General features: G+C 30.3%; 14 protein-coding genes, 2 long non-coding RNA genes and 5 other non-coding genes across 31 annotated transcripts; 6 read left to right on the top strand and 15 right to left on the bottom strand.

Moving 5' to 3' along the window:
• The first annotated feature begins 5,086 nt into the window (after positions 1 to 5,086).
• Positions 5,087 to 12,858, top strand: LOC101214508 (peptidyl-prolyl cis-trans isomerase PASTICCINO1). Of its 3 annotated transcripts, none has more exons than XM_004147862.3 (21): positions 5,087 to 5,203; positions 5,519 to 5,609; positions 5,749 to 5,833; positions 6,077 to 6,146; positions 6,395 to 6,492; positions 6,593 to 6,715; positions 7,003 to 7,035; positions 7,553 to 7,611; positions 7,713 to 7,797; positions 7,877 to 8,035; positions 8,222 to 8,279; positions 8,886 to 9,031; positions 9,525 to 9,622; positions 9,814 to 9,883; positions 10,363 to 10,422; positions 10,548 to 10,604; positions 11,101 to 11,169; positions 11,288 to 11,365; positions 11,841 to 11,942; positions 12,028 to 12,099; positions 12,199 to 12,858. In XM_004147862.3, exons 2-21 carry the CDS (start codon positions 5,542 to 5,544, stop codon positions 12,472 to 12,474), a joined length of 1,866 nt encoding a protein of 621 aa, XP_004147910.2. In that variant the 5' UTR covers positions 5,087 to 5,203; positions 5,519 to 5,541; the 3' UTR covers positions 12,475 to 12,858. The 3 variants fall into 3 exon arrangements, with proteins under 3 accessions (XP_004147910.2, XP_011653664.1, XP_031740487.1); XM_011655362.2 differs by lacking the exon at positions 5,087 to 5,203 and adding an exon at positions 5,211 to 5,346; XM_031884627.1 differs by lacking the exons at positions 5,087 to 5,203; positions 5,519 to 5,609 and having other exon boundaries at positions 5,756 to 5,825.
• Positions 12,859 to 13,847: 989 nt separating this feature from the next.
• Positions 13,848 to 20,074, bottom strand: LOC101219988 (copper transporter 2). Of its 2 annotated transcripts, XM_011655361.2 has the most exons (3): positions 19,839 to 19,956; positions 15,508 to 15,568; positions 13,848 to 14,701 (listed from the first exon to the last, which is right to left on the bottom strand). In XM_011655361.2, the coding sequence occupies exon 3, from the start codon at positions 14,685 to 14,687 to the stop codon at positions 14,235 to 14,237; it is 453 nt and encodes a 150-aa protein (XP_011653663.1). In that variant the 5' UTR covers positions 14,688 to 14,701; positions 15,508 to 15,568; positions 19,839 to 19,956; the 3' UTR covers positions 13,848 to 14,234. The 2 variants fall into 2 exon arrangements, with proteins under 2 accessions (XP_011653663.1, XP_031740552.1); XM_031884692.1 differs by lacking the exon at positions 15,508 to 15,568 and having other exon boundaries at positions 19,839 to 20,074.
• LOC101214749 (17.6 kDa class I heat shock protein 3) lies at positions 19,818 to 20,813 on the top strand. The gene has a single exon (XM_004147863.3). The coding sequence runs from the start codon at positions 20,226 to 20,228 to the stop codon at positions 20,655 to 20,657; it is 432 nt and encodes a 143-aa protein (XP_004147911.1). The 5' UTR covers positions 19,818 to 20,225; the 3' UTR covers positions 20,658 to 20,813.
• A 198-nt stretch (positions 20,814 to 21,011) lies between these two features.
• On the bottom strand, positions 21,012 to 22,043 carry LOC105435246 (glutathione S-transferase U8). Its single transcript, XM_011655360.2, has 2 exons — positions 21,663 to 22,043; positions 21,012 to 21,524 (listed from the first exon to the last, which is right to left on the bottom strand). Exons 1-2 carry the CDS (start codon positions 21,978 to 21,980, stop codon positions 21,183 to 21,185), a joined length of 660 nt encoding a protein of 219 aa, XP_011653662.1. The 5' UTR covers positions 21,981 to 22,043; the 3' UTR covers positions 21,012 to 21,182.
• Positions 22,044 to 22,669: 626 nt separating this feature from the next.
• LOC101214992 (probable glutathione S-transferase) lies at positions 22,670 to 23,873 on the bottom strand. Its single transcript, XM_004147864.3, has 2 exons — positions 23,464 to 23,873; positions 22,670 to 23,370 (listed from the first exon to the last, which is right to left on the bottom strand). Exons 1-2 carry the CDS (start codon positions 23,785 to 23,787, stop codon positions 23,026 to 23,028), a joined length of 669 nt encoding a protein of 222 aa, XP_004147912.2. The 5' UTR covers positions 23,788 to 23,873; the 3' UTR covers positions 22,670 to 23,025.
• Positions 23,874 to 25,966: 2,093 nt separating this feature from the next.
• Positions 25,967 to 27,787, bottom strand: LOC101220227 (7-deoxyloganetic acid glucosyltransferase). Its single transcript, XM_004147885.3, has 2 exons — positions 27,272 to 27,787; positions 25,967 to 27,185 (listed from the first exon to the last, which is right to left on the bottom strand). Exons 1-2 carry the CDS (start codon positions 27,756 to 27,758, stop codon positions 26,257 to 26,259), a joined length of 1,416 nt encoding a protein of 471 aa, XP_004147933.2. The 5' UTR covers positions 27,759 to 27,787; the 3' UTR covers positions 25,967 to 26,256.
• Positions 27,788 to 29,946: 2,159 nt separating this feature from the next.
• Positions 29,947 to 34,410, bottom strand: LOC101215228 (glutathione S-transferase U8). Its single transcript, XM_004147865.3, has 2 exons — positions 34,008 to 34,410; positions 29,947 to 30,495 (listed from the first exon to the last, which is right to left on the bottom strand). The coding sequence occupies exons 1-2, from the start codon at positions 34,332 to 34,334 to the stop codon at positions 30,148 to 30,150; spliced, it is 675 nt and encodes a 224-aa protein (XP_004147913.1). The 5' UTR covers positions 34,335 to 34,410; the 3' UTR covers positions 29,947 to 30,147.
• Positions 31,069 to 34,670, top strand: LOC105435245. 7 transcript variants are annotated; one of them, XR_969268.2, is made up of 5 exons: positions 31,076 to 31,404; positions 31,824 to 31,884; positions 32,671 to 32,739; positions 32,834 to 32,907; positions 34,410 to 34,628. It is a non-coding gene; the product is annotated as an uncharacterized LOC105435245 (long non-coding RNA). The 7 variants fall into 7 exon arrangements; XR_969267.2 differs by lacking the exon at positions 31,076 to 31,404 and adding an exon at positions 31,418 to 31,648; XR_004216086.1 differs by having other exon boundaries at positions 31,069 to 31,404; positions 31,479 to 32,739; positions 34,410 to 34,670.
• Positions 34,671 to 35,483: 813 nt separating this feature from the next.
• LOC101220464 (glutathione S-transferase U8) lies at positions 35,484 to 37,070 on the bottom strand. Its single transcript, XM_011655359.2, has 2 exons — positions 36,673 to 37,070; positions 35,484 to 36,072 (listed from the first exon to the last, which is right to left on the bottom strand). The coding sequence occupies exons 1-2, from the start codon at positions 36,997 to 36,999 to the stop codon at positions 35,725 to 35,727; spliced, it is 675 nt and encodes a 224-aa protein (XP_011653661.1). The 5' UTR covers positions 37,000 to 37,070; the 3' UTR covers positions 35,484 to 35,724.
• A 4,932-nt stretch (positions 37,071 to 42,002) lies between these two features.
• On the bottom strand, positions 42,003 to 44,022 carry LOC105434443 (glutathione S-transferase U8). Its single transcript, XM_011655358.2, has 2 exons — positions 43,622 to 44,022; positions 42,003 to 42,543 (listed from the first exon to the last, which is right to left on the bottom strand). Exons 1-2 carry the CDS (start codon positions 43,934 to 43,936, stop codon positions 42,202 to 42,204), a joined length of 657 nt encoding a protein of 218 aa, XP_011653660.1. The 5' UTR covers positions 43,937 to 44,022; the 3' UTR covers positions 42,003 to 42,201.
• Positions 44,023 to 50,547: 6,525 nt separating this feature from the next.
• On the top strand, positions 50,548 to 54,029 carry LOC101215471 (rop guanine nucleotide exchange factor 7). The gene is made up of 7 exons (XM_004147866.3): positions 50,548 to 51,411; positions 51,495 to 51,611; positions 51,718 to 51,872; positions 52,273 to 52,347; positions 52,437 to 52,727; positions 52,809 to 53,165; positions 53,257 to 54,029. Exons 1-7 carry the CDS (start codon positions 51,102 to 51,104, stop codon positions 53,746 to 53,748), a joined length of 1,797 nt encoding a protein of 598 aa, XP_004147914.1. The 5' UTR covers positions 50,548 to 51,101; the 3' UTR covers positions 53,749 to 54,029.
• Positions 54,030 to 55,122: 1,093 nt separating this feature from the next.
• LOC101215701 lies at positions 55,123 to 57,982 on the bottom strand. Of its 2 annotated transcripts, XM_004147867.3 has the most exons (6): positions 57,439 to 57,980; positions 56,963 to 57,053; positions 56,181 to 56,356; positions 55,860 to 55,920; positions 55,711 to 55,769; positions 55,123 to 55,495 (listed from the first exon to the last, which is right to left on the bottom strand). In XM_004147867.3, exons 1-5 carry the CDS (start codon positions 57,568 to 57,570, stop codon positions 55,753 to 55,755), a joined length of 477 nt encoding a protein of 158 aa, XP_004147915.1. In that variant the 5' UTR covers positions 57,571 to 57,980; the 3' UTR covers positions 55,123 to 55,495; positions 55,711 to 55,752. The 2 variants fall into 2 exon arrangements, with proteins under 2 accessions (XP_004147915.1, XP_011653659.1); XM_011655357.2 differs by lacking the exon at positions 55,711 to 55,769 and having other exon boundaries at positions 57,439 to 57,982.
• A 2,897-nt stretch (positions 57,983 to 60,879) lies between these two features.
• On the bottom strand, positions 60,880 to 69,044 carry LOC105435244. Its single transcript, XR_969265.2, has 3 exons — positions 68,785 to 69,044; positions 68,605 to 68,679; positions 60,880 to 61,167 (listed from the first exon to the last, which is right to left on the bottom strand). It is a non-coding gene; the product is annotated as an uncharacterized LOC105435244 (long non-coding RNA).
• Positions 69,045 to 69,782: 738 nt separating this feature from the next.
• Positions 69,783 to 69,864, bottom strand: TRNAS-AGA. The gene has a single exon. It is a non-coding gene; the product is annotated as a tRNA-Ser (tRNA).
• Positions 69,865 to 69,939: 75 nt separating this feature from the next.
• TRNAA-AGC lies at positions 69,940 to 70,012 on the bottom strand. Its single transcript has one exon. It is a non-coding gene; the product is annotated as a tRNA-Ala (tRNA).
• Positions 70,013 to 72,752: 2,740 nt separating this feature from the next.
• TRNAS-AGA lies at positions 72,753 to 72,834 on the bottom strand. Its single transcript has one exon. It is a non-coding gene; the product is annotated as a tRNA-Ser (tRNA).
• Positions 72,835 to 72,907: 73 nt separating this feature from the next.
• Positions 72,908 to 72,980, bottom strand: TRNAA-AGC. The gene has a single exon. It is a non-coding gene; the product is annotated as a tRNA-Ala (tRNA).
• A 492-nt stretch (positions 72,981 to 73,472) lies between these two features.
• Positions 73,473 to 76,753, bottom strand: LOC101216188 (probable proteasome inhibitor). The gene is made up of 9 exons (XM_011655356.2): positions 76,437 to 76,753; positions 76,177 to 76,354; positions 75,943 to 76,086; positions 75,375 to 75,509; positions 74,530 to 74,607; positions 74,392 to 74,426; positions 74,248 to 74,308; positions 74,090 to 74,167; positions 73,473 to 73,811 (listed from the first exon to the last, which is right to left on the bottom strand). The coding sequence occupies exons 1-9, from the start codon at positions 76,609 to 76,611 to the stop codon at positions 73,739 to 73,741; spliced, it is 957 nt and encodes a 318-aa protein (XP_011653658.1). The 5' UTR covers positions 76,612 to 76,753; the 3' UTR covers positions 73,473 to 73,738.
• Positions 76,754 to 78,158: 1,405 nt separating this feature from the next.
• On the bottom strand, positions 78,159 to 78,231 carry TRNAA-AGC. Its single transcript has one exon. It is a non-coding gene; the product is annotated as a tRNA-Ala (tRNA).
• Positions 78,232 to 84,159: 5,928 nt separating this feature from the next.
• Positions 84,160 to 85,660, top strand: LOC101220703. The gene has a single exon (XM_011655354.2). The coding sequence runs from the start codon at positions 84,304 to 84,306 to the stop codon at positions 85,312 to 85,314; it is 1,011 nt and encodes a 336-aa protein (XP_011653656.1). The 5' UTR covers positions 84,160 to 84,303; the 3' UTR covers positions 85,315 to 85,660.
• A 23,502-nt stretch (positions 85,661 to 109,162) lies between these two features.
• LOC101220933 (protein NRT1/ PTR FAMILY 5.6) lies at positions 109,163 to 116,322 on the top strand. Its single transcript, XM_004147888.3, has 5 exons — positions 109,163 to 109,533; positions 110,943 to 111,160; positions 113,028 to 113,581; positions 114,395 to 114,830; positions 115,661 to 116,322. Exons 1-5 carry the CDS (start codon positions 109,368 to 109,370, stop codon positions 116,108 to 116,110), a joined length of 1,824 nt encoding a protein of 607 aa, XP_004147936.1. The 5' UTR covers positions 109,163 to 109,367; the 3' UTR covers positions 116,111 to 116,322.
• Positions 116,323 to 123,032: the final 6,710 nt, after the last annotated feature.

Genomic DNA, 123,032 nt, shown 5'->3' with positions numbered 1-123,032 from the left:
GATTAGAAAAAATGTTTAAATGTATTTAGTATAATGTTTTAAACGGAGTCATCCTTTGTAAAATAATCTATTAAATGTCTATATTCATATATATATTTATAAGAAAAATTATTAATTTTTAAAATGGGTTTATTTTTATGTTTATGCTTTCAAAATGTTTGTTTTAATCATTCAACCTTCAAATTTGGTTTACCCTTAGAAAAAGAAAAACTTTTCTGATTGGTTTATTTTCAATTTGTAAGCATAACATTTTTTACTTTATGAATATAGAGTGAAATGAAAAATTTGAAACTATAGGAACGAAACTAAACCAAAACTAAGTAGCATACATTGAAGGTTAAATGATGTTACCAAATAAAGTTAGAAAAAATGGTTTTTGAAATAATTAAAAAATGATTTTGTAGATAGGAGCACATGCATAGGAAATGTAGGGTCTTTTGTGTGATTAGATATATATTAAATACATTTCTTTAAACATATCATAGGTTATTAAGAATTATTCTTCTACTTATATTAAAAAGGGGAAGCCCTATGGGACTTTCCTAATTTCTTAAATGATGTTATTTGTTCAATTTCTAAGCTCCATATCAATTATGTTTCAATTAATTAACTCATACCATATATATTCACAATTAATTGAAGTTGTTACTAAATACTATATAACCTTAACCCAACTAGTTCTTAATACATTTTCTTATACTATGTTGATTGATTTACAGTTTCATTTATTAAGTTTAGTGCAGTTTATGGGTCAATGATTGTATCCTATATATATCATAGTATAAAAATTAATAAAATGATAATGTCACGATGGACTATAAATATGTCACCAAAATCCAACAAAATTTTGATGGATAATCACATATATACCTAAAATATTAAATTCTTAAATCAAACACCAAACTCTCACTCATGATTTTATCTTTTTATAATTATTCAAATAGTTGATGGTTTTATATTTATTAAAAATTGGAAATATTAATTTGTTAAGTCTAGTCTTTTAAGTTTCGAAAACCTATCTCGAGATTTATTCAAATACGCTTACTTGGTTTTTAAGAAAAAACCAACAACAAAAAAAATATTTATGTGATATTTTAAACTTTTTTAAAAAAAACTTAAAAATTAAATGAATCTATTCTTATAAATTTATCAATTAAAAAAGATATATTTTTAACCAGTTAAAAAAAGATATATTTTTAACTAATTAAAAAAATATATTTTCAACCAAGAACCAAGAATTAAGTACACATATACAATAAACGTAAATTAAAAAGATAATGTTTCCTAAAAAGTTTTAGGGTTAAAAAAATGTTTTAATTTGTATTTTATTCACTAAATTATTTTTGAGTTAATAAGTGATTACTTTTAAGCTCTTTTTCTTAAACTGAGTCATTGTTGGATCAAAATTATTGGAAAAAACCTTCCAATATTAGAAATAAATGTAGAAAAGAGTAAAAGAAAGAGAACAAAAATGGGAAATAAAATAATCTACTTGAAAAACTTTAAATAAAGAAAAAAAATGAAAGAAAGAAAACCACAAACTCACTAGAAAAAATATACCATACTATAATCACAAATCTAAGTATATCCTAAAGTACTTTTACACTATGAAGCAACTTCTCTTTTTAATGTCTTGAAAAAACTATTCAAAAATTCAATTGAACTAATTAAAAAAGTTAACCATGGTAAAGTTTTTTAGAAAATTTGTCAATCTAGACCTTCTACGTCTAATTAACTATAGTGTTTGAAATCGGTTTTTCTAAAGTAACATTTTGAAATTAAATTTATATAGTAATCCGTTTGATAACCAATTTACTTTTAGAATCTAAATTTATTAGAATGTTATATTGATGATAGGTTTTGTTATAATTTTTTTAGTATTTTTTAAGAGGGAGAAGTAAGAGCATTTTGAACTTGTATACATATAAAAAGAACACAAGTTTATTTAACATAGTTTTTAATAATGTGAATAATTAAAACTATACTAAAATGGGTGGGTATATTTTAAACTCAATAATTTGAAATTTCATTAATATATATAAAATTATTGTTGGATGGAAACTTATACTTTGTGTCAAGTTATAACATTATCGAAATATTCATTTACATGACATTAATGTGCAGTCAAAAAGCATAAATGAAATATCAATATGAAATTAAATATTTTTCTTTGTTTGCAGGTAAACTTAAAGAAGCAATAATAATTCAAATTCAAATTCAAGAATAATAATAATAATTTCAAAAATGATAATGTAAATATAATAAAGTAAGGAAAGTCAATAGTGAGCACGTGGCCTCCCTATTCCTTTGTCAGTTTTTTTTCTTCTTCCCAACTAATAATTATAATTTTGTAATAATAATTTCCAAACAATGAATTAGCTACTTGATATTTAATATTTATAAGGTTAAAGTATATTTTTGGTCTCCCACTTTTTTCCTATGACACAATAATAACAAACAAATCAAACAACAAATTTGTTACTTCTAAGCCTCTTCATCATCAATACTGAGAAAATAATTTAAATCAATTTATTGTAATGTATAAAACCCATAATAATGCATTTAAATATTTTTTTCTCAAAACTAACACTTACTTTTGTTTTGTCTAAAATATTTTATCTTTTCCCCTTTATATATATATGATTGTTTTTCGGAGGCCTTATATTAAAATTTAGTGTAACAATTGAAACACCATATATATAACTTATAAAATTATTTATTTGTAAAGAATTAGTTTAGCTTAGTTGACATTTAAGTAGACTTCAATTTAAATTTCACCCATTTATACTAAAAAACTTATAAATTATTTGAAGAAAAAAATGTCTTGGTTAGTTTAAATATAACCTGGGAGAGTTTAAATTATAATAAAAAAATTACCTATTTAATATACTTTTTTTAAAATACGAAATGCTCACGAAATCAAATTTTAAAATTTAGGACACTATGGTTTATTTAATAACATTTTTATGTTTTATTTATTTATTTAGAATATAGTGTTGGCATTTTACTCCATAAAAATTGCATCATAATTTTAAATACAAGGTATGAGTAGGAAATTGAGTATTAACAACTTCAAACTTCCTAACGTTAAAAACAAAATTGAAAACAAATTATTCTTAGAGAAAGAAAATTAATTTAAGTAGATGTCGTACACTTTTTTTAGGTGAGAGAACGACTCAAAAGCTCGCTTTGATAACATTGTAAATCTATCACTTCCATTAATCTTTTTGAGACAACTACTCTAATATAATGTTTTTACCAAAACTCTATAACTATAATGTTGAGTATCGTGTGATATTAATTTATTTAAAGAGTTGGTTTAATTGCATGTTGTTCATTGAGTGCAATGGTGTGAGATTTATGATTACTCTAATTAGTTTTATTTTGTTTGAGTGTATTTGTATGTTTTGCTATTCATGTGTATTTACCTATAAAGCGTTTTTAATGGTGTTTACTATTGAAGTTTGCACATTATATTCGTTGAAGAACTTCATATTTATCTTTTTAACTGTACACACATTTATTAGTAACTTAATCTTCTTCTCCATCGTTCTCCCCCCTCTCCTCTAACTTAAGCTAAATAATTTTGTGCCTCTAATCACATACTTTCTAACTGTTAACGTATTAATCCAAGGCTTCAAAATTCAGCTCTATCGGCCACCAAATGCCACCCCTTAATATTGAAGGCAACATGAAAATGAAATATGTTCAACTACCTCAATTATAAATACTAGTATGAGTGGTGTTAAAACTAAAAAAATATTACTCAAAATGACATAAAATATATATCGTCCACTTTAAAATCAAAGATTTAATTCTCGTCCTTTCCGAACGTGTGGGAAAAAAAATTCATAATCCGATAAAAAATTGAAAAGCCTTTCAAATTGATCAACAAACTTCAACTACTCCCAACTTGGATTGATGGCAGATGGTGGGATGCTTATAATTGTCCTAGTCAACTAAGTTGTTGAACTAACTTCCACAAAAGCTCATCAAATAGAATCAAATCCTACCAGTAGAGTTTAATATAATTTCAATTTTTCATAATTCAATTTATTATTTAAGTCTCTCACTTTTGATCGGTTTTTCAAAACTATAATTATCAAAACATATATTGATCATATTTTTAGTTCTAATACACCAAAATCATGATTGAAAATTGAACTTAGGGAGTAGATGGTTAATGGTTGACTAGTTCCATTGGTTTCTAAAATGAAAATCAATATACCCAATGAAATGAACTACTTACTGTATTGGTACTAATATATTGATGATACATTTATAATAAATAGCAAGTTAATTAAAATCTTTATGACTCTAAAATGTTGGGTAAATTAGTGATTTAGGAAAGTATTTGATATTTTGTTTGAATGGTTCATTTTTCCATAAATGATTGATCCTCCATCATTGTTGGTTGACCTACCAAGAATTATGAATAAGTAAGTTTACCTAAAAGACCTAATTAAATTGTTTTTCAAATTTGAGTAGGGCTGACAGAGGATATTTTCATTTCGTTATATAAGTTTTCTTAATAAAAAGGTTGAATATATATATAAAAAATTAGTAATATACTGTTATCAAATTAAACTTTTTTTTTAAACTTCACTATTTTGTATCCTAATATTTAGACTTTTAGAAAGTAGTTATTATTTTATTTTGATAAAATATGTCCATTTCACTCAATACATGTCATATAATCAAATATCATTTCAATTCAACACTTTCTCCTATTAATAATTTAATAAATTATTATGTATTCTCCTTGTAAAAGTATGATATATATTCTAAATTTGAATTTATTGTGATTAAAATCAAAATATATAGATAGAGAGTAAAGAAGAGATATTTTGAAAAATAGAAAAATAAACTAAAATATAGCAAAATTTGAGATTCTATTGATAAAAATATATAAGTATTTATCAATATTTATCACTAAAATAATTTGAAATTTTGGTGTATTCATGAAAAAAAATAGTTTTATCGGATAAGAGATCCAAATTCATGAGCCCAATAAGGCCCAAGGTAAAGAGGCCAAGCCCATGAGACTGATGTTTGGTTGGGCACGCCGTCCGCACCAGTTTTTCATCGTCAGACTAAGCTGGACCATTGTCTTGGTAGGAGAGATCAACGAAGAACAATCTTCTTTGATTCCCTCTCATTGCTTCTACCACCTTCAAATTCATCTTTTTCCTTTACTTTTCAGGTATTTCTCACCTTTGATTCTTCTCCACTCTATAACCTTCTTCCTTTCAACTCAGTCAAATATCTTCTTCAGTCCATCACTCTCACTGCAAATTTCTCTTTCTCAATTTTCACTTAATGCTTCACATTACTAACACCTGGAAGGTTGATTGCATTTCTACTATGAATTTTCACATTTCTGCTCCAAGGCTAGACTTTGCTGTTTCTTTAGTTCCCGTCCGCCATTATTGATCACAACTACACCTGCTTTTCGGCCTTAATTATGTATAATTTTCCTGAACTAATTCAGACCACTTACTCTTCTGCTGCATTTCAGTTTCTAGGTTAAGTGAATCGGCCATGGCAGTTGATACAGAACCGGAGCTCTTACCTCAGAAAAAGAACGAACCTTCTGAGGATGAGAAGAGGTATCCTTTACTGGCCTCGAAATTTTGACTTCTTTACATATTCGTCTCCCAGCTACCTTTCTTACTGGTAGTTCTTACTAACCATTGCTTTCTCTGATGTTCTTCATTTTGGTTGTGTATATTAATTCTGGATCAAAAGGAAGGCCAAAATTGTGCCGGGAAGCTTGATGAAAGCTGTAATGAGACCTGGAGGTGGTGAAGCAACACCTTCGGAAGGTGATCAGGTTGCTCACATACACGATTCTATATTTTTTGTTTAACACGTCTCGTGGGGGGGCGGGGGGTTTGAGCCTTGTTAAGATGTTCACTGTTTTGCTTGTTTTAGTTCAAATTCTAAAATAAGTTGTTTGAACTTGATGGCAGTATATGGTGTGTTTGAGTCTTGAATTCGTTTGTTTCTTTGAAAATGTGATGAATCGAGTAAATAGGAAAAGAGAAAATGATATTGTGTGCTTTGGTGGTTGTAGGTTGTCTATCACTGCACCATACGGACACTTGATGGATTTGTTGTTCAATCCACTCGGTCAGAATTTGGAGGTGAGTTGATCATATGCATTTAAGGAATGCGTTGTTGGGCAAGAAGTTATGACATTGAAGTTGATGATTCTTTTATTGGATTCATGAATGTAGTCTGTTATCATTGGCTCTAATGAATGAAGAAGCCATTGGATGGAAAATTTATAGGCTCTAGCCAGAACCCCAAGAATCACGATTTGGAATGTAAAGAAAAAAACTTTATTGTTTGTTTCATTTGTGTAGCTCCTAACATCTTTTTTACATATCAGGGAAGGGAATCCCAACAAGGCATGTTTTAGGCAAAAGCAAAATGATACTGGGATTGCTAGAAGGTATTCCGACAATGTTGAAAGGTGAAGTAGCGATGGTAATTTTCTTTCTTGAACTCAGTGGATCTGTATTTCCTTGGGGCAGAAAAATAACATCCCTTGGACATTTATTACAACTGTTTTTTACTGTTGTTTCAGTTCAAGATGAAACCTCAAATGCACTATGGTGAGGAGGACTGCCCAGTTTCAGTCAGTAGCAGCTTTCCGAAGGGAGATGAACTGCATTTTGAGATTGAGATGATAGATTTCTTTAAGGCCAAGGCAAGAAATTTCAGCATTAAAAGTTCATTTTTTCCACGTAAATCACGTAAAAATCTTGGATTTCAATAAAATCTTCTCAAATATAAGATTCACATGGTAAATGATACATTGGAACCATAAATGAAATCTAGTGATACTTTATTAATGTGTGTGCACATTTTCACTTCCTAACCTTCTCCATACATCCTTTTTGGTTGCTTGATTTGATGCCCTCACCTAAAAGATCTTGTCATGTGTCTGATCATGATCTGATTGTTATTTAACTTTTCTTATTGATATGATTGCAGGTTGTATGCAATGATTTTGGCGTTGTGAAGAAGGTATGGGAGAAAAAATATTATAGGAGCAGTAATGAGTAATATTTTCTTTTGAAAAGGTCTTTTAAGTACAACTTGGGGTGGGGAATTTGAACCTAGAACTTTTTGTCCTTGGAAACATACAAATGTCAGTGAAGCTAAGCTCATGTTGATGGTAATGAGTAATTTGTAGTGCTACTAATGTTGAATACAAATATAATTTTTAAGAAATACTATTTGAGAATAAATAACATCAAATCTTGAGTATACGAACTTAGATACATCAGTGGAACTTCTAATAGTTGCAACTAGCATTGTTGTTTAACGGAACAATTGTGATTTCATATATTTTTATTGACATTTGGATCTCAACTTCATCAAATGATAAGCAGATGATTAGTAAGAGAAATTAAGATAGGATGTTGAAGGTGGGGGTGCTGGGAAAGTTAATCTCGTAGCCTTGAGAAAACCATGTGGAATGCTTTAAAGAAGATGTAAGATGAGTCTACACTTTTTAAGTTCTGAGTTTTTCCCCCAACAGGTTATAAGTGAGGGGCAGGGCTGGGAATCACCAAGGGAGCCGTATGAGATAAAAGCCTGGTATATCCATTTTTCTTAAGTTCTCTTTTATTTGTTTTTGTTTGTTATTTTGAGCACCAAATTGAGTTTGTTCGTTTTATTGAAAATGTGGATGCTTCTAGGATTTCTGCTAGGACAGGTGATGGGAAAGTGATTTTATCACATGCAACTGGAGAGCCATATTTTTTCACTTTTGGAAAGTCAGAGGTTAATGATCTAGTCCTTTTTGAATTTTCTATCCTTTTTTTATTTGTCTACTTCCTCAATCTCTTTTCTTGCATGTTAGGTTCCTAAAGGACTAGAAATGGGGATTGGAACAATGACAAGAGGAGAAAAGGCAGTAATCTTTGTCACTAGTCAATATTTAACTCCGTCTCCTCTAATTACTGTGGAGGATGGTGTTGAAGAAGTTCAATTTGAAGTCGAGCTTGTCCACTTCATTCAGGTTAGTAAAGTCATTGTACAACTAGATTGTTGCTCCATTAATATGTTTGGAGGTGCATTTATGACCCTTGTTTAAATTGGTTCTCTGTCATTAACCTGCTTTGAAAAAGTTGATTAGTTTTTTATCCTTTTGCTATACTTATTTCTTGCAGTTACTGAGTTTGACCCTCTAGTAATGAATGGGTAGGTAAGGGACATGCTTGGAGATGGGCGCCTGATCAAACGCCGCATTCATGATGGAAAAGGTGTGAGTACAGAACTGCATTCTCCTTCAAATTGGCATTTATAAACTTATAAGGAACCAGACAAATTTTAGCCATGAATTTAATGAAACTTCCCTCTATGTTTGTGACTGTAAGAGAAATAATATAATTATCAGTAGCAAATTAATATGGTTATTAGTTGGGGCATATTGGTAAATATTTAGTATGTTGGTTAGGTCTTTTTGCTATAAATAAAAGGAGAGGGGTTGGGGGGGGGGGTTGCAGGCAGAATTTTGTGAGATTTTCTTGTGAGGGAATTTGGGAGAATCGAGCCCTTTTGAAAGGCTAGTGGTTACGGTATTATAGCATATTTCAATATATTTTTATATAATTCTATCCTTTAGTGTGTTCTTGTTTATTCTTTGAGTATTTGCTTGTTAGGTTGGGTACCTAACAGTGACAGACTTGCCCACCCATGTAACATCTTCCCATTTGTTCTTGAAGTAAATTTATATCTGCTTCTGAGATGTCCATTTTATGTCATCGTATTTGAGTCACTTAATATCTCCTTAACATATTACTGTCAATCAACATTACTTCAGTCCAGCAATGATCATACTTCCATACCATATTCTTCTGAACAATCAGGTGACTTTCCAATGGATTGCCCCCTTCATGACAGTCTACTACGTGTTCATTACAAGGCCATGCTGGTTGAAGATAAGAAAGCTTTCTATGACACAAAAGTTGATAATGATGGTCAGCCTTTGGAATTCCGATCTGGAGAAGGGCTTGTGAGTTGCCTTCCCTTTTACCAACGGTTATTTTATTCTCAGCTCATGAATTCTATGTTGATGGTGAGAGCTGACCTACTAGAAAGATTATTATGTAAATAGAATAGGCAAAAAGGGAAATGTCCTTGCGAAAACTTAGTTAGCACATTAAATTGCAGGGCCTACATCATTTGGAAGGAAATGAGCAAAAGTTACAGCCCTTTGGATTGGTTAGGCATGCGGCTGTAAAGTGCATTTGCATGCTTTCTGACCTTAGAAGTAGTATATTGTAGATTGGATACCTGACCTAGGTCTTATCTCTAGAAATAGATTAGTATTTTTCTACCAACTGAGGCTTACATTAACCTTCCAAGTTTCTTGGAGTGGTTTGTTTGAGAGGGTTCCAACAAGTTTTAAAATGATTGTGTCTATGATTCTGGTCAAGAGCTCTGTGCTTTCTAACCTGCAAGTGCGAACAATAACTGTTGAAGTTTATACCATTATTGTGTAATAGGTACCTGAGGGATTTGAAATGTCTGTCCGTTTGATGCTTCCTGGAGAAATAGCCCTAGTTACTTGCCCTCCAGATTATGCATATGACAAGTTCCCAAGGTTACTACTTCATAACCTTCCTTTTTAATAACTTAATTATATCTTTGTTTGTTGAAATGATTAGATGTATGTATCTTTTACATGAATCAATGTAGCTTTTGACTATTGTCGGTCATTTCATCTTCATATTTCCTCTTCCTCAGTCTTTTGAAGAATAACAATCTCTTTTGTACTTTGTTCCATGTGATTAGGCCAGCTAATGTTCCAGCAGGTGCTCATGTTCAATGGGAAATTGAACTTCTTGGTTTTGAAATGCCAAAGGTGCAAATCTATGAAATGAATACTATTGTTATTTTTAAAAATTTCAAGGTTTTTCAGATTTAGACTCTTTGCGTATGTTCTTAATCCGAAATTGCTACTGCATAAATCTCGTATTTGGGTTGTTAGTTATGCATATATTTCTGTGTTTGCAATCTTCAATAACTTCATTTATGAATTATAAGTCCAAAGTGTCCATAGTTTAGTCTGATACTGTTCTTTAAATGTTGAATGAAAATGGATGGCATGAAGCTAAGACAAGGAGTGTCCCACATCCTTAGATATATTCTTTTCTTTTTCATACTCAGAGATATGAAGCTTTCCATTTCAATTTGGGAAAGAAATCATTTCATGAATCCAAAACATCGTCTTAAACAGCTAAAAGATTCTCAAGATAACAATGTACAAAATAAATTGTGTTGCACTATGTTTCTTTGGGATATCAAATCATGTTATAAAATAAGCTCGGTTCATTATCACAGGAATGGGATGGTCTGGATTTCAAAAGCATAATGGATGAAGCAGAGAAGATTAGAAACACGGTATCTTATCCCTTATGTTTGTCTTGGCATCTTGACTAGAATTTGGCATTATTACGCTACATTAGTCTGCTGTATCTTTTGTGTTAACGATTCCAAATGACACTTGTTTTATACTTTATTTCCAGGGCAACAGACTCTTTAAGGAAGGGAAATTTGAACTTGCTAAAGCCAAGTACGAGAAGGCAATCCATTCTGCTTGTACTCTTTTCACCTTTTGTCTAGTAGAGCTTTTATGTAGATATTCAATTGACATCATTTCAAAGGTCATAACATGTAGTCCAAAACATTTTTGTTAAATGAATTTATTGAGCCAGTAGAAGAAATGCAGCAATAACATGTACCAGCCCAAAAAACTTGCTAACTTTTCTTGTTTCTCAACGTTGGCTCAGTTTTGTATTAAGAAAAATATTTGAATTTTTGCGGCAGATGTTTTATATACATACATCTCTAGAACAGTTAGTACTTTTGTCAGGGTCAAGGTGTTATTACTGCTTCAGTACCACCTCTTATTGCAAATAGGGACCGTTTCAGCTACTATTTTGCATAGTTCAAACTGGAAATTATGACTTTCCACATCTTTTTCTGACAAACTTTATTGGATCGAGTGATCAAGCAAATAATCTATAAGCTATTTATGTTAATTGTCCTTAATTTTTATGGGTCTCTGTGATTCTGCAGGTTCTTCGTGAATTCAATCACGTCAATCCACAAGATGATGAAGAAGGAAAAGTTTTTTCTAATACCCGAGTATGTACTTGCAAGCATTTGAACTTGAGTAATCTTTGATTTTAAATTTTTTCCTGGCTCGCTGCTTTGTAGTCCATTTAAGATTGTATATTAATTATTTCATATTTTATCTTTGAAGAATATGTTAAATCTGAATGTCGCTGCTTGCTACTTGAAACTGGGAGAATGCAGGAAGTCTATTGAGACGTGTAACAAGGTATGTTCTATGAATTGTCTATGAAATCACCATTTGACCTCAGCAACTAAATTTATGGCGGCATCATAGATTCTAAATTTGCTGTATCTGACATGATTCCTCGTCTGTTTTCTTCTGAGCCATGATCGTGCCCTGCACCCCACCCCGAAACAAAAGGTTAGGGAAAAGGAGGGTGGGAAAGCAGGAGCACATTTGGAATTTTAATAGATTTTCATTTGATTTTGGTTGAGCAGTAGGATTTAAAATATAATAAGTTATATTAAAAAGTTGGTTAAGATCTAACAAAACTGATGTGAATGGGTTTATTTGGTTACAAGTATTAGCATGCTTGTAAATGTAAATGCATAACTTTTTAATGCTCTTGTAATCTTTCATCTGTTTTGACCCATTGGAAAAATATGGTGTTTGGGTTCCAGCACAAGCCCTTCTTTTATATATTAGGCCTTCAAATGTCTTCTTAAGTGAAATTATGCAGGTTATAGAGGCAAACCCTGCAAATGCCAAGGCTTTGTACCGTCGAGGAATGGCCTACATGACCCTTGGAGATTTTGAGGAAGCAAGGAACGACTTTGAAATGGTCAATTTTCTTATGTCCAATGTTAGGTTTTGGATGTTTTGGATCGTTTACTCCCATTTATAAAGTAGATTTTTCATTCTAATAGATGAAAAAAGCTGATAAATCATCTGAAACGGATGCCACTGCGGCCCTCCTAAAACTGAAGCAAAAGGAACAGGTCAGAATAACATCGTCATTTCCAATTAACCATTAAAGATACGAGTGAAAGTACTTCTAAATATCATTTTACTCTGATGCTTCATTATTCTATCTATAGGAAGTGGAGAAGAAAGCAAGGAAACAGTTCAAAGGACTATTTGACAAGAAACCGGGGGAAATTTCTGAGGTTGGAGATGGAGATAGAGAAGAGCGGAACTCAGGTGAAATTCAGGAAAACTCTGATAAGTTAGAACAAAACGAGGATGACAAATCCTCTGAATTTAGTGATGATAGTACAACAGATGACCAACCAAGGGATTGGTTATCCCGGTTCTGGCCTGCCGGTAGACGGATATTTTCAGCCCTTGGGCTCAATAGATGTTCCATACTATAGATTATGAAGAGAGAGAAGTGACCATATTAGAGAATTATACAATAATTTAATTGGATTATGTACATTAAGATAAGCAGAGATGCAGGATAAAGAATCATCTATATTTTTCTGTCTTTTGAATCTTCAAGTCCAACCTTTTGGATGAGGGATCATAGGGAAGTTCCATGTTTCATTTATGACCTTCAATAGTTTTTTAGGACTACCTCCATTCACCTGTGATCATAAGGTCTATGGAGATGAAATATCTTCTAGAATTTAGGTTCTTTACGGATTAATTTATGCACAACGTTACAAAGTTAAACATTACAAAATTTATTAAAAGAGTCATCATCATCCATGCTCACAAGAATAGACTACAGAAAGTATTACAATTGAATATTTGTTGACGTTGGAATTCTCTCTCTTATTTTGTTCTTGCAATGATTGTCTAATACTTTTAGTTTAGTAATTATTTTGGAAACGAAAAATAAAATGGTTGAATTTAGAAGTAGGGACGCATGATCATAAAAATGCAGTGAGAGATATATGTTTAGATTAGATATTCTTTTTCAATTTTAAAGTGAATCTTTGCAATATCACTTTGTGAATGCAAACAAAATTGAAAACCCTCATCACTTTCCTTGGCCACTTGCTTCTATTCTCCCCTTTCCTTTCTATCCTTTGGTATCTTTTCTTGGTGTTGTCGCTATATATAGACTCTGCCTCTTCAATTTTTGCATCTCATCCAAAGTGAGAAATGGTAGAGATGCCTAAACCTGTTCCCAATCAAGTTGCAAGTTGTGCTCTACGCCGAGTTGTAAAGAAATAATATAATCAATTATGAATTTTCAGATCAATATCAATAATATATTGCAAAGCTAACCAAATTTTCATGTTGTAGTATGCAACATTCGACCCATGATTTTATGAGTGATTTAACTACTACCATTAGTAATTTCTTCAAGAGGAATTATCTATTAACAATCTTTTACTTTATTAGTCCCTTAAGTTCTTGAGAACATGTTTGGTCACTAGGTTTTTAAAATTATACTTTTAGTTATTGAGTTTTTAAGAACATGTGTATTTGATCTTTTAAGTATTAAGATGTGTTATTTAAGTTTTCGTCTTTTTAAGAATATGTTTAAAAGGTTCACACAGTAAAATTACACGATATTAGAAAAACCAATCTCTTTTTTAATTTAAAATGTGATGCAATTCTTTAATATATAAAGAATTTTCTTCATGAAAATTTAGGGTTAGAAATATTAAATTTAAAAAATCAGTAATCAAATTGGAACTATTTTTTTTTAATTACATAGATCAAAATTAGATTTTTATATCAATCAACTCTAGACTGAAAAAACTTAAAATTATCAGCAACAACTTTAACTCAATTAACATTTAATGCTATCAAGATTTCATTCGATTTTTTTTCCAACCATACATGGAGTGATGGAATCAAATGTATATATGCTTAAATACAAACACATCGATTTTATAAACTCCAACCCTGTCTTACCCTTTAATTTATTTTCCCCTTGTTATCTCTTTTAAATATTGTTAACCTCATAAGCCCCTTCGCTTTTGAGCACATTTCATTTACAAACTTACGATTAACACATACACATAAGGAAACCAAACACTCAACAAAACCCCATCTTCTCGGGCGAAGATATTGGTAATAAGAAAGCTTTTCTCATTACAATCACCATCAAGGAAATGAAAAACAAGCAGTTCAAAAGTATCCAAAAGATTGGAAAAAAAGAGAGCTCGATCTGCAATCAAACTTCATTAGAATCAGTCCTCTTTGCAGCAGTAAGAACACGAAGTTTGACTACAAAAAATCCGAGAGTGTGGCCTGCCACAGCCGCTATAAAGATCCCAATGTTGAAAGACATAACAGCCAACATGACTAGATAAGCCAACCCTGTCCTGAAAGCATACACGAACGCCTGTACGGAAGCGCTAGCAAGGGGGCTCTTACCGAGCTTGTTTGGCGGCGTGTGGCTCAAGAACTCGACAGCAAAGGCCAGCAGGAAGATGAAGAAGAAGGCTAATATGTATAGGCCAAGGCTCTCTTTAGGCCACCTTGGAAATAGAATCACAGCATCTTTCCCCCAGTAGAAGCTCATCTGCATATTCATCATCTTCGTTGACATGATTGGAGAATCACCAGTTGAGTTGTTCATGCTGGTGTTGCCATTCGGAGGAGACATATTGGGCATAGAGTCCATGTCTAAACTTTAACCTGAGGAAGAGAGAAGGAGAAGGAATAATGATCTGGGATTTGGCTGCTTGTTACGTGTATTTAACAATGGAGATAAAAAAAACAAGGCTAACCCAAACTTGATATGATTAATTAGCAGCAGTTTAATAATTAATGATGTAATTAACTAAAGAATAAGTCATTAGGTTGTCCGCCAAAGATCAATGGTGTTTGTTTTTAGTGTTTGTTTGGTTCTCAACTTTCTTCAGTAGCAAGTTATGAAACTGAAGGAGAATATATTATATATAAAACAGAACCTTGTGCTTTTCATTTACAAACTCAGCTACTTTATGGCTCTTTAAATCACACTAATCTCTCTCTCTTTTTTGTTTTGTTTTGTTTTGTTTTTAATTACATGTGTATTGACTTTCTATTTACTTTATAATCTTACATATTATTAGAGAAAGTTACAAGCTTGTTTCTCTGTTCTACAGTACAGCAACCAAATTGATGGTTCATTTTAATTAATAAAACAATGAAGTCATGAGAAAGGGAACTTCATTCAGGTTGAAGAAGAAGCCAAAAAAACCAAAGGGAAATTATGGACCACTTTCCCTCCCACACATGAGAAAACGAAAGTAATATGCCAACTATCAGTAATCTCTTTGATTTCTTTAATTCAGATGTCAACTTCACCCATGGATTTTAGCATAAGTCCAGAGAATCTCATAAATTGGAATTCCATCTCAACCAACCATTGCAATGGAATTGTTGATGCACACAAGTCATTTGTAATAATTTAGGGGAAGAGAAGAGACGATCCGGAATGAGATGAGGTAGAAGCTCACCTTGTGCTCGGCCTTCCTTCTTGGTTGAGCTATCATGAAGTCCATGTTCCTCACCATCTTTCTATGAAAAGACAAAGTTCTTTCATCCTTTGATTTTTTCTAAAGACATCACTTAAATTATATTTTATATTTTTAGATTTACATCATTCTAATCACTATATTTTTTAAAACTTTTATTTTGATATATATGCTTTTAAATTTTATTTATTTGCAGAATTTTAACACATTTTATTAATATCCAACTTTCAATTTAAAGTTAAAAAAAGATATATTATTTTATATATGTATAGACAAATAATATATAAACTTGGTATCATCATAAACCTTTGATAATACTATAATGCATTCTTTTTTCTCAATTATGTTTAAAAATAACAAAATAAATTAAAATATTTACAAACTATAGTAAAATTTTAAATTCTATCCATGATAGAAACATATAGATTTTTGTAAGGAATGATGAAATAACGAAATTAAGAGTTTGGGTTTCTCGACAAATAATTTGTTTGGTTCTATCCTAGAGAATATTGGAAGGTTATCAAGCTAATGGAATTTTAACTAAAGCAACAACAATCTACCACGTGGAACCAAACCTATGATTTTAGACTTCATGTAACCATAACCTTCTAATTAGTGAAATTCCATTGATTTCCATTCTAGTTTTACATTTTCTTTGATTTATGGTTAAAACGAATTCATCCATGCCAAATTCCATCACTTGTTCATACAAATATTTTTACACTTAATTATGCAAAACATTACCAACAATAGGAGTGTTTTTATGGAAAATAAAAAATAAAAACACGGATTTTTTTAAAAAATAATGTAAAATTTGAAAGATATTTCAAAAATAGGTTGTTGCAAAACTATTTTTAAAAATAGGTGACTTGAGGTGAAGTCGTGTACGGGGTAAGTGTAGTGGTGGGGTTCACTTCATGGAAGTGGTGTACCCCGTACACGACTTCATTTCAAATCACCTATTTTTAAAAATAGTTTTGCAACAACCTATTTTTGAAATATCTTTCAAATTTTACATTATTTTAAAAAAAGATCCTAAAAACACTACCAATAGAAATTTATATATTTTCTTGAAAAATAAATTAAAATTTTCTTTTAAGTTTATTTGGTGATAAAAACTTAAGATGGTTAGACTCTCATCCAGACAAAATAATCAACAACGAAACTATATTTCTTCAAGTCTATGAAACATATCATCAACATACTTAAATCAACAATAACACTAGAAAAACAATAATATAACGAAACTATACTTTTTACTTATTTTTCATGAAAATAAATTCAATTCATTTTTGTAAGTATGTTGATGGTAGAAACATAGAAATGTATGTACATTATTCTTATTAACAAATATACTAAAATAAAAACAACCATATACATATTATTCTTACTTTTTATATGAAAATTTAACATTTTTTATGTCAATCAATGATGGAAATCTATCAAACAAAGAAACAATGAAGTACGTGCTTTTTATGAAAATATAAATCCAACTTTCTTCCCGCTACCAATGAAAGAAACTGAAACATAGACTATTAAATACACAACAAGAACATAATTGAAACTATATATTTTCTTATTTTTCATAAAAAAAAAATCAACTTTCTTCAAGTCTATCACTAATCGAAACTCATCATCGATAAGCTATAAACAAGAGTAAAAAAAGGAAAAGGAAAAAAAATAAACTACACATTTTCTCACTTTTCATGAAAATGTATTTAACATTTTTCTACTCTATCGCTAATAACCGAACCAACCTCAAAAACATCGATGTATTTTCTTACTTTTTCATGAAAATAAATTCAATTTTCTTCAAGTACCTACAAACATATCATCTACAGACTAAAACAAAAAACAAAACAATAAAACTATACATTTTCTAATTCTTCCTGAAAATAAATTTAGGGTTCTTCAAGTATATTACTAATAGACTAATCAATGACATAAGTAAAATAGCATCAGAAACTATGCAAGTTCTTACTTTTTTATGAACATAAATTCAACTTTATTCAAGTTGATACGAATTTATTTGTTAAGACTCTAATTAAAGAAGACAAAAAAATCAATCAAACTATACATGTTTTATTCATGAAAATATATTCAATTTTCTTCTACCACCGGTAGACACTTATCAACTATATGAAAAATTGGTAAAAATAGCATACTTTTGGATTTTGTTTTTAAAAGCAGCACATTTTTTAAAAACTCAATATAACTATTTATTAATCGAGATCAACCATCAAGATTTCCTAAAATATTAAAAAATTTCAACTTATCTGTTGCTTTGGATTTTCTTAGTGCATCTCGATTTAGATAAATATTAAAACGAGATTCTATCATTTTTCAAATCTTTTCAAACTTTGTTTGCTACTTTTCCCAATTTCTCCAATTATTTTTTGTAACTTACCATTTTTCTTTTTCCCCATTCTTCTCTTCCTCGACCTAAAACCCGTCCACGATTATTTTTCTCTAATTTCTACCCAGCCATGGATTGGACATGGAAATTTTGGAACCATCAATTTTGCCACGCCTTGTTCCAGTGATCGATTTCCGCCATTAATGGCCGTTAAATCATCTGGACTTATTTGCTCTGCCTCGCTCAAGAACAAGAAACAAGTTTTTGGATCTTCTTAGGGATTGCCCACAAATTATTCGGTGTTTTTGGGAGAATTTCTACAGGATGAACCGAGATCCATACTTTTTTAAAATATAAAACAATCAGTTAAGATTTGAATAATTTATTAAAAAAAAAAGATTTGGGAAAAATTTGAGAAAGGGTAAAAATCTAGCTCTAAAGAGTTTACCCAGGGTAGAAATCTCACTCTAAAGTCTATCCAGATGTATAGTAAAACCAAAACAATCGATAAGTTGAAAATTTTAAAATTTTAATGTTTTAGAAAAATCTCAATGGTTGATCACACTTGGAATGGACCGATCAAAACAATTTTTATGCTACTTTTACCAATTTCTCTTAATTGTTTTTCTTTTTTTTACTTTTCCTGAAAATAAATTCAACTTTCTTCGAGTCTATTAGTGATAGAAACACATCATCTATATCGACTCTAATAAACGATACAAAAAAAATATTTAAAATAGACAATCACTTTAAATATTTTTTTTATGATATTCTATCATTAATAGAAATTTATCGATTATAAAATTTTATTATTCATAGAAGCATCAACGATCAATTTCTACTAATTATTCAAAACTAAACAAATTTTCAAGGATATGCATATTTTTTTATCATCAATAGAAGTTTATCGATGATAAAAGTGTATCACTTATATGTTAGAACCATTATTAATCACTTTTTTTTTTTTTTTATCTTTTATAGAAAATTTTAAAAAAAATCATGAACCACACTAATATATTTTCAATGACGTACTTTTATTGTTGATAAAATTTTACCACTTATAAAAGTATATAATTGATAATGTGCTATCACTAATCGTTCCGTGATACAAAAATATGGTGATAGAGGTAATATCAACAATAGTTTGCTATCTGTGATAAATTGATATATATTTTTTGATAGAATCCTATTTGTTCAAAATTATGGATGATGATAGCATGGTATCAATGATAGATTTCTATAAAATGAGTCTATCATTGATAGACCGTTATTAGATCTATCAACGATGAACTTCAAAAATTGAAATTTTCATCCATTCGATAAATTTTCTTTTGTATATTTTATATGGACTAAAAATCTGAAGATAAATTTTATTATATTTGTAATTAGTTTAAAAAAAGAGTTTATTAATGACAAATTTTTGTAAAAGCAGTTTCAAAGATGGGGAATTTCGGGTCTCAAACATATTTTGATGTCTTTGATAAATTTTTTAGACATTTTCCATTAATCGAACATAAATTTTACTATATTTATAATTAATTTTAAGTTTTGCTATATTCTTAATACTTTAGTCTTATTTTGCTACATATCCAAGGAGCCTTTGTGAATTTAGTTCAGTAAATGAAACAAACCAATAACAATGTAAGGGTCCAAAACTCCAGTTTAACAATTTTAGAAATAGTAATCAACTATTATAAAAACTATAAATATAATAAAATTTATCAAGAATAGAGTTTAGATCAATATTTACGATAACATTCATCAAAATTTTAAATTTTATTTAGAATAGATATCGACCAAAAAATAAATAATAATTGAATTCAAAATTTTAATATAATTTATAAATATTTTAATTTATTTTAAAAAATATGCTTATTTTGAATTAAATATAAGAGTTATATAGGCAAATATTCCAAAATTAGGGATATTCAATAGAAAGGCAGGAAGTAGAACTCACCAGAAGCTCCTCGATGATGCTCCGTCCGTTCCGTTACTAACAACCGAATCATTGAATACAAAATAACACACCGCCGTTGTCCACGCAGATGTAGAACAAGAAGGTAGAAGAAGTTTGTGGAAGAATGAAGATCAACAATGCCAGCAATTACCCATTACAGAAACCAGTAGAACATCCCCGAAACTCCTCATCACCAATCCATTTCTTCCTCTATAAAACTCCACCATCCCCTTTAAGTCCCACACCAACACAAAGGTTTCAATCAAATTACTCATTTCAGACATTTCATCAAACACATACAGCGCATCCCACAATCTCTCACACATTTCATCGAACACAAAGCGCGCATCAATCCATACTCTGCCCATCAATCAAAACCAACCCAAAATGTCTCTGATTCCAAGTCTGTTTGGCACCAGGAGCGTCTTCGACCCCTTCTTGTCCGACATCTGGGCACAGACCGGCGCCGGCGAAGTGTCGTCATTCGCCAACACACAGGTCGATTGGAAGGAGACGCCAGAGGCTCACATTTTCAAGGCCGATCTGCCGGGGCTAAAGAAGGAGGAGGTGAAAGTGGAGGTGGAGGATGGCGGCATACTTCAGATCAGTGGCGAGAGGGCGGTTGAGAAGGAGGAGAAGAATGAAAAGTGGCACCGTGTTGAGAGGGGGAAAGGGAAGTTCACGAGGAAATTCAGGCTGCCGCAGAATGCTAAAGTGGATGAGGTGAAGGCTGCGATGGAGAATGGGGTTCTGACGGTTACTATTCCGAAAGTGCCGGAGAAGAAGCCGGCGACCAAATCGATTGAAATCGCGGGTTGAAGTGAATTCGATAACTGATGGGTGTTGTTTGTTTGGTTCGTGTGTAATGAATGGAGTTGAGTTGAATAAATATGTGATCAAATTTCGTTAACCAATGTCTTAATATGAAGTGTCAATGTTGATTTAATATCTCTAATTTACTACTACTTTTGTTCATTTCCTATCCTATCTATTTAAATTACGATATACCTACTCGTTGGGTAACTCTGCAATGGGCGTATCAATGTCTCCGTCATTCTGTTTCTTATTGGTACTTTTTTTTTAAACGGGTGTAGAATCACTCTTCAATTCACACTGATTCAAAGTTGATCAAACAAATAAAATTTCTCCTGAATTCAAAACCTACGCTACTACTTCTAACGACAATCTAAATAAGTTCCTTTTTATTTTAATGATATATTATCAGAAATGATATGTCCACCAGCAACATCATCATCAGACAGACATTTTGATTAATATTCTTCGAACTTATTTAAACATTCCAATGAAATATCAATACCAAATTGGTTAAGTCCTCCTCAGTTTTCAAAATTTCCAATTAGCTTTCATAAAGGCAACAATCTCATTTTTAGGAGGGAGAATCTGGTTGACAATGGAATGCTGAACAAGCTGATCACTCCATTTGATCAAGTTAGGGAAGTTATCAGTTGTAAGCAGCTGAAACTCAAAACATTCTTCAATGGCAGGAACCCAACCAGCAATCACAGTCCCAACAATGTCCACAAACCCAATATCATCTCCTCCAAACAGTTCATTGTTTTTTTCAATCTCTTTCTCAAGTGCTTCTAATGCTTCCCTTGCCTCTTCTATAGCCTTCTCTCTATCTTCTCCTCTGCTTCCAGCAGCCTTCACTACTGCACCCACGACCTAATTTTGAATAGAATAAGAACGTAGTAGTTGAAATACAATACATTCGATATAATAATGAAGAAGGGAAGGGAGGCTTTACGTGAAAAATAAACCCCACTTTGATGAGTTACGCTAAATTTAACAACTTCTGCATACCTTGTCATCGATATACTTAGCCCAGAATCTGGCAAGAGCTCTTTGGTGGGGATGTTGGGGCAAGATGGGATAATTTTCTTTCCAGATATCATCAATGTATTCCAGAATCACAAGAGACTCAGCAATGGGTCGACCATGGTGGAGCAGAACAGGGACCTTCTTGTGAATAGGGTTGTATTTGAGAAGCAAATCACTCTTGTTATGGGGCAAATCTTCTTCAAAGTATTGGTATTCTACGCCTTTGAGTTTGAGAGCTAGCTCCACTCTGCGACTAAAAGCACTTTCCCAAAAACCCAAGACTTGAACTTGTTCTGCCATATTTAAGATTGACTGAGATTGAGACCCTGTTTGAATGAGAAGACGGTGTGTGGATTAATTTAGATTAATATAAATAGAGGAAGAAAAGGTAAGAAAGGTCAAGCTTTGTTTGCTTGGATTTCTTGGGGCGGAGGCTAAGGGTGTCGTAAGCTGCTGCGTATGCCATTTATTTGTTAGTTTTCCATTTTCTCAATCTCTAATAAATTGAACTAATTAAATTTTGCTACCTGAATTTTTTTTTATGAAATATTTGTTTTCATGTATGTAAGTGATGCTAAAACTCTTTTTTCTTTTTCTTTATTTTTTTCATGTGACTGAAATACATAAAGATAAATGCATTTTGTTTTTATTAAAAAAATGTCATTTTTGTTATTATTTTTTTAAAAAATAAAGTGAAAATGATTAAGAAAACTAAGAAAAAATTGAATTAAAAAAGAGAAAATTTTGACACTTACAAATTTTTTAATGGTGATTTGGTAGTTTGCATAAAGGACATATGAGTATGACTCAAGATATATTAAAAAGACAGTTCTACCCAACAAAAGTGGCATCATGCTTGAAGGATTGCTGTGATTTTTTTAAGCATTTTAACTCACAACAACAACTACTGTGATTAAAATTCAAGCTAACAAAAGTAGCTGACCACTGTGATTAAAATTCAAGCTAACAAAAGTACCTGACCACTGTGATTAAAATTCAAGCTAACAAAAGTAGCTGACCACTGTGATTAAAATTCAAGCTAACAAAAGTAGCTGACCACTGTGATTAAAATTCAAGCTAACAAAAGTAGCTGACCACTGTGATTAAAATTCAAGCTAACAAAAGTAGCTGACCTTACACTTTTCCTCTAATTAACTTCAAATAATTCTTCTCGACAAGTTCATTACTATTAAACATTGTTTTTAAATATTTTGATTCCTTTAGTTCCTAAGGAGTAAAACATTCAGTAAGAGTACATTCTCAACCTTACCAAAAGGGTTAGAGATTTATTTTACTACATAAGCCAGGTGGTCTATTGAAGATACAAAAGAAAGCAACCAATCTTCTATTTGGTTGTTAAAACAGTTTGCAAGTAGGCCACAAGGTTAGATTTTGGGGGCAAAACCTGCTTCACCACACTGTTGTTTACAATCTCTTCACTCCATTTGGTTAACTTTGGAAACTTTTTTGTTGTTAACAGCTCAAATCCAAAAGCTTCTTCAATGGCTGGGATCCAATATGCAATTACAGTTCCAACAATGTCCACAATTCCAATTTTATTTCCTCCAAAGAACTTCTTGTTTTGAAGCTCTTTCTCAAGTGGTTTTAATGTCTCCTCGGTTTCTTCCAAACCCTTCTCTCTCTCTTCTCTTTTGCTGCTTTTTGCAGCCTTCAGTGTAGCAGCCAAAACCTATATCATGAATTGAAATTATATATATTATGAACACATTGATACCGTTAAAGTAAGCAGTGATCAATAAAATAAACAAATTTACTTACATACCTTGTCATCTATATAATTAGCCCAGAATCTTGCTTGAGCTGTTTCGTAGGGATTTTGTTGAGGAAAGAAAGGATAAAGTGAGTTCCAAACTTGATCGATGTACTCAAGAATTATAAGTGACTCTGAGATGGGGTTTCCGTTGTGAAGAAAAACAGGGACTTTCTTGTAAATTGGGTTGTAAGTCAAAAGGAAATCACTTTTGTTCTTCAAATCTTCTTCATGATATTTATAATCAATGCCTTTGAGTTTCAAACCCAACTCCACTCTCCGGCTAAATGGACTCATCCATCCACCAAACAATTCCACTTCTTCCGCCATCGCCATAGATATTGCTAATCTCTGTCTGATTGTTTTTAATAACAAGAATGATAATACAAAAGCTGAGTCTTTATTGTGAATAATTTGGAATATGAGAGGAAGTATTTATATAGAGGAATTAGGAAATGGGTAGGAAGAGAAGGGAAAAGTGTGTTTGAATTCGTGTAAGAGAGTGAGTTGTTTAGTCTCAATTTTCTTGAGGTGGATGGTTGCATGTTGTCGTAAGGCATTATGTAATACTTTTCAAATATTCTTAAACAAATAAGGTTGAATTTATTTGTTAAGCATTATCGAGAAAAACAATAATAAAAAAAAGATGGATTCAACAAAGTTGAAAACATTTTCGTTGTTGGAAAGGAAAAACCTGTATTTAAAATTTAATGTTTGAATGGTATCTAAAAAGAAAAAAAAGGTTAAGAATTTATTAATAGATGTGTTAATTGAAAGTTGAAAAAGGACGAGGCAATTATGTAATTCAGTTTTTAGTCGTATAAAATCTCTACAATGTTTGAGCATTTTGTACCGAAAAAAAACTCGAAAGATTTATTACACACTCATAATTCAACCTATAAGATCAATTGCAACCTTCTCTACACAACTTTCATTTTTACCTAGTAAAAGGATAACAATTAAAGTTCTTTTTCTCACATGTTACTTCTTTTTTTTTCTTTTATTATGCAACGAGATAGATTGCATAAGGTCAGCATAAGTGTAATATGAGATACGTCCAAACATTTTTTTGGATAAGAGAGGGTTGTGTATTTACCCATGTTTGTCATATATTTTAGATGATATATTATTAATTTTATTTCACTTATTGACTTCAGTTTTTGGACGAATCGGTAATTAATATGATATTAAAGTTCGTGTTCTCAAAAATTTATTAAGCAAAAGCAATTAGACTTTCAAGGTAAGAAAGACACTATTTAAATATGTAGTCTGTTCTTTTTTTGTTGTTATAGAATATAAATACTTTCATTATAGAATATAAATACTCTCATTTTCTTGAGTTTATGTAAATTTCTTTGAAAGAAATTAGTTTGAGAAAAATAATTTAATAATAGTTAGTTAATTCAATTAAATTAGATATTGAATTAAAATAGAAAAATATTTTAAAGGGTAAAATTACTATAAAAGGTTACAAATTTGCGGACAATTTTGTGCATAATATTTAGTAAAAGGAAAAAAAAAAGGTTAAACTCTTCGTTTGGCAAAGTGATTTGGACGCTAACATAGTTGCGACACGGGTGATATCCGTATCACGAAACTTTATCCTAACATTACAAAATAGAGATAGTTGCAAATATAACAATTAAATTAAAAATATTTGCAATATAACAACATTTTTATAAAAAATTGCAAATATAACAAAATCTATCAAGGTCTGATAGAAGTCTATCACTTATAGACTATGTTGCAAATAGAGATAGTTGCAAATTTAGCAATTAGATTCAAAATAATTAAGTATATAGCAACATTTTTAAAAATTTACAAATATAGAAAAATTTGTCAAATTCTATCAATAATATAAGTCTATCACCGATAGATCATGTTGCAAATATTGGTCTATCACTGATAAATCATACAAAGTCTATGAGTGATAGTTTTGCTATATTTGCAATTTTTTTAAAATATTGCTACATCTTTAATTATTATTCCTATAATGGTCATCAATTGCAATTTTCCTTGCAAATATTAGTCTATCACTAGTAGACTTTGCTATTATTTATAATTTTTAAATATCGCTATATACTTAATTATTATTTCAAAAATTATTGTACATTATAATTACCCAAACTCATTATGTTTCGACAATTTTCAATCCAACTATCTCTCATCGTTTTTATGCTTCACGATCTCAATTTCATTCTATGATCATTCACGCTTTCCAACACTTGTATGATTCTCAATCATTTTTATTACATTTCAACGCTCCAATGAACCTTAAATTTTATTACAAAAAAATCAACAATAAACTAATGCAGGGCTTTTCGGAGTCCATAATAGAATGATGTTGTAAATAATAAAGTTCAAAATTCATATTTAGATGGATAGTTTTAGACTCATTTGTAATATTAAATTTAGGATGTTATCATAATTTTCAACTTAACTCTCTTTTTTTTTTTATCATTTTCATGATTCATAATCTAATTTTTGTTTAGCCTTGATTCCTCACACAATTTAATGCATTTTAGCTTTTTAGTATTTCTATTTACATTCGAACCTCGAACAATCCCTAGAGACTTATTAACTACAATTGAACATCTAAAACACATCAAATGAAACAAAATCCAAAAAAGAAACCAAAATGAAAATGATATTTGACGTTTTTTCTTTTCTTTTTTAAGCAATACAGTTAAATTCATATCTAAGTTGCACTCGTATGTTTGCAGCTGACTCTCTCAACTACACATAAGAAATTCAACAATAAAGTTCTCATTTATTCTTTTTCTCCATAGTTATTGGGTTATGATCTTAATTTAGTTTGAATCCTTCAATATCTTCAATCAAACGTTGTAAATTTTGATAGGACGTCCCCTCTTTACTAACTCTATCATCTACTCGTTTTGCCAACTCCACAATCGCATTCTCCATTTTCTTATCTTCATGTTCCATTATGCTCCTAACCTTACTCTCAACCGTAGACCGATCGTACGAATCCTCCATTTCAACTCCAATTTTCCATACCTTACTGAGCCATGTAGCGTTACTGGGTTGGTCTCCAATCTGCGGCCACGACACCATGGGAACGCCAACAGCAACACTCTCTAATGTTGAGTTCCATCCTGAATGTGTCAAGAACCCACCAATGGCTTTATGCTCCAAAACCTTTTCTTGTGGAGCCCAATTCACAATAACCCATCTTCCTTCTTCCTTTGTTTCCATAATTTCTTTAATTACCAATTCTTTCTGTTTCTCATCTTCTTCCCCAGTTTCTTCCACTAACGCATCTGATCTCAACACCAACAAAAATGCCTTTCCGCTGTCTACTAACCCGTTCCAGAACTCCTTCAATTGGGAGCTTTTTAGCTTGACTATGCTTCCGAAGCTGACGAACATCACCGATCTTGGGGGCTGTGAGTCGAGCCATGCTAAGCAGCTGTGATCTTCTTTCCAAAATTCGTATTGGGTTTGGACAGACTTCTTTAACAGAGAGTGAATTGGTCCAATTGTGTAAACTTTCTTATATATCTTTGAAAGGTTTGTTATAAATGGAACTTCGAGTTCGTCAAATGTGTTGAGAATTAGACCATGAGATTTAGATGTGGCTATTGTTTGGTTCACGAAGTTCATTGGGTTGTAGTTGGCTACAGCTTCAACTGACCAATATCCTGGTAAATCCTTACATCTTAATAGCCCTTCTGCGCCAGGAATGCCGTGGAGTACTTGGTTTGAATTTCCCTCTAAAAACAGAGCAAGCGAAATGGGTTATATAACTCAATAAATTCTAAAAAATCTCTTATCCAAGAAATTGAATGAAGGAAGTTACCTGGGTATGGAATCTGTCCATCTTCAAGAAGCTTGGGAATGGAGAAGTAAAGAAACAGGAAACGGGCACTAAAAGTAGAGAAACAAAAAACAGGGATATCCAATTCTTGAGCAACATCCATTGGAAAACGAAGAATGAGATCCGTAATAACACAAGTGATGGGGGATGTTCCATCCTTGTAGGAGAGGAGAAGTTGTCGGAAGAGGGGTTTGGTGACTTGAGGCATGGATTTAAAGAGCTGGCCGTCGAGAAGATTGCGGGGATGGTCCAGGGAGAGGCCGTCGGAAATAGATTGGAAATGAAGGGAGGGAATTTGGGCGGCAAGGTGGGTGAGATTGTGGAGTTTCTGGTGGTGGTGTTCGGTGCTGAGGAAGGTGACTCGGAGACCGGCGTTACAGAGGAGGTGGGCGAGACAGAAAAATGGCTTGATGTGGCCTTTGGCCGGAAAGGGAAAGAGAAGGACATGATCGGTGGGAGAAAGGCCCATGAAAACTTATGATAAGGCTGGATTATGAATCTACACCAAATTCAAATTTTGATTAAAGGAGGATTGTAACGTGTTTATATAATTATTATTTTCTTGAAAGATGAAAGGACTATAGAAAGATAAGGGTTGTCTTACTTTAAGTAAATTACGTGAATGCACATACACATGCATTTTCTAAATATATGACACACACATACATACACACACATGGATGAAGAAGGGTTCTAACCCATATAGTCTAAATAACAATTATTATTGGATTTAAAAACACTTTTTCATCCCTATATTTTAACAATACTTTTCAATTTATAACAATTTAGTTTTTTTACTTTTCAATTTATAACAATTTAGTCTCAATTTTTATTATTTTAAGATCATAGTTAGACTAATTGTAAAATTATTGAGTATATGTAATTAACTTATGGGTTTATTTTTGGAAAAAATCTTATTAAAAATATAAAACTAAAAACTTTAAAGTATTAAAACTAATTAAGTTGTTATATAGTAAAGTATAAATTGTTATAAAATTGAAAATAGAAGGTGGGGGGGTTTGTGGAGTTGAATCGGCTTTTCCAATCCAATGTGTGGACAAAATGGATATATACATTGTAGTTTCTATAGGATTTTATTGGTTAGTTTTAAGAGGACTTACCCTTCCCTTCTCATTTCTTTCCAAGTATCTTTCCAATTGAGACAGCCAATGGAGAGAGGACAAAATCTAGTTCACTTTGGACTTACAATTTTCCTTTTTGATCGTTATTATTAAGGAAGATCCAACTAATTACACATTTTAAAATTCCTCAATCAAACAATTCTCATAGATGTTATTTATGATCAAACTTTGTATTTTTTGAATTACCAAAACTTTTAGATAAATCTTATGAAATGGCTACACCAAAACTTTGCTAATCTTTCAAAAGATTCTACTTGTCCTTACTCTTTTTGTACCTCTCAAATTTCAAATTATATAACTATTGTTTATCACGTGTCAAACTCTTTTATAAATATATAAAATAACTTTCCATATTTTGTATGGTAGAGTTGAAGTGAGTTGTACGATAGAAAGTATTATGATTTGTTTGTGGATTAAGAAAACAAACTTATTAGCGAAAAAAAAAGTTATTAATTCAATAAAATGATAATTATGTTGTCGAGTCAATGTAATTAAGAAATTTTAGTGTATTTTTCTTCCCATTTATAAATTTAAATATAAACACTTCTCATCTGTTTTAGTATTTAGAATATTTAAGTTTCTTCTATTTTGTTTATAAACCTTTAAAATAACCGATCATTTCTAGTGTTAGGATATATTCGAAATAAGTGTTTAATTTTAAAAACAAGTTGTTTTAAACATTTAAAATAAATTTTGAAGTGTATTTAAATAAAAATGAGTTCTTCTATGACTTTAATTATATTGTCATTGATTATTTAAGATTGTCTAAGACTATAACAACCACATCTTGCTACAATCATATTTAAAAGTCTCCAAGTATCTACGGGTAAAAACTATTTTAAAGCTTTCAATTTGTAACCACTATTTTTCTTTTAGAAAGATAAACACATTTACCAATTACCATGAAAATGATTTTTAAAAACATTTTTTTTCTTAATTTAAAAAAGAAGCAAGTTAAAAAATAGGAAATTAATATTGAAATTACTTTAAAAAAATACTATAAATTTAAAACTATGTTTAAAAAATGAAAAGAAAATAGATTCAATTTTCAACGTTTGAGACCAAAGGTTTACAAAGTGGGACTTAGTTATTAACCTATTTTGGGGCGTGAACACACACAAACTGCCTATTTTGACAACACCAATGCGCACACACACGAACATGCATGCTTACACACAAACTTTTTTTAGTCTTGAGCTTTTAATAATTGATTCAAATGGTCCCTCAAATAATTTTACATTTTTATAAATTCAATTTTATATTTGATTCATCATTTTTTAATAGATCTTTTTACGTAAATATATTATTAGATATAAAATTAAAAATTTAATCATTTAATTTCTAAGTTTTGAAAATATGTGTTTTTGGTCATAAGTTTAAAAAATATCTTTATATGAATGAACTAAAATATACGTTTTTAAGTTTATAACTTTAGTGTTTTTGATAAGCAAAAATTTAGATAAGGGTTTAGGGTGGATGCCAAAATTTGAAAAGAAAACTTTTAAAATGGAGAAATGGTTAAAAGTTTGAAGTTTAATTAAATTAGAATCATTCAACGAATATTACACTTTTATTTAGATATAACAACAATTTTGGGAAAAAAACGACTCACGTCCCTCCCCTCGTAAAAAAGTTGCACAATAAACAAAACAAAAGGATAAATCCAAACTGATCATAACACAACTGCCCTTCACTCCCATTCATCATCATCACGTCCTAGTTTTTTGTACTAAACACAACATTCTTCAAAAAGGCAACAAGAACATCTTTTTTAGGCAGAACTTCCTTTGCAACACTGTGGTTCACAAAATTTTGACTCCATTTAGTTAGATTTGGAAACTTGTGGGCTGATAAAAGCTCAAAGCCTACGGCTTCTTCAGTGGCAGGAACCCAACGAGCTAAAACTAGGCCTACAATGTCAACAAATCCAATTTTGTCTCCTCCAAAGAACGACTTGTTTTCAAGTTCTTTCTCAAGTGGTTCAAGTGTCGCTTGTGCGTCTTCTATACTCTTCTCTCTTTCGTCTTCTTGGCTTCTTGCAACTTTTTGTGCTGCAGGCACAACCTGGAATTTGGTAATCTCATACTCTTTATTAGGCTTTGTTTCATACCCATATTTTGATGATTTATAAGCAAATGTTTGAATTTGTTACACATTAATTAAGTTAATTATATCGGCTATGGTACACATGCACATGAATTCTTTATATTCTAGATATACATGAGTTTCTAAGTGCATTATTGAAGTTTGTTTGTCAAGGTTGAAGTATGTCAGATATCATCCCACATAACTCTTAATTTTCTAGAGACATGAATCTCTAGGTGGTGCATTTTTGGAATATCTTACATATATATGATCCTCGCCATTTTACAATGAGAATGAACTTTAATTATGAACTTAGCCATTTTTCAAAAAAGTTTAAAAGAAGTTATCAATGCAAAAGAGTCAATGCACTACCCCTCTATTGTAGATAGTATTGGAATAAATAGAATACAAGAAAGTGGGCTTATTTCGACCCTCTTTCATCATAGGCTATAAAAATCTTTTGAAAAAGTATAAATTCATAAGAGGTTTAGGAAAAATCTTTGAAAAATATATAGTTTTTACCAGAGAATAAAAAGAACCTTTAAACATTTTATTGAAAAAATCTTCGATAATATCTACTAACCTTCCAAAAAAATATACATTTATTAAAGTTTTGAAAAAACCTTTGAAAAATATGTATTTGATAATCTACTATTTATAAGAGGATAATAAATAACCTTAGAAAAAAAAATATACATTTATTAAAATTTTGAAAAAACCTTTGAAAAATATGTATTTTTTTTTTTATCAAAAGTCAATCAAATCCTTTGAAGAATATATACATTTTATCCAAGGTTTCTTCAACACTTTCGATAATATCTACTTTTTGTAACCTTTGAAAAAAAAATATACATTTTCCTTTCTCTGTTGTCAGTCTCGCCCGACCTGGTAATTGATTTCATTTTCTACTTGATTTCTCATTTGATTGATCATAAACTCATAATGGTTGGTAATATAGACAGGTGGTAACGACTGTTGATTGCAGGAGAAGATTGATGTGCAAGTTGAACTCCAAAATTTAAACCAATTTTTGTGAATAAACTTGCTAGATTGGCAATCCTCTTGATTCGTTTCGATTAATAAGCTCATTTATGTGTTGAGCAATTTTTAGTTTCTTATTGTGCAGTTGCAGGTAAGATTTGTGGATTTAGGATCAGACTATTAACTCTCTGATATTGTTGTGTTTTAGGTTTTCAAGTTATGAGTTGCGATGTGTTTATTTGGATTCATTGATTTAAATTAAATTAGATTCGATGTCAGTTAATTTTGGGATGGAGATGTTGATAATTTTGAGTTTCGTTTCGTAGGAAGATTTTGAGTATGGAGTATACGATGGACATCACACTTACTTTGAAGAGGAGAAGAAAGGTTAGTTCATTAACATATGCAACTGGGTTTATTTTCGTTCCTTGTTTGGAAGAAATCTTGGAAGAATCTCTTAAATTTGGATGCTATAATCTACTAGAACTTGTTTCTGTTTTGGATTAAGTCTTCTGTTTAGACTGAGTGGAATGTGGATCCAATCCCTGCGATGTATTGGAGCCCTTAGAGAACTAATTTAGACATTCCAAGCATGAAATTTTGCTTTCCCAGAAGTCCTTTTAGATCTAATTTCATGAGTTTTATAGTATAGACTTCACATTTCTCAATGCCATGTGCCATCACAGTTGAGCCAATGTGAAACTGATCAAAATCAATCTCACTCAGACTGTGTACCAAATGACTTTAAGCATAATGAGAAAGGGGTTTTAGTTAATTAAAAACACTGTGTAACTTCTCAAGATGTTTTATGTTAGATACTAGAAGTAATTTTGAAAAGGTTAAGACCACCTACAATCGAACCAATGTTTTGATCTTTTCCTGAAGTACTTCATTTGCACTTCCTTTAGAAGTTATATCCCGAACTAACTCTTAGTCAAACTGACAAGTTGATGATGAAACTTTGGTATAAATTTTTATATCTGTTTAAGCAATACCAATGACGAGAAGTATTGACCAACTTGTGCTGGTAGTATGAATATTTATCTCCTTGCTAACTGTGTCATTTTGATGGTTTCTTATTTTTGTTTGTTTTTTTCTAAATTTGTAGTAGTGATTTAACACCAAATCTTGCTTCATCTTCATTAATCTCTCTTACCTCCACTGTTTTCTCAGCCTGTTTTCTCTTAAATTGTAAGCTTCTTTTGCAGTGACAAAGAGCAAGTGAAAATGAAAAAAAAAATGGTAAACATCCTACCAAATATATACCATCTGTTAGTCAATAGAAATATATACCCTACCAAATACTCAATACTCATTTTTATTCTTGTTGGTGCAGGGAACTAGGGGAATCCAAGATTTCGTTTGTTACATTTATAGATCCTCAAACTTGATATTGCCTTGTTGTTATCGGTATTTCATTATCTCTATCTTGATTCTCTTTCATATCCATGAAGTCAATTATATCCTGTTGTGTTCGTTGAATTTGTGGTTTTCACAACTAATGTCAAAGAGCATTATTTTGAAGTTTGGTTATTTTTTCTAAGATAATCTCATCTTCTCAAGCAAGTTTTGTTTCAAGTTTATATCTTGAAAATAAGTTTTAAGTTTTTGAAGCATTTATACATTTGTTGAAAAACTTATGTTACGAAAACCTTCGAAAAAAATCATTTGATAATAAACATTTTTTGATGAATAATTTAACCGTTATCAAAGGTTAGTAAAACCTTTCTAGAACTATTAATCTTCAAAAGTTAGTAAACCTTCGAGAATTACTAATCTTCAAAGGTTAGTAAACCTTCGAAAAAGATTTTAGGTTTTTTCTATAGGATCTATTTCAACACATTTCAAAGGTTTTTTATATCGAAAGACTATTAAATGTTTTTTCGAAAGTTTTGACCTTAGAAAATTGTCAAAATTCTTGTAGTGAGATCTCATGAATGGTTGCTTCATGAGTATTTGAATATCCACGAACAAGTCTTTAAATTAAGTGTTCGATGACAATTTTTGATTCACAATCTTTTATCTTCTCCAAGAAGGTATTCCTCTTGATTTTCAAAATTGTTGAAGTTGGATACATCACAAAGTTTCCTTCCTTCGTAGTGCTACTTCTAGAAGAAACGTGATATGTGTTTTGTCTAAACTCAAAAACATAAATTGATTGGGTTCAAAGTTGTAATATATGTGTTATATATGTTTTCTAGCTTTAATATGAGTGTGATTCTTATAAGAGAAATAGGCGGATGGATTAAAAGAAAATAAAAACAATTAAATATTTCTACAAATTTGCAGCAGAATTTGATCGGACAATTACCTAAATTTTCTAAGACTTTCCACTTTCCACTTATATTTTGTAAAACTAAATGAAATCTAAAAAAACGAAAATATATAATTCCCAAAAACTTATTTATTTATAGAATTGACTACAAACTTTTTAAAAAATAACAAACAAATAAATAAAAGAAATGGTTAGAAAAGAGAAAAATATTTTGGGGTCAACTTTGATAGCGTACCTTATCATCAATATACTTAGCCCAGAATCTGGCAAGAGCTCTTTGATAAGGATCTTGAGGCAAGATGGCATAATTTTCTGTCCAAGTTTCATCGATGTACTCAAGAATTACAAGAGACTCTGAAATGGGTTTTCCATGATGAACAAGAACAGGAACCTTCTTGTAAATCGGGTTGTATTTCACCAACAAATCGCTCTTTTTGTTCACCAAATCTTCATCAATATGTTCATAAACGACGCCTTTGAGTTTGAGAGCCAATTCCACTCTCAGACTATACGGACCTGATCGGAAGCCAAAAACCTGCACTTCCTGATCTTCTCCGGCCATGTTTCTCTCTCTTTTTTTTCACTAAATGAAGAGGATTGGAGTGGTTTATTTACTTCTTTTTCTTTTAATTTATAGGAAATGTTAGGATAAAGTTTCGTGATGCGGAGATCACCGGTGCCGTAAGCAGCTACGTGAGCGTCCAAATCACTTTGCCAGATCAAGACTTTAAGCTTCTTCTTTTTTCTTTTACTAAATATTATGCACAAAATTGTCCCTATATTTGTAATCTTTTATAGTAATTTTACCCTTTAAAATATTTTTCTATTTTAATTGAATTAACTAACTCTTATTGAATTATTCTTCTCAATAATAAAGGATGCACAAATATGTAGGCTTCACATTCTTCCACATATACAAAAATTAATTAAAATATTTTTTAAAAAGTATAATAAAACATGTAGAACTATGATTCAACAATCTTTAAAAAGCCTCAACATTTATCTAAGTATTTTTCATCAAATTTGGAATACAAGAATTTAACATTTTAAAATCTAAAAACCAAACAAAATTAAATTCAAACTAAAAAATGTAACGTGAAAATAAGTTTTCATTTTCTTTCTTTATTTATTTTTTCTAATAAAACAACTATAGATAATACTCTACTAAGAAGTAAATTAAATTCTAATGAAGAATACTAGTGGTAGGTGTGAGAGGAACATCAATATACTTTAAGGAGGCATCTTTGGAATTCGGCTCTCTCCTTTAAATAGTAAATGAACCAACTTAATAAATAGCTACAATTTTATTAATGTGAAATAAATTAATTAGTACTTTTAATTTGAATGATGTCATCTCTCTCCACCACTAATATTTAATAGACATCCATTTCAAATTTAACTTTTAACTTACATTACTTTTAAATAATAAAAAATTAAAAGAAAAAAAATACCTTTGTAATAAACTTTTGGGTTTCTTTATATTTATTAGTATTTTTTAAGAATAGTTATTTATTTATATAGTCAAATAATAAATTTACCATTTACAAGTTCATATCAACAATATATTTTTTTAAATATATATATATATATATATGAATCATAGAAGGGACATAATTGTCCAAAAATGTTTTTAACATATTCTCTCTCTTTTTTTTAATATAGTATAGCTAGATATAGATATGATCATAAATATGTAATTAAACATTAGAAATTAAGAAACACTCACCATAAAATTATATTAAACAAAAGCACCAACAAAATAAATCCAAACTTGCCAGCTTAATTTCTAATGCATGTGATTTTTGATTCAACTAAACATTCATTTATTAATTAGGACACAAAATGTAGTTAAAAACCATAAATATTACTTAGTCCCTCGTAACTTCTAAAAACTCCAAGAATTCAATCAACACTATTGGTTCAATAACTAAATCTTTTCATATTCTGAAGAGCTAGTTATTTCTACCAAACACAACTTTGCTCAAAAATGCAACAAGAAAATCCTTTTGCGGTAGAACTTCCTTTGCAACGCTGTGGTTCAAATAATCTTGAATCCATCTGTTTAGGTTTGGAAATTTGTGAATTGTTAGAACTTCAAAGCCTGCAGCTTCTTGACTGGCATGCATCCAGCCTGGTATAACCAGACCTACAATGTCAACAAATCCAATTTTGTCTCCTCCAAAGAATAACTTGTTTTGAAGCTCTTTCTCAAGTGGTTCTAGCATCTCTTGAGCTTCTTCTATTCTCTTCTCTCTTTCTTCTTCATTGCTTCTAAAAGCTTTCTCTATCGCAGGCACAACCTTAAATTCAAAAACAATACTCTTTTAACAATAACATACCTGTTCCATTTGAACTATAATATTTGAATTGCTTCAATTTACTTAGGTTTTTGGTTCAATGGAGAAAAATGAACCTTCTATATTAATGGAAAGGAAACATTGATCCAGAGATTTGAACACAGAAATGAACATTCTAAATCATACTACTGCCCTCTGCTACCATTTTTTAAATCAGATTTAATTATGTATCTACCACTCTAGGGGATCAATTTTGGATTTTAGTTGTTTTGGGATCTATTTATTTGGCTACTTCACATTCGTAAGGATATTTTCTCCAATTTTCTCCTGGAGAGAGGAAGAGAGAAGAAGTCAAGAAAGAAAGGAAAAGGAGCCACATATAAGCTCGAATTAATTCTCCGCGTAAACCAACTGTGTTTAGTGAAGAACCACAGCGATTGTTTTGAAAATTTAATTTGACTATCAAATAGATACCGACTTTAAACCTGGGAGATTAAAATTGCGATAATACATACTATCTATTCCAATTTTACTTAAATAAGAAAAAAAAAAAAAAAAAAGGAAAGTGTTAAAATTTTAGGGGTCAAACTTGTAAAAGCGTACCTTTTCATCAATATACTTAGCCCAGAATCTGGCAAGAGCTCTTTCATAGGGATCTGTAGGCAAGATGGCATAATTTTGGGTCCAAGTTTCGTCGATGTATTCAAGGATTACACGAGACTCTGAAATGGGTTTTCCATTGTGGACAAGAACCGGCACTTTCTGGTAAATTGGGTTGTATTTCAGCAACAAATCGCTCTTATTGTTGTTAAGCAAATCTTCATCAATGTGTTCATAATCGACGCCTTTGAGTTTAAAAGCTAACTCCACTCTCCGACTATACGAACCTGAGCGGAAACCAAACACTTTCACTTCCTCTTCTCCGGCCATGTTAATTTTTTTCTTTCCCTCTCTGAAAAGAAAGTAAATGAAAGGGACTGTCTACTTTTGATTGTTATGTTTTAATTTATAGGAAAGGTTGGGATAAGGTTTCGTGAGGTGGAGATCACCGGTGTCGTAAGCCGCTACGTAAGTCTCCAATTATTTCTTTACTTTTTTTTCATTTACAAAATATTCGCCTTTTGATCTTTCACTTTAATATCTATTATTTCCTATTTGTTTCACATCAACTGTTCATACAGACTTTAATTATCTTGGTTTGTTTCACATTTTAAAAGTTAGGATCTTATTAAGAAAATATTAAAATTCAGCTCATATTGGTTTATTTTTATGCTTTCCAAGATTCTCGGATTTTTATAACTCAAAAATAATGAAGCATCATTAATCAATTAATTAATCATTATTGTTACTTTTAATTTGTTGTTGATTGTTGAATACAAATATATTATTTGTACTTAATAAATTTTTAAGTAATACATGTATCATTCATATTTTATGTTATATTAACTATATAAAACGGTTTAATATTCCTCTAATCTATGAACACGTTACTTGTTTTCTTCAATATCATTAAATAATTATAATTTAGATTGGTAAATTAAATACATTCTTTTAACTTTAATTATGGTGTGTATTTATCGTGGATTGATTTTATTACCTTTGTAATTTTTTATAAAAAAATATATAGTTATATACATCATTATTAACCCTTTCAATTTTTATTGTGGGTGAAAATATCAAGGTCTCAATTTTATGAAAATATCGATATCGATGAAACATTAAGAAAAATTGTGGAAATGGATGGTAATTTTTGAAATTCACACGTGAAATATGTGAAAATTGAAAGAAAAATATTTGAATGAAAATGTATGATTTCTTTAAAATTAAAAAGAACTTCTATAGATATAGAATGAAAAAACTAAAAATGAAATATATAAAAAAATTTGAAAGTGTGATCCTTTCATCTGACAAACAGGGATACTTCATCAATAAATGCCCACGAGGGACTCTTCATCATACTATAGAATAAAAATGGTGTCCATTACCATTATTTATCATTACCCATACCCTTATATTAATATATTATACTAAAGAGACTTCTCTTCTAAATGTAAATAAATAAACCAGCTATGACCCCTCTTTCTCCCACCACACACATGTGCCCTCCTCTATATTTAAACCACCATTAATTTCTCATTATTCATATATAGCTTAGTTCTTTTACTAATTCAACAATATTAATCATAGCCTTTTATTTTATAATTTTATTTTCCATTCATTGTCGAAATCAAACTCAGTCAAAGTTACAAGAATGAAGGAGAATAGACGGTCGATCAAAATAAATAGAACAAAATACACTTTTCATTTTTTAAGTTTTCAAGTCACCATTGTTGTAGCTTTGTGAAAGCATCTCTATCTAATCACTGCTCAACGCATCGTCCAGATTGAAACTTTCTTCAACAATGGCTTGAATCCAATTAGCTACAAGAGGATTTTGCCATTTAAAATAGGGGTTTGTACATCAACAGCCTTAAAATCAGTTCTTTATTACATTAGTGTCTTCAACTCTTAAAATAAGCTAATTATATATATGAATTATTTTCTCTCATTTCAGATCTTGAGAATGAACGACATCGAACGGACTTGCAAGGATCTGATCTGGTCGACAGTAGTATGGATCTAAAGGCGGATATGGTGGAAGCCAAAAAGCAAGAGATCGCTACACAAAGAACTGAGCTAAATCCTAAGTATAATTAAATAACTAAAAAGGTAACTATACATTCTAATTAGCCTAAAAATCACCACCTGAATTGCATAAAATAATCACATAAATTGTGATGACAAACTCTCAAAAGACGGGAAATTTTATATACAATAAAAATGGAATTAGAGGATAGTAGATATAGAGTAAGAGTAGAAATCGAAGTAGAAACTTGAGGGAAAATAATTGAAGTTTATTTACGAGCACTTTCACCTTTATTTAGAATAATAAAACTACATAAAAAGAAAAATTCACACTCCCCCCACAGTAAGGGGATATAAATTCAAACATATATAAAACTCTTCTTCACTCCCAATTTGATGATGTTGATCTAGTTGTTTTTTGGACGAAACGTAACATTCTTCAAAAAGTTAACAAGGAAATTTTTTTCAGGTAAAACTTCCTTTGCAACGCTATGGTTCACAAAATGTTGGCTCCATTTGGTTAGATTTGGAAACTTGTGGGCTGATAAAAGCTCAAACCCTATAGCTTCTTCAGTTGCAGGAATCCAGCCGGCTAAAATGAGGCCTACAATGTCTCAACAAATACAATTTTGTCTCCTCCAAAGAATGACTTGTTACTAAGCTCTTTCTCAAGTGGTTCAAGTGTCTCTTCCGCTTCTTCTATACCCTTCTCTCTTTCGTCTTCTTGGCTTCTTGCAACTCTCAGTACCGCCGGCATAACCTGAATTTCAATTTTTGTTATACTTCAGTAAAAATATCGACGAAAAAAATGTAAGGAGTGATGTTTAACATGGTATACTTATATACATATATTATTATTATTATATAAAAAACATAAAGTTGGGAAAAATTCTTCTAGATCTATACTAAATCTACCGTTGTTTACAATAGTTTTGATTATTATTTCTAGCCAAATGGATGACTATCAAAATTTTCAGATATGATACAAATTTTTATGTGATTTGTTAAATATAAACTCAAAATAATAAATTAAACATTTAAAGATAAATTTCAAACACCCCTAATTCTAAATTTAGTTTTTTTTAAAAAAATTAAAGTAAATTTAGTTTTAAACAATATAAAAAATATAAAGAGATCATTGAAACCAGGAGAAGAAACCCAACGGAAGCAGACCAAAAGCCACAGAGCTCGAAAAGCTCAAACTAGTTAATGATTTAGTAAGTGTATTAAGTTGTATCCATAACTATGTAGAGTAGAATAATATATATATATAAGGTGTTTTATCTGATTCCATCGATACACATGGTTAAGTACTCTAGAGTACAATTTCAATATCACTTACTAAAATAACATTCTCTCCTAATTCACTTGTCTATATCAGTCAGCATGATAGAGTTCATTTCTCGGCCTTCAATACTTCAATCCTTCCTAATTTTAAGTTTTATCTTAAAAAGATTTGAGTTATTACCATCCATCAATTGTTTAGGACCACTCTAAATCATTTGATTTGATTTGTAAGAATAATATAGATAGCTACCACATAACGTGAATTTGAAAAAAGAAGACTTTTCATAAATCTATTTGATACATAATTAAAACTAATTTTAAGTTGTATTAGAACTTTTAATTTTTAGATTATATAGATACCAAATAGATACAAAACTAGAAAACTTATTACAAATTTAAAATGTTTAAAAGTTTAGGATCAATGCAAGCACGATATCATTTATTTGGAAGCAACATTGGTTCCAAACTGAGATATAAAGAAAGCAAGGAGGTCTTGTTTTGGAGGCGGAATAACTTTGACAATGGCGTGTTCTTCAAACTCATTGCACCATCGCCGTTGGTTTGGAAGTCTCTCCATCTCAGTGCTCAACAAACCGTCGAGGCCAAGACTTTCTTCGATGGCTGGAATCCAATACGCTATGAAGTTGGTGACGATGTCCACAAATCCCAGCGTCTCTCCTCCAAAGAATCTCTTCACTTTCAGCTCTTCTTTTAGTGTTTTCAATGCTTCACATGTCTCTGCTACTGCTCTTCGTTCTCCTTTCCCTGCCTGCTCCTTGCTTTCATCATTTCACCTAGAAGCTGTGTGTATATACAAATACATCTACACAGAAAATTCGAAAAACAAATGAGAAACTAGAACCCTGTTTGGCATGATTTCGTTTTTAGTTTTTTTTTATTTTAAAAATTAAGTTTATATTATGTACTCCCATATGTGTGGGTTTCTTTGTTTTGTATTATCTACTTTCTAGAGAATGTTAGTGGTTTGTGAGGACTGAGGAACATGAACTTTGTTTAGGGCATTGGAAGAATGTCTTGAATATCATATATCTAGTGTGTGTGTGTGTATATATATATATATATATATATATATAGACTCTTTAACCCTTGGTGTTGCAATCTAAATTTTTTCTTTTAATAAAACTTCTATCTCCATCAATCATGGGTGTAGCAAACATGTTATTATAATAATAGATCAATAAGCATAAATTTCATCTCAAAATTAAACTAATATCTAGTGAAATTAGTAAGAATTCATATATATTTCATAGAGATCGCAACATCTTTTCATTTTACATGATGAGATCTTCCATTTCCATTCCAATCAGAGATTTTCTACCTCATGACTCAATTATATTGGGGTCGGACAGGACCATCAAAATTTATGTTGAAAATCAACCAGCCCTCATTCTCAGCTCAAGCTCCTTTGTTCTTATCCCACCAGGTGGAATTTTCCTTAAATCAATATGTCGCCTTGGTGGAGATTTTTCCACTTGCATTCTCGGCAATCAATCACCAAAATTCGTATATCATAGAATACCACATCTCTTATTTAAAACTCCATTTCTTAGTAATTAGAAATTTCTATATATACAAACATATATTCTTTCGTGATTTTCTTCTCTCTCTCGCACCGCGCGTGCATACAAAGAAGATTTCTTTTTCCAACTTTTCAATCAATCATAAAATCACAATCATCTTTGTTCATATTCCAGTTATTGAAATAAAACATATGAGAAAACACATACATATTATTGTTGTACGGGTTGTTATAGCACCGTTTTAGACGACATATGATAATTGATCATTACAATGGACTGAGGGTACAACACTTTAACGACCATGGACAAACTCAGCCATCAAAACTATATTGTACAATAACAATAATCATAACATTAATAGGATCACTCCGTTAATGAATGACCACTTGCAATCATAGCTTCATGTTCTTATATTCATGTTGGTTCTTGAAAGTGCATCCTCAACATCAACCACTCTTCAGAATATCTCTTTCCAAAAAATAATGCAGAACCACAAAGACTTCTTTATATATTAATCTGAACAAACTAAATAATAATCCAAACCTCTTTAGTGAGATATCATAAGAAAGATCCGAACAAACTCAACCACCGAATCTCAACTAAATTAAATCAATTAAAACAAACAAAGGAAGTGAGATCGCATCACTAACACAATGTATAACTTGAAATGATCTTTTAGCTAGTTTTTTCCAAGAACAGTTTTCATATGGGTAACAAGGTCATCCTTTTTAGGGATAAGCTCCTTCACGACATTGTCATTGGCAAGTTCTTCAATCCATTGTATTAGGTTTGGAAATTTATGGGCTGTTAACATTTCAATCCCTAAAGCTTCTTCACTGGCAGGAATCCAAAAGGCTATGAGAATGCCCACAATGTCCAAAAACCCAATTTTTTCTCCCCCAAAAAATTTGTTGCTTTTAAGCTCTTTCTCAAGTGGTTCCAATGCCTCCTTTGCTTCTTCTACTGCTTCCTCTATCACTTCTCCTTTGCTTCCGCAAACTTTTCCTAAAGCAGACACTACCTGAAAATCAAAATCAATTATTACTGTTACTTCTGTTTTATTACCATTTGCTTGTTAAAAAATTATGATTCTTTTCATCTAATCATGCTTATAATGGTAATTTGTACAAGCAGGATATAACAAGAAGAGTGTGCAATCCTATTCAATTAAGCGATCGAACTCCAAACACTATAAACAGAAATCTTTGGCTTGGTTTTCAAATTGTTGTATAGTTAAGAACGCTTCAAAATTTGGGTGTACTAGTTCTAATTAAATTTTATTTTTGGCTTATATACTAAGATAGTGGAGAAAAGGTGTGAGTGACATATACAAACAAATGCTTTGAGAGGTAGCGCAGAGAGAATTTTGTGTGATTAATAAAAAAAATTTGCAAAATGGGATTTCTTACCAATAGCTTGTGGTTTTCTCAGTAGAGTTGTTCACGTAAATTTGTGTGTTTTCTTTTATAGTTTTTTATTTTTGTTTATTCTTGCTTTCTATAAACTGGAGTTTTTTTCCCAACATGGACTTCATCTTTCATATATAACAGCATATTTGAACTCTTACAAAATTTCAAAGAGTAAGACTTGGTGTATCCTAACCGCATGCACAAAAATTAGAAATGAAGTAAGAAGCTAAACATTTGTCAGCTGTCTATATTTGGTGAAATACACAAAAGATGTATGTAAGTATTTTTGTTTTCAAAGCCTATGTTTTTTTTTCAAAACTTAAACATGCACTTTTAAAAAAAATATTGTTATCAAATAACATAACAAAAAACCATTGGTTAAAACCATTCGTTATGGCTCCAACTACTCGGACATCTCCAGGGCTAGAGATAAGCCCAGTAGTTATACAAAAGTATAGAACAGGAGGTGGGAGAGGGCTAGAGACAAGCCCGATAGTTATAAAACATTTAAATTTAAAGCAACAGTACAAACTAGAAATTGTAACAATTTCATAAGCTTGACGGCTCAATTTGTACCATTTCTACAACACAATCCAACTTTTACGGTTAAAAGTTGAGAGTGATTGCAAAAATACACAGGAAAAATGAATAATAAAAAAAAAATTGAGGGCAGCAATAATGTTTGTGTACCTTTCCATCGATATAGGCAGCCCAAAACCTAGCAAGAGCTTTTTCATGGCAATCTTGGGGCAAGATGGGACTGTGTTTCCACGTTTCTTCAATGTATTCGAGAATTACAAGAGACTCTGAAATAGGTTTTCCATGGTGAACAAGAACAGGAACCTTCTTGTAAATTGGGTTGTATTTCACCAACAAATCGCTCTTTTGGTTTAATACATCTTCCTCAACGTATTGGTATTGGATGCCTTTGAGTTTGAGAGCCAATTCCACTCTCAAACTAAACGGACTTGGCCAAAATCCAAACACCTCAACTCCTCCCTCCATTTAATTAATTTGTTTTTTTGTTTTTGCTATGTCTTAGCTTTAATTTTGTAAGGGAGATTAGATGTGTTTTGGAGAGTTATGTCTTTATTTACAACAATCACGGGTCTGTTTTATTAATGAGATCAGAAGTGTGGTGGGTCACCTTTTACATGGAAAATTAGGATACAATGGTACAACTTCGATGACTTGATGAAAATATGATCTTTTTGGAAAAAACTCAGACCTCAACCGTTGAAAATAAAGCAGAAAATAATAATATTTCCATTGCCTCAGGTGGAGGCTAACTGGTGGGGTAAGCTGCTACGTAAGTGTTGGAAATTTCTTTGTGTGGGAAGAAAAGAAAACATATTTAGGATCATGTGGTGGGGTTGTCTTGCTACACAATAAAATTATTTCAAGTCTGATTTTTATGTCAATTGATTGAAGCTCTATTCGTTGTGTTTCTTATTCTTGATGTTTGAACTTTCAAACAAGTAGAAGTATGAATTACCATGAGATGAGATAAAGCTAACAATGGTTACTTTATCAACAAAAATGAGAGGAACTTACAGCATCCAAGCTGAAGCAAAGATAATATACATATACATATATTAATTGATGGTGGAAATTATGCATAATCATTTCTTAGACATTTAATGAATTATCATGAGAGGAGATGCATGTTGTATTTAATTGATAATGTAAAATGTTAAACAAACAATGGGATGATACAATATTGAGAACAACTGTTAAATGTTATGGGATTCTTTTGCTGATAATATATATTCTTTTTAAAAAAGGGAGAAAAAAAGAAGAAGCAAACTTGAACATTTTGAGAATCATTAATTGAAGATACAAATAATTATTATTTGTATGACCAGTAGTAGTTAGCATGCTAAGACTTCAAAACTCCATATATCAAATAGATATATTTGGATTAGTCTTCTCAAGAAATCAAATTGGATTACTGATCTTCTCAACATATATAAATATATATATATATACGTGTGAATAGTAAAAAACAACATATATGTGTGAATCTATTTAAACATATATATATATATATATATAAATATATATCTTTACTTAATTATTCTGGTAACTCGTGTATATAAAATGCTAAATGGGTGACATAATTTTCCGTCGAAGAAATTAGCACAAGAGAAAGAGACACTCACTTGAAAGAATGAAACTTTCATTTAGAAAATTTACAAATTAGGATGAATACTTTTGTAGATAATACTCTTTTTACTCTCAAAACATTCCTTCACTTCCACTCCAAGTTACTTTCTAACTCTCTTTACTTTTTCCTTCCTCTCTTTGCTTACTTAGCTTGGTTAATTGACAGAGGAAGACACTTCCATATGTAATTCTAAAAAAATATAATTTACATATATATGACATATTATAAATACTTAAATAACTTTTTAAAATAGTTTAGTGTTGTTTTCTTCTTCAATATTTTATTTATGAGATTGAGATTATAGTACTGATAGTAAAAAACTTTCAGGTGGGAATTGTTGGATGAAAAATTTGTGAAAGAAAAAATATATTATTGTTTTTTTCAAAACTTGCATTCCCAAGAGTCTCCTCATATATTCGTTGTTTCATTCATGGGTTTAGGCCCTCAAGATACCTAAGTTTTCGAAGGAGAGATGAGATAGGCAAATGTGGATATGTCCATATCTCCACACGCGAGACGACGTTTTCTTTATAATAAAACGATTTTCTTTGACTTTCCAAAAACCAAAACTGTTTTATAATTAAATGGTTTTCGGTTTTCTAAATAAACCGTTTGATTGCCTCCCAAGTTTTCTCATTAATTTTTGTGGTCATTGGTTGCTTTTCCCACCTATTACTATATATATATATATATAAGTCATATATTACTTTCTTCCTGAAAGCACGCATAAACGATTTCCTCTCTGTAATAGAGAAGTCTTCCAAGCAAATGTGTGTATGTTGAGTGGAGCAAAACCAATTGAAGACCAAGGTTGTTTTATCTTGGGGATGACGAGACGATCAATTTGTTTGCACAAAGAGAGCAAAGTCACGAAACGTCTTAAAGAGAGCGTGTCCACGGCTCAGCCATATACTAACTTGTTCCTGTTTTGCAGCTTCCGATTTCACCTGGCAAGGTAACTAGGTGGTTCGGTTATTGAACGATCTTGGCATTTTGTTCCATCCATGAGATAACCAGTAGGCAGAACAAAGTACAACAACAAGTATACAATTTACCATTATGTTAGAAAGCCACCTTTAATTTATTTTGGTGTAAATCAAGTTGGAGCATATGCAAAAGTTAGGTCTTGTTTCATAAGATCTTGAGTCCATCTGGTTAGTTTTAATTTGGGAACGTGTGGCTGCTCAAAATAGTTTTAAAGGACTCAAGATCAGCTGTTTGCATAATAGGAACCCATTGGCCTATGAAAATGCCTACAATGTCCAACTAACCCAATATTGTCTCCTCCAAAGAATTTTGCTATTGTTTGCCTTTAATAATTATTAACTCATTCTAAACTCTTTCCATTTTCCAATGACTAATTTCATGCTTCCTCTAAATGCAGCCTTCTCTCTCCTTTTCTCTTTGACTTCTATCAGCTTTCCTCCATGCACCAAGAAACTGAATCAACCCTATCTCCTGCCTTTTTTTGTGTGGGGGAAATCAATATTAATTGATAATAGAAATAGATATATATTACAAGAAGTTCGACCAAAATTATCTCATATGCACACTCTAATAATTTATTAAATTACTCTTATAAATTTAAGCCTACATAAATATAATTTCTAAAACATACTATATTGTGGGTTGGTTTGAAAGCACAATTTAATGACACTCCAATACAAACGCTTATGAAAGAAATGAAAGGAAATGGAATCAAATTATTTGTTAAAAAGAAGAATAAGAGAACAATATTATATTGTGAGAATTCTTGGACAATGGCAATGATGGAAAGTTTCTACTTAACTTCCACTAACATCCCCAACCTGAACAAAGTATTCGTGACATAACGATAATTTTCTCAAAAGATAAACTTCAAACTTCTAGCTTGTTGATTTTTTTAGATATGATTGGTCTCTAGACTTGTTGATCTTCTTGAAGGATCAACCTTCAGAATTGTTGGTCTTGAAGGATTATGTTGAATCAAGTTTAAAACTTCGAGAACTCAATTATATTTTTCAAATCTTCATAGCTTAAGAGTTTCAGTTTCTTAAAATTTAAGAGTAATTTAGAACATTTTTCAAAATTTGAGACCATTAAGACTTTGATCTTCATCGTTTGAAAGGTCATATTCTTCAAAATTTTAGAACTTTGATCATATATGAACTCCAAATCTTGTGAGACAATGTTATATTTTTCAAATCTTCAAAGTTTGAGAGTAGCTATGTTATATTCCCTAGAACTTCGTAACACCAATCTTCAAAGAGCATTTGCCTTCAATTCTTTTTTCAACGTCTTTCCTTCCCTCCGAAAATGAATGAAAAAAAGAGATCCATTTATATAGATGTTTTTGGTGGGCTTTAAATGAACTTGGACCCAATTCATAACATATCCCAAATAATTAATTCAAGTAATTTTCTCTAATTGTTTTGTTAAGGTTTTGAAATATTGGAAGATTTTAGGACAATTATAATGCTTTATTTAAGTTGAAAAAAGAAAAGAAAAAAAAACTATATAGTTAAATAATAACAATTTTTTATTTGTTATAAAGTTATTAATAGGCCATGGAAAGCAGGAGTATTTAAAAAACGTTATTATTAGAAAAGGTTTCACCTTCCTTCATCCTGTGCATGCACCACCTCAGTCTCAATCTTCTCTTCTTAAGTTGTCGTCCACCGCCCAACCAGCCATGCCGATCGTCGGGCTGCCGTTAGCCTTGTCGGTTTTTGTAAAGGAAGGTCATTTTGGTAACGTATTCCAGTGAGTTTGTGGCTTTTGTTGATATTTACAAACGTTTCGTGTTGGTTCTAGTTTTGGTTGTTAATGTCGTTTACTGTGGCATGAACATTATTATAATTATATCGTGGTTACGTGATTGTATTGAAGCCATTGAATGAATTATAGTTTTTGTTTGGATTATAGTGTATAGTTTATGAGATTTGATGGGTTTTTGACATGTGAATGAGTTAAAGATGGTAAGTGGATAAAGTGGCGTATTTGAACCTAGGACCTTGGGGTTTTAAAGAGGAGCACAGTCACCATACCAAATGTTAAATATAATAAAAATAAAGCATTATTTAAAATAATATTATAATTTAACACTTCAAAATTAATATTAAATTACAAAAATCAGGAATGTGAAGGGCACGTTCCCGGTCCATGAGTGGATTTAGCGTGAGATTGGAAAATTTATAGTTGATTTAGTGGTTGAGAATATGGCATGTGATTTACAAAACAATAATTATAGAAACTTTTTAACATAAATTGAACTAATAATTATTTATATTATAATTATACTGATATTTTCAACAACACATCTTTAACATTTAATTAAAATTTAATTTCTGAGTGAGTAACCAAAACACATATAATTAAAATATGAAACGTAAATATGTTTGGAATATTGAATTACTTATTTTTCAATTATCTACAAAATCCATATATTCTACCGATGTATTTCATTGGCAATATTGGAAGAGCCTACATATGTTGCACTACACACATGTGTATATATATATATATATGTATAGACACAATCATATAACACTTTAAGAATCTTCTTCCATAAATATTTAACTTAAGAAAAAATAACATAAAAAACTCAAAAGGTATCCTTTTTCTTTTGTGCGAAAAAGTATCCATCTATATTGGAGTTTTTTATTCACTAAATTAGAGTTTTTAAATTCTTACATAAAGTGATATATATTTTATTTTTAAAAGTATTATAATCAAATTTGTGAGAATATGATAATGATTAGATAAGTTGATGATTTGCTTAATGATATTATTTTCAATAATTATTCAAAGCATGCCATTCAATAGAATATAATAATCACTAAAATATTAAAATAATATTTTTCTTTTATTTTCAAATATAACAAAATGAATCCAAATATATAAACTATAACAAAATTTCAAAATCAAAATCGGTAGACTTTTATTAGTGTTTATCAATAATTGATATATAACTTCTATCAGTATATAGATCTTACAATGATTGATAGAAACTAATATCTATCGGGTTGATTAGATTTTAAAATTTTATTATATTTTCAACAAATATAATAATTTTTTATTATAAAAGATAACCAGTAATTACAATGAAATCACAATATACAAAATAAAACTAGAAGTAGAATTTCGGAAAATTGCAGGGGATGACAAAAAAAAATAGAGAAAAACAATTCTAACACTTTTTTTTTGTCATATTGCAAATTTGACAAATATGACAGTAATTAGATAATAATCTACTTTTAAATTTGCTATTTTTACAATTTAAAAAATGTAAGTGACACAAGCACTACTATCATAAACTTTTTTGCTATTTTTGCAGACTTTTCTTTAATTTTTGGATGAATTGTTTAAACCAACTCATTTTCACGGACGATCCTAACAAAAACTTCAAAATCTCACCGCTCGCAAAAAATAATATACATACTTCATGAAACTTACATTAAATAAGTTTGAGATTTGTTAGGTTGAGGTTGATTGAAATGATATGAATTCAAATTTTGGTGAATGGATGTTAGAATCAATAAATGAAAAGCAAAAGAATAATTAAAAAAAGCAAAAGCAAGAGCATGGAGTGATGGGGTGATGGAGGGAAGTAGGATAGCTTGAGGAAGAAGATTAAGGTATCTTTTGGTTTAGTGTTTCCCCTCTTATGGGCTTCAAAAATCAAACACAAGTGATAGCCGTTGGTGAAAGAAGGTTGAGAAACAAAGTTAAAAAAGTGTTTTTGGTTAGAAGTTAGAATAAGAAGCACCAAAATCATCATCATCATAACCAAACAAATATAATTCATTTTTGGTTTAGAATAATAGGAAGTAATGAATTCAAGCCAAACAAGTCTTCTAAGGAAAGTTAACAAAAAAAGAGAGGTACCAAATTAATATTCCACAAAAACTATACTTTCAAATTTCAACTTCATCAACAACACTAACAACTACTACTTCTCTCTCTCTCTTTTTTGTGTTTCTTACTCTTTTTGGCTTTTGCTTCATATCTATTGTACTTACCAAACTATTTGGTTGCTTTATATTTAAGATTTTAACTATATTCTTTTCTTCATTTCTAGTTTTTTTTTTTTTTTTCCTTTTCAAAATATCATTGTGGTTTTATGACCTTTGTTTTTTATATATATATGTTCTTATTTTTTTTTATATTTGTTTTTCTATTCTTTAACTTTTAAAAACTCAATTTTTTTAATCATCTAAGGTTATAATTAAATTGGGTTTGAACAAAAAGTTAAAAAAGAAAAATAATTACAAAATTATAAAATTTCAGTTGGTGTAAAAGTAAAATAATGTTTGAAGGGAGAAAAAAGAAAAAGAGAAATTGAAGAGGATCCAAGGATTATGTTAATTTTGCATAGATTAAATGGGGGGATCATCTGTTTCACGATTCCCATAGCACAAATTTTAAAATTGAAAATAAATTTTGAAACCCCAAAAGTTATTTTAATCACTATGATTCCCACTTCCCCTTCCCACATCTATGATTCAAGAACCCTCGTTTAAGGAAAGCAAAGCAAAGGCCTTTACAGTGTTTGGAGGACACACACAGCCTCACCGCCATCTTAGTGTCTGCTTAAAGTTTTGGGACCATGGATGTTCTGTCCACCTCTCATAAATATCAATGGCGGACACCGCTTCTTCTTGTCTCTCCCACTTCATGTGTGTTCATCCACTCACAGTAATCATGAGTACCACCTCCATTTAAATTCACCCACCTCTTTCCTTTCTGTGTTTTAACCGTTTATACATACACATTCCCTTTTCATTATCATCCTTGCTTGATTTTAGGTGAACCCTTTTGGATATAGCGAAATCGACCCTTCGAAGAGTGGCCCCAAATCATTTCAGACCCCATTTTCTTTGATTTTGCTATCTGGGTTTTGGAATCTCCTTCCCAATTTGTGTTTGGGAGGTGGGTTTTGCTTGATAAGGCTTCAACTGGGTGGGTTCGAAGTGGGTTTCCCTGATTTTGTGCTATGGTTGTGATTCAGGAAGGGAAATTGTAATGGAGGAGAGTTTGATTGAAAAGAGCCAAACTATTGGCCACATTGTGCTTGAAAATGAGACGCTTGGTCATTTGATTGAAGAACATGGGCGTGAGAGTAGTTCCAGCTCTGATTTTCTTACATCAGAAACCACAGGGCTTGAGGAGCACAGTCATAGTGGTTCTGAGGATTCGTCGCCCCCTTCTTCATCGAGTTGGTCTACTCGAAAAGCTGAGGCACCCGATTGTATTAAAGCTAATGGTGTTGTTAATGGTGATAAAAACCATGTTGATAATAGGAAGCTGGAGAAGAAAGTATCCTCTTCATCAGGTAATTTACATTAAACCCTTTTTTCCTTTCTGGGGTTTCTCCATAGAATCTGTATTAATTTGTTTATGGTGTATGAATCATAGAGATTGAGATGATGAAGGAAAGATTTTCGAAACTGTTGCTTGGCGAAGATATGTCAGGCTGTGGAAATGGGGTTTGTACAGCATTGGCTATATCTAATGCCATTACAAATCTTTGTGGTATGTTTTTTTGTCTCTGTCCTACTCATTGCCTGAACTCGATGTGAGATTGACCTTGCTTTCAGATTGTATAGTACTGATTCCCTTTCTCATTGTTTTATTATAGCCACTTTGTTTGGGCAACTATGGAGATTAGAACCTCTTCCATCAGAGAAGAAATTGATGTGGAGAAGGGAGATGGATTGGCTTCTTTGTGTTAGTGATCACATTGTCGAATTGACTCCTACTTGGCAAACGTTTCCTGATGGAAGCAAGCTCGAGGTACAGAATGACTTCGAACGAGCATCCGATGGCTTTTGTTTTCTGGAAATGAAGTTTTTATCTGTTTGAAATATCTGTTTCATTGATCTTGTCTTTCATGTAGTTGCCTTTGTAGCTTTTGAACATAAAAGTATATAATGTAAATGTATGTGTATGTAATAGGCTGAATCTTTGATTTCATTTATTGTAAGCAAAATCTGTAGAAACACACGCCAAATCCTTCAGTAATCAGTTCTCTTATTTTGATTCTCTATTAGAGTTGGATTTTTTGTTCAATGTCATCATAAGATTTCCGGTTCTCTTGACCAAACCTGCAACTAGAATGTGAAATGGGATAATCTATATGTTTGTGTATTTGCAAAGCGTCGATTTTCTGATGATGTATATTATGATCCTGCAGGTTATGACATGCAGACCACGCTCAGATCTTTATGTGAATCTTCCTGCTCTTCGAAAACTAGACAATATGCTTCTTGTATGACTCACCAACATTCGCTAGTCTCTTTGTTCCAATACAATCAATTGTGAGATCTATTCTAATTTGGTAAAACGAACTATTTGCAGGAAATATTAGATAGCTTTGAAGATTGTGAGTTCTGGTATGTTGATCAAGGGATACTTGCCCCTGAGACTGATGGGTCTTCCTCTTTAGAAAGAATGCTACAGCGTCAAGAAGAAAAATGGTGGCTTCCCGTTCCTCGAGTTCCTCCTGGTGGTCTCCAAGAAAACTCAAGGAGACAATTGCAACACAAGCGCGAGAGCACTAACCAGATACTAAAAGCTGCAATGGCAATAAACAGTACAACTCTGGCTGATCTTGAAATTCCTGAACCATATCTCGAAGCCTTACCGAAGGTATGAGATGCAAAAGTTGCTATGATTCTGATATCTAAAGCATTGTGATTTTTTCTTATCTCTGATCCTACTTTATTTCAGAATGGTAGAGCCTGTTTGGGAGATCTTATATATCGATATATTTCCTCGGATCACTTCTCTCCTGAATGTTTGCTTGACTGCCTTGAAATGTCTTCTGAACATCAAGCTACAGAGATCGCCAACCGGGTTGAGGCTTCAATCTACGTCTGGCGGAAAAGAACTAACTCGAAACCTGCCACTAACACAACCAAACAAAGTTCAAAATCGTCCTGGGAAATGGTCAAGGAGCTGATGGTTGACTCGGAGAAAAGGGAGTTGCTTGCAGAGAGAGCAGAGACTCTACTACTCTGCTTAAAGCAACGGTTTCCCGGTCTTCCACAAACAACGCTAGATATGAGCAAGATCCAGTACAATAAGGTCCGTCCCTACCAGATTTTTTAAAGCTTTTCGCTAAATTAACCACCCATTGTAACTTGAGTAGTTAACACTTGTTTTTCTTTTCATTTAGGATGTTGGGAAATCCATCTTAGAGAGCTACTCTCGAGTTTTAGAGAGCCTAGCCTTCAACGTCGTTGCACGCATTGATGATTTGCTTTACGTGGATGATCTCACTAAGCATTCTGATCATCAACTCTCGTCTATATCCAAACTTGGTGTGATTTCTCACAAGAACAGCCCATTGCATTTCCCAGTGCCCATCTCTGGCACTCCATATAAAACACCCTTTGCCACTCCAAGCTTTTCACCCGCGCAAACAGCCAGCCCTGCAAAGGGAGAGAGGTCACCGTTCATTCCCGGCACCAAGATTCCCCAGCGAGGGTTTGGAGTAAAAAAGGTTTTGACCGATTATCTTAGTGTGGAAGCAAGAGGAGGAAAAGAATTGAGCAATAAAATTGAAAAAGCTGAGCCAATCACAAACTCAAAACTCGAAAGGCAAGCATCTCAGTACAGGGGGGGAGTAGCAAGCTCACCCAGACAAAGATCGGTTGTGGAAGAGTGAGAATCCAAAGTTGGTTTTGAGGAAGTTGAGGTTAATAGGTGTATGTTTTTCCACTTGAATTGTCACTTTTCTGGATTTCTTTTTGTAGGCATAGGATTGTATATTTAAAATTTGGGAAGGTTTATGTTCAGATTTGGCTGTATTTGTGTTGATGAAGTGTGATTGACTGTCAATATGAGAAATCAAATGCTTCATCTTCTTCTTGACTAACCTATGCTTCGACTGTGTATGTATAAAGGAGGTATATTTTTCGTATGAAATAGTAAATATCTTTCATTAAATATTTTAGCTATGGCAAATAGCCTTTAATTCAACTAAGATATGAAAAATTGTAGAGACAAATCTTTAGAATTCATACTAATGATCTCAAATATAAAGTCTTTACATATTGTATTTTTAAGACTCAGCTCAGTTTTATCCACAAATATTTCAATACGTCTTAATTTTCTATATGCAGTTCAACAAAATGGATACAAGACACACGTTTCATATTTTTCCAAAATTTGTACAGATGAAATTAATCTCAACATTTAAGAGTAGGTTTAAATACTATGGTACCTGTACGAAATAAACAGAACTGAAAAATACAGACTAGAATATAAAACAAGTTTCAAAGTAATACTAAATTTGTATTTCAGTAGTAATTAGAAAATTTAGTGCACACTGAGTTTGAAAAGTTAAAAATTTGTTTAAGTAGTTGAATCGTTAAACTTGAAAGGTAGTTCGTTAAAAAGAACAGGAATTAAATCAATACGTATCAAAAAAGTTCTCATTGTTAATTCTCTTTTTATATTTTATTTGAGCAAAAATGTCTTGGAGTATAAAGTGAATTACCGGTTGTATATTTTAAAATTTAGATTTGAAGTGTTTATTAAGAAAGTTAAAAGACAAACTCATCTTTTTAGAACTAACACGTCAAAACAAAAGGCGATAAAGTATATAGAACTAAAAATTAACATAAAGATTCATTTAAACGCAACACTGATGTTTGTTGGTTAGCACATTAATTACTTTCTGAATTATGAGTGGTATGGACAAGATAGAACATAACAAAAAGTAAATCTTTTTAAGAAAAAAGAAGAAAAAAAAAACACACCAAGAATTGTGGCTGCAGAATCTCTGTCACCATCCGACCATCTTTTCAATTATTTTCCCTTTTAACGGCCAAACTTAACGACCTTGGAAAAGCAGCAAAAACCATTAAAACTTCTTGAAAGAAAGTGACTGCTTTAGCCATCCAAACTCTGTCATGATATCCTTAACTCTCTTGGATAAGGATGGGAAAATGACACTTCCAACTACTTTGACTTTTCACATTGCTTCGCCCTTCTAAGGAAAACGTAGAAAAAATAAGAGATGTTTTGTGAACTTGCCTAACCAAACAACAATTCATGTACAGTCCGAGATATATACTGTATTCAAGATTTTGATTCATGTTCTAATATGATACTAATAAGCAAACAACAACAACAACAACAACAACCCACGTTTCCTTTATGCTAAAAACACCAAGCTTTAAACAAACAAACAAACAGAAAGCAGCAGCAGCAGCAGCATTCTTTACAGTAAAATTGAGAAAGATGCTTATAAAAACTATTAATAATTAACTTCAAAGAGATTCTGTTGTTTTCTTGCTGGAAATTGGATCATCAACCAGCTTTTTTCTCACAACGATCTCGCTATCGTCTACCTTCATACAATAAGAAGTGAAGTAGAAGTAGTGCTGCAGCTCTATGATCCTATGTACCTGCACGTTAAATCGTCCCAGGTAAGTCTACAACTCAATCTCAACATATTAGACAAATTTGAATGATGGATTGATAAGAAACTTTGAAATTCAAAAGGAAACCCAGTGGTGTTGGATGGTGATTTTGGAATCAACAATTTTGATTAACAGCCATGTTTCTTTTGAGGTAGTATAATAAGAACTTAGTTCGTAACATTTTAAAACTAAAAGTTTACCTTAATAATTATATATATAAACCCTTGGCATGCGATCTAGTACTAATAATAGAGAGATCCTGCAAACAACAAGGATTGGGAGTAAAATGTGTATTGAAAGAAAGATAATGTTGAATATTTCTCTCATAAGAAGCGCCTCTATTTCATACCTTGCCACCAATTTCCTCTTGAAGCACTCCCAGAATCATCTTCTCCCCCTTCCTTCTTGTACTGAAACATGTCACAAGAATAAGTGAAAGCGGGTCATTGTGGGCATGAGAATACTCAATCTTAGTGTCCATCCAGCTATATGTTACAATTATTTGAACAGGGGGAAAGAATTCCAAGTACTTTTCAAACTAGTACTAACATGTTTAGTGCTTTAAAATAGTCAACTTACAAAAGAAAATGATGTGATGTGAATAAAAACAAAAAGAGAAACGTTACAAAACTAGGTTTACATGATGAGTTTATGTGTCGAATATACTCACAGCAGAGTTCGCCCCAGAATTGTATGAATTCTGAGGATGAGTATAAACATCTTGGCCCCCATAATAGATTGATGAGCTAAGATGACATGGTTGTGCTCTTTGATCCTGATAAATGGAACTCATATCTTTATTCTTCGTCTCCTGACTCTCCTTTTGTGTATGATTAGCATTATCATCTGCAAAGATTAAAAAAAACAAAGATATCAATGAGGAAGAGTTCTTATAACAAAATTTAGATCTCAATGATTTGCTTATGGAGACGGATGTCCTTTGAAGAGCCAATTTCACGTATAAGCAATCAGAAGCCGCCTCAGAGCCGCTGGATTTTGAAAGTATCAAGCCTTGGTTGTGAATTGTTTCCTAAAATTGCTCTTAGGAAGATTTCTCTCTGAGAAACTATTTATATATTTTCTCCATATTTTAAAAGCATCGTTATGTAAAAACACCTTTCAGAAATCTCAATCTCATAGCATTTAAAAATATTTATGTATAACTTGAATATGCCATAAGGAATACTTAAAACATTATATACAACGGAAGAAGCTTCAAAATCATAATCTTATAACGCTATCAGCTGTTATCTTTTTCCTTTGTTCTTTAAAAAGTCATCTGAGAAACAAGAAACCAGCTTAAATGCAATATATCAATTCAACACCATAAGAAAAAAAAAAAGAGGTGGAATAAGCAATCTTTGAGGTTGGAGCCTCAAAGTGGAATTAAGAGAAGAAGCCAAACGCTGAAGCTTCTCCTTGAATATAATATAATCAAAACACCAAACAAACCTTGAGCTCCGGCGTTGGGGTTCCATGGCTCATTTACAGAATTCCTTTCTCTCTCTTTGGTGTGAGAGAGCAGAGATTCTCTCCCTAACACCTGAACAAGTAACACAGATATAATTTTTTTAAGATTCTTAATTAATGCATCAATAAATTAAGATACAAATTGACAAGTTCGATTACTTAAACATTAAGAGAATGAGGAAACAATGCATTAAAGCATGAGTCAATAAACGCTCTAAATTGAGAAATCATCATTAATTTGCTTCAATTCATTAATATAATCAAAACCCATTAGAGAAAAAGAGGGAAAAAGAGGATTAGAATTTAAAAACAAGAAAAAGAAGTAGAATCACAATCCATGGAGAGGACTGAAAAACAAACAAAAGAAGAAAAAAAACGAACAAAAACACAAGCAAAAACCAAAAAAAACCAATGATCATCGGATAGAATCAGAAAGGAATAAGGAGAATGGTACAAACCTTGGAAGAAGGAGCAAAAATAGAGCCAAAAATCCCAGTGGTGGAAGAATAGGAAGTTTCATTGGAGCCGAAGAGGTCAGTAGTGAGAGAAGAAGAAGAGGATCCAAGACCCACATGCTTTTTTCCTTCCATTATGATTTGAATGAGTGAAAAACAGAGTTAGGCTTCAATTAAAGCTGAGTTATGAAGAAGCCCTTTAGTTTGAATGGAGGAAGAAAGCTTAATGGGTATGAGTAGTTGTTAATGGAGGTATGGAAATGGGAAGAAAACAGAGGTGGTGGAGAAGAAGAAAAAGGAAGAGAAAAAAAAAAGGAAGGAAGGAAAGAACACGTGAATGCTGGGGAGATTGCAGAGGTGAAATGATGATGAAACTGCCACTTCGTTGCACCAATTTATAAGGCAGAAAAGGTGGTTTTGTGAAAATGGAGGAGAAAAAACAGAATCAAAAGAACTAAAACCTCTCTCAAAATCTCAAGAATTTCTCATTTGCCTCGATCTCTCGCTCTTTCTTTCTCTCTTTTCCCTTTTTCAATTTTCAATTTTCTTCTTTTTTTTTTTTACGGTATTTCAACCTGTCAAATGAATTAATTGGAACAATGACACGTGGAGCGTAAGTCCTCTTTGTGGGACACACAATGACTACCAATCATTTGTCGCCACGATTTATCCCACACTCGATAACGACAATTTCCCTTTTCCATACCTTAATCTCTCTTTCTCTTCTTCTTCTTCTTCTTCTTCTTCTTCTTCTTCTTCTTCTTTTAATTTATAAAATGTCATTTTTTGACTTTCCCACAACACCCTTTTGCCTTTTGCCTTAATACATATTATTCATAATAACAATCCTTTAATTATAAAATGAAAAGGAAATACCTCCTTTTTTTAAACATCTTTTTTTGTTCCAATATTTTTTTAATATGATTTAGGCTGTGGTTTTTCTAATTCATTGTTTTAATTGAATAATATAATATAATTAATTAATAGACTTTAGTTTACAATTAATTCATCCATCTCATGCTCTTCTTAATCACTCGTCCAAATCAAAGCTGTTGCATTGTTTCTTAATCATCTAACTATATAATCATCAATCATTTATGACCATTATTATGTTACTTATTAACTTTATATTTTATTCCAACCCCAATTTATGACCATTTTTAACTATTTCCTTTTCTCCTTTTTTAATTATTTTCGCTTTTTTTGGGGAGGGTTTTTCTTTTCTTCCTTCCAAACAATCTTTTCAGCTTTTGTACCATTATCAAATAACAAATTGGTGTGTACCAACACAAAAAAATAAAACAACATCTAAGGTGACAAAAAGAAAATGATTTGAAAAAACATTTTTACACGTAACAATCTCGAGAGAAGAACAAAATTGTTTCTCTTGTCAGATGTGACAAAAATAGATAAAATTAATGACTCTAATACCGAAAAAAAAGTTTTATCCACCCATTCATCTTTGATCAAATTCAAACTGATTTTGTTGAATGAATTATCCACATCGTTGTATGTGAATTTTGTCCTACTTGTATCCATTATACTTGATTTGGTAACTCCCAATATATATGAGTAGACAATATCATAACGTATACCTCTAACGACCTAGATTCGATAGCAATCAATAAGTTTTCGCATTAAAAAGTATAGTTTGTTTTTTTCTTTTTTAAATTTTGATAATGATTGTTTTTACTTTATTTAATATTTTATTTATTATATTGATGTTAAATTATAAAAGTAAATGTTTGTGTTTAAGAATCATGAAGAAGTACACGATATTTCATATTTGTATATATACTTTATTGTATTAAGAAAATAAATAATCATGGATAATTAATTAATGACGACACAACAGCCCACAATGAAGGTTGATATTTTATATATGTGGTTAGAATTGATCATCACAAAATTAACCTTTTTTTTCTTTCTAATTTTGTATAATTGAGGTTTGCAAGAATTTCCCAAGACAGAAACCAAATTATGTTCGCACACATACACAAAGAAATCATATTCATGGCAAAAATTATATCTTCATGACTTAACTTTTGTTAATTAATATAAAATATCAATAATGTAGTTTGTCATAGCAATTCTCTTAATTGTTTTTAAATGAGCATATGAAACAAATAAAGAAATCTCTCATTTCACAGTTGTATGCTTCATATGGGAAATGGGTCAATTTAAACAATTTTTTGGTGTAAATATTTATTGCCTATGTAATTATGTTTATTATTAAAATTTTCATAATCATTTTATTTTTAGTTTTTTATACTTTTTTTAAGTTAGGATTATTTTCTTTCAATTTTTTACAAATTATCTTTTTTTGAACTCTTAATTAAATTCGTTATAAGATAAAAACAAGTTTTTAGAAGATACTTGTTTTTAGTTTTCAAAATTTGACTTGATTTTGTAAATCATTAGTAAAAAATATAGGTAATAAGAGAAGAAACTTTGAAAGTGAAAATAGTATCTATAGACATATTTAAAGTTAAGAAAATTTATATAGACATATTTGAAATTAAGAAAATTTATAGTAGATGATAAAATTACTTAAAGTATTTGTAAAATATAGCGAAATTTCAAATTTTATTAATGATACACCTAAATAGACTTTAATTTTTTCTATATTTTAATTTATTATGTTATATTTGAAAATGTCCCTAACAATATAATACTAGATAAATTTTTAGTTTTAAAAAGTTGACTTTATTTTTTTAAAACATTGGTAAATAAAAGAAAAAAGATGTGAGAAGAAATATTTATAGAAATATTCATTAGCTTGATTTTAAATAACTTAGGTTTTGTTTTGTAATTAACCATTTGGTTTTTGGTTTTTTTAAAAAAAGTTAAATCTATGAACACTATTTTCACCTAGTTGTTTTTGTTTTTAAAATCTAACTAAAAAGTCAGTTATTTTATTTAAGAAAGATATAAATCAATGTAAGATATGGAGAAGAAATAAAACTTAATTTTAAAAAATGAAATAGTTTCGAAATATAAGTAAATTTAGAAAAGCAAAAATAAAAGAAATATTTGTGAATGCTCATCAAAAAAATTTGAAGACTATGTAATCACAATTTGATTTGATTTTTTAAAGATTTTTTTTTAAAAAAAGTGGGTGCAATATCTCTATTTTTACTTTATGAATTTTCTATTTGATTGTTTTAGCTAGAAGTGTTGGGTTGAATGAATGTCCTTAATTATACTTAAAAAGGCATTCAAAGAAGTTGTGTACAAATATAGAAGGTGATCAACAATCAACCTTTTAAGTATGAATTACCTCAACAACATAGTTAGATGGGTTTGATAATAACTTGATTTAACCAAGACATGAATGGGTGGTGAGATTAAAGAGATAAGTAGTTCGAAGTCGAACCTAAAAAAAGAAAAGAACGTACATGTGTGTGTGACGACTGATGAGGTTATCTTTATGATCTTGTCGGGCACAAAAAAGTTGAAGTATTTTTTTGTTCATCGTCTTCTCCAATGTCTCTCATATCAATGAAACAATAATATCATTTGTTTCTCTCTCTCTCTCTCTCATGTGAGAGAACAGCAAAAAAGTTGAAGTTGCAGAGACTACAAGTTAAAGGATTGAAGAGTTCTAATGGAAAACGCCACATTTCATTTTCAACCTTCACCCTTTCTTTAATCTTCTCTCTTTGACCATTTCCAATGCATCCAAATTCCCAAACCACTACTTTCTTTTTTTCTTCTCTCTCTTTTTCTTTCCTGTAAAAAAAAAATAACTATGAACTAAAATAATTCCAATTTTACATCTAGCTTTTACTATAAATTTTGAAATGTGGCGTTTTTACTATTTTAGTTTTAAATTTGATTTCTATTAGGGATTTAAATTATACTTTAATTTTGAAACCAATTAATTTTTTAGCTTTTAAGAAAAGTATTATCAAGTGTTTACAAACTTAGAAAAGATACATTTCAAAATCAATACCATAATAAGACTCGAACTATGTACAGATATACATGAATGTACATACATATTTGTAAGTATATATATATATATTGTGAATGAGATTAAAAGTAGGATAAGATAGATGAAAGTTAAAAAGAAATTAGAGTGAGAAATAAAAAGAAAAAGAAGTTGGGAGGAAGAAGGGAGGGCCCGCAGAGGGCGTTGGATTTTGGGAGTGAGGGTCGCCGCATGGTGTGGGTATGTGAGTGATGTTTTGCCACATCCTTTCCCGCCTTTCCACATATTCTTATCATATACCCTTCGCCAAAAAGATATCCAACTTTCCCACTTTACATCCCCTATCACACTCACTCCTACCTTATATCACTTCTAACCATCAAATTCCACTTTCTATCAATTTTAACCTTCAACCTTAAGAAAATACTTCAACACCTTTTTTTTAACTTTCTACTTCAATTACATCTAATTATCATAACACTTTACTTACTACATAACTCTATCACTTTCTAATTATAGATTCTACACTCTTCACAACAATCTAGTTTGAGCTCCTATATCAAATGTTAAGGAAGTGATAGAATTTTATTTGGCCATCTTTATGTTTGAAAATTGATTTCATTTTAGTACCTAATACAATTTTATTTTGACAACTAAATTGCTTCTTAAGCACATATTTCACTTTCTTTCTCTTTTCTTTTTGTTTACCGACCCTTCCTATCGCATTTATTTTAGTCCAAATCAATTGGTTTTACTATATTTTTTGCTTTATTTATTTTACACAGTAGAGTGTGGTTGAATTGTAAACTTCAAATCAATAGTTATTGATATGTGGATAACCACAAATCTAGATTATTTGGTTAAGATAGTACGGAAGACTAGTGAGTAATTATTTAAAAAAGGTTTGAAATATATAAGGTATACATTCAACTAAAAAAAGAATGAATGCATTGGAAAGTTTAGAGAATACACATACAGATTAGAAATTAGAAACGACCCTACCGATTTAACCTTTTGTAGTTCCATCTTTTTTTGGTGTGTGTGTGTGTGTGCAATTTAAATTTGGGTTGCATGGCTACTTTAGGCTGCACAAACCATGTGCCAAAGATTCCCTTTAATTTCTTTTTCTTACTTTCTTTAGCTTATCAAAATTATATCAAGGTAACTTCTAGAGTTGGGATATTTCTACCCTTTCTTTCTATACAAAATTCCCTCACATTTTATATATATCTCACCCTATTAATTAATATAATGTGAGTCAAATTAAACTCTTAAATTCTTATAAAGCAATTAATTTAGGCAGCTTGTTTTTACAATTAGCTTTGAAAATCATTTTATACAATTATTCTTACCTTTGTAGTAAACTTTTTTAAATGCTAGTTTTACAAAATGACAGTATAATTTGCACAAACAATTTTAGAAGAAAAAAATTCATTAATATTACTCTCAATTAATTCATTTATAAAATTAATGTTTAAGGCTCCAATTGATACAAGTTTTACACAAAGTTTTGCCTATGAAGAGTATAGGGTAGATACACTTACAAAATTAAAAATGGATACAATTATTAATTTAGAATTTAAGTTGATAGATTGTAACAAGATATATACTTTTAAATAAAACGAGTAAAGAGAGTATATTAACATTTAAGAAGATATAAAAAGTCGTTTGTTTGTGAATTATTTTATTAAGGAAAGAAAGAAAATTTAGCTATATGTTGTTACATATATATATATTGAATTTGTGTAAGTTGAATCTGCTGTGTGACTCAAGAGGGCCCAAAACCAAAACAAAAGAAAGAAAGAAAGAAAGAAAGAAAGAAAAAGGACCCACTTAGTTGAAGGCTCATCCCATTGATGCCAATGACAATATGCCTTCTAACACCCAACTTCTTTTTGTTTATCCTTCTTCCCAAGTGATTCAAATCAAACATTACATTCCAAGTTTATCATTTTGAGAATGATTTTTTAAACACTCAAATTTTGCTTATCATTACTTTCCTTTCATCACATTCAATAAACTTGATTTTTTTTTAAAAGAAAAAAGAGAGAAATTAATCATTTTAAATTGATCTTCAAAGAATTATTAATTATGGGTGATTTTTTGTCGAAGTGATTGATTGGACTAAAGTGTTTATCCATTTTATTTTTGTTAAAATATGGTTCATTAACTACTTGTAACTTTTATTCAAATACACATTGCAAAACATGATAGATATATTTATGAACTTAGAATCGATTTTATTTTATCTTTAGAAAATACAAAATTTGGGGTTTCCAACTTGGGGTAGAAGTGGAAGTAGTGAGAGCTTAATCCCCTTTTCTTTTTCCTACTTTTCTCTTTGCTTATCCAATTATCAATGTAACTTGTAAAGAAAGGATTCTTCTACACTTTCTTTTCAACTTTTTTTTTTTTTTTTGTTTCTGCCACGTTCAATATTATTATCTATATTCATAAAACCGTTTTCGTTACAAGAATAATAAAAAACTACAAACTTTTAACCATTTATGACAAAAGAAAAATAGTAACAAACATAAAAACTCATTACACTTGATCATTTTATCATAAAATATAAATAGTTTGTTCATTTTACCACTTTTTACAATTACTGATCGTATAAAAACAACGTTCAACTATCTAAAAAATAAAAGAAAAAACAAAAGTAGTTGAATAGTTGATGCTTAGTTGGAGCTTGCATGTCAAGCGGGTCTTTTTTTTTTCCTTTTGCTATTATGTGTAATCGTGCTTGTAATTTTGTGGTCCGCTATTTGTTTGCATGTGTTGTTTATATTGTCACTTTTGTTGTTTTTCAAGAAATGCATAAGGTCTTATATTTCTAAAGTTTGAAGTGGTGAGTACATGTGTGTTTATATATAATAAAACAACAAAGTCATTTTAATAATTTGAATTTAAATTTTGAATCAAATGAAGCATACATAATTAAATAATCTTGGTATGTTCTATTTTATTTGAGTTTGAATTTGAAACCATGGGTTGTACTAAAAAAATCTTAAATATATATATATATATATATATAATTCATCATTAGATGATCAATTCATAACTATATATTTTACGTCATTATAATTAAATTCTAACTCAAAATCATCTGAATAAAATTACTCTTTCTCAAAATCATCGGAATAAAATTACTCTTTTTCTACAATTATGTCAATCAGAATTAGAGTATTAACAAATATATTAATAATAATATTTAAAGTATTAATCAATATGGTACAATGTAAAAGAAAAAAATGGCCTATATATAACAAATATTTAGATCCATGTCTTATGTGTAATTTAATAAGTAACAATTTTATGGATAATAATCAAAAAGCATAGTAACAATTTTCTCGTAAAAAGAAATGCAAATACAACAAAATCTATCGACAATTTCTTTTTATTGTTAATAGACTCCTGTACGATCTATTAATGATAGATCAATATTTGCAATATGATATAGTCATCGAGTCTACAATTGATAGACTCTAACAAACTTTAGTATATATTTGCAATTTTAAAAAAAAATTATATACACATCAATATACTTAAAATGTAATTGAAATATTTACACTAGTCTATCTAAATATAAACTAGGAGAGACATGAGTCATTAGCAATAAGATTTTTAAAGATATAATATATTAACGTACCTATAATCTGTCAATTTTACCCCAATGTATAGCAGAGGAATAGTGATTTTTTTAAAATCAAAATAAGAACAATGAATTTGATTAAAAGAAAAAAGGTTACATTTTTATTATGAATGTATTACAACATTTCGAGTCCACGTGCATATATATTTCGTACTTCAATATTTTGATTGATTATTTGATTGAAAATTTTAAAAGATACCATTTTTATTTGGGTTTTAAGTAGAACAAGAGAGAGAGAGAGAGATTAAAATATATAAAGTAAAAATTTAGATGATCTAATATTGATTTTGTTTTATAATACAGAAAAAAGAATAACATAATCTATAAATAAACAAATCATATTATATAATTAATATTGAGTGGTGGATTCAATATACATATTGATAGGAAGAATATTCTTGAATTTGATATACCAAAAAGATAAATCAACTTGGGAAGATCCAAAATGTAGTTTACAAAGCAATATTTAAACTATGTTTAAGATTGAAACAAAAAAATATTTCTTTCTTTTTATTATTTTAATTTATATATGTTCTTTTCAACACTATTTTTTTATATGAAACTTTCTTTCTCCCTTTAGTCCCAATTTTCAATCGTGTTTATTTGGTTACTTTGCCCTATTTTATCTTCTAAACTTATAATTGATTTAATCTCATGAGACTTTATAGACGTTGGCTTGAAATTAGTCCATAAGACGTAAATGAGATGGAATAGGTAGGGTTTGACTTTTGAAAACAATTAATAATACATTGAATTTTAAATTTGATCCTCTAAAGTATATCATATGTGTATGATCTTGATCTAAATCTTTATAGCGTTTAGCCAGTAGATGTTTTATATATAAATACAAAACTTTTAGATTGTGTGCGTAAATTTAACATACTTTTAACAACAATTACACACTAAATTTTATATATATCATTATATAAGTTGTTAAAACTCAATAAATGTGGGCATAATAATGTTAATAACTTTAAAATAAAGATGGGTATCTAACCATACCGAAGTTAAAAATTGATGATGTTTCCAAAATTTAGAATATTGGAAAAGTTAAGATATATGTTGAGGGAAGAAAATAATAGTCCATTTTAAGTGATAAGAATTAATGGGATGGGCAACTTAAATTTGTATCCATTTATAACGAATGGCTTTCCATAAAAAGAAAAGCAAAAGGGATCCCAATTTCTTATTTTGGCCGATGAAATTGATGGGATATGCCCTTTTCTAGCATTGGATATATACATCTAAATGACCCTTCTGCATGGGATGCCAATAGGGTCACAAGGAACATCCTCAATCGTCTTTATCTTTTATTTATATTACATTGGAATATATAATATAAGATCGACTTTAATTTATGTGTTCATTCTATAGTAAAATAAATAATAATAATATGCATAGCTCAACCCACACAAGCATTCAATTCTTACATGTGTGTAGATTTAATGTTATATTGATAAAATGATAATATCAATTTAATTAACTGTCACAGGTTGGTATAGTGCTAAATAGAATGAAACTACCATAGTAAAGGACAAGATCATATATTCAATAAAATGGTTATCAATTACCACCTACCTAAGATTTATCAAATGTTCTATCAATTTTCTTTAACACACAAATATTTTAAAAAATGAAGTTTAATTATATATAAATTTAAATTCAAACAATCAGAACATATATATTTACAATTAAATTTTCTTAAAATGTAAGAAAATGAAATAGAGTAATTACAATTTCGAGCATTTTCAAATGTTGCGAAATGAACTACATTAAATAGAACAAAATTTTAGATTTTATCAATATCTATCAAACTCTATTGATATAGTTTAAATTTTTACTATATTTTCTTCTTCTTTTTTTTTTTTTTTTGAAAATGTTCTTTGGGTGATGTGGCATTGGTGATGTGTGTGTGTTTTCATTATTCATTCATTTAATTTTCTCACTTCCCTTACCATTTTCTTACCTCACAGACCAAAAGTTTATTTGACCTAATACTTTTTTTATATTATTGTTAGGATATAACAAAACAAATACAAACTTTGTCCCTATCATATCAACAATGATTACTAATAAAATATTACATTGTTGTGAAATTATTTTAATGATATTATTGTATTGAAAATATTGTTTATATATGTGAAGGTTATTGGCAAATGAAATCCCAACTTATGTCATTGGGTTTGAATCACTAAAGCCCATATTCATTTTCCAGCCCAAGTCTTATGTTACTAACACAAATTAAAAAAGAATCATTTTTAAAATACCCATTAAATGGTTGGATTAGAAATAAACTTCCAATAATAAATTAATTTGATTAAATCAAGTAACTCTCTTAAATAGGCAGAACATAGTGAACCTACAGAAAAATTGGTAATACCATGTTATGTTTTTCTACTAACTTCTTTAATAATATAACTCCCCGTGAAAGATTTAGTATTTAACTTCTAAAAATAAAAGTCGTGTTAGGATTACTTTTGCATACCGTATTTTGATTATTGAGTAAACATTCTCGTTTCATTTTTCGTTTTACACAGAATTAATTATCCTAAAAATTTGTTTTAATTACTAATCATTTTCAATATTTATTAGTTTCCAAATATATATATTTCATTTTATCTAAATTGTCAATCAAAAAAGAAAAAAAAAATCCTAATATATATATATATATATTATATATATATATATATTGTTCTTAACAGTGATTAGTATAACAAAATTACATTTATTCTAGTTTTGCATCAATTGATCAACATCAACACCTTTCATTCTACCACCTCATTCCAAATGTAGGGCATTCATTAAAAATAGGAAAACAAATCATGAACTTGTACATTGAAAAAACACACCTATTTTTTCATTCTTCAAAATCTCTCTTTTTTTTTATCTTTTCCTTTAATTTTTGTTAAACTTTCGAATCAAAATAGTAAATAGAGCAAATAACATAAACATAAACACAACTATACAGTTTGAGGAGCTTCTCCTAGAACCCATAGTCGATCCTTTAAAGTGTTACATATCTAATTTCAAGGCATTCAAATACTATAATTGTCCATATATGCCTTATACAGTTGAAGTAAATTAAATATACCCTCTTGACTTTAAAAAAAAAAATTGAAATTTTGAACTTCTATCTATATGTCTTGATGTTATATATATGCCTAACCAAAGTTAACTCATTTGTATAATTGGTTAAAGTTAACAAAAATAATATACATAACGATATACAATACCAAGAAAATACTTACAAATATCATGAACTGTGCACCTATATTTAATAGTTCAGTTTAGTGTTGTCCAACTATAATAATTTGTAACATGACAACAAACTTTTATTCTTCTTCTTTTTCTTGTTAATTAAAAACATTATTGAGCTTTTTCTGTTGAGAGATTGAATGAGCTACACCCAAATAGTATCCAAAGTCATGACCAAAGTTAAAGTACTCTTGTATTCAAAATAATGATGTTTGCTATAACTTAAGGAAAGAACTGAGGGATTATTGGATTTAATATTAATATTGTTTCCAAGGAGAACAATGGAGATTAGAGCAAGAAGTAGTAAACTCAGTAGAGCATTTACCTCCAATCTCATCACAACACTTGCATTCAATTCCCATTGTTGCAAAAATTTGTGAATCATAATATCCCTTAAAACCTGTCATAAAAAAAAAAAAAACCCATAATCAAATTTATATATAAATCACAAGAGAAAACTTATATTTAATTAAGTTGTAGATAAGTTATATATTTGTGTGTGTACCTTTTTGAAGCTTGAGTATTGGGGAAATTGAAAAGGGCCTACTGCTACCTTCCACTACAATAACTCCATTTCTAAAAGGAACAAAGGTTAGAAGAAAACCCAGAAACAAACACTTGAAATTCACAAAACCCATCTGAATAAGACCTAAAAAAAGGAAATAGCTTTAAACTTAAGTAAGTAAGAAGGAAACTTAAAAGGAAGAATGAGGTAGATGAATATAATGTGGTGTGTTGTTATTATTGTAAAAGAGGGAAGGAAGTGGGAATATACAACACGTTTTCTTGTTTTTAAAAATTGCAATGTCTTTTCATTGAGGGTTGGTTGGAAATGTGAAGGAAGTTTCCTTTCTCTTTGTCTTTTTTTGCTGTGGAAAACTTATAGACGAAACTCTAACATCATTTTGATGGCTACTCTTTATTTTGGCTTTCTGTGTGTGTGTTTTATGTTCTATATTTTATTTCTTTCTTTTTTATTTGGGGGAGACTTAGGTCTTCTTAGTGTTCCATTCGGGTTTATGTTTGTTTTATATAATAATTTTGTTTTGTTTTTTTACTTTACAAAGTTAATTATAGTGTGCTTACCATATTTTTCAAAATCAAACCTAAGTTGGTAAGAACTACACTTGATACTTATTTTTTTTGTAAAGGAAACTAATATATTACTATGTGTTCGTGGTTTAAGTTTTTATAATAAGTATATTTTTTTTTTCTTTTCCAATCCTTTTAACAAAAATTTAAAATCTTTTATCATAAATTCAAATATCCATTAAAAGAGTATCACTGTGGATATCAAGTATATAGAGTAGGAAAAATAAATAAACACCTACTATATTTATCTTATTTCTTAAACTTATTTTATCAATCACAAAAGAATCTCATTTTAAAAGTACTCTAAAAAGAGTAAACAAAACATAGAAAGAGAGCTTTATGTGTATTGTTATTTACTTTTCTAAACTTGTTTGTTTAAGCATACATAAAAAAATAAAATATAAAAAGAAACGTGAGCGGCAGGATTCGAACCTGCGCGGGCAGAGCCCACATGATTTCTAGTCATGCCCGATAACCACTCCGGCACGCCCACACGTATGAAGATCAATGTTATATTTTTATATTACGTAATTTTGCCACAAAGAATGATAGAAAAAAAGAGTTAATGTGGAGATGCGGGGTATCGATCCCCGTACCTCTCGCATGCTAAGCGAGCGCTCTACCATCTGAGCTACATCCCCAAGCTTGGAACCATAATCTCACTTAACATATTATGTAAAATAAAAGTGAGGTTAATGTAAGATCTCCTTAGACAAATGGCTTTAAAGACTCCATCATTCAACGTCTTACAACAATTTCAGATTGCTTAATGCAGCAAACTCCTCTATATTTCCGTTGCTACTATGTTGAAAAAATTAAACATCATTTGCTATTCAATAAGTTGCATAGTCTGTGCAATAATAGAAGCATAAACATAATTATTTAGTAATGGAATCAACTGGTTGACCATCTTTTTCAATAAGAAAATATTAAAGTGATCATTATCGTCCATCTACCCATTTACATACATGATGTCACTACATTGGTTCCTCGGCAGTTGGCACCCACTCCAAGCTAAGATTATTCCCTTTGTATGTTTCCTCCAACCAATATAATATCCAATCTACATAACCAAAGGAGGAGTTTAGCGTGATTATTCCCATTTTGCTAAACTATTGATTTCATTCAATTTATTAGAATTCACAGAGTAAGATTATTTCATGTTTTGGAACTCTTATAATGTCTTTTTTTTCATAATTAATACTAACTTTGTGCTTCATTTGAGAATCCAGCTCCTTGAACAAGTCTAATGTTTGAAAACTCTAATATTGAATCAATTAAGCTTGGAAATTCATTAAAGTATGATCTTTAAGGATAGACCAGCAGTCTTTTTCTACACTGAGTGGAAGCTTGATTGGCCAACAGATCGTTCAATCCAAAACACTGCATCTAATCTAATTGATAGCAAAATTTATATTAGTTTTAAAGGACTTCTTTAAAATTTGTTGGGAAAAGGTGCTTTTCAAACATGCATCTTCATTTAATATCTTTTACAAAATCTCTTTAAAATAAAAACATATATGAGTTTGACGCCTCTTTTTCAAAAATATATATTTTTATCTAAAAGTTTGTTTGGTTTGCTATGCATCAAAAGTATTCTTATTGATTTCTAAATTACTTTAAAAGAATTTATCGGTGGAGATAATAGTCGGAGTTGGTCGATCATTGTTAGGAATGGTGCTTGAAGACGATAGTTGTTGAAGATGGTGGACTGAGATTGGTCGATGGAGGTTCTAAAAAAATTGTGTTTGGAGGTTGGTCGACAATGGTTGTCAGAGACGATGGCCAAAGGTTGGCCAATGGAAATTAAATTCTTGAAAAACAATGACCAGCAATGGACAACCAACAATCGTTAAAAAAACAGTGGTCATCGAGATGGAGGGCAATCACAATGGCTACAAGTTAATAAAAAACAATCGTCGGAGATAGTGGCTAGAGGTTGGCTTGTGGCAGATGCTGAAGATAGCAGGTCATTGTTCAAGTTTTTCATACAAATTTAAAGACATTAACCATTAAACATTTCAAATTTTTTAAAAAAGATTTTAATTAGGTGGTCATCAAATGCATTGAGCTTTTCTAAAACAATTTATTTTCTAAGTTAATCACTTTAAAATTGAAAATGTATTTTAAACCCTCGTTACTCAACTTTAATATTTTTATATTAGTAAGCTATAAAATGAACTAAGAATTATGAACTGGAGATACGGATATGAACCAATACAATAATGTAATATTGCAAGAAGTGAGGTACGAGATCTTGCTTCACATATGATGCATATTTATTTTTAATATAAATTGTATATACACGTAACAAATGTGTACTACCTTTTCTCCTAATAAAAGGAGTGTTACAAGTATTAGGATATATGTGTTAAATAAATGTTCATTCTTAGTGTATATTGTCAAGTGTCAAATTATAACTACTTCATCTTCACTTGTTGTCAATGTGTCTTAATATGACACACTATTAGTGTTAATTGGATTCACCACCTACTTGTTATTTTGCATGTAAATAGAGATTTGTTTCGTAGATTTGTAAAGAGACACGTATTGGTTGAATTTCAAAAGAGATTGGAGATGGTGGAGTTAGTGGAGAATTTTGGATAATTTTTTTTTCTAATTTCTTATTAAATATTATATTTTATTTATTTTAATATTATATTTTCTCGATATTTATATTTTCGTTGTGCCTTGCTTTTTACAACTGAAAAAAGTTTGGTTCAGGTTGCTATTATTCAATTAGTAACATTACATATAGTGAAGCTTTGATGTAATTGTGTATTATTAGGTGGAAAATATTTTGGGATATACTTGCATGCATGGCAGTTGATTCGAGCATATATAAACATAAAACTTTTGTAAATATAATAAAATCTATCACTAATAGATTATGTTTCAATATTGGTCTATCATTGATAAATCATATGAGTCTATCGACGATAGAAGTCTATTACTTATAGATTTTGCTATATTTACAATTTATTTAATTATTATTTATAAAATTGTTATTCATTATAATTATTCAACTGTTTATTCAGTTACAATATTCAACTAACAAACATAGACTCCTCAATTATAGCAGAGAAGATCCAACGACAACAATTCTCCCCAAAAAAGAAGCATGAGAACTCAAAAGGTAAAAAAGAAAAAACACGATTAAATGAACAGGTGCAAGCTAGTGCGCAACAAAATTAGAAAAGTGTGGGCATTACAAAGAAGGACTAATTCTTTAAGAATTAGCTAAATGAAGAAGATTATAAGAAACGGTTTTAATTTTTGAAATGTCATCATTCTCGTAATTAGGAGCATCATTCTCGTCATATCATGTTTACAGCAATTGAAGCAAAAGTAAATTTAAAAATAAAATAAAAAAACAATAAACGTGAGCGGCAGGATTCGAACCTGCGCGGGCAAAGCCCACATGATTTCTAGTCATGCCCGATAACCACTCCGGCACGCCCACACGTGTGAAGTTCTGTGCTATATTTTCATATTACCTAAGTTTTTTAACAAAAAAGATAGGAAAAAGACTAATATGGAGATGCGGGGTATCGATCCCCGTACCTCTCGCATGCTAAGCGAGCGCTCTACCATCTGAGCTACATCCCCGGTTTTGCTAATCCCATTATTTTTCTTATATTTATAAAATATTATTCTGTCTCTTAACAATTGTTTAGAAAATTAAGCAAAACTTTTTTAATTAAAGAAAAACGTAACTTTTAAAATTTTGTTTGCGTGGATTTGGCTAAAACTTCAAATATTGTTATTTAAAGACACAAATCATTGTGGTATGAAATAAATTGAAAGAAGAATTCATGCGAGTCAAAATTTTCATCTAATATAATTTCTTATGCTTTAAAATATGTCCTTTAAATCATACATATTCAGTCTATATTAGAAAGTACAGAGATTTGTAACATTCTTTTTTAAAGTTTAGAGATATTTAAATAAATAAATAAGCTTTCATTAAGAACTTAACTAATAATTCGATCGAACTCCAATAAGCATGTAATTCTTGTTCAGAGATCATTTTAGATTCGTATTTCAAAGTTTTTTGTTCTGAAATAACAAGTCGACAACAGGAGGTAGCTACAAATTGTAAACATGAACAATTACAAAATTGAAAAGCCTTGATCATGAGAGCAAACAGTTCGGAATTTGAGAAATTACATCTAGTTTTAAGTCCGGCGTAACAATAAAAAAAACATCTTTAAACTCGAGAAACACCATTCCCATATTCACAATAGTACTATACAGTCATTACAGGCCACCAAAAACATTAAAAAGAAGAAGAAATAACTTCCAGGGAGGAGTCATTGTCTTTCCCTAAACCTTCTAATTTTCAGATGCTTTATAATTACAGCCGACTATATGAAATCGGAACCACCTCCAAAATGCTCCAGGTCGGGATGAGTCCCTCCTCCTGGTCTTCGAGGATTTCTGTAAGAAACGGAAGAGGAAACATCCAAGTTAATTAGTCTGCCCATCCATACAAAATGTTCCAAGAAAACTAACTGTTGATTGGAAGTTGTCTCCTCTTATTTAACTCTAGTTGTTTTCTATGAGTGACATAATAGCTAATGATCCTATCCTGTTTTTCCATGGATAACCAATCCTATTTTAGAAAGCTAAAAATGTTGCATGGTTTGAAAACTCAGCACATGATAAAAGGCAACGCCAACCATATGTAATGACAGTGTAGGCATAGTTCCAAATACCTAACAAACCGATTTGGCTCAAACCCAGGAACATCAGGTGGACCATATGGATCAAAACGAGCACCTGGAGGCACACCCCTGTTCCAGTAAACTTAGAATTAGCAGCAATCGAAATGCAAAGAGAGAGAGATAGAGGGAAAGAGAGCTAATTGACTCACGGCTGCCCTCCTTGAAAACCAGGTCCTCTACCGATTCCAAACCATCTTGGATCATTAGGACCTGCATAATATAAAATTATAAAAGAGTGAAATTATGGTTGCTTCCAATCTTAATACAAGACAAGAGAAACACAATTCACAAACCTAAAAGCATGCTTCCATCGCCACTAAAGCCACCTCTGAATTCATAAATTGAAAAAAAAAAAAAACAAAATTAGCATGGCATTTTGCACCTACAGCAAACACATATACAAAGATGATCAATGAATTTAAGCAAATTACCTAGCAGGGTACATTCCAGCGCCAGGTCCAGGGAAAAGATCACCACCACCAAGGGGATTAATAGGAGGAATTACAACTCTGAGAAAACAACAAAATTAGCCACGCCATGATCAGACTATGTCAATTCACTCATGTAATAGTGATAAAAACTCAAGTACACTATTTGTAAAGAATTTTAGACAAGTTTCTAAACTGATAGTTAACATCGTCTGCAAGGATTAGACAAAGGACAAAATCCTAGCTAATAAATATTAATAAACATTCCACCATCACAAAGGAAACCACCTTCTTCTCATGTCCAATTAATTACAGCATATAAACTCCGAAGACGAACTGGTTTATGTTTTGAAGGAGCAAAATATACTACAGCAAAATAAGAGTAAAATCAAATTATGCCAAATTGGCACGACAGTTTCTTAGGGAAATCAGGCCCGAGAGTGGAAGCAACCATATCATGCTAACAGAAAAGGAGGAACTAATCAGTTAAATGTCTTGAAGGTGAAGAAAACCATGACATGCAATGAAAGCATAACCAGTGACCTCTAACATATTTCGCACAAGCATTGCGACCAAGAAGCTAAAATCACACAGATCTTTCCTCTCCCTGGCATGATCTACCCATGAAGGAGTAAGCTTCTTATCATGAAGAATATGTCATAAAGAAAATGGGTATTCATATTACGGCTCAAAACTTCAATACTAGCAAATCTGAATGTTGAGAACACGAGACGGCGATTTTAGCACCCAATATAAATTTAAAAATCCAGTCAAGAACCAATATATTTCTAAAATTATGTCATGATATTTGTGAGTGTACTTGTGTGGAGAGAGAGAGAGAGAGAGACCCAGAAGGATGAATCATTGGACCAGGACGCTCAGGAATTCCATAAAGAGGCATATTCGATGGGGGGCTTCGAGTCTCAGGGATTCCAGAAGAAGGCTCATTTACAACTCCAGATGATCTTTCACTACTCTCAGCCCTGCAAATCACAAAGCATGTAGACAACAAAGGATCTATTTAAAGAACAATTGCCAAAGCCATAGTTTTTTCCCTATATCATCTCATGTGAATACTACAAACAGGGCCAATAAACTGTCATTCGAGTTCCATAAGAAAGATCAAATCTTTATAATAAACTGAATCTTTACTCAATATAAGATACTGAGGATATCGCAACATCCTAAAATATATTTAAAGAATTAACCCAAGAACGTGAACTCGAAATTCAGTAGCGTGAGCGAATTGTTTGAAGCTTTCAAAACAAAATCCTATTTTAAATTCAATCCATAGTTAGGTAAAACATAAAACGCCACTCACAAAAAGTGGAACCATAATAGGCACACCAAAATACCTATTAGTAACATCAGGATAAATGAATAATTAAAATGAGCCTACGGATTACTAATCGCTACCTTGCAGGATTACTTGTCGACGCTTTTGAAGAACCATCTAATTTAGACAATATTTCCAAGTCCAAGCGTTTCACCAGTTTATCCAAATTTCTGTACTGCGTTGTATAGTTACTTCCCCCATTCGGATTGACGATTTCCTCAACGCTATAATTAAAAAGAGGGGGAAAAAAGTAAATATCGAAACAGGAAAACATACTAATTTGTCAAAATACACAGAGATCTGGGAGAGCGTACTCAATTTCAAGATGCAGTGGCTCCGAATTCTTATCAGTCAAGGCATCAACTAGCAATTTCCCGTTCATGACCAAGCACTTGACAATCACTTTCTTCCAATTAGAATCCTTCTCGAGGTTTGCGTAAATGTATGCATATTCATCCTCTAAGTCGTTCCAGCCCTCGATACTAACTTCATCTAAACCCCAATCGGAGACTCAGAAATACTAAGGATGGAAAGAAAACTAAAATGTTTTGTACAGTGCACAAATAAGTCATACCGGTAGAAGGAGAAGAAAAGGTGGGCTCAGTAAAAGCAGAAGGTCCGGTGGCAGTCAGCACGAAGCCGGAAGCGAGAAATGTGGCGTGAACGGCAAAAGCGACCTTGTCGTAGTCGTTGCGAAAGGTAGCCCTAGTTGCCCTGATGACGGCCATAACCGATTGCTCGTTAACCATTTTTGTGTTGATTTGGAGATTCTTTGTTGTTCTGGAATTGAATTGAATTCCGACGGACCAAAACGAAAGAGAAAGAGACCGAGCGAAGCTTAATTGTAAGTTTTCGGGGAAGGGGTCACCCACTGAATGACTTTGGTAGCAAGAAAAGTTTTTTAAGTCATAAATTATAAGCAAAATATGTTTTTGAGGGTTTTTTAAAAAAATCATTTTTTAAAAAAAAAAACTATTTAAAATATTTATCACCAATACCAAAATTTTGAATTCTAACAACAATAGTCAGCAAAGCAACCACTATCGACCATAGAATTTACTATAAATTATAAATATTTTATAAAATTTGTTATTTTTTAAAAAAATTACTACTTTTAACCTCACCATTTTCTCTTTCTAGCCACGGGACAATAAGATTATATAATCAAATAACCAACATGAAATAAATCAAAGATAAAGATATCTTCAAATAACCTCATGCAAAATATGAGAAAAATAACTATTTTGAAAATTTAAAATTAGTCTAAATGCAAGAATGCTAACAAAAATTACAAATCACTAACTCATTATTCAGCATGCATGCAGTTGTAATAGAGAAAAACATTTTGATTACAATTTACACTAGCAACAATCAAACTCTCAACAAATTTACCTATCGAAGATCTACTAAGATCATCATAGCTTACGTGCATAGGATGAAAAATAAGTATTATCTAAATCCCTCTAAACTATGCCAAAAAGGTATAAGAGTCCGAACTAATCACAAACTTCAAACTTTGCATAAGGCATCTCATTCTAACGAGAAACATCCACCCTCAACCACAAAAGACAAAGATGTCCTATATTTTAATCTTTGAACTAACAAACTTTCCATTCAAAACTTTTGATGTACCAATAAAAACCTTCAAATACAAAGAAATGCTAGAAATCTTCACAAATTAGTTGTCTTTTTTGTAAGAAAAATATAATTAAAAACTAGTTAGAACATCTTCTTTTAACTTCTTTTTAAATAGAGATTTATAAATATCTTGTATCGTTTTGAAATTACACACATAACTGAAAATAACATATTGTTTCCAAAAGCACAATGGATATAGGTATATTTGTCGAATCACTCTAAAAATACGGTGTGTTCATTTCTCCTTCTTCCTTTATTCATCTCCATCTTCTACAAATTAAGTAAGGAGTAAAACCCAGAAAAACAGAGAAAAAAAAGTAAAGGAAAAAAAGATTGCAGAAGTTTTCTTTAATTTTCTGTAATCTACATTTACACACAAAGTGAAAAGAAAATAAAATGATAAGACGGTAAAGAAATAACTTACTTTTATATACAGATATGTGTTCTTTCTGTATCCATACTTTAGAAAAAATACTAGAACAATCAAGGACAAGAAAAAAGAGGATAAAGGAACGAAAATTAAATTATAAAAACACAAAAACGTGAGGGGAGGAGAGGGATTCGAACCAGCGCGGGCAGAGCTCATTTGCCCATTTTTTTTCTATATCATCCGTTATTACTTAATTTGCGGCAAAGAATGTTGGAAAAAAGACTAATATGGAGATGCGGGGTATCGATCCCCGTACCTCTCGCATGCTAAGCGAGCGCTCTACCATCTGAGCTACATCCCCAAGCTTTGATCATTCTTAATTTCTTTAAAACAAATAATATTAAATTGTGCAGCAAAAGGGAAAACAAAAGCAACCAAAGAAAGTCTGTCTCGCTTTTCCAAATTATTTGTGACAACATGTAAGATTGACAAATTAATATTAGGGAAGAATAAAATATCCACCAAAAGTTTAAATGTTATAAATTTATTCTAAAAATGTTTATAATTTGAATTTTTGTTATGAATAGTACCAACAAATAAGTTATATAGAGTATTAGATGAATTTTTCTATATTCGTTAAACGTTTTAATGTTTTGCTATTTTTAAAAATGTTTGATATTAAAACTTTTTTTAAAAAGTATAATGTATTGGTAACTTTGTACAAAATTATATTATATTCACAAAATTTTATCTATGAAGATCCCTACACTAAACAATATCTAATAAATTTATAATTTTCAATTTTCAATTATATATTTAATAAATTATTGATTTATTTATGAATTCATGTTGAAACTTAAAATTATGAATGATATTTTTTTCTCATAAAAATATATAAATGGCTAAAGAACAAGAAATAAAATATACATATAAACACAAAAATAAATAATTACATACGACGTACACAAATGGATACTAAAAAGTCTAGCAAAATTTTAAAAGTTCATTGGCCTTTGAAAATAAAAGGCTATCGATCGGTATAGTTGTCATCAATTGAATTGAGAAATGTGCTATTAGTCATAGCTTTTATCGATGTCTATTCTTTTAGCTTTGAAAATACATCCGCTCCATAAAAATATTTTTATCATTGTCTATTCTTTTAGTTTATTTTGGAAAGTGTGCTTACTAGCTCTAATTTTTCTTGTAAATTATCTTTTAAATCCCACCTGAAATAAAGATAACTGAGTAAAACAAATAATAACAAGAATATTATTTGTATAAAAAAAGGAAATTTGTCAAAAATTGAAATATTACAAAATATTTATGAGGTTTGAACAGTTTGATTGTTATTATTATTTTCTAAAAACCCAAAAAAGACAAAACAAAATGTATTGTGGCCTTTGATTTTTATACTTATGGTTAATTACAATTACATCCTCCTTTTAAAAAAAATACAATTACACAACAAACAAACCAAGGCGGACGACATGTCGTCTCAAGAGCCAAGTTCACTTTTCTGTCGTCTCGTAGCTCTTATGTAACATATAACCGCCACCAAAAAAGTCGTAGCGAGTCCGCCCAAAATCACACCTCCGCCGGCGATAGACTTATCTCTCGACTTGTGATGGTCATGATTCCCCAATTCAACCGCATTCCCACTCTCTCCACCGCTCGCCCCCGAGGTCCCCTGGACTTTCATTACGCTTCGCGGCGCTTCAGTCGGACTCGAAAAGGCAATCGCCGTACTCTGGTGCTTCCCAAGCTTTCTTACAGAAGGCGATTCGGCGGAGGTAGGTGGTGGAGCGGCAGCGGCGGCGAGTGAACTGAAAAGAGCATTGGCGAAGATGAAGAGAAGGAATAGAAATGGAGGAAGCATATTCGTGGAGGTGAGATTTGAGGAGTTTAATTAGGGAGTGGAAATAAATAGGGGTTTGTGGATCCAAGGAAGCTAGGAGAAGGATTAAGGAAAGTTCGTGGGAGAAGGGAAGCAGGGGGTGGATTCTTAATTAATAAAATTAATTGAGAGTGTGGGAGGAAATGCAAGGAAATTCGGGGGGTTACACGTGTGGTGTGATGTTGGAAATAATAGATATATAATTGAGATTGGAAGTGAGGGAACAGTATCGATTTAGGTGTTTATATGTAAAGCTGTGAATGAAGGTGATGATAATATAATAATACTATTATTAAGTTTTATATTATTATTGAAATGAAACAACAAACAAGTAGTTTTAATTTTAATTCGATTATTGTATGATCTCTCACTGTGGACTTGTTTGATTAGCTTAAATTAATTAGTGTTAAAAGTTATTGGTTTGTGGAGATTAATTTCGTATCCCAACTATTAGTTCCAACTTCGAAGTTTTTTCTCTCTTTTTTTCTATTTTTATTTTTTATTTTTGCTATTTCTTTGATTTTTTGTTAGTGGCATCAAGCATTTATTTTTGGATAAAATAAAAAAATATGTGTTGATATTTTTTTAAAAAATAAACTAAATTAGTCCATATCTAAAAGCTAATGCCATTTATTTTTATTTGAGGGACGTTTTTAAAGAGAAGATTATAGTTAAAATCAGGTTTAAAATGTTATTTTGGTCGGTGTTCAATAAATTTTAAATTTAATTTTTCCAAGTTTCTCTTTGAAATTGGTTTATAACAAATGTTTAGGTAAGAAAATATAGTAATTGAATATATTTTCAAAACTTTGGAATATTTGATAAAATAAATGTTTTTATTTTATTTTTTTAACAAAAAGAAACTAATAATAAGAACTAAAAATTAGATATTGAAAATATACGGAAAATTAAAAACCTCCAAATATGTTCTAACCACTTGGACACATGCAACAAGAAATTACATTTAGTAGAAATATTTAGTTAAACTTTGCTCCCTCTATAATGTGTCTTTAGAGATGTTTAGAGCCTTTTGGATCGTTAGATTTGACTAGACGATTATTTGCTTAATGAGTTTTTGTATATCTATCCAATTTAGGATCTTAGGAAAGATGTCAATTTTAGAGCATAAAATACATGATCTATTGTGTAGATATAAAATACTAATATTCCATGGCCTTGAAAAATTTAGAAAAGTATGTATTTCAATCATTATATACCCACAATCAGAAAGTGTGGGCAAGTCATACAATTGTCGTCTATCTCTCTAAACACTCTAAAGTTGAATTTATATCAATCCTTTTAAAGAACACGACTATCTTAGATTTTTTATTCTCTCAAATCAAGACAAACTTAAAATGTTGCGGAGACCGAAGTCGAGAGGAGCATAGACTTATATCCAAGTATTTGGTCTCTCACGTCTTCTTCCCTTGTTTGTAGAGTTGGTTGCCCTTGAAGTTATTTCACTCATAGACAAATTTGCGCAATAGTTAGGATTCATCTCATTCTCCTTTTGTCCACGGTTGAACGGTTGAGCAATCTCACTCCTCATCATCATATTTGTGAACTTATTCCACTCTATTTTCTATATATCTCTTTTAAGCTCTTCTTGTATTTGATAGTGCTTAAAACCCCCATCACTTCCTTTCTCCACATGACGTGATGAATTTGAATTGCAACTTTGAAGATGAAAAAGAAAAGGTGTCTTGGAATCTACAGGCTGCACATCAGACGATGTTGTGGAAATTGAAAACATATTGCTGTTGTTCATAATTATTTAAAAAAACAAAGCTTCCTTATTCTATAATTAACGAACCTCATTGCTCATACATTGTCCATTATATTGGAAGCAACATGTTCGCCTTTTTCTTATTTTTTTTCCATTTCTCTCTCTCTTTCTATGACATCACATTTTGATTTTAGCCAAAGCAATTGTATATCAATATTCATGGGGTTGATATTGTGAGCTGTAGCAGTGCAGATATCCATCAAATCTAAGAAAGGGGACAACCCCGATTATTATAAAATATTGGATTTAGTTCAAATTTTGTTTTCTAAAGATTTTTATTTTTAATTACTTTTTATTGGAAAGGTATAAACAGTGACATAAATAAGTCAACAAATGTTTTTGGTTTTGTACATTAATAAAAAAAGTTATGGCATGTGACACTGTAGTTTTCTACTTTGAATTTGTATCCAACTTTAAAATTTGAAACAATTCGTTGGTTCACTAGAAATTAGTGGCAACCATTTAATAAATAAAATGATAAATTAATTAGATGCTCAATATTTATAGAAAATATAAAATCTACATTATAAAATAATAAAAAATCAAATATAATTTGGTTGTTTCTTTCCGCTAACGATTAAGATTACAAATTTAAAAGTATATAAGGACTAAGTTATTACATATTAAAGTTTAGGGACTAAAAATAGTTACAAAATTAAAAGTATATGAATTAAATTACAAACTAAAGTTGATGAATTAAATTATTATTTTCATAAAAGTTTAGTATCCAAAACTATTTTAGTTTTTTTTAGGAAAAAGAAAAACCACAAAACCAAACAACTACAATAACATATCACGAGATAACATGTTTTGAGAAATATAGCCACATGTTTGAAGATCCAATACTAGCAGTCTTGGTAACTTTAGAGATCGCGTTGTCATTCCATAAAACATTAATATTAAACACTAAAATTCTAGTCCAAATATCTTTAGAGTTCGAATAATTCTATATATGATAACTTGCAGTTTCCACATGTTTCCTGCGAAAGACACACAATAGTTGGGTTTTTCGAAAAAAATAAAAAATGTAGTTGTCCAAAATAGAAAAAAAAAAAGAGAAAGGATTTATGAAAGTCATGAGCTTGTCGTCCTACATTGAATGAGTTTAGGAAAGTTATGAATTCATGCAAAATCTTTAGAAAAGTCATGAGCTATATAAAACCATGTGTTTAGTTTTCAAGTGTCTCAGTTAGCAGCACTTTAAGCTTTGTTTTGTATTCTCTAGTTGACGAGTGAAAAGAATATGTCAATGGCCAAAAGTTCTAAAAAGTGTGTTTGTAATTAGAATCAGGAGAGATAATTATTCTTTGTGATTGTAGCAATTTTTCACATAGTGGAATTTTCTGTCGGTGATTTTTCTATAAGTTGAAAATTTTCAATTTCAATTTTTGTGTTTTCGATTTTTATTATGTTATCTTATTTTTATTTCCCTTCTTCTTCTTCCTTTTTTTCCTACTATCCAAAGTGCAAGATTTTCCCCCATTAACAACATATCAATATGTACACCTTTTTTTGTCGGCAACAAATCTTAACCTTACGAGAGTTATTCGACTTTAAGAGAGAATACCACAAGAACTTGGAAGTGATCCTCTCTAACGATTTAGCTATATTTAAATTAGCAAGTTTTAGACCCCAAAAATTAAGCACTTTTAATAGAGAATACTTTATTGTCATTGAGATACCAAATGATCACGTTGTCATGTATACTCTTCGAATGTTGAACTTTGAGAACAATTGATATGTGAGCATAATGAAATTTGCTCGAACTCCCCCTTATTCCAGACACTTCTTAGAAAATAAAAAAGCCACGTATGCCCCTTTAGACACAAAGACACCTAGAGAGACTTTCAACTTTAATTATGTGAAATGCAACGTTCACAGTAGATTTGAATAATCTTACCATTAATAATCTTACCATTACTCACCTTACATCTATATATTTATCAATTTGTATAATTTTTTTTTAAATTTGTATGTGATAATTTGTGACTGAACATTTGGTAGTGACTTCATTGCGAAATTCTTAAGACAATAAGATGATGCACCAAATATCTTAAATTGAGTGTGATTTAAAAGTAGGTAAAATAATTATAAAAACCTAAATGAAGTGGTTTCAAATTTTAATGATATCTTAATTTTAATTTTCTATAATGTGTTTGCATTATTCTCATGTAAAAACACTCTCAAATATAAGGAAATTATTGTTACAAATTGTAGCAGCCTTGAGACCAAATTTTGATTTAGGAAAGTTTGCAATTTATGATTTGAAATTTAAAGAACTTTTAAATTAGAAGAGTGTGCTAGTTTTTAAAGGCAAAAATGATAAAAAAATAATAACTTTGATAAAAATATTTATTTAAAATTTAAAATTCTATTAATAATAAACGGATGGTCATTGATATATTTCAATCATTAATAGTTTTGATTGATAGAATCCAAAATTTTATTTAAGCTCCTAAATATTTTAATTAATTTAAAAATTTAGCAACCAATTCCTTCTGAAATAGTACATGCCCATTGAGCAATTTGTATTGTGGGCTTTTCAGTACTCTGGCCCATAAAATAGAAGACGTACCGCCGGCCCATAAAATCCTACTCCGCTACCTGTTTCCGTCATCACTGCAACCGTGAATATCTCGGCGCCAAGGCCAACCTCCTCCATCTGTTCCATAGTTTTGCTACTTTCATCACTCTGCCATTAGGGCTTTCTATCGCCACTTTGATTTCTTCACCTTCAAAGTATCAACGAAGAAATGCCCATTCTCCCAATTTCTCTCGCAATTTCAATCCCTTCTCGTCCGCCCTTATTCTCCTTCTCTCAGTCTCTAACTGGTTCAAACCACCTCTCATACCTTCCCAATCGGATGCCGATCCTCACAAAGACCACACCACTTATTCGTATGGGCGGAGGTCCTAGAACTTATCCCGGTGGAGTGTCGAAGTGGCAATGGAAGCGGATGCAGGCCAAGAAAGGTAAGCAGCTGCTTAAGGCCCGGCTGTGCCGTGAACGCCAGATATACGAGATGCGTAAGCGGGCTGAGCTTAAGGCGGCTGTATCCCAGCTGGAGAGGCCGTGGGAGGTTGTGGAGAAGGCTCCCAATTTGTTCTCTGTTGGCGCCGATGAACAGGTGAAGGTTTTGGCAGATAGGTTTCAAAGGCCTGGTGGGTTCGATTTGTGGACGGAAAGAGATGGGCCTCAATTGTTTGAGACGGTTGACGAACTACCTTCTGCAAGGTTTTTCCCGAAAGGGGTGGTTCACAGTGTAAGGCCATATAGAAGTATTACAGGGTCGGAGAGTTCGTTGAGTTTGGATTCGGAAGCTGGCAATGAAATTCCAACTACTTTTCAAGAAGATAATTTTAGGACTCACCGGAGGTCTTCTAACCGGACATTGAGAAGTTTTTCTGTGGATAAAGGGGAAGATAACACAAATTACTCGGATACAGAGGGTTCTTATCCTCGGCATTCCTCGGCACCATCAATTAGTAATGGTACAAAAGGAAATATATACGAGGAAAGAAGAACCAGGAATGGACGAACTGAAAGAAACCTGAAGTCTTCTAAGAGAGAGTTGAAACCGGGAAAAAATGGATTGGATAGAAGACAAAGAGTCCCTGGTCCTCAGGCGCACAATGGAAATACACAGTATGGAAGTGGCAAGGATTTCAGGCGATCCAGGGGTTCACATTCTGAAGTTTATGATATGAGTTTGGAGCAAGATGGGAGTTACAGATTCCAATCAATGAAAAGTCAGTCAACCTGAATGATCTGACCCAAGTTAAATCTCTAGTGGAGTCAATTTAGTATTCCAATCATATTGGCTGAAGATGAAGATTTCAATTTGGCTTAGTAGAATTGCTGGAGCTGAACTGGAATGGCCACCCAGATGGTGTTTTTTGGCTGATATCTGGTTAGCTGGCTGAGGTGGATGCCTTTCTAAGTATGTTTGTTATACACTCTCACTTCAGCATATCTTATGTACATGTGTAGTTTTTGAGATGAGTCAGAAATACTTTATTGCATATCCCCTGTATATGTCTTTGTATAATGCATTAACTTATCAAAACTTTTAGTTATATCAATTTGCTCTACAATTTCTCGCTGCTTTACTAATGTAGGAAGATACTATTAGTTTGACTCTCCTTTTATAAAAGTATAAAAATGTGGGGGAGATTTTATAATGGTAGAATGCTTAAACGATGAACGGGCATGAAATACAAAATTTTGTGGAAATCATGTTTAACAAGAGAAACCACCGATTGTTTAAAACGGTATATGAGAAATTCTACATGTAAAATTGCCGCAACGGCTAGATGATTCTCTATTAGGCCTATATCTGACAATGGAATGGAACCAACTTACTGATAAGAAAAAACTAAAGTTAATCTTTAGAATTCAGCAGTTTTTATGCTCCCATTGTTTGCAATTTATTCTCTCTAAACCGTATTTATTTATGCTCCCATTGTCTACAATTTGTACAAAGAAAACAACTTTCATTGCAAACAAATGAATAAGGATAATACAAAAAAAAGAAAAGAAAAAAAAAAACCCAAGCCGAAGGAAGTTAAAAACATAAAAACAAAGAAAAGCTGACCTTTATGTAATCTGTAAGTTATTAATCATATGTCAGTATTCTTTTCTTTTAATTCTACTTTGGCACCATCACAGATCACAACTGCAATTATCTTTAACTAAGATACAGGCTTCATAAATCTTCTCTTTCCAAAATTTTTTAATGTGTCCTTTGTAAATGTTTCATCTCGTCATGCATGGATGAATATTTATTTATTAAAAGCCTTTATCACATTAATCTAGACTGGCCTCACGAAAGAAGTCATTTTTAAGTGATTGTGCAATATACCACTCAACTGCCCAGAATCTTTGTATAAAGAAGCATCTCACAGACTACCATGCACCTACACTTAACTTAACAGTCTTCTACTGTTTCACTTGGCACATGTAGAACAAGCTTGCTGAAAATTATGGTTTAGCTTGTATCTTTTGCTTGTGTTGTACCTTCAACCACCCAAATGTTCATCAAATACTGTAATGTCTATTTATGACCCACCAGTGCTCATTTCTATTTGCATATTCGGGGGTTGGTAACAGTAACACATCCTTGTGTCATGGCATTTTGGAAATTATCAGCATGTCTTGGACAGCCTTTCTCAAAGTAAGTCAACACTGTCACATGAGCAAGAAGGCTTTTCAGATTGGAGCGTTTTTCTTGAGGTGCATTGGTTGCTCACAGCTCTAACAGGTTTTTTTTTATAGAATTAACCTTCTTCAAATGACCAATTTGGAACGAAATCTCAAATGATGACATCGACCCTTTAATTGTCTCTTTCGACTAATTTATTCAATTTACTGGTGTCTTCTTTAAATTTCGAAAGATCACCCACACTATGTGGCAGGGTCAGCATTCATGAAGTGGAGGAGATGGGACAGACATTTAAATTTAACATTAATATCTCCATCACGTGGTTGAAAAACTGAGGACAAGTCTGGTCTCCTGGACAAAAGTAACCTTTCTAAAGTCGGGAGACGAATTTTGAGTAGTGTCCTCATTACGTCTTTACTTTGTTTAGAACCCTAGTAAGATTTGTAACGACATAGAAAAATTTGTGTGGAACTCCCTTTGGGAAGGGGTGGTGAAAGGAAGATATGGTTCACACTTGGTTAGGTGAGATATAGTTGGGAGCTTGGTGATCCAAGGGGTTAGAAATTGGCAACTTAAGGATTCACGACAAAACCTATTAGGTAAATGACTTCGGCGTTTTCCTCTCGATTCTGATGTCCTTCAACACAAGGTTATTGCTAGCAAGTATGAGCCTCATCCCTTTCAGTTGTTATTAGGTGGGGTTAAAGGCACCCACTAGGGCTTGTGGAAGGATATTTCTAACGAGCTCCCCTCTTTCTCCCATTTTGTCCATTGGGTGGTAGGGGAGGGTAAAGAGACATATTTTTGGAAAGACTAGTGGTTGGGGGATAAACCTCTTTTCTCATTCTTTTAAAACCATTTATTTTGATTTGGTCAGGGAGCTCGATTTTCCTACCCTTATCCTTTAGGTTTTGGTTGCTCTTTGCCTCTTTGATTGGTAGGAAAGGTGAAAATGTCATCTCTTTGATATCGTTTTTGGGGAGTTTAACTTTAGGCGTTGGAGAAAGGATTTGCATGTCTAAAATTCCGACCTTCTAGAGGATTAAGATTCATTTTTTTTTGTTTTCTGCTGGATCTTTCTCCTTCTAGCGGGTGTTTATTCAATCCTTTAGAGAATTAAGATTTATGAGAAAGTGACATTCATTACTTAGCAAGTTCTACATGGATGTGTGAACACTTTGGATAAACTATCGAGGAGGTTATCGTCATTAATTATTGGGCCTATTTTGTTGCATTCTTTGTTAGAAGGTGGAGGTAGTCCTGGATCACATACTTTGGAGGTGCGAATTTGCACGCACTGTTTGAAATTTGTTCTTCCAGACGTTTTGTTTTTTGCTTGTTTGTCAAAGGGACATTAGTGTTATGATTGAGAAGTTCTTCCTCTAGATGCATTTCCATGAGAAATATTGTTTCTTGTGGTTGGTATAGGTGTGTTTTATCTTGTGGAATCTTTAGGGAGAAAGGAGCAATAGAGTCTATAGAGGATGGGAAATGAGCCTAGTGATATTTGGGTCTTTATTAGGTTTCATCTTTCTTTTTTAGTTTCAATCTTAAAGTTCTTTTGTAATTATTCTATAGCACTATTTTGCTTAATTGGACCCCTTTCTTGAGCGGGGTTCCCTTCTTCTTTCATGTTTTTTCTCAAAGAAAGTGACTACTTTAAGGAAAAAAAAGAAAAAATATATTAAGGGTGTGTTTCTGAAATCTGTTTTTAGATTCTATAACCCAAATTATGCAAATTCTGAAAACAACTTTTTTATGTTTTCGTTGTATCAAGAATTTGAATTTTACATTTAAAAGCAGAATTATATTAAATATATATAAAGCATATAGAAATATAATATTTCATGTTATAAACTCAATTCATTTTTAATATAATATTTATTATGTAATGTATTATAAATATTCTTTCATTTTTTTGGGTTAAGTTACAAATTTGGTACATGTGGTTTTAAAAAGACTGAGGTTAGTCTCTTTAGTTTATAACTAGAATTTAGTCCTTTTGATTCTTTCAACAGACTGCCTCTTTGTAAATTTCTCGGAAGTTTTCAACATTTCATTCTACTTAGCAAAAGGTTCACTTTTTTATCCGAGAGGAACTAGAAAGGATAAAAAAGATGAAAAGGGGAAAGGTAGAGATTGAAAGGAAAGGTGGAAGGAAAATCTCTTGTGAATAAGGGCTAAATTAGTCTGATATTGCTTTTCTTTTATTGGTGTCTTCAATTTAGGAAACACTGTGTTGCGTAGCAACAAAAGTATTATTACATAGCACTTCAGCTATCCTTTCAAGTTGCCCTTGTTTGATGATGGTGGCATCCCATCCGTTCATTCTTTTCTGTTGGTTGTTTTACCCAAGCAGGTTATCTGCAATGTTTATGCAATTGGTACTTTAAGCAGCTCTTTGTCATAGCTCACAAGTATCATCAATTATCACCAATTATCACTAGTGCTTCCTTATGGTTTTCTTTTTCAAGGGGTGCGAACTTTATGATTGATTTCTTCAAATGTAAATCCATTTGTATATGCTGTAGAATTGTACAATTTGAATGCTCTCTTATCAATCGTTCTGCTGGGCATCCTTTCAAAAGGAAAATCTTTGGTGAAATCTTATCGTTTGCTCTGCTGGACATCCTTTGTGTGACAAGGAAAGATCATTTAATTGTTATCTTGAATATCTGGTTTTTTCCTGCTTTTTTTTAGTGAGTTGGTCTAAAAATTACTATCTTAAGATGTTGCTATTTCCTATCTCGCATCTCATTGGAAACTTACTTATTTTATTGTAATTTTGATGGAATGCAATCAGCCTTCTTTTTTTAATTCCATCCCTTCAATGACATCATAGGTGTTTCTCTCGCAAAAAGGAAAAAGAAAATCAGAAAAAAGGATTTCTTTTTTGAATGCTATGTAATGGATTCACAAATTGTTGACATTATTTTTAATTGTTTAGCGAGTTGGCATCCTTTGATTGCTTTACGGAGATAATACTGGCGGCCATTGACGCACATATCTCAAGCACTTTATGGTAAATAGTTGTATAGGTACAAATGTACCTATACTCTAAATACTTGTATAGGTACTTAAATGTGCTTAGCCAGATAAACTGGAGATAGCATTTTCAACAGGGATGGGAATAACTTTTTCTGATTGTAAGCACTGAAAAATCAAACCCAGAGGTATCGTTATTCTTTAACATTTGTGTTGCTTCTGTAGGTTCTTTTAGCTTTGTTAGAATTGCCTTTACTATTATATGTATGTAGATAAGACCAACAATTATGCCATCTTATCTTCTGGTTGGCTCATTGGTTGCAAAGTATGGGTTTAGACAATTATGCCATCTTATACTGCTTTTTTGATATTCGATTACAAAGGGTTTAGACAACTTATGTCTCTGTTCCACTGAAATTTACTCCTGTGTCAAAGTAGCAACAATTGTAATCCCTTGATTCTAGAATTCCTTTTCACTTTGTGAATTTGTTGGAAACTCTTTTTCACGCTAGGTAACTTCAAGCTCTTCAAACGCACAATAAGGCCTTGAAATCCTCTTTATAGGTTTCATTTTAAAGGAAAAACCAATGTTATTTGGTGCAATGCTATTATTAGCTCACTTTCATATGTGATTAGAAGAAATCGAAGAATTATTCCGAAGAATTTAAGCGTGCCTGTGGAATATATTTAGGACACCAAAATATATCTATGTTTCTATCTATATATGTATATGTATATTTATTTTTTCATTTCTATCTATATATGTATATGTATATTTATTTTTTCTTCTACGATCACTTCACTATCAATGGGAACACATTCCTTGTAGATTTTTGTATCTTTCATTATAATCAAAACTTACCCTTTTTATCAGGCGCAAGTGGAGGCAAAAAAACAGAAGAAACAATATCATTTTAGCATTAAGGAGGATTATACAAATGCAAATCAACCATGAAACACTAACAAACTTCATGCAAAGTATGCAATTTCTACTTGCCTCGGTGACAACTCACAAGTATATCTGATTAGTTATACTAGTGCAGAGCTTGTGATTAATATCTTTAAAGTTAGAATCCCGTTTTCTTATAGTCAATCTTTGTAATTGAGTGCCAAGTAGTGGATTGGTGGCAAAGTCCTATTTTGTAGCTAGCAAATCCCTTTATAACTTTATTCATTTAACGACCTTGCATCTATTGATTGACTTATATGGATAATACTAATGGCCCACATATCTCATGCACTTCATGTCAAATACACATATAGGAACTTTTACATGCTTAATCTGATAAAGTTGGAGATATCATTATCCACAGGGATGGAATTGCTTTGACTGGACATAATCGTTGCTCAGGTACCATTATTCTTAAACAATTTCCTACTCTGTAGGATGGTCTTGCTCTGTTAAAATTTATTCAGTTGCTTTTTCTTTATTGATAAGGCTAAAGCGACAGTCCATTTTGTTAGTTTACTTTAGGCCCTTGGTTCATTTGATGTTGATGCTTTCTTTTTCTTGTCTACTTGGCCGAAGAGATATATTCAACTGGCTTTAGAATTGTTGTTTCTTCTTAATTGGGCCAATAACATCAAGTCATAATGCCTTTGTTTAATTTTGTAAGCAGAGTCAACCACCATAATTAATCCCTTCAGTTTTCTGGTTTCCACATCTTCTACGTATGTGTATTTTGCATAGTGGGGTCTTGTGCATCTCTTTTTAAGCCACTCGAATATATCTTAGTGGATTTTAGGTTCTGTCACAAACTGGCACTAGTTCTACAATCATAATAGTGCTATTGTTAGATAAGAAATTTGCATATTGCAAAATAGTTTTTGTCATTAGCTCTTGACAAGAAGTTGACTTCTGGATAGGTGGGCGGCTATTTCAATCTTCTTGCATATTTGTAACCTTATAGATTTTTTCTTTTCTGCTTTCCTTTAAAAACTTGTGGTATGAACGTGTTAGGATACTAACAATAATTTAGACTGAAAGGACTGTATAAATGGCTTAAACAGAGGCGGTACTCTGGTTTACTTTATTTATATATAAAGCCAAATGATCCAGATTCACAAGATGAAAAGAAATAACAAGAAACAACAAGGAAAAATGCAGAAAAGATCATACCAGCCTCTTGGTTTTAAGAGACCCTGGTGGCTGCTGTAGCCCTACCTCCTAAAAGTTAAAAATACCCTAGCTACTCCAACCTAATAATCCTATTTATAGACTCACATATTCCTCAGCCCAGTGGGCCCTACCACTCAGAACGTCCTTCCAATCATTTCTCCATAATAATTCCCTGTGCAGTTACTTTTCTACCCTTCCTCCTATAAGTATGGATAATTGGGGGTCTTACAGAACGTCCCCATTTTACCAATAGAAGAGAAAACTTCCCTTTTTAGAGAATGACATTAGAGTTAAAATTAGTCATGTCAAATAAAACTTATTTCAGTTATTTCCAGAGGAAGATAGGTAGAAAATAAAAGGAAAACTGTAAAAAATAATTCCTTGGAGTTTCCATATTTTAGAAATAGCATGTTTTTTCAGAACTCGTTAAAAGAGTTTTTCATGGGGCATGTCGACCAAAATCGAGTTAAGAACGTGAGCCATGTGTGACGTGTCTAGATTTGTTAATAAAGGGTTAATTTTACCATTATGCCCTCTTTCATTATATTATCATATTATTATCAAATCATTGTTTTAGAAATCCCCAGGTTGACTCTACAAGTTTGGGTCTTAAAAGGTTCCCTCTCTCACATTTTGGAGTTTTTCTCTTTTTCAACAAAATCTCAAAAACAAGGGAAGTCTTCTCTTTATTAAATATGTTTGGTTTCTAACATGCATGCTGTTGGAAAAAACAGTTGTTTGCCAGGTCGTTTACATAATCTCAGTCCAAGACCAACAATCTCCCCCGAGATTATTCGTAGTGCCCCGATTGGTCAAAAGGGTTAAATCTCAGATGAGATATTGACACTCTTTTATTAAGATTCAGTATTCTCCTGGAGATTTTGACAAATATTAGTAACTTTTCGTAAATCATACTGTTTGTTTTGATGACGAATGAAAGGAGAATGAGAAAGACTGTTGGAAACAATTGACAGGTTTGTTTGTAGAAGTCGAAATAAGTTATAAGGAATTTTCATGCTAAATATGTAGAATAAGTGAGATGAATTTGTGGAGTTTGAGTTGGTTATACAGATATTTGCGTAATGTTAGGCCAAATTTCTCTGTTTTTGTCATTAGTAATCAAGTCCTTCATTTTTTCTTAACTAGTGACTGTGTCTCAGATAGCTCTGTTTGTGTAAGTTACCAATAGTAGTGCATAAGACTAGCAGTACAATACTGCCATTTTTAGTTCCAATGGCCCATAATTTACCATCATTTTCCTCCCACATTAATTAGGAACCATTGTTAGGAACCAAGGTATTGTAAGAAACCTCATTATTAGGAACCAAGGTACTCTGATCTAACTTTGTCCCTCATTAGTTAGAATGGGATGGTCAATGTGCTACTTATGTGGCTTGACTCTCTCACCTCTATAGTTGGCTTTTGGGAGATAGTTCTTTAGAGTGCTCAAGTACCCAACAAATTATCTAATAAATCTTCAAGGATTTTGAGAGGTGCTTCAAGTTGCCCAGGGCAATTCCCTATTTCAAAAGTCATGTTAAACCTCCTCTCAATTGGTTAGGATCTATCATGATCTATTTAATGATATAGTGGAAATCTGCTTATCTTTTATTGGTTTAAAGATAATTTGAAAAGACGTAAAGCAGTAAACTCTCTTTTAATTGACAAAGATAGATTGTCCAGCTACCATTTTAATCACCTCTATCTATTATGGATTACTCTGTTTCTTTACAGCATCAGCCTCTAGAAGATTGAGAACCAACAAAATAGAGATACTTTACCTTTCATTCATTTTTAAAGCGCCAGCACTAAAGACCAATCCACATTCAACAGAGACCCCAATCAAATTAAGTCATTGTTTTGGCTTGTACTGACCAATCTTCTATCAATTACTTGGAATTGGGATCTCCATCTCTTGCTCTTGTTTAGCTACGGTAAATTATGTTAGTTTTGAACCTTTTATTTTGAAGATTCATCTTCAACTCTTAGACTGATTTGGATTCAAGTTTTATTCTCTTTGCGGTGATGCTTCGTGTCTAGGTATTAGATTAGATCCTTTGGTCAAATAAGAGAAATTCATCCTTTAAATTAAGAGAGCATTCTCCAGGAACACCAGTTCTAATTCAGATGGATATTCAAAGTTTTCCCTAAATTGGTTGTTTATAGCCTTACAATAAATAACACAACCAACCAATTCATTCTATAGTTCTAATTAAACACTAACTAATCTAAAAACTAAACTAAATATTAAGGTAATAAATGCATAAAAACACTTTTAAAGAATTGCAAATATATTAAAATTTATTGATAATAGACTCTATCGTTGATAAATTTCAATCGACAATTTGGCTTATTGACCATACTAGCGATATCTCTATCATTGATAAACTTTGAAGGTAGAATCTAAATTTGCTATTTTGTAAGTACTTTAAATTTTAAATATGATTGTTATATTTGTAACCATCATTAAATATTAATTAACACATAGTAAATATCTTATCGTTCTCTTCAATCATGTGGTTGGGGCAAATTTGTTATTTGAAGTTTGGAATGCAGAAGATGGTTGGGGCAAATTTGTTATTTGAAGTTTGGAATGCAGAAGAAGAGCACGGAGGTGGATTAGTATTTGAACTTTAATACGTAACTGTCCAAACTTAACATATTTGGAAGTATAAAGACCAAAGGGTTAATTTTGGATGTGCTTAGGATAGGATTTGTCTCCTCCACTTTGAGGTGAAGAATTGCAAATGTTAGTGATAAGTGAGGGGACAGCACAGGCACACGCCACCTTGTATTAGATGATATGATATGGCCGAAATATGAACAACATCTCACGTTCTTTATCTCTTGAGAGATGATTCTGAGTCAGCTACCAATACAAATACAATAACATTGTCGGTCTCTTGTGGTGTTAATCCAAACAATGCACTTTTTGGGTGATAACTACTGGCCATACGTTGATGTTATTTTGTTGTAGTGGTTGTTTGTTTTTGGTTTAATATATATAGATTTTTTTTTATGGATAAGGAATACCAATTTAGTAGGTGTACAGAATGGAACCGAATCTGCAGTTTCAATCATACCAGGTGGAGCTAAAAGGGATTTTCTTTTTCCTTTGGCATGTCTCACCATTATGGTTTTTTTGGTTTCTTTTTATCTTGTTAGATTTGGTCTGTACTGATTATAGCAATTCATTTATACGTCAATTTGAGTATAGTTGAATGAATGGAAGGTTTGAAGTAATGGACCTCGTGGTATCGAATGAGTACTGATGTTCGGTGAATAGGCCATTTCAAATTTTTGCAATTTGTTTATGATTTAATTTTATTAAAAACTTAATATGATTTCTATCTTGTTTGATAGCTTTATTTGTTATTCTGTTCTCTCATTCCTGTTTTTAAAGGAAGAAAAATGGATTGTGTGTAACTGTTGCTTCTTTTTGTAGGACAATGCACTGTCTATGAAATTTTAGGTTAATATCTATTTGGTCTTCGAAGTTTTATAATAAACACTTTAGTCCTCAAAATTTGAGAAATAGTTCTAAATGGTCCTTAAAAGTTCATTAGATTGTTAGTTGCCTAACGAAAAAATAAAAATATATTAGAATATTATTTACTTATAACGTGGCACCCCTTCCATCTTTCCGTCTCTCCCCCTCCTCTCTTTTTATCCAGAATGTCAATCTTCAAACCTTTAGTATTCGTTTTTGGTCTAATTTTCTTCCTTTGCACCCAAATCAATCCCAACTTCCATAGCTGTCGATCTTCTATTTTACCATGGTATTTTCATTTTTCTTTCATCCTATCTCAAGCTCCACTAACCATGACTTTCATTTTTTTCTTGCAGTAAATTTACATATTGAAAAGAAATATTACTCTGCACTACAAATTGAAATATTTGATTGAGCCAGTTAGGTTTTCTTCTATAAAACTTGTTAGGATTTTGAAACACATAGAACGAAAAGAAAAATCTTGAATTTGGACGGAGAAGATGGAGGGATTATGCAGAACTTGATGGAGAAAGAAGTAAGCGGCTAGAAGTATGAAATTTTCTTTTAAGAAAATGGCAGGTTGAGATTTGAAAAATAAAGAAACAATTGAGATTTTAAGAAAGAAAGGAAGAGATGAAAAAGGAAACAAATTTGTTGTATTTTGTAAATCAACTCTATGCTTTTGCAAGATTGGCTAGAGATTTTTGGGAATGATAGGTGTAATGACTTTGAGTTAGGAGAGCTTGAAAATTGTTCTTGTCAAATTCAAAAATTAACAAAAAAAAAAAAAAGAAAAAAAAATTGAAAATGCAGTACCATGATGGAAATGTTTACTTCTTTGTCCATCAAATTCTCAAATTAGTTTTGACACTGAATAGTAATGGTATATGATGAGTAAGGAAAAATCTGAATGGCTATAATATTATTTTGGTTTTGTATTTTGGAGTTTTATTTCATTTTAGTCCTTTTCTAAAAAGACAACAATGAAGAATAAATTAGTTGGATTATATTTAAGATCCTTATTGAAAGTGAAACGAATTGATGATAAAAAGTAAAAATTTGGTATATTTTACCACGTGGAAAAATATCAACAGAAAAAGAGGAAAAAAAAAGGAAAAAAGAGTTGTATGAAAACCATTTGAATTTTCAAGAGATAAGTATGAAATTGGTTTAGAAAGTAATTTAATTTTAGACTTCCTTTTATTATTATTATTATTTAGTTTTTGTATGTTATAAAAGAATGGTGTATCTTCGGAAAGAAGATAATTACAAAAATGTTGTATTGATAGGAATGGCATATGAAAGAACATTTTCAAAAGTAAAGAGAGTGTGAAAATGAAAAGACTTTTAGAGTGAAAAAATACATACCAATTTGATTATTGAACACACACTCACTCTTCCTCTTACTACATACCACACAAAGCTAAAGATGCCCACTTTTAGTAGTAAAAAAAACACCCATAAATATCTTTGGATTAATCCTCATCCCCAAACCAAGTTCTTTATCTTAATTATTCTACTCTGAAACAAAATATTCCATTTTTCTCTCCTTAGTTTAATCTTGATTTATTAGTAATGATAACAAAAAAACATGATGTTTTTTCGATTAATGTTGAGTCTAGCTATTAGATGATACAATCAAAACTAATTCATCATAAGAAAAAAAAAACTAATTTTACTCTTAGATTAGACTTCATCTTTCTAACATGGACGTTTGAATACATCCCTCTAAAAGAATCAAGAGTCTTTTTTTCTAGTTTACCACTCTTGGGTTGAATTCCTTTTCTAGGACTTATGGTAAGGGTTTGATACCATATAAGATAACCATGAAATTGTATGGTGTTACAATATAGTTATATTTAGGGTAATCAACTAGATTGAAATATCTTACAAGAACCTGACTGTATCTTTTTCTGACAATTATTTGCACTTGGACCGTAACAACCAAACAAACTAAGAGAAAGAAAGTGAGAATCCGATTGATTTTGAGGTTAGAAGTAGGGTAGGGGTTTAGGGTATATCACATAGGCACATGGGTTGGAGATAACATTCCCTCCTACTCTCTTTGTCTTAAGAGACTTTGGAATATATTCCTGATGAAAAGGAGAGAGAGAGAGAGAAAGAGGGTTTAATTTATTAATAAAATGTAAGATCAGGTATGTGATTCAAATCCAATTATAGTGAGAGAATAGATTGAAAATGAAAAATCGATGTGTTAGAGAGAATCTAAGTTGAGAATGATGGATTTGACCTCCATGAATCTCACACGCATTGCCAAAACCAAAGCTATTCTTTGCTATGCTTTCATGCCTTTTGACTCTTTTCTTTTGTTTTCTTCTGTCTGTTTCTTTTTTTTTACCTTTCAGAGCAATTTGATTGTTCCTTTTTCCAACAAAAAGACATATAAACCTTAACCATTTTTACTTTGATATAGCAATGCTCTTTGTTTCAATCATTACTTTTGTGTTTCTTTTTACTTATATGTATTTGGCTTTATCTGTCAAACATATTTAGAGCTTTTAACTCATTGGTTTTCTTGTCTTTTTTGGGTCTTCTTCATCTTTTTCTTTATTCTCTTTTAATCTCATTTTTTGAGACAGATAAGTAATAACATAGTTCTTAATTAAAAGTTTCTGTTTCATTTTAATGTTCTACCAATGATTCCCAGACTGAGAAAATACCACACGTAAAAATATAAAATATTTCATTTTCATTTTGTGTTATTCACATCTTTTTTTCGAATACTTGAAAGAAAATTAATTAGAGTTATCATACTCTGTTTCTAAATGAAACCATATCAAACCAAAGCTATAAGCTACTTGTTCTTAGTTTCCACCTTACTTGAAGTTCATCAATCTCATGAATTTTTTATGTAGGACATTCAATTTTTCTTTTAATATTTTGCAAAAATCCATCACTTCATTCTACATTTGCAATACAGTGAACCACAATGCAGTCTGGAGATTTTCTTTTTAAATGGTTCTTGTTATCAAACTCTCTTGGGTATTGAATTCCATTCATATTCCTGGTTTTTATCAAAATACAACCTTTTTTTTTTTTAGAATAAAGAATAGCAAATATAACAATTTATTAATAATTTATACACTATCTTCTTTTAGACAATTTGGATAGAGTCCTCAATTTAATTAAAGATTTTTCTATTTCTTGTTATCGAACTTGTTTAGGAGGTTGAGTTGAAATATGATGTATGGAGTTTATATGATTTTTTTTTGTTTGAAAATCTTCTATTCATGATGCTACATCTTTGCATTTGTTCTGAGTTTGGGAAATGAAGTTTAGGGTTTACTTTTATATCAAGCAATTAAAAATAATAATGATTTAATTAATCATTTCACAACATGTAACGTTTCTAGTTCATGTGGACAAAATTATATAATTGGATTCACTGAAGAAACATAATTATATTAGATATATATTACTTATTTACTTTTGTATTTGAGGAAATTGATTTATATTATTATTGTAAATGGAATATCTCAAAATTTAATTCCTTATCAATGGTCATGTATGCAACGAATGTCACATTCTTCACCCTACCTTATATGGTCCAAAATAATTTATATATGAGAGGACCAACAAATGACCAAAAATCCAATTTATGCAAACAAATAAATAAAAATAAACGTCCATCCATCCAAATCCTCTATTTGATAAATATGTTCGACAACTTTCTTTCACTAACCACAATTCACTTTCTTACCTTTTTTTTCTTTAGTCGTAATTTTTATATAAACACTTTGATTAAAAATTTATTTAAAAATAAAAATTGCTATGTGTTTGACAACTCTTTTTCAAAAGTATTTTTATATTCAAATTTGAAAGTGTTTTTTTTATTAATAATATATTAGTATAAAATTACTATAAACTAACCATATAAAATAATGGTCTTTAAAGTTAATCAAATAATGGTCTTCAAAGTTAGTGAAGGTAATCATTAGAGCGGGTGACAATTGTAGAGTTAGAAACCACAACCGTTTATCAAATATGGTTGTCAGAAGTCATGACTAAAATGATAAGAAAGATATTAATCTATCGTGATTAGAGCATGCAATTACCAAAATATGGATGACCTACTATTAGAAGTTGATGCTTACCCAATTTCTTTCTACTTAATTTTTTTTTTTTGGGGGAAAACAAAGTCTAACATTATATTAATTAATTAATAAATCATATAGGTAAGCTCTCTCCAATATATATTTGATATATAATTATTACTCTCTTTCAATAGAATAATGAAAGTCAACATGTAATGCCCCACTAAATGTTGCAATAGAAGCTCTTACACACACTAATGAATTTGATCATATATATGACTAAACCATTCGTTGGTGAGAGTGGATTTTTTCTTTCAAAAAAAGAAAAAATAAACTTACAATCTTTTAAAGAAATTGTTGACTAAATTAAAGTAGTTTAATTGGCATTTTGATATGACTTTGGAAGTGGTGTGACCACAATGTAAAGTATTATCCACCTAATGTTCTCAACCTTTACCCACTTAAATAACCAACCCAAAATATGAAATTGTTTCTTTTTAATCGCCATTTTATAGAAATAACATATTTATTATGCTATAATCAACATGTGTAGTATATATATATTTTTAAATTTATTAGAATGGTTTCAATTATATTCTAACACTTTAAAAATATTTATTTTGATATTATAATTTTGAAAATTTTCAACAAAAAGAAAAATGGTTAAACGGGTAATTTTTTTCCTAAACTAAATATTGAAATAAACCCAATATCTATTATGTAAAACTAGAATTAAGGACATATGTGACATCATTTACATGTGTTCCGGGTGATTTTGGATCAAAAAACATATAATTAATCAATATTAAGTAAGAATGACAAAGCTAAAAAGACAACAAGATTTCGAGTAAAAAGTAAAATCATAGAACCAAAATAAGCCTAGAGAAGAAAGCATAGTTTGGGCCTTGGCTCAAAAGTCATCATGTTCGATCTTGGCCAAGGTGAGGTCACATCCTTGATCAAATTACAAATCTATTGTTGTTGTTACATAAAAGTGGACGTATTTCCATATTCAAATTTTGGTATCAACAAAAATTAACATAGTAATTAAGATGTATAAAAAGTTGATTATATATTTAGTTTTAACCATATCTTTTGAAATGACGGAATGAACATGATTGTTTTAATTTTCTCTATACTTGTACATAATAAGTACGCTTTTTAATTTTTACGCATCACCTATCACACTACTTTTTTTAATAACTTTAAAGTTGACGATAATTTCTTTTAACAATTTGAAAGTTGGGTAGTAAAAGAATTTATATTTAAAGTAAAAAAACAATTAAATATTTATATACAATTAATTGAAAAGGCAAAGTTAAAAATAAGGGAAGAAGGCCTCCTAACCTTGGTGGGGAATTTCTATTGAAATGTAGCCCTCAAAATTGTTAAGATTTTTTTTATTAATCATTAGCTAAGTTCATAAGTTTTGAGTTTTATTCCCTTAATAACGAGTGTAATTATATAGTTTGACATGTCAACATCATTTTCAATGAAGAATGGAATTTGTTGTTTAATTTTAATTTGTTGTTTAATAACGAGTGTAATTATCATTTTCAACAACATCATTTTTTGTTTAATTTCAATTGTTCGACTCAAAACTTCCATCGATAAAGTAGATGAAATTGAAAGAAAAAAATACAAAAAAAACCTATATTAAATTTTACTCTTACTCAAATTTTTACCATTAGATTTTCTCATAATTTCACTTCCAAACTAATTGATGTGAAATTTTTTACCATCCAATGAGTTTAATTTCCCATTATGTCACCTCTAAGTATTCTCACACTTTTGTATACTGTGTAATTATTTTTCTATTTCTTTTCTAAATTTTTTACTCTTGCATCAACATTTACACAAATGTGTACAACCTTGTTTTACTTAATAAAAATTATTGTTTAAAAATGGTCTATTGCAGTGTTTAATTAAAACCATAATATCAAATTTTTATTATTTTAATTATAACACTTTCAATCAATTTTCATCAAATTCTATCAAATTTTCATCTATATTAATATAAAATTAGACCTCTATATTTTTATCAACATTTATATTTCAAATCTCAGTCCAAATACAATTAAATATTCATAAACAAATGCAATCATATATATACCTTACCTTTCTATTTTAGAAAAAAAAGAGTTTTGAAAGACCATTTTAATTCATAAAAAATGAGTTGTGTGACTTGAGGTGTTTAAAATAAAATAATCAATGGGTCAAGAACTATGTTCCATGTGATGTATTGATATAGTGTATAAAGTATATAATAGTTTACTCAAGTACTCAAAAAACAATAAGAAAAGAAAAACATCATATATATATACTTTGCCTTTCCTCCAATAAATTGCTATCTTTTTTAAATAAAATACTAATTAATAAAGTAAAGAAAAAAATGTGTGGGCGGTCTTGCGTTTTAGAAAATGTGTGCTCACTAATTTATCTTTAGTTTGAAAATTTCTTTCATGCTCTATTCTAACAATACTCTTATAATTGCTTTCTCAACTATTAATTCCAAATTTATGAGACCATTTTTAACCATTATCATAACTTTTCATACTACTTATTTTCAAATATAATAAAATCAATCCACGTATTTATAAGATATAACAAAATATTACAATCAATTTACGATAAATTATGTAAGACTAGATATATATAATAGTTTATTATAGTCTATCACACCTAAGTTGTAATGTTTTATTATATTTGTAAATATTTTTTGAAATTTTTTCGTTTAAAATAATTTTCATTTAATATTCTCAATAAATTGATTTTTTCGGATGTAACTCGAAATTCGATTAAAGGTTTTTTTACTGTAGTTGCAATAATAATAATAATAATATCTCGAAATTCGATTAAAGGTTTTTATTAGATTTAAGCCAATTTGCTATGTGAATTTTTTTCTTTTTATATTTAGGTCAATTTAATTACTACTGTTTGAAAATTCTATTGTGTGTGTTTTCTTTGAAATTCTATTGTGTGTGTTTTCTTTTAAAATCCATTCTTCATCATTTACGGAATTATTTGGTACTCATTAGCATGTTGCTTTAATTGTTTGACATTCTGCTTTAATTATTTGAACTCATTTGGTATTTGTGTTAATTACTCATTTGGCCTCTTGTGTTTATTATTCATTTGAATTATTTGCATGATCCTATATTAATTATTTGGCATCACTGTTAATTTTTTGACATCAAGCACCCATCCGATAATTATTTGGCACTCATTTAACATCTTATGTTACTTATTCATTTGAGGCATTCTACATTAATTAATTAGCATCATGACTGCATTAATTATTTGGCAACAACTGTTGTGTTAATTAATTATTTGACATATTGACATCCCGCCTTAATTATCTTAATTAATTTTTTTGCATCATGTGCTTTTATTTATTTGGCATCCTCCCTATTGTGCATTGTGTTTTATTTTGCATCATATTTTATTTATTTGATTGTTTACGTTATTTATCTCTATAATTTTTATTATTTTATCTCACCATATTACTTTACTTATTTCGTGGCCCGCCTGTAACATTTTCTTGCACAACCTATATAACTATTTCACAACATATATTTCTCAAATTTCACCTTATTGTGTTATTATTATTATTTATTTTTCAATTTAAATAGAAGAAAATGTTATTTTTTATGAATTTTATAATTTAAATTCTATAAATACATCAAATTTCTTCATTTGAAATTTAATTACTAAATTGTCTTTAAAATTATAAACAATTTCATATTTTTAAACGGGACCTAATAGTATTTTCTATGAATTTATTAATTTTTAGATACATGAAATTTCTCATTAAACACATATGACGAAGACTAGAATATCAATATTTGGTATTTTAATATTCTTGATATGAATAAATAAAAAAAATATCTTTTGAAACAAAAAAATAAACTTTATTTTTCTAATGATTTTTATGTCACCCATAATTATGAATTTATGCTTAAGTTTTATTTTTTTCGATATGAATCGATAATCATAGGACATTTTTAAAAAAACCTAAATAAAAAACTTTATTTTATGAACCTCTTTGATTTAGTTTAAGAGATAAAATTGGGTAACCATTTTATGGCTGTCGTAAGGTGCTAACACCTTCTCTACATACAATCTACTCCCGAACTTAAATCTCATGAATTTATGTAGACAATCTTTTTTTTTTTCGTGTGACCAATCATATCTTAATATGGTTGGTGACAACTTCAAACCTATTTATTTATTAAAATTAAATAAATGAAGACATCGATCACTCTCTGCTGTGATCATGTTGCAAGACTCATTATATCAGTTCCAGAAGATCATCATGTTTTAACTCTATTATATACTATACAATGCTAAAACTAGCTCTAGCAAAGGTGCTGTTGACGAAGATGTGATTAAAGGATCATTATGAACTAAAGAAAATATTAATAATTAAATCATACATGCTAAAGATTCAAAGACCTTTTTGAATTAGTTTTTGAAATTGAAGAAAAAGTATACTAGTTAGTGGTTGTCACATTTTAAAGATGTGTGAGTATAATTATACTAATACTCTCACTCATCACAACGACCATCACGTATATAAAACAATACTAGTTAGTGATTGAATCCATAACAATAAAAAATTTGAAGTATGAAGTTAAGGAAGTAAAATGTAATATAAAATTAAAAGAGGTATATGTGTAGAGATTTGGCTAAACTCATCTCGCTTATAATATTTTAAAGATAAATAGTCCCTACGATATGTTTGGTATCTAATTTTAAAAACAAGCAAAACTAGTGGTAGTAGTTACACTCTAAATATTAGATTAACCATATTTCTCGACTCATTTATGGATATGCTTTTATTTTTCTAATTTAAATTATTGATCACAAAATCCAAAAATATTTTTTACAAATATGATTCCAATTGTTTATGTAATTGGTATTTGCTGAAGTCATTGAATCTGATAGCATAAAACATTATTTAAATCATCAAATTAATTATGTGTTTTTGTGTGTATATCAACTCAAGTGATGGATCAACAATTTCATTATATCATGAAAATTATCTATGATGCATAAAAAAATAAGCAACAAAATGTCACTAATATAAATAAGAATTTTTTTAAAGTTTTATCCTAACAAAATCTTAAATATATTTTTACTTCTCTTTCCATTCATTTGAAATATTTATTGATATCAACATTTGAGTAATAAAACTTCCACATTTTGATGGTTAAGATTTTAAAGGGTCTTCATAATAAAACCTATCTATTAAGTTGCTAAAATGAGTATCAAATAATCCAACCATACATATGAGGGTAGGAGTCGTTCATCAAATGGTTTTGAACAACTTACTTTTTCTCCAAAAGTTTGAACCATCATTAGAGGTGGTACTGGATACTTGCATCATCCATCATATTGTTAGAGGAAAACAATTAATTAAAATCAAATCCTCAAGTTTCTTAATTATTTAATCAACAAATGTACTATCCATCATTATCCTTTACTCCTTCAAAAATTTATATTTCCAAATATTTTGTGAAAGTGAATTTATCGGTGGAAGGTTCCATCTCCATAAAAGAAGTAATTTATATATGTATATTAAAAAGAAGAAAAAAGAAGAAAAAGAAAGAAATGATGGTGTTGGTGTGATGAGATTTTGCGAATAAAAAATTGGTCATGGAAGACTAATAGAATTAATTGATAATTTGCTTAAAAATGTGATGGAAAGAGTTATTAAACGAATGAATGATTAGTGGGAAATTAAGGGTCAAAAGTTGGGTTTAGTTGGTCAATTACATGGGGGACAGCTCTTAATTAATTAAATATATTGTTGAGTGGCAAAAATGGGATGATCAATCATGTTTAATTTTAAAATATTTTAAGCTAAGTTTGATAACTAGGGATATGTTTGCTTTTCTCTAGGCCAAATCTAAATGCTCCAATATAAGATTATTATTCCAAAATATTCAATCAACTTATTGCCTAATGGTACATTTACTCTATCAATAATGCTCAAACTTTTATTTTTCTTTGATGAATCATCTAGATACATTATTAATGCTTTCTTTTTTTTATGCCATTTTGACATTTGAAGCAGAGTTTATATATGTTTGGAAGCTAGAAACGTCAATAAAGAAAAAATAGCAAATAAAAGGGGCAGAAATCTACGTTTAATTTCTAAATTTGGTCATGAGTCCTTGTATTGCATTTATTTGTTTTTTGCATCTCACCTAAATATTTGAAAGCTTTTACTTTATACAATTTTTTTTTCTCGAAAAAATATTTATTAAATTATTTTTAAATTTTAAATTTATTGAAAGTACAATTACTACGATTCAACAAATTTTTTAAATGTAAATGACCCAAATTAGTGCTTTAATCTAATATTTACCTGTGTATTTATTTACAATTTTTAAAAACGATCCATCAATTAAAAGATCTTTCTAAATTTACTGTTTTTAACACAAATGAAATCGGACACAAGATTGAATTTGAATCAACGTATAAAATTCACACTAGTGAACGATTTTCAAACAATTCATTTTTTAACGACATATGTATATAGCAGGGTGAATTTATTAAGAAGTCAGGGACACGCCCCTCTCACATGGTCGAGTTTAGTATTTTAATATTAATTTTGAAGTGTTAAATTACAATATATATATTAAATAATGCGTTAATTTAACTGAATTCTCGTTTTGGTGTAGTGGCTGTGCCTTCGTTGCAAAACCACCGGGTTAAGAGTTACGAAATAATTTTTATTCCAAACATCAATAATTTGTGTTTTCTTTCTAAATTTCAATGAGATTTCCTAAAAGAAAGATAATTTTCTAGCATCATTTCTTATGTAACAAATATTTAGAAAAAAAATGCAACAAAATCCGTGATCCATCTTTCACTCTCTCAACAATATTCCATGAAATTTTCTTTTTTTTTTTCTTTTTTTTTAATGCAAATTTTAAATTAATACATTTACCTTACAAAAACGCATATGACAATTGTCTTTCTTTATTACTACAAATGTAGTGAATGTTATTTGAACATCAGTGAAACGTCTGGATATTTTTTTTAACATTTCTAGTGTGTTTATTATATAGTGTCTGATGCCTCCTATATAAAATTTCTAGATCCGCCACTGGTATATAGTATTGTGTTTCCTTCTAAAATTGTTTAATCATTTGACCAACAAACCTATAAGTTAACTACTAAAAAAAATAAAAAATCCTCTTCTAACTGCTAAAGTCACTAAAAATGTACAAAAAACATCAGGAACGTGGTCAAAAAAACCACGTCAGGAGAGGCATTCCCGATGCAATAATGTTGGGAATTCCTCAAACTCTTGATGGCGTACACAGCTCGTCGGGAGTTGATTCTAACTTCTGAAAGGCTTTATCTACACTGTCAAAAGTTGTGGTCTATCACAGAGCCCATCAGGAGAGTCTAAACTCCCAACCATGTTGTTGTGAGTTCTTCTATTTTTTTTTTCTTTTTTTGCTATTATTATTTTGGTTCTCATTTTGTTAGTTGTCATGTGAATCGTTTGATCTTTTTTTTAAGTTTTGTGATCTAAAATTCAATAGAATATTATCAAACAAAACATTATATATTAAATTATAACTAATTGGAAACACAAAATGATGCCTACAAAATTAGAATATATTTTGCAAGGAAGACTTAAAAAAGGTTTACATTATTAATATAATTAGATTATTCTTAGGAGATATTATTCTTAGGAGATATTATTCTTAGGAGATATTATTCTGGAGATATTATTTGATATTATTTCCTTAAGTGTATTTCTCTATGGTTATATATAGGCTTGTATCTCTATTAAGTAATTAATGAAATATAGATTAATTCCATAAAATCAACATACATAATGGCCTACAACTCTATGATGTGCTTTTGAATTAATAAAAAAAAAACATCATCTCTCCAATCCCTAACATTAAGAAAAAAAAGAACCCTAATATTACACAACCCCAATAGTTATCACAACCAAAATCTATCCCAACCACAACTAATTCAAGCACAATCAAAACTTGAAATAAACCCCAAAATCTATCCCAATTAGACTTCAAAACGTAGAAAAATTAGCAAACTAGAGAGCAAAGGAGGAATTTTCATACAAAGGGAGATTATTGGAGGCAACAACGAATAGTGGAAGGAGTAGTCTACTCATAATCAAAGATAACACATGACACTACCTAATAAGCGTGTAGAGTTCTTTATAACTTTCGATTGGCTAATTATATGGTTATCCTGAGCTCATTCTATGATCTCTTGACGCGTACGTATAGGGTGTCGACAATTTTTCCTTCAAATTACAAGTCTTGGAAATAACTCATGACACCTTTATACGTTTTCAAGAGTTATTCCCTACTTCCAACGGCTTGAGTTAGTCATCTAGAGATTCTCAATTTCTTGTAGTGGTTTTCTCTCAAACAAAACAACAATTTATTAATAATTAATTTATTGAATATTGCAAAAGTAATCTTAGCTAGATGATAATTGTATTGACATAATGTTTTTGATGCAATATTGGAGGCTGGATATATATGTCAATTATTATACCAAAAGTTTTAAGACCATGCTTAAATTTCAGATAACCTTTTCTTTTGAATTTGACTTTGAACAAGTTTTCTACTTCACATTGATTTTTCAAATACAAAAAGTTGTTTTTATATATTGTGACCTTAAATTTTGTCCTTAATGTCCAAATCAATTAATAATGGATTATGAGATAAAAATATAATGCAAAGAACCCAATACTCCCAAAACTCAAAAAGGATTAACCATTTTCTTTTCTTTTTTTTCCTTTTTTTTATAATTAAAATATAAATACGTCAATAACGTAACTATTATTTGATACTAATTAATCCTGTGAGTGTGTATGTGTTTTTATATTTTTTTAACAAATAATTTGTCTCTAGCAACTTTTCATCTCTTCCAAAAATTTTTCAACTTTTTTTTTCCTGAAGTGAGAGGGCATAATATTGAGAAAAAAAATTCTTCAATATATAAATTATGCACAAGATTAAATAACCGATATCTTAATTATAAATTAAAGGATGAAGTTCTCATTTTCAAGTTAATTGAACTATATGCAAAGTAACAACTAAACATCTTCAATTACATTTATATGGTTAAAGTTTAAGTTTAATTTGGTATGACCAAAAATAAACATTGCAATTTATTTTTTATGTTGTAATTACCTTATTGATTATTGGATATGTAGTAAAAGTAGTCCCTAATACTTTCAATTTTAAATCGTTTTAGAATCTCGTTTTTTGAATGATTTAATCAGGTTTCTAAATTGAAAATTATAAGATTAAGAAGTTTAATAAAAAGCTAAACCTAATTATATGGAGATGGAATTACAACTTTTAAAACTATAGATATTACGTCTAAGTATTAAATTTGATATTTGAAGTGGGGGAGATAGTACTCTAATTACTAAACTTATCTTTTCTTTTATCTTCTATTAATAAATTTAAATACATATGTATTGAACTAATTCCTTTCCCAATCAAATGGGTACCCACCACGTTTTAAGAAAAAAAGAATTAAACCAAATCCAATTAAAGGGATTGATATAATTTTTTTTTCTTCTTAAAATTGAAGTAAGTTCATTGTGTGGTGGAATAGTAGGAATATTATAGACATTGCACTTTAGTGAAGAAGGGTACACAAATATACTCTTTTGTTATTGTGTAATCCTTTTTCCAAAATTTCCCACCACATAAATTGACATGAAAAAGCTATTCCCCTATAACCACACCTACACACAACACTACACCAAAAAGAGAAAAAAAAGGTTTAAGAAGAAGCCAAAATAAGGAAAATTCTTAGTTCATTTAAAGCCCTTTCATTTACCCTTTTTACCATAGAGGGTAAAAAAATTAAAGTACAAAATCTTGGGCTATATAAAGAGTGGAAAGTGAAGCAATTAAAATCCAAGATTTTGGGTTGGTCATCTGTTAATATATATCCAAGTTATTGAACTTGGAAAGTTTTAAGAAAGATGATGAAAAGGTTGGAAGGGGAGGAGTTGCAGAGATCACAAGTGAATGGCGGTGGTGGCGGCGGTGATGATGAGAAATGGGTGGCTGATTCTTCAGTTGATTATAAAGGGAGAGTTCCTCTTAGAGCTTCTACTGGTGCTTGGAAAGCCTCTCTCTTCATCATTGGTAAGGGAATATATTATATTTATCATCTTCTTTTGTTTGGCAACTTATTACTCTTCTTTTGCATGAAGTAAAGTTTCGTGTTAGCTTCTACTATGTTTTTTAAGCGTTTGTTTCTATTTTGACAATTTACAGTAAACAAAATCTTACGAGCGAGATTGAATTAAAAGAGCTTTAATTTTATTGTCCTTTTTGTTTGGAAAGATGGACTTTTCCTTTCCTCTCCTTTTACTTTTAAAAGTTTTAAAGAGTGTTCAATCTCTCTCACAACTTTGTTGTAAAAAGGATCATTATATTTATGGATACAGAAACCAAAAGAATTGAAATAATTAATGATGTTAAGTACATGATTGATGGTATTAATATCTAACTTAAACTTAGATAAATGGTCGAAGTACATTAGATGTTAAATTTTGTTATTTAGAGGTATTATTTCAATGAATTTTTGTTTATTGAAAGTATTCAAATATCTAAATATTGTAAATTGATTCCAAGTGAATGACATAAAATTTTATATTATATATCTACTTTAAAATTAGAAATTCGATTTTTCTTACTCCACACATTATCTTGAAATTAGAAATTCGATTTTTCTTACTCCACACATTATCTAAAAAAATTGAAAAAAATAATTAATCAATACGGGTAAGACCCCAAAAATATAATACCAAATATCTTCTCCAAAATTGGTGTAGGAAGAGTTTATTTGGCAAAGCTGGTTTAATTGATTGCTATTTTGTATTATATAAACACAAATTACTAATATCTTGATTTGTAATAAACTACCCATTTAAAAATCTTAGGGTGTTAGCCTAATATATATATATATATATATATAATATCAAATAGTTTCAAAACTTTATTCTCATTTTCTGCTTCATAGAGAGCATGAAAAAAACTTAACGAGGTGTGTAACAACATTTTAACCAATTATAAATACAATAGAATTGTGTAATATACTTAATTGTTAATAGACTTTAATTAACGATATAATCTAAGAATTATATCTAAAATTTGTTATATATGAGTTAATTTTTTTGCATTATAATAACTTTTATTTACGTGGTATTATATATAATAAAGCGAATTTTTGTGAAAAACTATTGGAACAAAACCCAAAAAGAGTAGAAGAAAAGGAAAAAACAAGAAGAAAGGAAAAGGGCAGAACATATGTTTAAGATAAATGGTGAACAAGAAAAAACATGTTTTTGTAAGACAACTGAATTGATAAATCTATCAAGCTAGTCCCACTCCCCCACTACCTCCCTCCACATATCCTTTTTAGTTTCTTTTTTTAGCACTGAATGAATTATTATCATTATCATTTGTTTGTTTTGACTATTGTGAGTAAAAACAGTAAATAATTTGATTTAAAATTGAAATTGAAATTGAAATTACTGATATATATGCAGCGATGGAGTTCGGTGAGAGGCTGAGTTATTTTGGGATCGCAACAAGTTTGATTATTTACCTAACAAAAGTGCTTCATGAAGACCTAAAGACCGCGGCGAGGAGCGTTAATTATTGGACCGGCGTCACCACTTTGATGCCTCTCCTCGGCGGCTTCCTCGCCGATGCCTACTTCGGCCGCTACGCCACCGTTCTCTTCTCTTCCGTTCTCTACGTTTTGGTAATAATTATACTTTCTTTTCCCTTTTTCAAAAAATCAATATAACTCACTTTATTTCTTTCTTGCTTTTGTAATTTTACCCTTCGTTTACTCCCTTTTTTTTATGATTATTAAAATTGGGTTTAAAAATCACTTTTGTTTTCGAAATAAAATTTTAGGAGTATCTATATGTTGTTCAAATTATATAAGCCTGTAATAGAATATTAAAACCTGATATATGATGTGTGTTCAAGTTTCTAAAATATTTATTTATTAATTGTAATGGTTGATTTTAAAACGAGGGACTCAATTATTATGTTTGACCAGGGTATATAAAGATTAGATTGTTATACATTATTAAAGTTAAATGAGTAAAATTTTAATTACAAATTTGAAAAAAATATATATATGGACTAAATCGTTACTTCTACAAAAATTTGAGCGATAATTGAATTTTTAAGTCATGGTTTTCAACATAAATTATAATTTAATTAATCAAACATATGACTTAAACGATGACAAATTTAGTTTTTAATATTACTTGGTGAAGTGTTGGATGTTTCAAGAGATTCGAGCTCTCTTTCAACTTTATGTTCTTTATAGATATATATATATATATATATATATATAAATTCCACAAGTTAGATGGTAAAACTATCTTTCAATTCTACTTTTTACGTTAGATTAACAAAATTAACTAATTAAAATATTTACAAAATAAAAATAATTCTATTAGTGTGATCTATATAAAATATGAAATTTTGTAAATATTTTTAACCGTTCTACTATTTATAATTTTACCAAATCAAAATATATATGTTTGAAGGAGGAAAAATATATATTTTTTTAAAGAAATTTTTATAAAATAGAAAAGTTAACTATTTATAAAAGATAATATTAATTACCATTGTTTTGTGTGTAAATATTTGTAAATATTTTTTCCTATATTTTCTTTTTTAAAACAGAAAAGAGAATTATATTTTGACTTCTGAAAAAAGACAACATACTATTCCATATTTATGGTGTTATGTTAAAATGCCACATATATTACTGAGTGAGAGCTGACTTTGATAAAAAGCTAAGCAGCATTTTTGAGCCACTAAATTAAAATAAAATATATCAATAAGTCTTGGAAGTACAAATAAAAAGCATACTTGAAAAGAGAATTTATTATAAATACATCATATTTATCAGTCAAAAGTACAAACATATATACTTTTTATATTAAAAAAAAAAACAAGTATAGTTTGATCTCCCAAGTTTGTCAAAGTATTAGGAGAGAAGTATCTTTGTAATTTTTACTTTTCCTTGTATAAACATTTGAATTTTATTCCATTTTATAAATTAATATATCTTTTTTTAAATAATTTTTTTTATTTTGGTTTGATATTTAAAAATATTAATAAAAATAAATAACAAAATTAAATAGTCATGAAACATAAGTGATCTGTCCGTGCTTGAAATAATTTAGTCTTCTCCATATTACTATATCTCTAGAGTCAATTATTTTATACGAAAAACTACTGAATTTAATTACTTGTTGTTGTTAGTCTTTGGTTTTCTGTTGAGGTCTATCATGAAATAGTCAATTACATACGAAATATTTTTTTTCATAATTTAGTCTTCATCCATATTACTATATCTCTAAAGTCAATAATTTTATACGAGGAATTACTGAATTTAATTACTTGTTGTTGTTACTCTTTAGTTTTAATTACTTGTTGTTACTCTTTAGTTTTATGTTGAGGTCTATCATGGTTAATTACACAATAAATAATTTTTTTCATGTAGGAACTAAAAATTCCTATTTATTACTGAATCCACCATGAACCAATTCCCCTTTTATTTGAGATGGGAGTAATCTAACATTGGGTTTCTTGACACATAGGGTTTAATTCTCTTGACCATGTCTGCGTTGGTTCCAAGTTTCAAACCATGTGACAGTAATGATCATGTGTGTCTACAACCAAGAAAGACCCACCAGATCGTCTTCTTCCTTGCCATTTATTTAATCTCTATAGGAACTGGTGGCCACAAGCCATCTCTTGAGAGTTTTGGAGCCGACCAATTCGACGATGACCACTCTAAAGAACGAAAGAAAAAAATGTCTTACTTTAATTGGTGGAACTTCGGTCTCTGTTCTGGTCTCTTGCTTGGCGTAACCATCATTGTTTACATCCAGGATCATGTTAGCTGGGGAGCAGCATATGTAACTCTCATGACAATGATGGTTATTTCTGTCTTTATTTTTATCGCCGGTCGACCATTTTATCGTTATCGACAACCATCTGGAAGTCCATTGACACCATTGTTGCAAGTTCTGGTCGCAGCCATTTGCAAGAGAAAACTTCCACACCCTTCCAATCCTTCTTTGTTGCATGAATTTCCCAAGACGACAAATAACGCACATGGGAGGTTCTTGTGCCATACCCAAAAACTCAAGTAAGCAATAAAAACCAACCATATATAAAACTCTAAATTTTGTCCCTAATGTCCTATTTATTTATTTCAAGTTAATTATTGATTTTTCTTTTATTTTTGACTAATATCTACTCTCCATGGTTAAATGTGTAAATCCATATGATTTAACTTTTTGGTTAAGCAAAACTATATTATTTAAGGATTATGCTCCACATATATTAATGTAAATATAGTTTACGAATTATCTATAAATTAACATTGATTAAATACAAAAGTAAGATCAGCTAATTCAAGAGTAAAGGTATATCTTGGAGTTAATTGAAAAAAAATAAGAAAAAACATTTAAAATAAAAACAAACCAAAAAAAAAAAAAAAACTTCCTATGGACTCTGGTCAATAGATAGGAATCCTTTTTCTAATAAATGATTCTGTGAGAGAAAAAGGAAAATATATATATATATTTTTTCGAATATAGGCATATTAATTTTTTTTCCAAAAATGAAAAAAAGTAAAAAAGAAAATCGACACTATCGTTTGAATTAGGAAAAGAAAATGCAAAGATAAATACAAAGTATAAAATAAAGTTGAAATTTATCATGAAACACCATTAGCTTTATGTTATGAAATGTATATTTCTCACATTAGTACAAAAGAAAACTAAATATAATAAAATTGAGTATGAAATTTATATATTGTCAAAGAGTAAACAAAACAAAATAATTGATTATTCGTGGCATCTTTCGAATCATTCAATCATGGTTATTAATAAAAATAGAATAAAACAATGGGAAATAATAAAAATGCATATGGTTGTTTTTTGGATATATATATTAGATTTCTAGACAAGGCGGCGGTATACGAAGAGAACAACGGAGGTCCGGCGGAGAAGCAAAGTCCATGGCGGCTAGCGACGGTGACGAAGGTGGAAGAAATGAAGCTAATATTGAATATGATACCTATTTGGTTATCAACTCTGCCTTTCGGAGTCACCATTGCCCAAACTTCCACTTTCTTCATAAAGCAAGCCTCTAATATGAACAGGAAGATCGGAGACGGCGGCTTGATTCTCCCGCCGACCACCATTTTCTGCCTGGCTGCAATAGGAATGATCGTCTCTATCACCATTTATGATAAAGTTTTGGTGCCCATGCTCCGACGAACCACCGGCAACGAGAGAGGCATAAATATCCTTCAGAGAATTGGGATTGGAATGCTCTTTGTTATTGCTACAATGATCATTGCAGCCTTGGTTGAGCATAAAAGACTCCAGGTATATCCTAAAAGCTATATTTCTATTTGGTAATCATTTTATTTTTTGTTTTACTATCCAAATATTCCTTTTAAACTTTGGAAAAAAAAAATAGGGTTTGTTTTCTCGTAATTTTTTTCAATAATTTTCATCTTTCTCTAAAGCTTAGAAACTTGTATGTGTAGCTCAAACTCAGGTGGAAGGGAAGAGTAGGTGAATACTCAACAAATATTCCAAATTAACATACAACATTCAATTTTCAAAAGTTTATTTATATAAATAATTTTAAACCATTATTATTTTAACCCTCCTTTATGAATTTTCTCTTAGTTTCGTGAGGAGACCTATTACTTTGTTATTAACTCATATTTTTCGTTTCATTATTTGGGTTAATTTGTTTTTTTCACATTATAATTATTTGTATCAACTTCCTTAATCTCCCTCCCCTGTAATAATTATAAGTTCAACTACAAAAGGATTACTCCAACCATAAACATCTCCTTAATATTATGCCTCCCATTTTCCTTACACAGTAAAATAATAATAAGAATCCAAATTTTCAAAAAGAAAAAAAGTTGACACCTAGTAGATGCTTATTTATGTGCAGTTTACATTGAACTGCATCCAAGTTTTTTTCTTTATAGACAGAACAACATATTATCATAAGCTTTAATAGCATTTCTTTCTTCGAGTAACATTTGAGTTTTTAATCAATGTTTTGTAAGTTTCAAATCAAAATATTAGATATACAATGACAATCAAATTTAGAACTTAATAATTAGTAATAATAAACCCAAAAGATCGCAACAATTACAACATTCTTGAGTCTTGACCAATTTTGTTAAAACCAGGTGGTGGCCGAAAATCCCAAGACAGGATCTCTAACAATGTCAGTATTTTGGTTAGCTCCACAATTTCTGATCATCGGATTCGGCGACGGCTTCACCATCGTTGGCCTCCAAGAATACTTCTACGATCAAGTTCCTGATTCTATGCGGAGCCTCGGCATCGCATTTTACCTCAGCGTAATAGGCGCCGGAAGTTTTCTCAGCAGCTTTCTCATCACTGTGGTGGACAAAATTACAGGCCGGTCAGGTCATACCAGCTGGTTCGGCAAGAATCTGAACACCAGCCGCCTGGACAAGTTCTATTGGCTCTTGGCCGCCGTCTCGGCCGCGAATCTGTGCGTCTATGTCCTCATTGCTCGCCGCTATTCATACAAGAACGTGCAGCGGCGCGTGGCTGTCGCTGATTGTTACGAAGATGAAAAAGGACGTGAGAATGGAGACTCTGTGGTTTAGTTATACTGATTGAAGGAAAACTAATGGAGGTTTAAGTTTTTGGTTTTCAGGGGGATAATGGTGGTTATGTATTTTAACAGAAAAAAACAGAAAGAAAAGAACTTTGCTGATCTAAATATGTGTAGCCATTTTTGTTAGTAATAATGAGAGTCCATTATCACATCTATGTATGTTTGATTTTGAATATATATTGTGTTTTCATCCTTTCAAAATTAATTTTTGTACATTTGTTTTGTTGTTAATTAAGTATCGAAAACGAAACGTGTTAAGGAACGGACAAAAAAGAGGAAATTAAAAAATCATCATAAAAGGACTAAAAGGATTGAATTGAGAAAAGCATTTCTAATAACTACATATCTAAATGGATTGGTTTAACATAATATAATATAGAGATTTATAGAAATAAAAAGAAAATGGTAAATATCAAAATAAACACTCAACTGCCACAATCATATTTGAGAATTTCCCTTATTCTAGATGCCCAACACCATGACAGTAATATAATAACTTCCATTAAACAAATAGTTAAAAAACTCCCAAAAAATTAAACAAATTTTTGCTTGAAAAGATTAATCAAAGGTCAAGAAGAGGAGAACTTGTTACTAACTTCATGATTTCAAACTCTTCACAATCTCATTGATAAAACTAGATTGAAAGTCGTACACATGTATTCAAACACAAGAATATACAAAGAAAAACATAAAGCTTGTCTCAGTTAACATTCTATGAGAAATTTCATTTAAATTCAAGTTATCTTTAAAATGGAAAAACTACAACCCTATTTATATTAATTAAAAATGTTATATGAAAGAACTCACCATTTAATTTTATCCTCTTTCAATTATTATTAATAAATAAAATTACAAAACATTAAATTTGTACATAATTCGTTAAAGATGTGAATGGATATAAATTTTTAGATTCATTATGACTTTCGGGTGTCCAAATGACTTTTAAAGTTTCATGTGTTACAAATTTTCAAATTTATTAGAAAGTCTAGTTTGAAGGTGAGTAATACTAAACTCAATATTAAAAAATAAAATCATATAACTTAATTAAAAAACTTAAAATTTAGGGGTAAAAAAATAGAATTAAAAAATCCGAGGAATGAAATAAAAATTAAATCCAAAATTTAGAAGACCAAAATTGTTTTAGAAAAGGAAACTCGATGAATTACTTGACATTGTATTGATATATCATAAAACTAGTTGTACTTACCTAATTACCCAGTAATGAAGTCACATTTACCCTAATGAAAAAGTAATAGATCAATAGATATATAAAAAAAACAGTAACTTTTAATTATTTACTTGTGTTATGCAACTATACTTATACATGAGGTAACGATAACAATGACAATAAATTTTACAATTTTCATAATTTTAAATATACATGATAAAAGAATAATTCAATCGTGTATAAGTTCGTTACCAATGATTTACCCATGAAATTTTATTATGATTTAGTAAATGTAAGCAAGGTGCAGAGCAAAGTTTGAAGAGAGAAAAAGAGAATATGCCCCATCTATTCATTACAAATTACAAAAGTGAAAAGAAAATTAATGTGAAAAAGATATGGGGAAGCAATCAGCCATCAGCAATCAGCAAACAGTCATTTCATAGACAACCCAGTTGGGATTTACCAAATTGTCCTACGAAAGAGAACGTGAACTTACCACAGTGAAATTAGTAAAAATTGAAAAATAGAAAGGGTAAAAAGTGAGGTTGGTTAGGGAGGGAATTAGGTGGATAGATAGAGGCAGTAAAAAGCCGCCAACAGTGACTATGCATGACATTAATTACGTCTACGTTCATCGTCGTCTTCTTCTTCTTCTTCCTCCCAAGTCCCACTTCATCCAAACGCCTAACGTTTTTCATCTCATCACATGACCTCACTCCATATCTACTTTTCCTTCTCTTTTTTACCTCTCAGTAACTTTCTTTTCTTTTTTTAGTCTTTACTATTTCTTTGTTTAACTATTCTATTTTCCATCTAGTTTCAATGGGATAACCTTCGCCTTGGCCTTCCATAAATCTTTATTGAACTATTAAAACAATTTTATCTATTTAGTTTAATATTTGTAACTTTGGTTGAGAAGTAAAACACATTAATACTTAATGCTTTCTTTTAATAAACATTTTGTTTTTCAAAACCAAGCATATGAACATTATTTTTATTTGTTGTCTACTTTCCATCAACATTAAACAAAAATAAATTTCAAAAAGTTATTTTTTTAATTTTGAAATTTGGCTAAGAATTGAACTATTCTATTGTAAGCAAGAATTAAAATATTGCGGTTGATCTCGAAATTGGGATTTCAATTTTATGGATTTATCTATACCGACATATATTCCTAAAAGTCACAAAATTTATAAATTTTATTTACATTAATAATTAAGTTGTTTGTAGTGTTATGAATATAGTTATTAGTATCTTTATATTAATATTAAACTAAATAGATGATGATACATTGTCTTTTATGACCATTTATAAAATATGTTGAAAATATGTATGAGTATTTAGTATTTATGGCCTTTAGATTTATTTAAAAATATATCTACATGCTTATGAATATTTTAATTATTGACGGTAAGAAATATAGATAAAATAGACTTTATTTTTAAATATAAAAACTAAATGGTTACCAAACGAGACATAAACTAAATATCAATATTTTATAAATATATATCAATAAAATTAAAATCTAGTTGAGATGGATATGTTGATGTCTTTCTTCTTTTATAAGAAGGAAAAAACAAACATTTTAGAAGTGTTTTTCCACATTTGAAAACAGAAAAAAAGGTTTTCAAAATCATGTTTATGTGTTTTGTGTTGGCTAAAAACTTCAAACCTGTCTAAGAAAGAAAAATAATAATTTATATGTTTGTAAAAAATACAACTTAAAAAATCTATCCACAACTTACACTTTTCGAACATAAGAATTATAACAAAAAAAATTAGAACAATATTATAGAAAGTAAAAGGTTGAACTAAAAAAAACTAATAGAATATTAAAAAGTCTAACGCCAAAAGAGGAATAAAGACGAAAGTGTTATATATATATATATATATAATTTTTTTATGAAACAAAAAAAAAAAAAGGTAATACGAGTGATTCATACAAAGAGAAGGCTTTTAACAGGAAAAGAAAAGGTAAACTACAAAAAGTACCCTTAATCTTTGTCTTTGCCTTTGCAATGTTTTTCCATTTATATATTCAAAAAGTTTTTATCCCATTAAGTAATTGTTTGATTTTTCTAAATTAAGTTAAATTTTTATTCACTTTTCACTATTGTTTTCTTAACCAAAAAAATCAAGTCAAAATGTAAAATTTAAGTGGCTTTTTTTTAATTCTATAATTTGACTAATAATTTATGGGTTACTTCATATAGCTTGAACCAACAATTTAATTTGGTTAGTATGTGCATGTACGACATGTGTCAAACATTTGGTCACTCCGACACTTTTTGAACATCTATTCAACATTGGTTAGTACATAAATGCATTAAATATGCATATCATACTCGTAGAGTAAACTAAAAAGACACATATATGTCAAAGATATTAACTTTTGAGTGTGAAATACATCAAACTATTCTTTTAATGACTATATAAATGCATTTACTATGAATCTTCTTTTACTATAAAAATGATATATATTCTTTAAAATGAATAATTTAATAAACATATCCTTAACGTGTCGTGTCGTATTCTAGATTTTTTAAAAAAATGAAGTGTTGTTGTGTTGGTGTAATCTAGTATCGTGTTTGTGCTTCTTGAACAACCATCACATAATACCTATGAGAAAAAACATGCATGAATCCAAAAAAAAAATAAAACAATTACCTAAAATAAGAGGATATTATCTCTCACTTTTCATATAATGTGTTTAAAATTACTTTTTGAACTAAACATTTGTTAGAATGAAATTGAAGAAGAGAAATAGCAGGACAGTGACCTTAAAGTTGACAACTAAGAGAAATAGTATGGATTAAAGAGTAAAATTTAGGAGGATAGAATGGTTAACTCCACTCTTTTCTACCCAATACATTCAATATCTCATAATTAAAACACATCGTCAATCTCAAGATTTATTAATCCCCTACACTCTATGGACATAAACAACTAACTCTACTAATAAGTTTCTAATATCTTTTAATATAGTTATAAAAGGTAACTGTTAAAAGATAGAAAGTTGAGAGGTAGACACCCAGATAAATATAATACAGTAGATATGAAGTATGAAACACGAATGGAGATGAAGAAAACACCGTTGGAGAGGGGTAAATTAAGAGTAGGTAAAGAGGGTAGGGGGAGTAGTAGGGGGATAAATGATGAGTGGTGACAAAAGTAAAAAAATAAAAAAAAAAGAGAAGACGCTAATTTCGAGCAAAGTGTTTAAGCATCTGATCTGAAGCAAAAGATCTTATGTGAAAGAGAGAGAGAGATGACGACGTCACCTGAGACACCACCAGCTCCCTTAATAGTATTCCTTTTCTCTCACATTACCAACACCACGTGGATTTCTTCTTCTTTTATTATCTCTTCAATTCATCTCATCTTTTTTTTTTTTCTCTCATATAAAATTTCATTTATGTCTAATGAATTAAATTATCTGATTGTTAATTGATAGTTTAACAATTTATTAGATAAAACATGTCAACCTCTTCGACATGTAATCTGAGAAAAGGGATCTATTAAAAATAATTAACCCAAAAAAAATTATTTTCACACATTTATACTGTCAACTTAAAAAAAGTTTATTTATGTATTTTGCATTTAGTGTAGCATGATCGACTCCCTAACCAAATACATCTTTGACACATTTTCAAAATCTATGTCAAAAGGTTTTTAATTTTAAACAAATTAGCTATGAAGATAACAACTACGTACGTGTAGTTTTTATTATAAGTATCATTAAATTTTGTATTATTATTTAATATATAGTTACTTAAATTAAAATAAATGAACATTTTCTAAAATTTCATTTAATTAAGTAATAAAATTACATATATTAAATAGCTAAAAGACAAGAAAAATGATTGAAAATCACAAATATTTTAAAAAGTATTTATGAAGTTAAATTTGAAAATGCATCAAGATAACTTAAAATAATAATTATATATGTTTTGTAAGAAAATATTAACTAAAAATATATGAATTGAAATTATTAAGTTTAAATTTGTATCAAGAGTAATGGAAAATATCCTTGGATTTGAAAATTTGAAAACTTGAAATAGTGTAACGTCATCATCATCAATGATCATGGTTGAATTGTTGAACGCATTATAGAATTATAGTGGATGAAAATTGTTTATAGATAAAATTGAATATTAAAACAATTAGAGATTTGGATGTTGGGGAGGAAAAAAAGAAAGTAGTTATGGTTGAGTATTTTGGATGGAGGTGGGGGGTTTGAAAAGTAAAATTTCTTTCTATTTGTTCTCTAAGGAAAAGGTTAAACACAAATATGTGAGTAGACAAAACTGTTGTGTAATGTCTCCTTCACACATTAAAAGTTATGGTACGAAGGTTGTTTTGTTTTTATGTTTATATCTAATTTCATTTTTAGGGGAGAAAGAATATGGATGGAGGATCACATTCTTGGATATAAAATTTGACAATAAGAAAAGAAAAAGAGGGAAAACCCAGCTGCTGAAATTGAAATCTATCAAATCTAATGTTCAAACTTTGAAAAAAGGACTGACAATTTTGGAAAATTGTTGATATTTTGTCTAACTTACCTCTCTGGGATCTTTTAAAAGCTAAGCAGTCAGTGTTTTGGATATTGACTATACAATCCCTTTCACTTCAACACCATATCTCCCTTCTTCTATATTCATATATATCATTTTTCAATCATTTTATTTTTATAAATCCTTCAATATATATCCACCCCTTTTAATCCTATATTTTCCTCCTCACTTTTCCAAGTTTTTGTTTTTTCTTTTCAACTATATCCTTCCTTCTTGTGGGACTCCTTTCCTTTCTTTTCTTTTCTATACGAATAATCTTACTTTTCTAATCAAATTGTGGATTGTATTTAATTTTGAAAATAATGGAATGTGAACTTTTGTTATTGTTAAAATGTACTACTAGTTTATTGGTTAGACTTATTGTCCCTCGATTTTGTCTTCTATACAAAAAAATATATAAATAAACTCATTGACAAATAGGAATTTATGTTATATATCAATGGATTTTCTACCATTTATTTATAGTATGGAATTAAGTTAATCATCTACTTTGGTATTTGGTATCTTATTGAAGACAAACGGTGACATTGTTCTTCTCTTGATCAAGAATTTTGACAAATCATGATTATCCAATATATGCATAGTTTTGATTAAAAAAAACATTTTGAAAGCATATTGATTCTAACAGAGAGTGCATAGTATGTTAACAAAAAGAGAAAGAGAGTTGGACTTTAGACAAAAACTGAAACAACCCAATGTGTATACTCATTAACACTTATGAATTAGAATGATGTTTTAGACATGCATCAAATTGAAAAAGTGAGATTCAATTTACTTAAAGTTTTCTAAAGTCTATTATAAGACATACCTTTTAAAGTTGGAAGGCTAAATTAACCTTTTTACTTTTAATTGATATCTTTTTGTTAATCTGATTTACAAGAAACCAAAATTCTTAGTATTGGTTTGATGAAAAAAGCAATTGGAGATGAAAGATAGTTACGAATATGAACTACATGCATAAATAACATTAAAAATAATTGATAGCACACAAATTAGTAAAAGATTTAAAAAACTCTCGTATAATCACTACTTTGAAGTCTTATTCCTGAATTTTTTAAATTGAAAGCTGTTATTTCTTATAGCATCTATAGTATCACCATTTTGGGATATTTTCTCGGTTGATTTTCTCATGATGAAATATCACCGCAAGCTGCAAACTAGTTGCT

This window comes from Cucumis sativus, chromosome 4, assembly GCF_000004075.3.
Source record: "Cucumis sativus cultivar 9930 chromosome 4, Cucumber_9930_V3, whole genome shotgun sequence".
NCBI classification, from domain to species: domain Eukaryota; kingdom Viridiplantae; phylum Streptophyta; class Magnoliopsida; order Cucurbitales; family Cucurbitaceae; genus Cucumis; species Cucumis sativus.
The sequence above is the reverse complement of the archived record's forward strand: the minus strand, read 5'-3'. Positions and strand labels throughout refer to the sequence as shown.

What these genes read in the sequence shown, in the direction of transcription:
- LOC101214508 (XM_004147862.3), top strand. Translation starts at nt 5,542, where the DNA reads ATGGCAGTTGATACAGAACCGGAGCTCTTACCTCAGAAAAAGAACGAA. An exon ending in CCGTATGAGATAAAAGCCTG is followed by an intron (nt 7,612 to 7,712) that starts GTATATCCATTT and finishes GGATGCTTCTAG; the next exon opens with GATTTCTGCTAGGACAGGTG. An exon ending in AACTGAAGCAAAAGGAACAG is followed by an intron (nt 12,100 to 12,198) that starts GTCAGAATAACA and finishes TTCTATCTATAG; the next exon opens with GAAGTGGAGAAGAAAGCAAG.
- LOC101219988 (XM_031884692.1), bottom strand. Translation starts at nt 14,687, where the DNA reads ATGGACTCTATGCCCAATATGTCTCCTCCGAATGGCAACACCAGCATG.
- LOC101214749 (XM_004147863.3), top strand. Translation starts at nt 20,226, where the DNA reads ATGTCTCTGATTCCAAGTCTGTTTGGCACCAGGAGCGTCTTCGACCCC.
- LOC105435246 (XM_011655360.2), bottom strand. Translation starts at nt 21,980, where the DNA reads ATGGCAGAACAAGTTCAAGTCTTGGGTTTTTGGGAAAGTGCTTTTAGT. An exon ending in CTAAGTATATCGATGACAAG is followed by an intron (nt 21,525 to 21,662) that starts GTATGCAGAAGT and finishes ATTCAAAATTAG; the next exon opens with GTCGTGGGTGCAGTAGTGAA.
- LOC101214992 (XM_004147864.3), bottom strand. Translation starts at nt 23,787, where the DNA reads ATGGCGATGGCGGAAGAAGTGGAATTGTTTGGTGGATGGATGAGTCCA. An exon ending in CTAATTATATAGATGACAAG is followed by an intron (nt 23,371 to 23,463) that starts GTATGTAAGTAA and finishes TTCATGATATAG; the next exon opens with GTTTTGGCTGCTACACTGAA.
- LOC101220227 (XM_004147885.3), bottom strand. Translation starts at nt 27,758, where the DNA reads ATGGGCCTTTCTCCCACCGATCATGTCCTTCTCTTTCCCTTTCCGGCC. An exon ending in TGGACAGATTCCATACCCAG is followed by an intron (nt 27,186 to 27,271) that starts GTAACTTCCTTC and finishes CTCTGTTTTTAG; the next exon opens with AGGGAAATTCAAACCAAGTA.
- LOC101215228 (XM_004147865.3), bottom strand. Translation starts at nt 34,334, where the DNA reads ATGGCCGGAGAAGATCAGGAAGTGCAGGTTTTTGGCTTCCGATCAGGT. An exon ending in CTAAGTATATTGATGATAAG is followed by an intron (nt 30,496 to 34,007) that starts GTACGCTATCAA and finishes ACCAAATTCCAG; the next exon opens with GTTGTGCCTGCAGCACAAAA.
- LOC101220464 (XM_011655359.2), bottom strand. Translation starts at nt 36,999, where the DNA reads ATGGCCGGAGAAGAGGAAGTGAAAGTGTTTGGTTTCCGCTCAGGTTCG. An exon ending in CTAAGTATATTGATGAAAAG is followed by an intron (nt 36,073 to 36,672) that starts GTACGCTTTTAC and finishes TTTGAATTTAAG; the next exon opens with GTTGTGCCTGCGATAGAGAA.
- LOC105434443 (XM_011655358.2), bottom strand. Translation starts at nt 43,936, where the DNA reads ATGGAGGGAGGAGTTGAGGTGTTTGGATTTTGGCCAAGTCCGTTTAGT. An exon ending in CTGCCTATATCGATGGAAAG is followed by an intron (nt 42,544 to 43,621) that starts GTACACAAACAT and finishes TTTGATTTTCAG; the next exon opens with GTAGTGTCTGCTTTAGGAAA.
- LOC101215471 (XM_004147866.3), top strand. Translation starts at nt 51,102, where the DNA reads ATGGAGGAGAGTTTGATTGAAAAGAGCCAAACTATTGGCCACATTGTG. An exon ending in CTGATGGAAGCAAGCTCGAG is followed by an intron (nt 51,873 to 52,272) that starts GTACAGAATGAC and finishes ATGATCCTGCAG; the next exon opens with GTTATGACATGCAGACCACG. An exon ending in AACTAGACAATATGCTTCTT is followed by an intron (nt 52,348 to 52,436) that starts GTATGACTCACC and finishes AACTATTTGCAG; the next exon opens with GAAATATTAGATAGCTTTGA.
- LOC101215701 (XM_004147867.3), bottom strand. Translation starts at nt 57,570, where the DNA reads ATGGAAGGAAAAAAGCATGTGGGTCTTGGATCCTCTTCTTCTTCTCTC. An exon ending in TTTTTGCTCCTTCTTCCAAG is followed by an intron (nt 57,054 to 57,438) that starts GTTTGTACCATT and finishes TTACTTGTTCAG; the next exon opens with GTGTTAGGGAGAGAATCTCT. An exon ending in ATTCTGGGGCGAACTCTGCT is followed by an intron (nt 55,921 to 56,180) that starts GTGAGTATATTC and finishes GACATGTTTCAG; the next exon opens with TACAAGAAGGAAGGGGGAGA.
- LOC101216188 (XM_011655356.2), bottom strand. Translation starts at nt 76,611, where the DNA reads ATGGTTAACGAGCAATCGGTTATGGCCGTCATCAGGGCAACTAGGGCT. An exon ending in CCAATGATTCATCCTTCTGG is followed by an intron (nt 74,608 to 75,374) that starts GTCTCTCTCTCT and finishes TTGTTTTCTCAG; the next exon opens with AGTTGTAATTCCTCCTATTA. An exon ending in GCTGGAATGTACCCTGCTAG is followed by an intron (nt 74,427 to 74,529) that starts GTAATTTGCTTA and finishes TTATGAATTCAG; the next exon opens with AGGTGGCTTTAGTGGCGATG.
- LOC101220703 (XM_011655354.2), top strand. Translation starts at nt 84,304, where the DNA reads ATGCCCATTCTCCCAATTTCTCTCGCAATTTCAATCCCTTCTCGTCCG.
- LOC101220933 (XM_004147888.3), top strand. Translation starts at nt 109,368, where the DNA reads ATGATGAAAAGGTTGGAAGGGGAGGAGTTGCAGAGATCACAAGTGAAT. An exon ending in TGCCATACCCAAAAACTCAA is followed by an intron (nt 113,582 to 114,394) that starts GTAAGCAATAAA and finishes TATATATATTAG; the next exon opens with ATTTCTAGACAAGGCGGCGG. An exon ending in TTGAGCATAAAAGACTCCAG is followed by an intron (nt 114,831 to 115,660) that starts GTATATCCTAAA and finishes TGTTAAAACCAG; the next exon opens with GTGGTGGCCGAAAATCCCAA.